Source organism: Dermacentor silvarum, chromosome 8 (genome assembly GCF_013339745.2).
Source record: "Dermacentor silvarum isolate Dsil-2018 chromosome 8, BIME_Dsil_1.4, whole genome shotgun sequence".
NCBI lineage: Eukaryota > Metazoa > Arthropoda > Arachnida > Ixodida > Ixodidae > Dermacentor > Dermacentor silvarum.
Genome location: NC_051161.1, coordinates 161,200,065 through 161,344,243, shown reverse-complemented (window position 1 = coordinate 161,344,243; position 144,179 = coordinate 161,200,065). Strand labels below are relative to the sequence as shown.

The following is a 144,179-nucleotide window of genomic DNA, read 5'->3' as shown; positions in this document are numbered from 1 at the left end:
CACAGCTGACACATGTTCGAAAGTTCGGAGTTCAACCGGCTTAGCATTTATGCAGGAGGTGGTTCCCGTTCAAATTTATAGATTTTGGCGCGCCGTCCTTGTTGGCCCAAAGGCAGCGCTTATGGAAAAGTGTGGCAGCTCAAAACAACAACAAAAATTATCTCAGAGTCCAACCGAAATACTGCCACATAAAAGCTCGTTGGTCTAATGCACTAAGATCAAATTAAGGGGTAGGTTGCGGGTAATCGGTGCGCGAAGTTCACAGTGTGTGGGTTTTTTATGGCCTTGCGAGCGGTGCAAAATTTAACTACCTACCATGGCGCAATTACAAATGGAGGGACCGCTCTCTAAAGTTTGTGTGCTAAGTTAAACGCATGCGGACCAAATATATGCTAAAATTTTCCGGTAATCGCCCAGAGGTAGAGCGACCAGTCTTAGTGGCCATGTGCTTGGGAGAGTTTCTCTTTGGAGGAGAGAGAAAAATTAGCGACGTATCTTAGTGCATCGCTGCAAATGACGCGTAGTGCGCGGCTTAAAAAAATGTATTCACATCTTTTACAGTGCTGTCTTTAAGTGGCGCACTGTTTTTACACTGTTACATAACAAGGGAGGTCCGGCCCCCATCGTCCTTCTATTCTAATAAGGTCCGTGTAATCATGGCACTTTGTTCTAGGTGCAAAACCACTTCGGACGACACAGTGTAGACCGTTTTATTCGCGAGCAGGAACGTAGCCACGAATCCAGCCGCTCTCTTCCTCGCACTGGTGTGTGCCCATCGCCGTTTCTCGCAGCGGCAGCTTGGAATGGTGTAGTAGTGTTCTGCTTCTAACGGGTTCTGTCTCTCGGCGTCAGATGGCTGAAGATCAACAGGCTACTACTGTGCTGTGTTCGGCTGCAAGTGAACGTGAAGTGCATCTTCAGCTGCGGTAGCTGCGGGGACTCCGTAGGCTCCGCCGCTGGGGTATGCGAATGAACGTCGCATACCGCTGTTACGGGCCGAGCTTTGGGGGTACCTTCAACAGCGTCTGCTTGGAGCTCGAACGAGGTTGACCATCGGAGAGGGTCCGGCAGGGAAGACGAGATGACGTAAAAACAAGTAACAGAAGTTTAATACATGTTTACGAGTGAGCGGTGTGCTCCAAAGAAAACGTACAAGTAAAGTTCAGCGTGCATGTACTGAACGCTAGGGCAAAGCAAAAGTGCTCTCCACGTGGCTGCTGGCTGGCTTTCTTATACCCTCCACTATTCGGGCACTTCCGCCTCTTTTCTCCACTACTGCAGGATAGGGCAAACCAAAGGAAGCAGAGATGGTAGGCAACCGGAGTGGGGTGAACGTCCTCAGCAGAGGAGGAAGGTTGATGGCTGGACGACAGGTTTCGTCTCTGACTCTCGCGACTGACACGTCTATTTATGTTGACGAGCGATATCGTTAGGAACGCCGATCACCATGCGTTCGCACGTGGTCCGAGCATGGTCGCTCAACGTGAATCGGAATTGACTACACGTGGTCCGGGCATCGCCGTTCTAAGGGAATCGTAACACCACCAATGTGAAGAAGGTTTTCAGGGACCCAGTCAAACTGTCTAGAGCGGCTTTTAGCTCTTAGGACCATACAAAATTTCTGGATAAATAAGGAGTGATTAAAATATGTTCAAAGATTATCATGTCGGCAAATTGACCGGGGACGTACGTATTATGAAAACTGCTTGCCGACGAAGGAAATGCAGGTGTGTTCTTTTCGTTTTTTAACCAAAGCCATGCCTACCGTGTGCCGACCACTGTGATGCGTGCCGACCCTAGTTCACATCCATCCCATGTGGGGCTCCAGCAGCGGTCCAGTTACCCTGTGCCCACCGCGCTGACGAGGTGGCGCTTCACTTTTTGACAATAACTTTCTATTTTTTGCCAGTGAATGCCCATGATGGTGTCCACAATGTTCACGCTATGGTTGACTGTCTCCCAATGCAGATTGAGGCTCGACCCGTTAGCATCCACTAAATTTGGGATACAGTTGTATGCAGCCCATTCGTCATTATAAATAATGGTCCTCGGTTGAACACTGGCTGCAATAATGGGGCCTAGCGTCACCGCCTCTCGTCGGGCGACCTTGAAAAGACGCAGCACCCCTGTAGTCGCGCAGACCATGCCGAGGATCCATGGGCCACGATCTTTAACACCGCCGTAACTTTGGCGGCTCGGTGGAACGTTGTCGCCCGTCATCAAGCGGCCTAGATTGTACTTTCGCTTGCCGCGAAGAAGGCACTCGTCAATTTGCACTATCTCCCCGGGGCCACAAAGTGGAGGTCGCGCCAGCAGCTCGTCCCTCACGACCTCTCAGGCGTAGTTGCTTCCGTCGTCGATGGCGTGCTCCGATAGAGGAAACAAGTCGCCGGTCATCCTTTTCAACCAGGGATTCATACTACCCCCTCTAACACCCGCCCAATACCCCTCCAGGACGATCTAGACACCCCCCCCCCCCAAAAAAAAAAAAAAAAAGATTATTCCGGACCAACCTCCCCTCTTTCAGACAGGCAATCATCCTTGAAAAAAATTGCACTGAACCCATGTAATTTGGTAATCGCTTGTAAGAAATATTTACTCTTTGCGGAGGTCGACGCTACGTGGCCTTAATTTTGAGGCCCAATTTTGATGTTCAGCGCGCAGACGACAGTGATACACTGGGACCTGCAGGGAGCGGAGAATCCTTGAGGTCGCGGTAAACGCTTGGGCGTGAATGAGATGCGATATTCACGTTTGGTCTTTCTGTTTTTCCATATTTAAGTCAACGTACTCGTACGCACAATACGTACAGTACGAACAATACCCCTGTCCTTAGTCGTAAAATTTACAATGTGGCACATTGCTCTCGTTATCGTTAAGCTCCGAACGACTAGACGGGGATGAGTAGAATTTATAAACGGTATTCTGGAGAGCTGGCTTCACAGCAAGCACTGCTAATGCTCGCGTGCGAGGTCGAGAGAAAAAGAACGTTCCCTACTTTGTCATCAGCTGCAATGAAGATACTGTTTCTTCCCGTAGGAATTGCTGCCGTTGAAAGAAGCTTTTCCACCATGAACAGGCTCTTAACATCAGATAGATGTCACATGACGCCAGCCCAGGTCAACGCGCTGATAAAAATTTCGATCGAAGCTCCAAGTATTCCCAATTTGTGGACCAAGCCTACATGAAAACAAAAATATGAACTTCAAATTTTAAGATATGCCATGAAAATTGATATTAACGAATAGAATTAATTTCATGTCTCATTCTTAAATAAGAAAATCTTATTTGAGTATTATTTCCTTTTCTACCCACTGTCGCCCGATTCATGGCCAATCCACCGTAGTGGGCTGTGCTATCATATATGGGCCAAACCAAACCAAACCTATATGATGTGAACCAAGAAACCACGTCGGGTATTGTCGATAGGTGCAGGGTGACACGGTGCAATTGTGTAGTTTGTGTAGTGCCAGCTGTTTTTTTTTTTAATTATTGTTTTGTGAATGTGGCAGCCCCGGATGGCTTAGAATCTTTTTGGATATTGGATGTACCGGATTGTAGCGGACGTGATACGCGTTTATACTTTTTAAATGCGAATCATTTCTTGGCGATCATATACCACTTTGAGAGTATCTATCTATCTATCTATCTATCCATCCGCCTACGTCTTGGTGCTCTCGTGGTCGTTTCGTTAACTTGGTATGTACCAAAAGTGGCATAGTATGATGATGATGATGTGTGGTGTTTTATGGCGCAAGGGCCAGGTATGGCCAAAGAGCGCCATGACAAGTGGTAATGTAATCGATGAGCTGCTATGACGCACGCAATGAGTTTCTAATGGTAGATGTGACATGGCTGTAAAGGGGCCTAAAAACTGTCGCTGTAAATGGCGTAAAACATATAGGTAGTAAGATAATGATAGTGACTGAAGTGGCGTATGCAATGAGTATGAAATGTGCAACAAGGTTGTGGTAACATGTATTTAAAAATGAAAAGGTGATGCTTGACAACGAGTAGCACAACAGCCTCACCAGGTACCTTGAGTACAAGGGGCCGGAGGCATGTGCTATAAACAAGGGTTGACATCGCAACAGCGGCCTCTCGCAGGAGGCCGTGCTACGAATTTCTTGGGCAGAATACATTGAGCGTACGAACATCATTTAGGAAGGATAAAACAGATTTCATGTCGAAAAGCGGTTCTCTGCCTAGAAACAGTGTCAGGTGAAGCGGTATACACTGCCTATATGCTAAAGGGAAGTGTTTTTCCCTCTCGGCTTGTGCTTCGCGACATTCCAGGAAGACATGCTGAATACTGAGGGTGTTCCCACATCTACTACAGATTGGAGGTTCACCGCCAGTCAACAAAAAACTATGTGTACCATAAGTGTGCCCTATTCTGAGACGACAGAATAGGACATCACTTCGTCTCGAGTTGGTCAGTGATGGCCAGTGCCCCAAATGTGGCTTAATCACGTGGAGCTTATTAAGGATTTCAGCGTCCCACTTATGTTGCCAGTACGTTCTCAGTTTTTTCCGCAAATATGGCTTTAGGTCTATAACTGGAACAGCTATGGACAGGTTGCAAGATTTTGTATCTAAGGAAGTTGCCATTCGGTCTGCTAGCACGTTACCTTCAATACCTCTGTGTCCAGGCACCCAGCATACCGTTACATGTTGGCCAGAGGCATAAATAGTACATAGGAGTGAGAAAAGTTCTGTAATTACTGGATTTTTGTGTTTGCAACATGACATCAATGTTTCAACGACGCTTAACGAGTCTGTATATATGACCGCCTTATGTAGTTTTAACTGCTTGATCTGTTTCGCAGCGCACCATAGTGCATATGCCTCTGCTGTAAAGATGCTTGTATGATGGTGAAGAACATCTGACTCCGAATAGGATGGGCCGACGGCTGCATAAGACACGCCGGCATGCGATTTAGACGCATCTGTGTAGTATTCTGGGCACGAGTACTTAAATTGTAACTCGAAAATGCATAGGAATGGGGCCTCTGGAGCGTGCTTGGTTACCTCAACAAATGACGTGTCGCAGTCAATGATCTGCCACAACCACGGCGGTAACGGCTTAGCAGGAGCCATTAGGCGATTTTCAAGAAGCGGAACGCCCATATCTTCGCTCATCCTCCTCACACGGAGTGAGAGTGGCTCTCTTGCTGCAGGCTTGTTATGAAAAAGTGTTGCAGAGGTCATATCGCTGATGGTAGGATAACAAGGATGGTCTTTATCAGTGTGTACTTTCAGAAAGTAATTAAAAGTAGAATATGATCGTTGTAGATCAAGGGACCATTCGTTCGATTCAACATAGAGGCTTTGAATAGGGCTTGTCCTGAAGGCACCGGTGGCGAGGCGGATACCAAGATGATGCACAGGGTCCAGCATCTTCAGAGCACTGGAGGTAGCAGAGTTATACACTACTGCGCCGTAGTCTAACCGCGATCGTACAAGGCTCCTGTAGAGGTTCATGAGGCATTTTCTGTCGCTACCCCATGTTGTGTGTGACAGTATTTTCAGGATGTTCATTGTTTTCAGGCACTTAGCTTTGAGGTACTTGATATGAGGAATGAAGGTTAGTTTTGTGTCAAGTATAATGCCTAAAAATTTGTGTTCAGTGTTGATTGGTATGCGTTGTCCATGCAGCATGATATCTGGATCTCGTATTAAGCCTCTCTTTCTAGAGAAAAGTATATAGGAGCTTTTGAGAGGGTTTAGCTTGAAACCATTTTCATTTGCCCATTTTGACACTTTGTTCAGTCCGAGCTGAAACTGACGCTCGCATATTGCAAGGTTACAAGACTTAAATCCGATCTGCACATCATCGACATATATTGAATAAAACATTGAGGATGGAATGACTTTGTGAAGGGAATTAATTTTCACAATGAAAAGGGTGCAACTAAGCACGCCCCCTTGTGGCACACCAGTTTCTTGAATAAATGGGCGGGACAATACGTTACCAACTCTGACTCGAAAGGTACGGTTAGACAGGTAGCTTTCTATAGTGCTAAGCATATTACCTCGAATGCCCATGTGCGACAGGTCTCGTAAGATCCCGTACCGCCATGTCGTATCGTACGCCTTTGCCATATCAAGAAATATAGACAAGAAATACTGCTTGTGTACAAATGCATCACGGATGTTTGCTTCGATGCGCACGAGGTGATCGGTTGTAGATCGGCCTTCCCTAAAGCCACATTGAAATGGGTCAAGCATTTTGTTCGACTCTAAGAAATGTACAAGACGGTGATTGATCATTTTCTCAAAAACCTTGTAAAGGCAGCTCGTAAGCGCTATAGGCCGGTAGCTGGTCAGCAATGAAGTATCATTACCGTGCTTCAAAACTGGGATGACAATAGCTTCTTTCCATTTAGATGGAAGATACCCAGCAGCCCAGATGGTATTGAAAAGTGTGAGTAGTGTGATTTGCGTGTCGCAGTGCAAGTGCTTGATCATATCGTACATGATTCTATCCGGACCCGGTGCAGAGCTCTGACAAGCTGACAAGGCGGCTTTAAGTTCGGCAATACCAAAAGGACGGTTATAAGGTTGATTTGGGCTACATTTCCGGATCAGAGGCTTACGTTCTTCTATTGCTTTATATTTCAGGAAGCTCTCCGAATAGTGGGTGGAACTAGACACGCGCTAGAAGTGTTCACCAAGAGCGTCAGCCTGGTCTTCCAACTTATTTCCTTCTTTATCCACCAGGGGCAATGGATGAATTTGTTGTCCCTTAAGCCTCCTGAGCCCATTCCATACTTTTGCCTCCTGTGTGAATGAATTAATACCCGATAGGAACCTCTCCCAGCTTGCCCTTTTAGCTTGTCGTCGCGTTCGCCTTCCCTGTGATTTTATGTTTTTAAATTCCATCAAATTTTCTGCAGTTGGGGATCGACGGAGTATGCCCCACGCTTTATTTTGTTTTTTCCGCGCCTCCTTGCACTCATCATTCCACCACGGCACTCGTCTTTTCGATGACCTACCGCTTGATTGTGGAATGAACTTGTTTGCTGCGTCGATGATAAAAGCGGTAAAATACGCTACTGCGTCGTCTATGCTAAATTCGCTGATAAAATCTCGTGATATAAATGTCGATTCTTTAAAAAGTTTCCAGTCGGCGGAGGCTAGTTTCCACCTAGGGACATGCGGAAGGGAGTTATGTTGGGCTACTAAGTTTAGTGTGATTGGAAAGTGGTCACTTCCGAATGGGTTTTTGATTACACTCCATTCCAAGTCGGGAAAAAGGGAAGCAGAACCAATCGCCAAGTCTATTGATGAGTATGAATTGTGATGAAGGTTATAATAGGTTGGCTTCTTTTTATTGAAGAGGCATGCACCGGAGTTCACGAGTAATTTTTCTATGAATCTACCTCTCGTATCGCATTGTGAGTCTCCCCACATCGTGTTATGAGCGTTAAAATCTCCCACGAGTATTTATTTATTTATTTATTTATTAATACTGTCGATCCCATCAGGGATCATAACAGAAGGGCATGTACATAGTTGTCTTACAATATTACGATAACAATTAATACAATATTTAGTTTACATACAATATATTGACAATTAGCAAAGACAAACAGTAAGGTTGGCAGAAATAACAAAGCAAATAAATCGTATTAAAAAATGAACGAGGAGTACAAAAAAGGGAGACAATTGTCAAAGGTGAACGAAATCGTAGCATTAATTACAACATATACATTGCATATGCTTTGGAATAGCAAGAGGTAATGAAATAGGATAACAATTATAAGCGGTAAAGAATGGTAGTTAGTAATAACAGAATAATACAAGGCAAAAAACTTTATAATAAACAACTGGTAAAGAGGTAAAAGTTAGCATAAATAAACAAAGGAACTCAGCTATGACAAAGTACAAGGTATTAATATTAGGTTTACACAAGAGGTGATAATCTATAAATAAATTGGAATATTATATACAATAAAATAGAATAATATGGCACAGAAATGAATGGTAACACATGTAGGTCAGAATTGTGAAGCATGCAATTTGTTTTCGACTAATGTTAAAAAAGCAGATAAGGTTGGGCTGTTTGTAATGGTAGGGTCCAGCTTGTTCCATTCACGCGTCATTAAAGGAAAAAAGGAATGCTTATGACTTTCCGTATGAATTGGGTGTTCGTTTAATGTTAGATTGTGTTTATGTCGGGTGGGTCGGGTTTGTGTTGTGGATAAGTATTTTGAGCTGTCTATTTTTATTTCGTTATGAATAAGTTGGTACATCATTTTAAACCGCGCAAGCTTTGCTCGGTTTTGTAAGGTAAGAATACCGGCCTGTTTTAGCAATTCCGTGGGTGAGTCTGTTAACTTATATTTATTGTAAATACATCTTAGTGCCTTCCTTTGAACTGCTTCCAGTTTGTTAATGAGTTCTTTAGTGAAAGGAAACCAAACGACATTAGCATATTCTAATACTGATCTCACAAATGTGTTATATGCTAGTAGCTTTGTGTTTGGGGGTGCTAGTCTGAGACGTCTGTTTAGAAAGAACAATTTTTTTTGTGCGGTCGAGGTAACGTTGTTAACATGGCGTTCCCATCTAAAGTCGTGTGTTAATGTCAAGCCAAGGTACTTGTACTCCTTCACTGTGTTAAGTGTGGCGTTATTTATAGTGTAGTTGAATTCTGATCTGTGTTTTTTCCTCGTAATTGATAGTGTAGCCGATTTCTTAATGTTCAAAGTCATTTGCCATTCGTTACACCATTTGTGTACTAATGATAAAGCGTCATTCAAAGCTAGATGATCCTTATACGAATTAATTACCTGATACAGAACACAATCGTCAGCAAAAAGTTTAACATTGACAGAAATATTAAATGGCAGGTCATTAATGTATATAAGAAATAAAACTGGAGCGAGAACACTTCCTTGTGGAACGCCGGATATGACCCTTCTTTTAATTGAATGTTGCTGATTTACTTCTACAAATTGTGTGCGATTAGTAAGATAGTATTTGATCCAATCGAGAATAGGTGCTTTTCCCAAGGTAAGTTCGAGTTTATAAATTAATTTCTTATGTGTTACGCGATCGAAAGCTTTTGAAAAATCTAGAAAGATTAGGTCTATTTGTTTCTGTTGATCAATGCTTGATGATACATCGTGAACAAGCTCAATGAGTTGAGTGACCGTGGAAACTCCTCTGCGAAAACCATGCTGACAAGCTGTTAGTATGTGTTCCTGTTCAAGATGTTTGGTTATGCGCTTTAATATAATGTGTTCCAGTAGTTTACAGACTGTAGATGTTAGTGAGATTGGCCTGAAGTTAGAGGGTTCTGTTTTGCTTCCTGATTTATGGATTGGTTTTATTTTAGATGTTTTCCAATCCTTAGGGAGGGCGCCTGAGGACAGTGATTTGTTAAAAATTATTAATAAGTACTTGGCCATCCAGCTAGCGTATCTGCGAAGGAATGCATTTGGTATACTATCAGGTCCAGGTGATTTCTTTGGGTCTAAGTTCAGTAGTAGGTTAAGTATGCCTGTTTCGGTTAGTGTAAGCGGCTCTAGTGGCTCATTTCTAGTAGATCCTGCTTGTGATATTGTGCCGTCGTCCTCTGTGAAAACGGAGCAGAAGTAGTCGTTAAGCACGTTAGCAGAGTTTCTGTTTTCTTCAATTGAGGCTCCATTATCGTTACGATTCTTTGGGTTAATGTAGTTCCAAAACTTGGTTGGAGCAGTTTTCAAAAAGTTTGTCAATGTATTAGTGAAGTAGAACTGTTTGGCTGTCTTAATTTTTGATTTCATACATTGGATAGCTGTGCTGAGATCGTGATGCGTGAACTTGAATGGTTTAGTTTTCAGCAATTTTCGCATTCGGCTTACTTTACGTTTGGCATGAATAACGTCGCGAGTTATCCATGGATTACGCTTACCAAGTTTCTTTCTTCTAGTTGGTATGTAATTGGTTATGCAGTGAGATATAATCACTTTAAATGCGAGCCACAAGGTTTCCATGTCCGTACTGCTGTTAAGTGAAAGTTGCAGGAATGAGTCGTATTCATTATTCAGGTAATCAAGTATACTAGTGTCGTTAGCTTTGCTGTAGTCAGGGTATGCGACAATTTGCTGAGGAATAACGGTGTCATGAAGTGGTATAGTGCAAAAGGTGATCTTGTGATCAGAAATGCCATCTAGTAAACTTAATTTAGTTTCTTCTTTTATAAAGTGGTTGCTGAGGAATATTAAATCTAGTATGGAACAGCTGGATCCCTGTACACGTGTAGGTTCAGTTACAATTTGAGTGAGGTTGAACGATAACATAAAATCAAATAATACATCAGCACAGGGTGAATAATGCTGCATTGTCTGCCAGTTCACTTCGGGAACATTAAAATCACCTGCGATTATTAATCTCGACCCTGATGCATATTGCTCCGTGTATTCATGCAACCGGCGCAATGTGTCGAGGCCGGAAGAAGGACTGCGATAAACGCAGCCCACGACTACAGTGCGACACGCGAAACACAGCTTACAAAAGATAGCCTCAACGTCTGCAACATCGGGTAACACTGAAAACGGGATTCCCTTCTTTACTAGAATGGCCACGCCTCCGCCTCGTGTCGTCCGGTCTTTCCGGATGATGGCGTAGTTGGGAGGGGCTATCTCAACATCTTTAATATCAGCTGTTAGCCAAGTTTCTGTTAGCGTTAGAAAGTCTGGTTCATATGTAAGAAGGAAGGCTTCAAGTGAATCAGTTTTTTTCAATATGCTGCGGGCGTTTATGTTCAAAAAGGATAAGTGGGATATCAAGTTCGGCGGGAACGCAGGCTTCGAGGGCCGCGTTGCTGGTTTTTTGGATCAGGATTGACGGAACCAGATTTCAAAGGCGCTATGCTATTATTTTCCTCATCCCAGTAGAACATATCGCCATTTATTCGCAGTTTATCATAAATTAGATTTACTTTGTCACCAGATTCTTTCCTTGATTTGGCAGAATTCCATAATTTCCTTCTTAAGTCTCTTACGCGAGGTGAAAAATCTTCGGAAATCGAAAAACCTGATCCCTTTAGTTTGAAACAACTTCTCAAGATTTTAGTTTTGTCCCTAAAATCGACAAGTTTGAGAATTATTGGTCTTGTTTTAGTGGTATCTGGCCTTCCTAATCTATGAACACGTTCCATACTTACAGCTTCTAGTTTGAGGACTTTTTTGAGAATTTTTTCGTTTACTGTAAGTTCTAGTATGTAGGGTTCGGGAAGCTGATCAATGAGGTTATGGAAATCTGTTTTCTCGAGATGATGATTCGGGGGTATATAAATGGTGCATACGGTTACCAACTTACTGAAAAGAATTGCCCGAACTGACACTGCCTCTAGGGGCGTCTGAAGGGCGACATATTGACAAGCTACAGACTTGTCGGCAACTATTGCTACACCGCCAGACGAGGCGTTCGCCACGTCACGGTCTTTGCGGTAGATGGTGTATTGACGAAGAAAGTTTGTATTTGTGGGTTTCAGATGCGTCTCTTGAACACACAGCAGCTTTGGATTGTGTTTGTGTAGGAGTTCTGTAATATCGTCGAGGTTGTGAAGAAGTCCTCTGACATTCCACTGTAGTATTTGTGTCTCCATAATGACAAATGTGTTTGTGCTGTGTGTTTAAGAGATGAAGATTAGCTCGCGGGGCCCTTTGCAGGCGCCGTGACACGAGATCTTTCTTTTCTGGAGCGGTCGAGAGAATCTCGCCGCTCCTTAGGCGCTGGTGGCGCCGTCTGGCCGGTTGTGTCCATTGCCTCTTGCGGGGCGCTAGACACGCGCTCTTGCGAGCGGTTCGTTTGACGTGAAAGCCTCGTCTCGAGGGACGAGGCCCTGGAGGCCACCAGCCCGGAGGTTGATGGTCCCTTGTTCTGAGATGGCGGAGCAGCGCTAGCCGCAGCCGCCGAGGGGGCGGATGGCGTCACCGCCGGCTCACTCTGTGTGGACCGGACAGCCGCCGGGTGCCGCGGTGGCGCTGCCCCCTGACGCGCCACCTCGGCAAAACTGACTTTAGGCAGGTATGACACCCGCCTGCGAGCCTCTTTGAAAGTTATGTTTTCCTTTACTTTGATCGTGACTATTTCTTTTTCTTTCTTCCAAGACGGGCATGACCGCGAGTATGCGGCATGCTCGCCATCACAATTGACACAGTGTAGAGTGTTCTCACATGTTTCAGAGGCATGGTCACCGGAACTACATTTAGCACATGTCTGTCGGCCTCGGCAGTTCTGGGAACTGTGGCCGAAACGCTGGCACTTGAAGCAACGAAGAGGGTTTGGTACATAGGGTCTAACCCGTAGCTTTACATAGCCTGCCTCGATTGTCTCAGGCAGGATGCTTGAGCCAAAAGTTAGTACTATATGCTTGGTTTTGATCTCTTTGCCGTCCCGCCTTAGCATGATTCGTTTAACAGTGATCACGTTTTGTTCGCTCCAGCCTTCCAACAGTTCAGCTTCTGTCAGTTCCATGAGGTCATCGTCGGAGACTACACCACGGCTGGTGTTCATAGTTCGGTGTGGGGATATTGTCACTGGGATCTCCCCAAATGACACTAGGTTAGGAAGCTTTTCGTGCTGTTTTACATCGCGGAGTTCCAAAAGGAGGTCGCCGCTAGCCAATTTCGACGCTTTGTAGCCTGCTCCAAGAGCTTCGGTCAGACTTTTCGAAACGAGAAAGGGTGACATCATTCTCACCGTCTTTTCGGGTTTATCGGAATGGATAACATGAAATCTGTGGAAGTTTTGCAATTTGCTGCCATTGAATTGAAAAATATCTTCGGTGCGCCCTCGTTTGTGAGAGCGATCAGGGAGTCGGGGGAATGACGAAAAAGCCATAAGGTAACAATGATTTCGGTAGCTATGCCAGCCGCCCACCACCGAGCCCAACAAGGGGACGCTACAAGACCTGAAGGAGATGCAGACGCCAGCTGTACATAGCCACTATAACCTAATATAATAGACCCAAGGATGGATAAACTACACCAGGTTAACCCTTGCTGCCTGGAAAATTGGAAGTAAAGCGAAGTGAAGAGAAGACAGGAGAGATGGAAAGTGAGAGAGAAAGACGAAGGTTGGAGGGAGAGAGAGACAGGAAAAGGCAACTACCGATTTCCCCCGGGTGGGTTAGTTCAGGGGTGCCGTCTACGTGAAGCCGAGGCCAAAGAGGTGTGTTGCCTCCGCCAGGGGGCCATAAAGGTCCAAACTCCCGGCTTCGGCTCAACCTCCAGGATCCCCTTTTCCCCGGACACGGCTAAGCCGCGCACGGTTAAGCGCGGGAGGGTCCAACCCCCATGTGCTCGGGTCCGTGGTGTCGCAACACACCAAACGCCTGCTTACGCAGACGCCCCTGCGGGGGGCATAGTATGATGAGAGTGTATGACGAACATAAATGATAGGTCATGACATCGTACCGTGTAGGTCATGAAAGAGCCGCCTACGTCTTGGTGCTCTCATGGTCCTTTCGTAAACTTGGCAGACTCCCCGCACACTGCTTCGCATAACATCGATTACCACATGGCGTGGGAATCAATGTTATGTTTTATGCGATAACATCGTCGCCGCGCGCCCTATGCCAAGGTAGATATACCTGGTAGCGAAGCTTCCATAGAAGCCCATACGTTCAAAACATGGCGGTTCATCGGCGGTTCATGGGGCTTAGCGCGATCTGTGTGAGGAGGGAGCACTTCCGGCGGAAGAAAAAAATAATGTGATGACATATCCGTTAAAAACAGAAGTGACGTCATTTTGTTCTCAAAGGCGCGAAATTTGTTTTCGGAGGCCTGCCACTACAGCTGTATATTCAAATGCCCCGCCATTCTACTTGATGGGCGTTGCGAGCTTTCAGTGCGGAAAGCGATGCAGGGAAAGGTCAGCCGTACGGGTGTAGAAATCGCATTCCTGCACAGAACATACTTTCTTTGGATGCCGACGAACGCTTTAGGCGTAGAGTGCTCGTCCTTTCGTCGGACGCCAAGCCCGTCGGCCAGCGCTGTCGCACGAAAACAACTAAATTAAACAACTATCTGGCGGTCGCAACTTACTGCTTTTGACTGAATAGGTTAAGAAACAATGAAACTACCCGCGTCACCAAATTCAGACAAACGTCGGCAAGCAAAATAACACAACATGTGAGGGGGGCGTATTGTAACAGGTGAACTTCACGAGCGCGCATTTCTGCGCACTTCAAGAGCTGCATTGCATTGCAAGTGATAGCGGCTTCAAAGCCCGCCGCTATCGGTGGGCGCTCTTACGGTGCGCGCTGAAAAAGGTATTTATTGATAATGATCAAGTACAACAGAATTGTCTCTTCTTTTCTCGCCATCCGTATATAAAATTGATCCGGAATTTTATTTTCGTTGAATGAATCTAACTGTCTCTCTCTTTATTTATAAAACGCTTTTTTCTTTCCCAATGTTTGTTCCCTCCAAACACATTGGCGCTTCAATCGCTGCTCCCATAACCACCCTTGCTGATGTCGGTGACAATTCGTTCTGAACCGCTTTTCGCCCGAAGCTTCGCGACCTACGTGAATCGACCTTGCCTATGCTCTACGTATGGGCGAGTGAAAGCGCGTGAGGGGAGCCGTCGATCGCGGCTCAGTCTGTCACCCGCAAAAGAGGAAAGCTAACAAGAAACACGCCGTCTTCGTGCGAAAGCCACGACCTTTCGAGGGGGGGAAGCGGCGTTGTTCTCCGACAGCAACTGCGCATTTCGCGACCGCGCGCATGAGGAATCGATGATGGAATCTTGCGCGCGCGTGGAAGCAGGCAGCGCGGGAAGGAGGAGGGCGGCGTTCTGGTCCGCCACCAACTGCGTACTTTGCGCGGTCGCGCGCGCCTTGAAAGCGCTCTGAAGGCGGCTCATACCTTTGTGCGTGCGGTGTTATTGTTGCGCAGTTTGCGTTGAAGCGAGAAACAGCACGAAGTTAACTTCGCTCGCTACTGCTTCCTAATGACAGCGTTTTGACAGCGAGTGTCCGCGGTCATGGAGAGTGATGCGTTCATGTTTTTGCCTCTGTGCGCTAAAACCATGCTTGTTAACTAAGTTCGTAAGTGAATGTTTGTAACTTTATAAGGCTGATAAAACAACTATCCTTACTTCGTATTCTCGTCGCTCTACTGATTTGCTATCGCAATCAATGCTTCGCCTTTCGGCCAAAACTGCGGCTCTTTACAGCGAAGCTGTTATAGGCTAGGTTCCAGGAGGTCGCATCCGGCGGCGGAAGTATAGATAGACCGGAAGTCGATCAAAAATTTTCGGCTCCATGTGCGTGGCGGTTTCCCGCCAGCTGTGCCTTAGCACAGGTGTCAAAACGGATGATGGATGGCCCATTGTTGTACCCCTCGCCACCGCCAATGCCTCTTTCACTAGTGTCGCGATACTTGGCGGCGGCACGTCCCACCAATCGCTGTGCCCCTTCGTCTCGTGACGTAGAGATCACGCTAGCGCTCTTATCAGCAGTTGTCCTTTGGACTCGCTGTAGGACGGACGCTAGTTTAACCACATGTTCCAGGATCCTGACGATGCCGTGCAGTGTGTCGCGGCTATGAACGTAGTAGTAGAAGGTAGTAGGCGCGGCAGTGCGCGCTCAGTTGCTTCTCTCTCCCCCTTGTTTCCTTCAAAGAGCTTGAGCTTTCTCGAACCGTCTGTCCGCGCGTAAGCGGTTCAAAAATAAAAAGTCATTGAAAATTTCGGGAAAACACTGGGGTTTTTTTTTTGCTTTTTTTTCAACCAACATAACATTGGAAAAAACGTCAAAAGGGCATTTCGTCGTAATTTAAGGAGTTTGGGAGTCCATCCACGTGGTGGGAAGGACTTTTCTTCAATCAACCCTCGAGCCCCCTCACCTGTCGCGTACTGCAGATGCCCCCTTCTTCTGCGGCATGTGAAAGAAACTGGTCGTAGCTTGTAAATGCGCACACCAAGCTACGCAACAGGCTCACAGGGGATCGTGTGCAAAAACGTGCACTCGAACCTTCGTCCGCTGCACAGCGAAGCGTTGACGCATCAAGCAGAAAGGAATCGGACACAGACTGATACAAATGTCGGTCTTGATGCTTTGATGAGAAATTAATACCTTGACGTGAAATCGTGGCTGAATAAACGTACACTCGCCAACTGAAGAACACAAAAACCACATATTGACGTTTCGGCGCCCAGTACGGGTGCCTTGTTCACAATGAACGAATGCATGGTGATCTTTATAATATATGCGTCGGAAGACGTAAGGCGCTTGCGTACAACTCAGGGAGGGGGCCTCGTGTCCGATTTATTGTGTTAGTCCTAGATTGTATGCAAAATGATTGAAGAAGCAAGCGGGATAATAATTTCTTCTCTCTTTCGATGATGGAAGCCGAATGCCAGTTAATACTGTGACCAGTCCTCTCATGATGCTCTGCTATGACGCTGGAAACCGTGTGTCCTTTGGCTACATCATTGCGGTGCTGCTGTAGCCTTCTTTTAAAGTTTCCCGTCTCGCCTACGTTGCACGCCTGGCAGCCCTGGCAAGGAATTTTGTAGATGACGCCGGGATATTTTTTTTTTCTTTTTCGAGGCGGTCGTTGACTCGGACGAGTTGTTGTTTTAGCTTGCTTGAAGGGACGTGGCTGATCTGTACATCATAATCTTTGAAAATTCTTGACATTGACTCGCTCACGCCTCTGCATAAGGGAGAGCCGCCCGTTTCCTTGTTCTCATCGGCCTGATAGGGGGTTCAGCGGACACGCTTTTCCTCAGTCTTTATAAACTGGCCGTGGTAGCCATTACTGACCAAATCCTGCGTCACTCTCTTCAACTCAGCTCTGCGTGCGTCAGTAATCGAGCACAATCCGAATGCACGGGTGAACAGTGTAGAGGCAACAGATCGTTTGTGTCCAACGGGATGGGCCGAATCAAAGTGCAGATATTTCCCTGTGTGGGTAGGCTTCCGATAAATGCTTGTTGAAAGGCCGGATGCAGTACGCATGACTTTAACGTCAAGGAAAGCCAGGCGACCGCTCGCCTGTCTAGGCACGTGAAATCGTGCCTAGATTTTGAACCCGGAAGCTATGCTGGGCCTTTTGTGATGCACTTATGTAACAAGAATATTATTTTCATTGTTAAATAAATGTGTGGGGTTTTTCATGGCTCGTGTGCGCAATCGTCTTAAGTTTTTCGTACTTTTCATTAAAAAACATGAAATAAACCAGTTTTTAACAGCGAAACTGGTCTAGCTAACCGTAAAAAGTGCCGACTGCTGCCGCAAAACCTCGCCGAGCTATAACGTCACTGGGCTGCCTAGCAACCACCTCGCGGAGCGGCGTGTGCCTCACCTCTCCGTGCCGTGCACATGTTGCCTTGACATGGGACGTTAAGGAGAGGGAATGAGAGCATGTTCGCGAGAGGGAAAGAGAAAATGAGAACGAGATAGAGAAAGAAATTGTAGCAGCACCAACGAGGAAACGCGCAGAGCTGCTGCCGACGCCGCCCGCGTGGCCTAGCTAGCCGCGAATGCGCCGAAGCAGTAGTGATGACGTCGCCGCGCGTTGCTTAGTAACCGCCGGCGCAGGTGCGCGCTCACGTCGCCCCACACAGACACTGCTCCGCCGAACACCTGCCAGCTGCGCGCTACTGCGCATGCGCCGTGAAGTCATCCCGACGTGTCGTCTGCTGCGCGCCGCCCGTACACTGTGCATATCTTCGCCCAGTGTGCATGCGCTTGGGCTCGGAGCTTGCCATAAAATGGGCTGGGCCTAGTCGTGTCAACTTTCGCTAGATATCGAGCGGCTAGCATCCAACGCATTCGATGTCGGCAAGCAACAGCGTTCTTGGCACTGTGCCAACCTTGGTTAGCCTGCCTGTGTTTGTGGCATGCCAGGATCACTGTCGCTCGTAGGCGCCGACGTGTCCAGCGCTAGTCACGCGAAATGTCGCGAAAGGGAAGGTACCTCCGAAAATGATCGCCCGAAAATACCTTCCCTACATGCGTATTTAAGTTAAACCAAGTTAAGACCTAGCAGCAACCAAGTTAATACCTAGAAGTACCAGCCAGTAAGACTTGAGGATCGACAGTTTCGCTGTGCGTAAGCTTTGCACGACCAAGTGCAAGCTTGCCCATTCTTTGTTTTTGTTTTTCAGAAAACGACCATGCGCGCAGCGAACGTGGAGTTCTTGTACAGGAGTTCTTATAGGGGAGGCGGGCATGCTTTGCCGCTTGTTACGTGACTTGCAGCACACAGTTTAACAAAATTTTGTTAAATACTTTCATTTTTTTCATGCCCCTCAAAATTTCATGATATTTTATTTCTCTAGTCCACGCGCGCGCTCCATCGTCAAGGTCGCCAGGAGAGGAGGGTCTGGGCCGTGCTCTGGGACGCGCTCGCGGGCCTTCCAGTTTCTTCGAGAAAATTCTCATCTGTCTCTTTCTCCGGCGGCCGCTTCCGAAACGTGCGGAGTTTCGGTTGGCACAGTACCAAGAACGCTGTTGCTTGCCGACGCCGAACATTTACGTCATGTGCTTCGCGTTTTCTGTAGGCTGCTAGCTCCTGTGGGCTACCGTTCATTTTATATTATACAGTGGCATACTATAACGGAGCAGTGGCTGCACATTTTTTAGTATTTTATATTATGTGCTTTGTGTTCTTTTTTTCCTTTTTCTCTTTTTTACGTGACCATTTAAAATCTGTAAATATTTTTTCACTCTAATGTATTTTTCTGTCTCTTGTTTCTGCGAAGTAATGGGGCAAGCACCCAGTTAAGTTGCAGCTTAGCAGCTTTTTGTGCTTGTCCTTGCATGCTTCTGTTTTGTACAAAAGAAATGTTGAAACAAATTGAAAAAAATTACCTATAGCAGCCTTACCGGTCGCTTCTAGCGACAACCTTGGCATACCTTTCAGTAGGTGGGACATCGATCATTCATGGAATATGCAGCCATCACTTTTTGTCGAGTTTAATGGCCACGTTTATTCCGGATGTCGATGACGCACTCGATTTATTTCCTGGCACTCTGCCATTCGCTAACTATGGACTTAATGCTGTGGAGGTTATTATGAAGCTCAGAGTCCCATTCATTTTCACTATAAACATCTTATTTATGTTCGCAAGGATGATGTGTAGTCTCTGCCGGGCTTATTTTTAAAGGTAAGTTCATAGTTTATGTATCGAGTAAAGAGCGGATTTGGGTGTTCGGGAAGGGTTCGAAGTCTTACAAGAGAATGTGCATGAAAGAAACACCTGCATGTATCAAGTAGTCGTTCATTTGATTCCGCACAGTGACTGGGAACAGTAGACGTTCGGAGAGCTGCCGTTGCCAGTCGGAATCCCCTTTTGGTGAACTGGGATCTAAAACTATTGATGTTGTCATACTTCGCCTTTGTTGGCGCGAGAGAAATATATGTAGCCACGGCAATTTAAGGCTGTGCTGTGCTTTCAACTTTTAGGCAACTGTAATTCTTCGGTCCATTTGTCTAAAGCCGTACTAAAGAAGACACAATGCCCCTGACCTCATCGCTAATCTCCGGGGGGAGGGGGGGGGGGGGCATCCGTTGCCGTCACCGGGCCGATAGATGCGTGCCGTTGCTACTTTATCTGGTCGATCGCGACTCGCAGGCAAGCAGAGAAGTGTCCCCACCTAAAAAGTATATATCTTACACCGTACATACATGCTTGATACACAGACTGCGACTAGGCGTCGCTTTCACGCGCAAATATTTGCACATCATTGGACGGACAGACTCCCCGGAATGTTCAGTGTGTGGTGTTATAGAGACTATAGACCATGTGCTCGTGGTGTGCCCTGAGTATGCACGCGAAAGACTCACACTGGCAGCCACCTTGAGGCATTTATATAATAGACCACTGTCGGAGGAGCTCTTGCTAGGCGCAGGGCCACAGAGTTGTCAGACAACAGAGGCAATGCGTGCTTTTTCACGCTTCTTAGGCGACACGGGCCTGGACTCACGCTTGTGATAATCATCTGTGCAATGTGTCCTTTCACCTAGTTCCTCCCATTATCATCCCCCATTGTGACCCTCTTTCTTCCCCTCCTCCCCTTCCCTTACGTAGAGTAGCAGGCCAGATGCTCCATATTCCGGCCGACCTCTCTACTTTTTCACATCAATAAACTACTTCTTCTTCTTACACCGTACTCCGGGCTGGCGACGTCAACGGCCAAGCCGCGCTTTTGTTCGGGGCTCCTGCTGTTGCGGGACTCCATCGCAGCTGGCTCGAGAGGCCTCACACTCCCAATGCCACCTGTCTCTGACGGTAGAGGTTTTCTTCGAAATCCGCTGGCGGGGCCCCGTGCAAGGGATCGAGCAACGACTCGCAGCTTGCAACTATACATCAGTGTTAATTGTGTACCGCCAACGATTCGATCCAGAGGACCTGTATAGGCCCACTCTGGGAGCACGCACGCCAGTTTCAAGCGACGGCCTGTGGCTGGAGGCATTTATTTATTTATTTATTTATTTATTTATTTATTTATTTATTTATTTATTTATTTATTTATTTATTTATTTATTTATTTATTTATTTATTTATTTATTTATTTAAAATGCCTTACAGGCCCATTTAAGGGCATTGAGTAAGGGGGAAGATACAACGTAAGTATTTCAACAGAAGTAATCAATATGAACATTAATACCGGCAGTCACAGGATAAGTAAAACAATCTCAATAAATGTTTGTCCACAGTAAGCTTTAGACAACGTAAACACAGTAATACACTCATGCAGCACTAACAATACAAGTAAAGAAAAAATTGCCGACGATTACGATGCTCCCTAATGCGAAATTTCAGCGTAGCTCTATACGTGTTTTCATTTAGCGGTATTTTGTATTATGATTATATTGGTACACGGTTTATATTAGGAAGATAACGCTGTGCGTAACGTGGCTGGCGCGGGCAATCTGTCTCGTGCAGCACATTGCAAAACGGAGGGAAGAGTGGCTCGACTGCATCGCTAATCGGGAGATAGCGAGAGGCAGCGCATGGGTGACGCGTGGGCGCGATTCACAGCAGCCGCCACGGACAGACCCCCGCTCATGCAGCGCTTTATTTCTATATATGCTATCGGTGGAAGCGCTCGCCGCATGCCTTACCGATGGCGTCGTCGGTGAACAGACGACGGCACGCTACTCTGTAGTCATCTCGTAGCGTTCGTCGCCGCAGAGGCCGTCTTGCGCGGAGTCTCTCTTCTCTCACCTTCGTTATACCCTTCGCCTCCACTTTCCTCCTCGCGCTCTCATCGCTATCGCCGTCTTTCATCCCCCGTTGCGCTGCGCGATCGCTCTTTAATCCTCTGATCTGCTCGTTCGCTCGGTTACGCCGAGGGACGCTCTAAATAGGGAAATAAAGCAGATCAAAAACATCGTTATGCAATATTACTACAATCGAAGCTTTGAAATTCTCTTCACGAAAGGCGTCATGATTTGTTTAACCCGCAGTGTTATCAGGAAGACTGTTCCATATTGTTATGACACGTGACATTGCTGATGCGCTAAATGACAGAGTAGATGCGCGTGAAACTATGGCTATTGATAAGGCGAAGTGACATGCGCTGCTAGTGCTTCAAGGGGCAACACATGAGATCGACTACCAAGGACGTATCTATGGCAAAGGCAAAGAAGATTTGTCGTGTGACGAGTTTCAAGTGGCTGGAGCGAAATATCTGCTTTACTGTTAGTTGCGCTGCAAGTTCTGTCGTAGTTACTAGTGGTGACGCGCGCTGCTTTATTCTGAATTGATTCTGGCGTACAAACTAAATAATTTTGATGTGGCGACCATACTGAAGACGCAAATTCTATTTGTGGGCAAATAAAACTTTTATATGCCAATTTACGAACTGTAGCAGGGGAGTTACGCAAGTTCCGTCGTAGATAAACCTGAGTTTTTGAAGCTTTTGCGTAGATAGCTGTTATGTGAGTACTCCAGGAAAGATTAGTTGTAAGTTCAATGCCAAGGTACTTATAGGACCATGTCAGAGGGACGATCGTGTTATTTATGGCGTATGAAAAGCAGGAGTTTGAATGTTTTCTCGAGAAAAACATATCTTTACATTCGTCTGAGTTCAGGGTAATCTGCCATATCATCATCAGCAGCAGCAGCAGCAGCAGCAGCAGCAGCAGCAGCAGCGTATATTTTATGTCCGCTGCAGGACGAAGGCTTCTCCCTGCGATCTCCGATTACACCTGTCTTGCGCTAGCTGATTCCAACTTGTGCCTGCAAATTTCCTAACTTTATTACCCCACCTAGTTTTCTGCCGACCTCGACTGCGCTTCCCTTCTCTTGGTATCCATTCTGTAGCCCTAATTGTCCACCGGTTATCCGTCCTACGCATTACATGACCTGCCCAGCTCTATTTTTGTCTCTTAATGTCAACTAGAATATCGGCTATCCCCGTTTGCTCTCTGATCCACACCACTCTCTTCCTGTCTCTTAGCGTTAGGCCTAACATTTTATTGCGATAGCAATTATATGGACACTTCAACCGGATTTCTGCCGTCGGCGTCACCATCGTCGTCGCCGTCACCTTCGCCGTGAGGTTCCATATAGATAAAATCTTCGCCGCGTGCCGTATGCTCGAGCGGAAGCGTGCGGAGACGCGCGCTATCACGGAGAGCGAACGCACTCAATCTCCCACGCGCAAGCAAGGAAGCGGGAAGCCAGCGCCGGAGGGAGGGGGGGGGGGGGAGGCGCACTTCTACTCTGCCAACAACCGCCCTCGTCGATCGCCTGCACCGTCTCTTATCTCCACACGGCTCTGACCTTTATGCGCTGTGCATTCACTGCTCAGTTTCCGTTGAAGCGATAGACCGCACGTACCTTCGCCCGCTGCGCGGCGTATGCGCTCGCTGCCAGCGTTTTGACAGTCGTTGGCTGCAGTCATTCAGTGTGATCTATTCGTGTTTGTTTGTGCGCGCTTACACCACGCTTGTTCATTCAGTTAGTAATAGTCGGGCCACATTTTCCAACGCACGCTACACATGCAATGCTGCCCGGATCGGCAGTGCAGCGCTACAGGTGTGTCCCTTCGCACGCGCTGCCCACGGGAAGCGCTTCTCATCAACGCCACCGTTTCACACGCGCCTTCTCGTGGTCATCGAGTCTCTCTTCATGTCGGTCTACTTACGCCGCAGCACACCTGCTTACTTAATCAGCTCATGTTTACTACAATTCATATTGCTACCAAAGCCGCTCACCTTACTTCGTATGACATTGCTGTGTTGCTATCGCATTCATTGCTTCGCCCTTAGGGCGAAACTGTGACATTTTTTCATTCCATCGCTCTTTGCACGGTCCTTAACTTGTTCTCGGACTTCTTTTTTAACCTCCAAGTGTCCGCCCCATAGGGACCGGTAGAATTCAATGATTGTACACTTTTCTTTTCAACGACAGTGGTAAGCGCCCAGTCAGGATTTGGTAATGCCTGCCGCATGCACTCAAACTCAATTTTATTCTTAATTCTGTAGATTTCCTACTCATGATCAGGGTCCCCTGTGAGTAATTGACCTGAGATTTTACAGCATGCGTGTCACTGCTCGATCTGAGAGGTCACACATTATTTTATTTATTTATAAAATACTGCAGACGACCAGTCCAAGCAGGGTGAGCAGAACACAGAACACTATTTACACAAAAGAACGGGATTAAACAAGTTTGTAACGTGTTTTTCACACAATTTTTGGGTCATAAGGTAGACGATTAAGAAAATTTTAACTTGTTTAAAATACAATTTCAACTATATAGTGCACGAAATAACCACATTAATTACACAAATGGTATACAGGTCACGGTCGCTGGGGAAATGCATCAGTTTATTCCGTTGGCTATTTGTGGGGAAAAAAGAGTACTGAAAAGTGTCAGTCGCGGAAATTGGTGGTAAAGAATGAGAGAAGTGGTGTCGAGTGGGTCTGCTTATCAAGGGGGATACGTACGTTGCGGTGTCTAAGGCTAGCCTAAGATTAATTACGTTTGAACAAAACTCTAGTCGAATTTTCTTCGAATTTGTAATAGTGCAATGCCGCTTGCGGTTAGTAATGCAGTCGGGGAGTCAGTAGTCATAAATTTACTGTAAATAAATTGGTACTGCTTTTCTTTTTCATTCTTCCTAGGTTCCTAATGTTAATTTCTGTATGAGGGTCCCAAACTATGGAAGCGTACTCAAATTGGCCTAATTAAGGAAAGTAAGAGATTAGTTTAACACTAGGCGGGGCAGTCTTGAGTTTCTGGTGTAGAAGGCATAGTTTCCGGAAAGCGGCACAGCAGATGTAATTTATGTGCAAGTTCCACGATAAGTTCCTCGTTACTGTTAGACCTAAATATGTATAGCAGGCTACTTTCAGTAAAGATGCTGCAGCCAAATTGTAAGTGTACTCTAAGGCGACATTTTGCATGTAATGGGGAGATAGACATGTAATGGGGAGATAGACACATTTAGTTACATTAAGAAGCATTCCGCATTGCTCACACCATTTTAACACATTGCCTAAGTTTGAATGGAGGTCACATTGGTCACTACTACAGGTAACTTCTCTAAACAAAACACAATCGGCAGCAAATAGACGAATTTGTTCTAGGGTGTTAACCACATTGAGAATACCATTTATGTATAACAAAAAAGTAGGGGGCCGAGCACGCTCCACTGCGGAACGCCAGAAGTTACCGGAAGGCAGCCAGCGTTTTGTTCTCCCACCTGAATGTATTGACTGCGGTTGTTCAGATTAGCTTAAATCTAGGAAATAAATACTTCTGGTATGCCAATTAATTGAAGCTTTATAATAAGTTTATCCTGGGGAACTCTATCGAATGATTTACTGCAACCTAAGAATATTACATCAATTTGACTGTTAGCATCAAGATAAGCTGCAAAGCTGTGAACTGTAGTAACCAATTGTGTTGTAGTAGAAAATCCTTTTCCAAATCGATGTCGATGATTAGTTAAAATTGAGTGTTCATCTAAGAATTCGCTTAGTTTGTGAGCTATTATGTGTTCGACAAGTTTACAACACGGTGATGTTAAGGAGATCGGTCGATAATTTTGTAATAATAGGCGGTCGCCTTTCTTGAATATCGGCACAACTCGGGCTGACTTCCAGTCATCTGGCAATTCCTATGATAACAACGAGACACGAAAAATAATAGCAAGGTATTTTGCAACAGACTCTTCAAAGCGACGAATAAATATGATATGTTAGGGATATTGTCGGGTCGGCAAGAAGTTTAGTCTTCGACCCATGCAACATAGCAACGACTCCAGTATTAGAAATGAAGTTTTCATTTACATCATGGTCCACCTTTTTGGTGGGTAGAGAGCACTAGGGGCAGAAAATACACTATGGAAATAGTCATTGAAGTGTTGAGCAATGGAAGTCTGATTAGACACCATTCAACATTCGAAAAAAAAACTGTGATATAGGTTTCTTTTTTTCGATGATATAATTCCAAAAATTTTGATCATTTTTTATGAAGTTTGCGAATGACGTGTTGAAGTAGTTTTCTTTTGAGGTATGCACCGCATATGTGCAAGGTTATTAAGAGCGTCAAATATAAGTTTGGGGTCAGCATGCTTTTTCTTTAATATTTTCGCTTAACTCTTGAGATGACTGATGCTTCTCGTCATCCTGCAGGGCGTATGTTCATACACCTTTTTACATTTAGGCAGTATAACGTTTTCGATGCAATAGAACCATATTTTTGTAAATTGGTTCCATAAATTGCATACATCGGTATCAACAAAATCGTTTTGCGTTTCTCTTTCTCTGTTTTTGTCATTGTTTAGCGGTCAACATGTCATCCTATTAGACCAGTTTCTAGGTGGTCGATAATGCGTGGATCATGGGCGCGTGTATAGTCTTTCACACAATGAAAGCACGATTCATAGTTTGCGAAAGCGGCACCAGGGGAATAGAAGCTGAGACAAGGTCTCTGATCAGACAGCCCTTCATCACTTACAGCGGTGGATGTGCCGAAATTACGAGGAATAAATACCAAATCTAAAACAAAATTAAAGACACCTTGATAATGCGTTGGTTCATGAACTAATTGTATCAAATTATGTATGAGCATTATGTCAAACACTGCATTTGCATGGCTGGTGTTGGTTGAAACGGTCTCAAAACGTTCCCAGTCTACTCCAGGCAGTTTAATATCGTCAATCAAAAGAACTTTGTTGTCATGATATTTAGACATTGTTCAAACGATTTCAAACGAGTGTTCAAACGATTTCAACGTGACTTGCAATTGATCAGTGTTGTCATGCTGTGCTGAGCGCTCAGACGCCTTATTTGCCACAGTACTGCTAAAGTGGTGAATCTGTTCTTCCAGTTCAGCAAATTGGTTTTTTTTTATTTATAGTAGTTGCTTACGAATTTCAGTCTGTCCTTCAAGTAGTTGCTCGTACAATTCCTTCTGGGTAGTTCCTGGGTTTTCCTCGGCATCACCGCAAACTAGTAGTTTGCAAACGACAAAACAGTCATACGCTATTACAAAACGTTGCCTTTGCTTGTGAGACAGGTGGCGCCACAACTGCGCGGCTCGCTTTTCATTGGTGCTTGTTTTGCGGCTGCCGCGAAATATGGGTCCTGCACTCATTCTAGCAGTTGCCGCGCGTTGCTACCGCTTTTGGCGAATCCTGTCGCGACCAGCATCGCTCGCCGCGCACGGCATGTTGCGCTCGTTTTTGACGGTAGTGCGGACGTACCTTTAGAGCGCAGCTCTCAGTTCCTGCGTTTTGTGTAGCGTCCCTCGGCGTAACCGAGCGAACGATCTCAGTGAAGGATGAAAGAACGAACGCGCAGCGGGGGATGAAAGACGGCGATAGCGAGAAGAGTGCGAAGACGAAAGCGCAGGACGAGGGTGTAGCAGAACCATGAGGGGGAAGGCGGAGGAGGAGGGTATGTCGAAAGCGTGAAAAGCAAAGCGTTGTGCTTCAAGCCGATTTTCTACCCCGTTTCAAACGGGATGAGCGTAGCATCCATCCATCCATCTATACTTCCCCATTCTTGTAGGCCCTCTGCCTAGTGCAAGTGCCTCACTGAACTAATTGAACTTCTCAAAGTAAAATGCGCCAGAAAATTCGTAAAGTGCGACTTGCACTCAACCTGCAGACATGATAACATCAGACTGTAATTCGAATATACGAGAGAACACCATTTTGCTACGCGGAAACTCAAACACAAACCCCTCCTCCAGCTGCGGTTTTTTGGGTGAGCGCGCCACGAAAAATCCCGACAAACTATAGATGCTAACAGCTTCGCGGTAAAAAAAAAGCATTTATTCTGAAGGGACACTAAAGGCAAATACTAATTAAGTCGACGTGGGCTCTTTAAATACCATTCCAGAAAACTTACAACGTTTGTTTAGTGCCAAGAAAAGACAGAGGAAATTCGATCTGAAGGGTCGATTACACAGCCGTTGGCTGTCAGCGGTAGCCAAGCGGCGCATTGACAATTTACTGGACCGCCCTAGCCACCGTAACCGCCCTGTGTCCTCCAGGAATGTGAGCAGGTGCCTGAAGGCGGAGCCGTGGTGCCGGCAGGGAAAGAGCTGCTGCGATGCTGAGACCGTAGGGAGTCCCAAGCGTCGGAATGACGCGTAGAGAGAAGCCCTTCCTTTGGAGAGGGCGGGGCAGAAACAAAGTAGATGGTCGATTGTTTCCTCCTCACCGCACGATGAGCAGGCCGGGGATGGAGCCAGGCCTTTGGTGTACTTCCGGGAAGCCGTCCAGGAGCAGCCGATCCGGAGGCGCAGCAGGAGAGACCGCTCCTGCTTTGTTAGGCCGCGATCAGGAAGTGGACGGGGAGGGCGACCGCTAGCGACGCGCCTATCCGGGTGGAGCACCGTTAGGTGCCGCTGCAACGTGTACCTTGCATAGTCAAAGGCAGTTACAGCGGTGCTGACTGGTACAGTAGCATGGTGTGCTGCCTTTGCCAGGGCGTCAGCCTCCTCGTTGCTCTGGACACCGACGTGAAAGGGGAGCCACTGCAGCGACAGCTTCAAGCCACTTGATACAATGGCGCGAAGCTTTTTCGCCAGTATGGCAAAACCAAGGCCGGCGGTCTCCGGTCGACGAAGAGCCAGGAGCGCCGTTCGCGAGTCGCAGAGGATCACAGCCGGAGAATCCGGGGGGTCCTCCGCCAGTAGGTCCGCATCCAGATGGAGCCCAGCAACCTCAGCGGCGGTGCAGCTTGAAAGGCAGCCGGCACGCTCCCGAGCATTGGAGGGCGGAGATCGCGCAGGAGGCTGTGGCAGATCCGGAGTCTGCATGGACGGAGCCGTCCGTGTAGATGGGGAGATGTCCGTCCAGACGGTGCTTCAGCAGGAACGCCGACGCCTGGTACAAGGCGCAGGATGGGGACCGCCTTTTCGTGAGCCCCTCCAGTGGATAGTACACACCTCCAATGGCTCATGTAGCGCTCTGTGCGTAGGAGGTGGCGGGAAGGCTGGCGTTGGTGGGTGGCCAACAACGTTCTCGTAGAGCTGACGCAAGCTGCCCATGCGCGAGTGACGTTGGCTCAGACAGAGCCACGCTATCCAGGGCGCGATGTAGCCTGTCAATGTAATGGAGGTCACGCTGTAGCAGCACAGGGACAGCGGCCGAACCTTTGCCTCGGCTAGGGTGGCAGCGATGTGCGAGGTCCCTGGCAAGTCAAGAATCATCTGGATGGCTTTACGGTGCGGGAGCTGCAGACCGTCTACACGAGCCCATGGGAGGGCCACGAGGGGGAGAGTATACAGAAGCCTTGACGTGGCCGCGGCGGTGTATATGGGGCGTGCATCCTCTGCCGCGGAGCAGCAGACGGCCAACCGCCTTTTGGACCTCCAGCACTTGAGCAAAGAGCGCATTGACAGCTGGCACCCACGAGAGCCGGTGCAGGCTCTGCAGGCCCAAGTAGGACACGGCCCGCTTCCATGGTATGCGGTTGCCACCCAGCACTGTCGGAACTGCTCGTCGGCGTAATGCCACGCTGGGATGGACGCACAGGGCCTCTGTCTTCGTGGACGATACGGGGAAGCCCACTGCCTGGAAGTAGGAGACAATTAACTTCGTCCAGGGCTCGCTGCAAGCAGGACCGCACAGCTCCAGGCATTTAGTGGGACTCCGCGTCCACAGAGCTACGTCATCGGCATATACGGAGATGTAGACTCGATGCCGGAGGTCTGCTGGGACTGCAGTAGGCAGAAACGCCAGCGCCAAGTTGAAAAGGAAGGGTCCCAGGACGGATCCTTGCGGCACTCCGGAACAGACCGCCCGTGGGGAGCTCACAGCCTTTTCCACCCTTATACAAAGGCAGCGCCCTGTGGGAAAGACTGTGACGAAACACCGGAGACATCGCCGAACTGGGAGAGAGTGAAAGCATAGCATAGGAGGAGAGGAGATGCAGAGAGAGAAAGAGAGACAGACATAGAGCGAAAGAAATGAAGAATCCCGTCTTGGCGAAACGGGATTCGAACCCGTTTACCCACGGTCCGAAGGCGAGCGTCATAACCACTGCGCTATACACCATTTTAGCAATCAATTTATTTACTTGAGCTCTCTCACCTGGAGACCTGGGGGCAGGTACTGCTTGAGTTTCTCAACCCTTACCTTTCTCGGTGACGACGATCGTGTAGAGGCACTTGCTGCAACGCACCTTGAACTTGGTCACGTTGCCAGGGTTCTTCTTTATATTCATCGACTTAATTGGCATCTTTCCGCCTCGCCGCAAGGAGTAACTCCTTGATCTCCTTCAGTTGCTTAAGCATCGTGATTTATTCCACGGGCAGCCTGATCGCAGTATGGCAGCTCCGTCCATTGCGCTATACACCCATGCTTGCAGAACGTGCATTTATGGGAACGATATGTATGCATTGTACCGACCATTGTAACACAACTTGCTATGGGCGAGAGAAAGAGAAAATGAGAGCGAGAGAGAGAGAAAGAAAGACAGATAAAGAAAGGAAGAGAAATAAAAAAAACAATATAAACTTTTTTGGCGAGGCGGGATTTGAACGTCATACCCACAACGCTCAACATTTTTTTAGGAGGCATTGGCTCAACACCTGCTTTTTTTAATTGACTGGCAACGCTTGCAGAGCTCTGCTGTTTCATCAGATTTTGCAAGCGTGGAACTGGTTTAATCTCTATGGGCTTAATTTTCTTTTTCTAAAGATGAAGTCGAACTGGACAAGTACCATTTCCTTTCGTATTATAATGCTGATATTTTTTAAATGATATTTTTTATATCATATTTTTTTATATTTTTTAAATGATATTTTTTTTTAAATGTGATTGGTTGAGTGGTGACATAATTATAATGAGGAGTACCGTCGTCATCGGGACAGTCTTGAATGTCCCGGGAGAGTCTCTAATCGTGTCCTGCATTTACCGGGTAGATAACTAAGGCTCTGCTCGCGATGATATTAATATCTTAAGGCTGATTCACACTAGGCTGACACGGACCGATTTTGCCCTGCCGAGTGTTGGCGACAGCATTTTTCTTCCCTTAAATCGTTGGCCACAGCCAGGGGCGTAGCCAGAAATTTTTTTCGGGGGGGGGGGGTTCATCGGCCCGACCGGAGGGGGGGGGGGGGGGGAAGCGTCTGCTTTCCACTACGTGACGTGATCGATAATAAGTATCGGTAGTTTAAGCACACTCTATGCATGTATATCAAAGACATGGGACCCCCCCCCCCCCCCTCGCGTGTGTGTGTGGCACTGTGTGCTTGTGAAGAAATTAAGTAAAAAGTAATGTAAGCTCAGTAAAATACAGTAAGTACGACAGGTACAGTGGGAGTTTGGAGCAACCGTCTCTCATCGCGCCACTGAGTGGACCAGTCTTCGAAAACGCATCATTGAGACGACCCGCCCGATCGGAGAAGACATCATTAATTGTTAATCTCCGTTAAGCGTAGATGGCGTCGTCCTCGTCGGGGCGAAGTGCGTTTCACAGGTCAAGGACGGCTATACATGTGAAAATGCACGTGTTACCAGGCTATACCTACTCCCATAGCAATAGCTTGTTCGCTGCGTCTTTGCGCTAGAAAACTTAAATACGCGCATAAACGAGTAATGCTTTTTTTTACGAAGCTTTCGTCGCCTTGCATTTCTTGCGGCAAGTGCATGGGCCGCTGTGTCTTCCGCTGTGTGCGAGCGTGCAGCCGTCATTTGCCTTTACGTCAACAGATTCAGAATTGTACAGAATATTTCACCGCACTGCATAGTTATGGCATGTGTACGCATTTTAAGTAGTGCGTGCGAGCCATTTCTGCTTCACTTAGGCCGGTGCAAACAGGAAGTGGCCTTGTACCTCACAGAATCTCGACTGATTGGTGTACTAGTGATGCAGGAATGAACTCCGATCTTGTTCAGTGCATAGTGCACATAATCAATTTCTCAGGACGCGTGAACTCCGACGAGAACTGTGAGCGCCTGCAACAAGACTTTACTTACGCTGTACTGCGCACAGCAGTAATCCATGCTTGTCGGCTGTCTGTTTCGTGCATTCTGTTGCGAGTCGGTGGAATTTCACTGCTGGCATCAACCCTTTCGTGTGTATATTGCTGGTTTGGGATTCCACAACACAACAGCAACTACCAGCCTTTCGTAATTGCTGGTTTGGGATTCAGCAACACAACAGTAACTACCAGCCTGCCGTAGGGGCGCAATCGCAAACGAGAGACGTTTTGCGCTGCAGACTATGGCTACGTTCGCATTTGGGAAGCGGCAAGCGGGTGGAGAGGCCAAAGCGGCCGGAAAATCTTTTCCGCGCATGTCCAAGTTCACATTTGTTTTGCTACCACCGCGGCCGCGCTGCCGTTTTCGTCCACATCCATCTAGTCTGCGTACGCTTGTCGGCGTGGTGGCGCTCAATATCGCATTATTTCGAGCGGTATGTTCATTCACTGACCCAACCGTCATCAAAAGTGATAATCTTGCGCAATTTCGCGTGTCATCTTCGACCTTCGGTAAGTTCCTCGTTGGTGTTCTGTAATTCTCCTCACACGGGCGCGGTAGCGCTGTGTCACAGGTTGGCGCCTAGGCGTGATTATATTTCTTTAATAGCTTTTATTTACAAGTTGTAATAACATTTCATCATTTCGTATTATGTTCGGCGCCTCTAGGTCACGAAAGCGGCAACGGGAACACCAAAGCTAAAACCCCGGCTGGCCCTTGTGTTGAGGCTCGCCGAAGCCTGCGCGTCCTACGTGAGACCTACGCTCCCAATCTATCGTCGCGACGAGAAAAGCACCCCGCGACTTCTGCAACATACCGTGCACGTGCGAGGAGAATTATGGAGCGCCAACGAGGAATCTGCCTAAATATTGTCTTCCATGGAAGTGGAAGAAGAAATGTCTTTTATACTTCTACCTACTTGTTTTCTAGAAATGGACAATGAATAAACGGAAGACAAGAAAACCTCGGAAACGGCAGTGGTGGGTTTGCCTGGCTTTGCAAAAGTGTAAGAAGTTGGGTCACGCCAAGGCTTCGTTGCCGCACCTCCTGTCGCGCGACGTTGAATACTATCGCGAGTATTGCTGACAGTACGTTTGAATGCCACTCTTGTCGTAGAGAAAGGGGTGGTTCTTGATCGCGTCGATCAGCATTACAGCCTACACTTTTGGTGCCATGTTCAATGTTACGACCGGAAGTTTACATGCTAGTGTAGCTTCCGGTCGAGCAGAACGACTTTCCGCCGCGTTTCCGCTTCTCCATGGCGAAAAAATCGGTCCGAGACCAATTTGGCTCGCTGCCTGTTTTTCTGCCTGTTTTGCCGCCTAGTCGGGCGGATTTTTGCAAGATTTTGCCGCTTCCGACAGCTTCGAGACCAAGTTCCTACGCGAACGCGGCCTAACCGGCACCTGAATGGAAGCGGCGGAAATGTATACCGGAAATTTCGACCACCTGGGGACTTTAACGTGCACCTAAATCTAAGTAAACGGGCCTCGAGCATTTTCGCCTTCATCTAAAATGCGGCTGCCGCATTTCTTGCTTCATTTGCTGCGCATTTGTTGTTTCAGAATGCGGCCGCCACATTCGCGCCCAAAACCTCACAGAGTGTCAAGGCCTTGACAAACACCGTGACAGTTTTTTTCCATATGCAGACATGATTCGCCGTAAATTCCCAACCCAAACAGAAGCGCCCAGGAATGAAAGTGTGAAAGTAGCACCGGTTTCTTGAAATATGTCAGCGCGAAGCGGCGAGAGAAAAGGGTGGGTTAGTGGGGGGGGGGGGGGGGGGCAAAAAATTTCGGGGGGGGGGGGGTTTGAACCCCCCCAACCCCCCCCTTGGCTACGCCACTGGCCACAGCATTCTCCGTCCTGTAAACTGCTCCCGTCATCAGTAGGCAGACCAAAATCGTTCTCGTGTCGGCGTAGTGTGATTCAGCCTTGAGAGATTCTCGAGCCCTAATCTATCACTTTAGCTTGACCCAATATTTGCCTCTAGTGTCCCTTTAAGACATAAATACACGCCATACGTAGTTAGGCACGCCATTTGAGCTCTCCAATCTCAAATAGCAGCGCGCGAAGTAGTACGCACGACCCCGCCGAGCAGTATCTATATAGCCAGCAGTTTGCAACGACAGAGAGCATTCCCATAATACAAGCTCATCGTATTGGCAAATCAACTTGCGTGAAGCTCATCTTCAAAGGGGGTAGCCTACCAACGTATGTAAAGGTCGGCCATTTTCGTCATATTGTACGACCTTTCGTGCCCAAGCCCCTACAGTGTCGCAATTGTCAGAGAATTGGACACGTGAGTACTGTCTGTAAGAACCCAGGCATATGCTCACGTTGTTCCGAGTCACATAGCTCCGACACTTGTCGCACGACGGACTTCAAGTGCTCCAACTGGAAGGGTGCGCACGATGCAACTTCGAAAGATTGCCCGTTCCAGAAAAATGAACAGAAGGTCTTGAGGCAGATAGTTAGAGACAATTCGACTCACAAAGAAGCCGCAAGTAAAGTGCGACGCCGACGCCGACGTTCCCGGCACCGCAAGTCAAGAAAGCACTGTGATAGTTCTAAGGAAGTGCACAATCTGGAGAAGGCTGTTCGTCAACCGCTGACCTCGTGCATTACCAACGCAGATGAAAGAAGAACGCCCGCCATCGATAACTCAAAGGAAGCATGGCCACCTTTACCGAAGCCATGCCAACTCGCAGAACCACGAGACACGAGTCGTCCAACAACTACTAATGGCCCGACAGCAGGCCCTGCAGCAGACCGCGCATAAGGCCAGGACTTGCAAGTGATCGCCATGCTGAAGTCACTCATGAATGTCATGCGTACGTTACTGACGAACCTAAACACCCCGAATGCTCGCAGCGCACTGCAGGTACTGGACGCGATGGATCCAGTACTTGCAAGTCTTGAATAGCATTATGGCTTATTCACCGCTGTCGTTCCGTAAATATGTCAAGGAAGCATCTCTTTTTCAGTGGAATGCTCGAGGCCTCAGATCAACAATTTCGGATTTTCGACCTTTCATTTTTGCGAACAAGTTTCCCATCATCGTCGTCTGCGAACCAAACCTTCAAACTACAATCCGGCTATCGGGCTATGAAGCTTTCTCATCCGCGTCGTGTAATGTCCTCAGCAAAGTCGTCGTTTGTGTTCGGTGTGAACTCACTTACGTGCTACATTCAGTTGTGCCTCACGACGACGACCAATACATGTGTTTAACTGTAAAAACAAAGAAACTTACATTTACTCTCGTCGCTGCATATATTTCTCCAACCAGTCGTTTTGACACGCAACGACTGGGTGCTTTGTTATCCGCGACACCTGGCCCTTGGATCCTTAGTGGAGATTTTAACGCACACCACCCGCTCTGGGGGAGTGTGAAGATGGACTCCAAGCGAAGAAAACTAGTCGCATTTGCCTCGGACCAAGAGCTTTGTTGTCTCAATGACGGCAGCCCGACATATTTACGGGGAATAACCTACAGCAGCTGTCTGGACTTGACTTTCGTCTCTCAGTGTCTTCGAAGCAGTATAAAGTGGTTCTCAGACATAGAAACCCATGGAAGTGATCACGTTTCTACCTATTTGAAGATCAAGGGAGTGGCCAAGTCTCTATCTACTACCTTTTGTAGAACAGACTGGACGAAGTTCAGATCGCTTATGGAAGACGAATGTCAAGAAGGCCACCCATTATTTCTGGAGAATCAGATTAGAAATGCACTGCAAGATGCTATGTTCACTTTTAGACCTTCTCCAAAGTACAATGAATATAAAGGGGAATTGGAAGGGCTTCGAGCGATTCGCCGACACGCGGAAAGAAGATACAGGCGCACGAAATCTATTCATGATCTGGGGGAGGCGAGGCGGATCCAAAAGAAAATCCAGCGCCGCATCGATACGCTACAATCTCAGAAGTGGAAATCCTTTTGCGAGTCCTTGGATCCTCGAAAGCCTCTGTCCCACATATGGAGAACTCTGCGTGGCCTACAATCGTCCCCACAACAGCGCCACCCTTTTAAGTCTCTTGCCCTGCATCAAGGACGACGTGAGATCGACGTTGCTGAGGATTTCTGCGCAAGAATCGCTGGCTTGCCATCACGACCTGTACCATTAGCATGTGATGTTGCGGCATCCAAGGACTCTCGCATGGATCTCTTGTTCTCTATGGAGGAGCTCGAAGCTGCGCTGGCGACTTGTAGGAAGTCATCGTCGCCTGGGCCCGACGGTGTCACATACAAGGCACTTGGAAACCTTGGCCACAAAGCCCGCAGTGTACTCTTGGAGAGATACAACGAATCCTGGCGCGAAGGATTGATTCCTTGTGAGTGGAAAGTGAGCCGCCTAATACCTTTACTTAAGAGCTCTAAATCTCCATTAGACTTGGCATCGTACCGTCCCATCGCTCTTTCCATGGAGTTGCGTTGGGAAACTAATGGAAAGGATGGTGTTGAGGCGTCTTGAATGGTATTTGGAACACAATGAGGTATATCCGAATGCAATGGCGGGCTTCCGGCGCGGTCGGTCTTCGGTCGATAACGTGCTTGATTTGGTAACATCTATTCAACACCAAAAGAGCATGAAACGTTTAACGGTGGCGATGTTTCTTGATGTGAAAGGCGCATATGATAATGTAGCGCACCAAGCAATCCTCGATCCTTTGATCGATGTGGGCATTGGTGGCCGTGCACTGCGCTGGATTCACAGCTATTTGGAGGATAGATCCTTCTTCGTACTTACAAAAGATGGAATGACATCCCACCATGTCACCAGCAAAGGTGTGCCTCAAGGCGGAGTGTTAAGCCCCACGCTCTTCAACGTAGCACTGCTAGGCCTTGTTGGATCATTGCCAATTATATCCATCTATGCAGATGATATATGCATCTGGGCGGCCGGCGTAACTCGTCTGCAGATACGAGTGAGACTGCAGAAGGCGGTCACACAAACGTCGTCCTACCTGCGTATGAAAGGTCTAGAATTATCCTCCGAAAAGTGCCGATTAGTCGCATTTACGCGCAAAACAATGACTCCATATGTTATACGCATAAATGGACAACTAATTGCTTACGAAACAAAGCACCGTTTCCTTGGAGTCATCATCGATCGTGATTTGTCTTGGACGCCACATATTTCATATATGAAAAAGAGGTTGACTGCAATAGCACATGTATTCAAATTTGTCGGCGGAAAGTCTTGGGGTGCATCTGTGCAATCGATGCTACAGCTGTACCATTATTTATGGGCTTCCTAAGATACAGCCTGCCCGTGCTGGGAAGCACCAGTAAAACGAACCTTCGAACACTCCAGAGTATGCAAGCCCAAGTTCTACGGACGTGCCTCGGCCTCCCTAAGTGTACATCCAAAGTGGTCACAATCGCCATAGCACGTGACCACCCTGTATCAACGTACTTTGCAGTTGACGCTCTAAGAGTGCACATTCGACATGTCGCGAGGACGCCCTTTCACCATCTTGCTTGCCTGCCAACAACTAGGCCGCATACGAGTTTTAGCCGTCTCCTGACTATACACGAAGCATCGCTACCATCGAATTACGTCCCTGCAGCATGGCCTTCGTTGCCACTGTGGTCTCTGCATTCACCTCGAATATGCCTCACCATTCCAGGCGTAAAGAAGAAGGCACAACTGCCGTCAGCAGCATTGGAGCGGGCAGTATTATTGCTATTACATGAGGTCCACAGTGACCGCTTACATGTTTACACAGATGGGTCGGTCATGCACTCCAGTTCAGCAGCTGCAGTATTTGTCCCAGCAAAATCTACAGTAATAAAATTCCGGACATCGCACTTAACATCGACGATGGCTGTCGAACTTACAGCTCTGTGTGCAGCAACGTACGAAATTTATCGAACAGGAACCACACCAAAAATGGTCTATCTTCTGCGATTCCAAGGCCGCCCTCCAGAGTTTGCTCTCTGCACTACGCCGTGGACCCCACGAACGACTCGTCGCGGACACACGCGAAATTTACCATCAGGCAGTTGACAAAGGACATGACATTTTCTTTCAGTGGCTGCCAAGTCACTGTGGTATCGTTGGAAACGAGCAAGCGGACGCAGCCGCTCGATCTTCACATACCAGTACCGATTGCGTCGCTATCCATATGTCCAGAGCAGACGCAGCAAGAAAGCTCCGTGCGCTTGCTCGCGAGCTTATGTTAGCCCACTGGAATTCAACGGACTTTAAAAACCAGCGCCTCTGTTCCCTGGATCCTAATCTGAAGCTCCGCCTTCCACATGGCTTACCACGGCGGGAGGTAACTCTCATTTGTCGCCTAAGACTTGGAGTAGCTTTCACCAACGCATACTCCTACCTGATGGGAATGGCCACAAGTCCAGATTGTGAAACTTGCGGGCGCAAAGAGACTATAACACATCTTCTGTGTGATTGTCGTCGTTTTAGTGCACAAAGGAAAGTCCTCAGAACCACGCTTGACAAGATGGACAGCCGTCCCCTTACGGAAGCCAGAATTCTTGGTCCCTGGTCCCAGCCGACGTCGGAACGAACTGCTTTAAAAGCGCTAGTACGCTTTTTAAAAGAAACAGGACTTCATGAAAAACTATAGAATTGTGCAGACAGATGTGTGTGTGTGTGTGTGTTTTCTTCTTTTTAATCTTCTCTTGTTTTCTAACCTTTTCTGCCCTTACCCCATCCCCCTGTGCAGAGTAGCCAACCGGGCACTTAACCTGGCTAACCTCTCTGCCTTTCGTCTCTTATTTTCCTTCCTTCCTTCCTTCAGCAGTTTGCAACGGTGCGACCTTGATGCGGCAGTCGTCTGGCAGTCTGGCGCCCCACTTCTAAGCATGCGCCGCCCCTGCCGCCTCGTCCCACTCAACCTTATTATATTATAGTACACTCGAATTTCGAAGCATGGGCGTTACGGAGAGCTTTTCCTGAGATGGTGCTATTAGGTGACAAGCCTCACGAGTAAGAAAGAAGAATGTGATTCGAACCTTTTTCTCGGCTAAGTGCATGTTTGTTACTACTACACTTTACCATGCCGCCAGTGATTTGAAAGTAGTGCCTGTTTGTCACTAGTACACTTTACCATGCCGCCAGTGATTTGAAAGTATTTTTCACGCTGCCGCTAAGGCCCTTGTAGCGCTGGCTAACATGCTTCTGAGTTAGCGCCCATATTGACATAAATACTTAGTAAATACGCAGTAGTTGGAACATAACCATTGCTTAGAGTGTCGTTGGGGGTTCAGATCCTACGTGTTGCCCCTGGTCCACCTTATTGATCACAAATGTAAAAAAAAAAAGAAAAAAAAAACATCTAAACCTTGTATCCATCGTAAATTTTGGCACATTGATAGTTTGTTAACATTTATTTATCAAGTTGATTTCTTATCTTGTTGTTTGACCACAGAAACTAACTTTTTTTTTTTTTTTTTGCGCTTGCAGTACAGAAGTCGCTGGCTACTTGCAGGGCATCTTGAGGTGTTAACACCTCGCATGCATTTCTCTAGAGGTGTGCTGTCATATCAAAAAGCGCGGGTTCGCGCGATCCTGAAAAAAAAATGTCTGCTTTCTTTCGTCGGCAGCATGGGAAATGAGCATATTCTTGTCAACAAGGCGCAGACAGCTTTCTTGTGCACTGGATACTCGTGAACCGTGCGTTTATGCTTCGTGTTTTGTAGCCGACAGCTTGAAATGTCGTTGAAACTGCGCAGCAAGATCCTTAAAAGCTTCCAAATTAGAGGGTTCACGCTTCGCAGGTTAGTATCAGATGATGATCCCCATATTTTTATCGCACCATATTTTATCGTACGACTTGTAGGCGTATAGCAGCCACTCGTTGCTTGTGACAATCGTCACTGTGGCTGTGATCGTTGCAGTCCCGCCGGCTGCGCATTCAACAGCGGCACTACGTGACGAATTAAGTGGTACACCGAGTGGTTGTCGAGTTTCTCGTGCCTGTCGCTGAAGTTTTGCAGGTTTCACATGTGAACCCGCAGAGGCATTTCTGTGTGCGTTGACAGGCCAGGCACAGAAAACAACGCTAGAGTCGTCAAGTGTCCGACGGCGTATCATCGGTAAAGGATCTCAGTTGTGTTTCCCGAAAAGAACTAAATTAGCCTTGTCGCAGAACACTTAGGTACCGTTAGAATATAGTGTTAAGTGTGATTTTTTTTTCTGCCACCAAAAATTTTGATCTTTAGTTATAATGCACTATTTCCTTCAAGAATTATTTACAACCATCGATTATGCGAACCCACAATGGCTCAATTCTTGTGGAAAAGTAAGGTGGGGAAAAAAAAAAAAAAAGAGCGAGTAAGCTATTTGTCCTTATTAGTAAGCTTCAGGTTTTACCAGTCATATGTAGACACGAAAAGAATTGAAAAGACAAATATCACTTCATAGATGTATTTGCTAACCTAAGGCAAAGAAAATTCGTAAACATCTTGTATACAAAAAGCCTGGAATGCTTCAGAACTATGGATACATTTACACAGTAGCTCGAACATCTGCTCGATAGGAGTTGAAGTGCGTAAACATATTAAGTATTGTTGTGATTGCTGTTTTTAATGTTGTTTTCCCTAATTCCTTACTGTACTGGTATTAAAGGTTGAGGAATCCTGTGCGGCCCCCCATTTCATGGTACACATTTTTGTCAACTGATATTGTGCTTGCTGCTGCTCAAGTTTCCTTTCACCTCCTTTGTTTTCTCTGAACCACAGCTGTTCTATTTTCTTAGTGTAATTATTGCCTGCACATTTCGCTGTTACTTCTGGTGTAGTACACGTGGTTGTCTGTGCAGCCAGCAATGAAATCATTCTCTGCTGGATGTGCCCTTTGATGATACAGGCATTGTATGCAAATTGATGTTGCCTTTTGATACACAAACATTTCATGGGATGTAGGGGGTCACAAGGATGGCAAATGTTTGGGTTTTATTTATTTGCAGCAAATACCATGAACCTTCTGCAGGACCAAGCAATTCTAACAAGTACAAACAAATGATAACCAAACAAGCTACAGTATGTGCGGCAAGGAATTTCATAGCAAGGCATTGGTTTGGGCTAGCATATAATCCACAGCTCTTAGTTTTTTTAATGTGCAACTTTTAGGATAACCTTAGCGCTTGTGCCTGTCATTTCGTGTTGCAACTCCCATCCAAAATGTATTATCTAAGAGCTAACAAATTCCATTTGTTTTCTTTACATTTCATTTCTTTATTTCCACAAAAAAATTGTGAGTAGTGCTCAGAAAAAATGAACATGCACGGGGAGAAAGTCTGCTTGTGTGCCATCGGTCAACAGATTTGTTTATGAGCTTTTTTTTAGTAGTCGGCAGCATCTGTGTAATCGTAGCAGCCTTTGCTGGACTTGAAGTCAAAGCTGGGCTTAGAATCGCTTTGTCTTTGCTTAGGTAGCAACGTGCACCATGCTTTCGAAACGTGTATGGGTGCTTCAACTTCGTTTGTGCCCTGTCTGGTTCAAAATGCAAGTAGAGACAACTGTCGTCAGGCGTTTTGACTAAATAAAAGTTAATTTGTATGCAACCATCAATGTCATTGTTTAATTTGAACATCAGATGGGTCAAGCTGATTTTAATTGCCCCCTACAAGATGTGTAGTGTAGTTCGATTGTACATTTCTTAGTTCATTGTTTCTTTTTTTTTTCCATATACAAGTTCACTTTCTTATATTGCTAGCGAAGCTACTCCTGAAGGCCTTTGAAAGAAAATCCTGGTGCTCAAGATAGCAGTCAGCCTTGCTTGCATCAATTCAGTTATTTGCAGTGGCTGCGATTGGCATGTAAAAGGCACAACCATGAGTGCAGCCCTTTGATGACAGGCCATCATTGAACATGTGAAGGAAGAACCACAGGATGCTGAATATCGTTTGCTGCAGCCTTGGCTGGACATGAAATAATTCAATTCATAGAGGTACCTCAGTGGCTGTGGCATTGTAGTGCCAAGAACAAGGTCAGGAGTTCAATGCCGACCGCAGTGCTGGCATCCCAATTGGGGGTGGAATGCAAAAAACAATCGTGTACCATGCATTGGGTACACGTTGAAGAACGCCGAGTGCTCAAATTAATCTGGAGTTCTCCAATATGGCATGCCTCATAATCAGATTGTTGTTTTGGCATGTAAAACTCCAGGATTATTACTAATCCAGAGGTCGAATCGGAGGGTGGGATTAAACTTTATGTACTGCTGCATGTTTATCAGATAACAACTAAGGTTAAGAATGGTGCAAAAAATAACAGGGACAGGACAGATGCCAGCTTGCAACTGATTTATTTGCAGAAACTGCACCAAGGTGAACTTCAGGTGCGTGTACGTTCACACATATGCAAAACTGCAACCACACAAGCTCCATATTGTCTCCAAAGCCATATCTAAGAACTTCTCTGCCCATCGATAAGTGGATGCCATGGGAATGCTGACACATTTCACTCCCTTTTCTTGGTGTGAAAAGCCACTATTAATTCTCGGGCTACCTGGTCACGCCTTTTTCCAAGTATTCTTGTGCCTGCAAATCACTGTGTGCATGCACATGAGCCACACTGGATGGGAAAATGAGATCCTTATCCATCAGTTATAACTTGGCGCTTGTCCTGTTCTTCTTGTTCGTGTTATTTCTTGCGCAATTCTTACCTTTGGAATTGTGAATCAGGTGCACGTTTTAGTTAGATGTGGACTAGGCTTGAAGCATGAGACTGAGTTGGGGAACAGATGGGGATTGTCTGTCTTAATGTGCTTGTCATGATCTTACACTTGACGTCTAGTTGCCCAGTGAATACCAATCATCCCCCTGTTTGTAAGCCCTGACCGTGGCCTGCACTCGTGTTTGGATGCTGTAAAACAAGTTTCACAAGGTGTACTAATCATTGATACAAACCACACACTTGCCAAATAAATAAAATAATGTCGATTGACATTTGAGGGGGGGGGGGGGGGCATACTTGTTCACAATGAGCCAACAGGCTTTCCAGTTGGGTTCCCGTCGGACTAAGGTGTAGTGCTGATGGTTGCATCATCTGCCACATCATCTTGCTCAGTGAGGCTAGCAAGTTCTTGCTGGGCGCCTTGACACCCTTGGATGAGGACCGCCAGGACGTGTGGCTGCGACGTCTGCTGGACTCGCTGCAGGCACAGCGGCTCGACGGACCCTTTCTCACTAAGGATGACCTGCTCGGCTGCATCCGTGAGTTTGAACGTGCCGACAATGATGGCACCGATGTCCGTCTCCTAGTGGCCGACGCCTTTTCCCTTGCACCGCTGACCTATTGGTAAGTGTTTATTATTTATTTCTTGTTTCCAGCTAACGCATGGTGAAAAGTGGTGCCGCCTTGTACAAATAAACAGAAACACGGTGAACGGAGTGGTGCATTGATGCATTGCCTCCAAGATTGCCCTCCCATCCAGTAATCAGTGTTGTCGGCGTCCGTACACAGCTTTAAGAAAAGAATATGCATACATAAATTTTTTGCGTTAAAAATTTTTGTTCACTTTCCAGAGAAACCACTGCATGCCTGGACACTTTGAAGAGTAGGCTTTGTATTGTGCTACAAAATAGAAAGTCTTTAAAAAATGATAGGCAATTTCTTTAACACAGTCTTGAAAATGGTATTAGTCCTAAGTTAGATTTCTAGCATGTTACACTAGCCATACGTTGATAGTTACAAAGAGTAAACCGGGCAGATTCCTTCTGGACCATTTATAATCAGTTAATGAAGAATTAAAGACTTGGATCCCAGATTATCAACCTGTATTGAAATGGTGAATGAAAAAAGGGAGTGTGAAAAAGGAGCTTGGTGTCAGTAGGGGCATCATTTTTTTTAGACTTGTGAATTGGGTGCACTTTCTGCTGCTATATGGTACATGGCTACCATGGGCCAGCCCACACTCTGGCATTTTTGTGGGAGATGTCATGCCAAGAAATTGCTTTCTTCTATGCTGTCGTATTCAGCATCAATCAGCTGTTGTCTGCTTAATTATTTGTACTGCACTTGCCTTCCTGGAATTTTTAGTTGATTGGTGTGCAGAAGGTGAACAGAATGCCATTATACTTAACAGCATTTATACTTAACTGCTGAAGGCACAGAAAATTCCTGCTTAGGGATAAAAAAAGAACATGATGTCAAATCGCCCAAAAAGTGAGCTTTTTTTTTTTTTCACTGCAAAGGGTGTTCCACTCATGATGGTGACTCCTCATGAATGGACCACCCTTTACAATGGAAAAACACCTGAGTGTTATTTTTAGTTCTAATATGTCATGGTCTAAATACATTGAATATATCTGTTCGAATGCGTTAAAGAAATTAAGCTGCTGCGTCAAACAGTAAAAACAGCACCAGAAAACACCAAGCATCTGACGTGCAAATGACTAATCTGCCCGATTTTAGACTATGCTTTTTGTGTCTGAAATTTCTGTAAGCCACTGCTTGTGAATTGATGCGATTAGCCTGTACAAAGAAGGGCTATACACTTCATTTATCCCCAATGTGACTTCGATTTCTCACCCTCATCGGCAATCCACATGTCCTACTCACAACAACTTCCAGTCAAACAAAAGAATTAGTCATTAAAGTTTCTATATTGCCAGTTTACTATGTGGTGGCGAGAAGCAGAGGTAGAACATCGAGCTTCTAAACTGAAGGTCGAAAGTTCGAATCCTCGTCCAGTCCACCACATTTTTTAGGCTTGGAGTGGCGCCTGACACCGGCAAAAAAATAAAATAAAACACATCCGAGAACCAGTGGGGCTATACTAGTCCAGATGCAACCAACTTAGGAAGGCCTACTAAGCTTCAACAAAGGCACTCCCTCACCAGAACAGGAATTGGTCTCCCTGGTGCAGTATTCGGCCACTACCTCCCTCATGACTTTAACAGACAAAGATAATGTTCAATAGCCTGGCAAGGGAACAAGAATTCAGGATCGCCAGTCAGCCTCTAGAGTCTGTACAGGAGTACTTTTGTCTAAGTCAGTTACTCACAGGGGACCCTGATCATGAGATAGAAACTTACAGAAGAATAAAATTGGGTTGGAGTGCATACGGCAGGCATTGCCAAATCCTGACTGGCAGCTTACCACTGTTGTTAAAAAGAAAAATGTACAATCATTTCATTCTACCGGTGCAAACATATGGGGCAGAAACTTGGAGGTTAACAAACAAGCTCGAGAACAAGTTAAGGACCGGAGAAAGATCGATGGAACAAAAAATGTTAGGCGTAACATTAAGAGACAGGAAGAGAGTGGTGTGGATCAGAGAACAAACGGGGATAGCTGATATTCTAGTTGACATTAAGCGGAAGAAATGGAGCTGGGCAGGTCATGTAATACGTAGGATGGATAGCCGGTGGACCGTTAGAGTTACAGAATGGATACCAAGAGAAGGGAAGCACAGTCGAGGACGGCAGAAAACTAGGTGGGGTGATGGAGTTTGGAAACTTGAAGGTGGAAATTGGAATTAGCTAGTGCAACACAGAGGTAATTGGAGATTGCAGGTGGAGGCCTTCGTCCTGCAGTGGACATAAATATAGGCTGTTGATGATGTTTCCTCTCCGATTAAGATCTTCTAACTTTTGCTAACCAATCTTTTAGTTAATGTCAGCATGTTCTCAACATCTCTCCTTTCGACCCATGCACCAACATATTTAAATACAGGTTTTTCAGCACTCGTTCGATCTTGGAATTTGTTCAACATTGCACAACTCCGTCATTATCACGGTCTAAATTTCCGTTCCAGAAAAGCACTAACTGTATAACTAGGCATCATACCTATATGTGATTGTTCTTATCAAAGTTTGTTGTGTTGCCTTGCATTTGTATTTTATAATACATATATGTTATCTTGTACACTGCAATTTCAGTAGCTTTCGCATCAAGAGGGCTATAGTATGTATGCATAAATAAATGAGTAAAGCAGTAAATGAATAAATCAATAAAAGTGTGATAACGGTTTCTCGAAAAGAGTTTTAAGGGTGAGATAACTAAGCCACCTACCACTAAAGGTGGAGAAAAAATATCTTGAGGCAGCTATTTCAAGTGTTTCCATTCATTAAAAAAAAATGACAGTATGTCTCGTATGTTAATGTTATAGTTACCTCTTTGTAATTTGATGCCGCATTTCGAGCTCTTTCTTGTCTCGCATTGTTTGAACGGAAATGAAAACATTGAAATGCGAACATGGCAGGTTGTGCTGGTTAGCGGCTGTGCAAACGTGCTCTGTGTTATTCCTCAGCCAGGAGCGGCACAAGTTCATCCCTCGCGAGTTGGCGGGCCACGGTGGGCCTCCACGGCTGTTTGGCGATGCGGGGGCCAAGGCGTTCTTCTTCCGCGAGCGCTACCAGCTGGTGCTGCAGAAGACGGCACGCCACCACTGCTTCTCGTCGAGGTCACGCCTGCCCGCCGGCACCGCTGGCTTTGACCTGCGACCGATCGAGCACCTGCTGGGCACCACGGGTGAACGTGTGGTCGTGCTTGGCATGCTCTGCCAGCTCGAAGAGGTGCGGCTTGCGTTTCGTCTGTCTTAAAGGCTCATAGGCGGCACACATACATTTATGATTTATCATAAAATGCGCAGTTTCTAGAGGTTGCTTACGACTGCCGTAGTGACGCCAGTAATTTTTTTTTCTTTTTCATTTTTTCACAATTTGCGCAATACCGATCTTACCAGATTTAGAGGAGAGACAGATTCCGTTGGACCTGCTCGACTGTCGTGACCTACAGGCTGCAGAATCACCACTAAAACAGTAGCTAAAATTTCAGTTGCCGTGAAAGGACTACATAATCCAAGAATATACTCATTGAACATTTCCGTTTGTCTTTGACTTGCATCATTTCTGCAGTATGCCCTTCGACAGCTTCTCTAGAGGACAGAGTCAATGAATTAAAGAAACCAGTGCACATCGTCAGTAATAAAACAATTTTTAGTAGTCATCAACAAATTTTATTAGTTTTCTGCTTAGATGATGATATTTTTCACACTTTAAGGTTGGCTGGCCTGCGTAAACATTATTCAGAAACAGGTACTACATACTTTTCCTATGGATGGTTCCAGCATGCACACGCACATTTGCAAATGATTAAAAGACCCGATATCAAAGTCTTTACATTGAAAAAGAAAAATCCTTATTATGAACATACTTGGCAAAAGCAAGGCTGCCTTAGCACGTGAGCTGTTGGAGTTGTGTGGATGATACGTGTATCAGCAATACATGTCAGTGGCCCTGTGTGTCAATGAACATCAATTTTTTGCATGCTTTTTTGATAAGCATTTTTTTTTTGAATTTAAAGTCTGATATCACCTTTTTTATTCGTACATAAACGTGTGTGTGTGCACGCTAGAACCCTCCATATGAAAAGTACGTACCAGTTTCTGAATAAACTAAGATGCGAGTGTTCATTCCTGTCCAGTCGTTTTGTTCGTTATTTTCACGTCTTTTTCCATCCTAAGATAATCACATGCAACACTGAATATTACGAAAAAGTCAACACGAGAATGTGTTAAACTGGAAATTGGCACCACAAAAAAAAGAGGAACAAACGCAGAAAGGTACGATAACACAAGCACCGACTCTGAACTCAAGGTTTATTTGCAACAAACAGAACAGAATACTATTTAACAATGCAGTGGCGCACCGAGGGGGGGGGGGGGGTTGTAACCCCCCCCCCCCTTACGCGTGCAGCCCCACCAGACCAATGTGTACCTTCAGTGCTCTGTTCAATTGTCATTGCAATTCAGGAGGTGGCTTGAGGTCAAATTTTCCTGATTAACAAAAACACTCTTTCACTATCTTGTATGTATTCATTGAGTACATGGAATAATTTGAGTAAAATGCTGAAGAAATAAACATCATCGTCATCCTTCGTGTCATTATATTATAATTATTAGGCATTTTATTTGCTGTTGGATTCCTCTGGCTAAAGCAAGGAAATTGCATATTATACTAAGTGCTAGCTCCCCCCCCCCCCACCACAAAAATTCAACCCACCCCCCCTGGCCAAGATCCTGGGTGCGCCACTGTAACAATGCGTGATTGATATTCTGTTTTGTTTGTTGCAAATAAACCTTGAGTTGAGAGTCGATGCTTGTGTTATCGTGTCTTTTCGCGTCTGTTTTTTTCTGTGATGCCATTTTCCAGAATGAACTTGAGCAGCTGTTGTGAATGTTCGTTGTGTTAACTTTTAATATTGCGGACTCGAGAAATGATCAAGAGAAGACATGTTTTACAAAATTGCAATATACATCTATTTGTTATAATATAATGGATGTGTAGCAAGACTACACTGAATGGTTTGGAAATGTTTGGTAAACTTGCCTAGTTAATACTGGAGAAGTCAGAGTAGCTGTTGGGAGCATTCATTGTGTTTTGTGAACTTTTTTTGGTTATTGTTGTGAACTTGCAAAGTGATCAAGGCTGGACATTATTAAAATCATTGGAATATACATTTATTTCTTTTTATTTTTAGTGCAATAACCCTATGCTGAATTTTGAATATTTGTGGTGGAGTCTATACAGTCTATGCTAGAGAAATCTCAGCTGCTGTTGTAAGCGTCCATTTTGTGTTGTGATCTTGAGAAGTTATCAAGGCTAGACATTTTTATTATAATTGTGATTTACATTTATTTATTGTAAGTGCAATAAAACTAGTCATTTTTGGAAATGTTAGAGTAAAGAAAGCCTACTTTCGATGCCGCTTTGAGTCCTTGAAAAACCTGTGACAGGTCCTGGAAAGTCCTGGAATATCCTTGAATCCTTGGAAACCTGTACGAACCCTGTGCTTACACTTTTTGTTATTAGACTAAATAAATGGTTGAACAACGCTTCTGTGCGGGCCTGGTACTTCTAGGTCACAACATGTGCATTATCAGCACTATGCAGCATTCCTGACAGGAAAGTAGTGAGGGCTGAGTTTTCACAAAAGGAAATGCAAGCAAAGCAGATAACGAATATATTGTTTGGGAACAAGGTATGCTCCAACGGGCATAAGCTTTAATTTTTTAGAGTGTGCTTTGAAGCCTTGCACTGGTCTCACAATTGTCCTCATGCATTCGGCAGTATAGCTGCCCTAACACTGTCTAACTGTGTCACCCGTGTTTTGTTTTCTCCTTCAATAGGGCAACTACTTTCTCGAGGACACAACTGGCTCTGTGAAAATTGACATTTCTGGCACTGTATCCTTTCCCTGCAAGTTAACCGGATCACGGATAAAATGGGGATGCCTAGTTGGGATACAAAGTGGAGTAAGGGAAGTCATGCAATCTACAAGGCAGATAAGGGGTGGTCTCCCAGGTTAACAACAGCATGACTGCCAAGGAAAGGGTGACAGAGTATTGCATGGAGTGATCAGACTACAGTGGAACCTCGTTGATACGATTATGCATACAACGTTTTTCGCTATATGTTTTTTTTTTCTTTTCCCGGTAATTTGATTTCGTTGGATAGTACGTTGGATGATACGATTTTCGAATGATACGCTTTATTTTCCAGTGCCCATGAAGATCTTATCAACGAGATTCCACTGTATAAGATTTGTGACTGTTGGGTGGGTTCAGGTGATGCGTGGAAGGGCTGCACCAATCCTTGAGACAGTCCCTCATTCTGCAGTGGGCTTAATCTCAGGCTGATGATGATGATGATAGTTTTATAATTGCAAGATACTTTCCACTAGTACCTCCATCGCTTGGCCTCTGTGTTTGCCCTGGGTTCTTTGTCCTGTTAACAACGAAAAGTGCACTAACTAGGTGCCTACTGCAGCCTTTGATTAAGTGACCATCAAAAAATGCAGCTTACAGGCATTGCATGTGTGCATTTGGAGCCTTGCATAGCACAAGAACTGATTTTGCACGTGTGCTTGCACTGACCTGCACGCCATTTCTGTGATGGTGGAGAGGTTGTGCACATTGTTCCGGCAGTCTGTATTTCCTTGACGTGCGCACGTTGCAGAAGTTCACAGCCGACCTGTTCATGGAAAACAGCTTTGTGCTGGCCGAGGGATGCTACGAGGACATGGTCTTCCACGTGGATGCCATGGGCCTGCCTCCCATTGAGCCAGCTGTGGAAACGCTGTGAGTCTGTCAAGTCAGTCCAGTGTACAAGAAGGGGATACGAGTACCCCAATTTCTTGTTAGACGCAACCGCACAAAGCTAACAGACAATGAAACCAAGGAAAGCGCAGAGGAAATTAACTGTTATGTTTATCCTTTACCTGCCGTAGACGAGCCAGGCACATCCATACGTTTTGCACACCGGCTAATGTGGACGAGCTGAGCGTGTCAAACTGTCTAGTTTGGTTGTTTGGTCATAGGCGGCACTGCAAAATATGAAGTGTGAAAACCTACTGGAGCAAATATACGCCACAGAATGAGGAATGTTTGTGCTGCAAAAACAAAAAAAAATTGGCGCAGTTTCACCCGAAAGGCGAAGCATCAATTGCGATAGAAAATTAGTAGAGAGCTATACGGAGTAAGGATAGTAGTTTTATCAGCTGTATAAACTTGGACATGCAGCAGCACCGGCAACACGCAGAACTGTTGTCGACGCCGTCGGCATTTTGCCCGCGTTCGCATGAAACGCGCGCGGCGTTAGTGACGGCGTTAGTGACTGTTGCCGGTGCCTCTGGGGGCAGCTTGGAGGCTTTCGACATCAGAACGGGACACTCGTCGAGCAGCGTCGGAAGTCTTTGCCACCTTCTCGCCTCACAACGTTTTATTGCGATAGCAATTATATGGACACTCAAAAGCAGATTTCTGCCGTCGCCGTCGCCGTCGCCGTGAGGTTCCGTATGACGTCATTTGGAGATGAAATCGTCGCCGCGCGCCGAACGCTGTATGTGCGAGTGAAAGGGCGCGAGGGGCGCGTCTTTCACGGGGAGTGAACGCACGGCGGAGAACAAACGCGCGTTCTGCGCCGTGCTCGCTTAAGGGCTGCAGAAGTAGGCGTCTCTTTTCTCCTTTACAATCACCATATATGTATAGCAAACGCGCCTTCGTCGGACGCGCGAGAGGCCGTGGGGGAGGGGGAGGGAAGGGAGGCGACGTTTAGCTGCGGCACCAAGTGCCTATTTATATCAGAGGCTCCAGCAACAGTCACCAACGCCGCACGCATTTTGAGCTAACGCGGGCAAAACGCCGATGGCGTCGACAACAGTTCTGCGTGTTGTTGCTACCAAAGCCGCTCACCTTACTTCGTATGACATTGCTGTGTTGCTATCGCATTCATTGCTTCGCCCTTAGGGCGAAACTGTGACATTTTTTTTATAAACATAGGCATTTGGTGCCGCAGTTAAATGTTGCCTCCCCTCCCTCCCCCCCATGGCCTTTCACGCATCGGAAGAAGTCGCGTTTGCTCTATATAAATGGTGATTGTAAAAAAGGAGAGAGACACTTAATTCTGCAGCCCTTCATGGACACGACGCAGAACGCGCGCTTGCTCTCCGCCGTGAGTTCGCTCCCCGTGAAAGCGCACGTCCTTCGCTTGCTTTCACTCGCACATACAGCATTTCATCGCCATTGACGTCATACGGAACCTCACGGCGACGATGACGGTGATGGCAGAAATCCGCTTTGGAGTGTCCATATAATGGCTATTGCAATAAAACACCGAAAATGACTTGGAACATCATAATAAAATGCCAAGATATTGACTCGGCGAGACCTGTAGGGAGTGTCCACCTTCCTGAAGCATTGGGATTCAAAGAAGATGGAAAGATTAACTGGTCAGCTGTCGAGATAAGTAACAGACATGTAGAGTACTGGTGGAAGACAAGCAGGGAAGAGATTGATAGAACTGGAGTCATTGCAAGTGTAGGCAGTGGTACACAATAGTGATAGAGGTTCTAAATACGAAACGTCAGAGTGAGATCAGATAGGCAAAAGGCTAGATAGTGATAGATGTAGTAAAACCTAGGAGTAAACAGGCTAGGAGTCTTTTTTGTCCCCGTGCCATTTCAAAGGGGATGCCAATATAAACATAATCATCATCACCTCGGGGGAAGCATATTTACAGTTGGCAACAAGAAAAATGCTGTTGCCGTCGTTGCTGTCAGCCTATAGTGTACTAGAATACTGGGAAGTGTGCCGTGCATGAACGGAAAGCAGGCCCTTTCCACGATGACACCGTTAGGCGGGGCTGATCTCCAGCAGGCGTGCTCAGAATACATTATCACAAACGCACAACCTCCGCGTCGGCACGTGTTGCACATAATGTAAAGACCAAACAAATGTTTGGTTATTAGATGCAGATGTCTTCTTCCTAGCCTATTCTACTATACATACATTCACTTTGCACTTCATAAGTAAGCCGTGTTGCACGGTTTTGTATTACGTGCAGCTCGCACTTCGTACGTGGAGCAAGATACGCAAGCCACACGCAAAAATAAGGATTGTAAAGTGTTTATTTGAGACATTTTTATGTAAAAATTAATATCAGTGCCTCGATAATTGAAAAATTAGAAAATTAGCAGGAACGAATGAGCTTGTACACATATATATGTGAAACTTAGGTAAAAGTTTAAGCAATGAGTATCTGAAGCAGCATAATCAGAAAGAATTTGATGAGCTTTAGAAATACTTTACAGCTTTAGGGCTGTTTATGAATAATAATGATGAATTTGGTGTTTTGTGGTGCAAGGGCCAAGCATGGCCAAAGAGCACCAGGCCAGTGCGTTGGCAGTGGAGCGATGAATTGTGAGAGGTAGATGTGACATGACTGTAAAGGGGCCTAAAAAATTATTTGGGCATCCCACCAGCACTGCTGTCTACTTCTCATTGACCATATGTAAGGGTCATTGAAATTTCTGAAGCCTCTATTTCTATGACACGATCCACGTGCATTAATGTTACAAAAGTGGCAGCCGTGAGCAAAGTCGTCACTATTCAAGTTATTGTCATTATGCTTAGCCTTGGTCACGCGATTTTTCATTCTTCCGTTTGCTGTTCAGGTGATGCCAAAAATAGGTTGGTAGAATCGTTACCAAACAGTAACTTTCAATCACAACTTTCGGTGAAACAGCGCAAGTTAGACCTGGTGACTTAGTGTGACCGTGACGAAAATTGATTTGGCATGGTGGCGGGTGGCAAACCATAGCGGAAAGGTTGCTGCTACGATATTTGTGTTAGTAGTGATCAGTGGTGATCAGCTCTGAGATCACGCTCACTGACAACAGCTTGCGTACCTGCGGGCAACCAGCCATTTTGCCTTGACAAGCATCATACATCACCTTCATACTCAGGACATCACTGTGCAGACGTCCAGTGATGGAAGTGCAGCTCCAATTATCTGCTTCAAACTAAAGAGAAATGCTGCTACATGCTGCTCCAAACTGTCATTTTTGTTGGTAACTGCTCCAAACCTGCTCCAACACGGCGCTGGGAAATTCGATCTCATACTGATTACCAACTACTGCTGTGGCAACTATGATACGTGACTGATTACTTTTACATTGTGATGCTCAGCTTTGTCAGCTTTGTTCTCATTTCTGCCACAAGAACTGGCTTTTAGATTATATAGCTCATTTAGCTGTATTTTTGAACTTCATATGCAGACTAATTTGGTGGAATGTGAAAGTGATTGAGATTACTTCGATCTCATACCGATTATCAACTGCTGCTCTGGCAACGATTATATATGATTGTGGTTACTTTTATAATGTGGTGCTCAGCTTACTGGTTTGATCTCATTTCTGCCACAAGTACTGATATATTAAATATAATTTTACTACGCATTCAATAACCATCCCTCTTCTTAACTGTTTGCTTCTTGCAATTTGCTTTGATTATTGTATGTGCAGTATGTTTCATAATAAATATTAGTATTTATGCGATGCTTCGGTGATGCTTCCAACTCCAGGAGTCGTATGGCATATTTTGCCATCTGCTCCGAAAACACCAAGAGCTGCTCGAAACTAGCCTTTTTTCTGCATCGAAATCTGCTCCAAAAAGTAAAATGTCACTTCCATCACTAGACGTCTCATACTTTGCATCCGCCTCATTTGGTGTCTGCATTTTCGTATGCGTCTTCGTATGGATTTTCGATTTGGTGTCTGCTTGTGAGCGGTGTAGGGCATAAGCATAAAAATTGCACAACAATAAAGTTGTGACCCTTGTCAGGGATAAGAATCAACATTACATGAAGTTGCATGCTGCATAGTATAAAGTAGATGCAAATGTACCCCTGCCCTGAGGGTCCCCTCTGAATACAATAACTTAAGTATGGGTTTCGCAGTAACAAAAAAAAAATAATAAAAAAAATGACATGCATGAGCAAAATGAGCCACAGCCCCTGCTGCCCAATTAAAACTGCAGTTCTGGAGTCCTCAGTCACTGTGCAGCGTGGACAGGACAGAACTAAATAAAGCACAGTGAATGACACACACAGTTACTGTCTGGCGTCCCCTCTGTATTTGTCCTGTCTTTTGCACGATGTGCAGTGAAGTACATCTGAAAGTATAATATTAATTTTCATGTTCCTTTAAAACAGCATGTAGGCAAAGCCTAACTAGAAGGGCTACTTTCAGAGTTTTGAGAAACACTGCGTTGGCCGTGCATTTTGTCTTGCGACTCTTGCCTAACAACTAGCAGTCTCTCTGGGCCGGGCAGAAGTTGAATCCCCAGGCCCAACCGAGCATTTCTTCCAATTGCACTGCAGGAAATACATGGGCGGTGCCAGCATCTTCGACAAGTTTCCCGAGAAGTTACGGACGCAGCTGGAGCTGAGCGATGTGCCAGACAATGCCCTGTTCGTGCTCCTCTCCGATGTCTGGCTAGACCAACCCAAGGTCAGTGCTGTCGCCACGGTGGCTCATTTTGCCATGCTATTCTTTGACCCACAGTCTACCTTCTTTGTGTGTTTTCGTACTGTGGGCTGTCGGATATACTACAGGGTGTCCCAGCTAGCTTTGGTTGAGGTTTATAAATATTCGGGTGCACTATAAGAGGATTCGAAGCAGCTGACGCGGCCATTCGTGATAGGGATAAGCAGAACTAAGAACCTTTCATGGTCGTGTGTCGGGCCTTTCCTGATACATCCACATGCTTGCATTTTCAGCTTGTTTGGGTCAGTAGGGCCAGCTTTCGGGAACTTTCTCAACTAATAACTGCACTTTACAATATGTCCAGCCGAGGGCAGCTCTTTTTCTATTTTCCTTTCTGCATGTTTGAAGGGATTTTCACGTGAATTACAGAGTGAAGTGCCGACAGGATAGTAACGGTTTCTGCACATGGCTACCATTGGAGCCATGTGCTACTAAATTGGAGCTACTCTTGAGACGCTCCACCAGCTTACGCTGTGACTGTACCGCGTGTGCCGCGCAGGCCTGTCACTTTTGCTTTCACAGCAGAAACCTGCTTAACAACCTGTGATTTTTGCTTTTAATCTTCATTTAGTGTTTTTGCCAGTATAATCATTTAGCAGTGTTGTCTTTTACGCTACAACCATTCATGTTTTCCTTGCAACAGGGCCTTTTGCATGTGTTTATGGCACACAAGTCCTTCAGCAGCTTTATTTCATTGCGATAGCAATTATATGGACACTCCAAGCGGATTTCTGCCGTCATCGTCTCCGTCAGGTTCCGTATAAAGTCCAAGGGCAATAAAATCGTCGCCACGAGCTGTATGATGTATGTTTGCGTGAAAGCACGCTAGGGACGCGCGCTTTACAGGGAGCGAACACACGGCCGAGAACAAACGCGGCGTTTTTTGTCGTGCGAAAGGCCCTGGGGGGGTTGGGAGGGAGGGAGGGGAGGCGACGTTTAGTGCTGCACCAAATGCATACCTAGCGACTGGGCCACGCAAAAGGAGGAAAGCGGGAAGGCAGCGCAGGAGGGAGGGGGTTCGGCTTCTACTCTTCCAGCAACTGCGTACTGGCAGAGTAGAGTGGTAGAGTATGGGCTCCGGGCTGTTGCGCACACCATATCTTGAAAGCGATCTACAACACGGCTCCTACCTTCGTCGTGCTTTCGTCGCTCAGTTTCCATTGAAATGATAGACCGCACAAACCTTCGCTCGCTGCTGCTGGCGCGCTTGCTCACGCCAGCGTTTTGACAGCAGTTGTGTGCGGTCATCGAGCGTGATCTATTCATGTTTGCTTGTGCGTGCTGACACGGTGCTTGTTAATTCAGTTAGCAAGTGAATGTGTCCAAGTTTATACAGCCGATAAACTACTATCCTTACTCCCTATAGCTCTCTGCTAATTTGCTATCGCAATTGATGCATGCCTTTCGGGCGAAACTGCAACTTTTTTTCTTCTTCCACAACCTCTCATCTTTTTTTGACAATCATTTACTTTTTCGAACTTAAAAGCTAGTCATACGGCAGCCATTCATTCTTGGAAAGCTTGTTTGCAACCAGGCTCTAAAGTTGTTGAGAGGTACTCGTGCAACTTTTTTAATGACAGTTGGTGACCTTGTATTTCAAACTGATTCTTTGTCCCTGATAGCTGTCTTATTAGCACTTGTCAGTACAGGCCTAGCAGCTGTACTGACAAGTGCTAAAAAGTATGTGGTAAAAGTGCTATAAAATATATGCGTCTGCTTTTGACTATTCCATATTTGATTCAATATTCAATACTTACTCTTTGTGCAATAAAACCCCATAAGTTCTACCCTTGTTAATTTGGAAAATTCGATGATTCGGACTTATTCCCTAATCCTGGCAAGCATATTCATTATTTAATGTCCTCAAACTCTCGTTCATTCGGATGCATTTGGCTGCACGCAGACAACCCTCGAAGCGCAGTGACTGCGAAATGTTGCAAATGTGCGCCGCAAAAGAGCAAAAGTGGCACCAACTTCCAACCAAAACGAAGCGACACAGTCTGCATCAGTGGAAACCATACGAGAAGATAGGAATGAACATGGGAATGAACATGGGAATGAACACTTCGAGCCTATTTGTGCCTCTGTAGCCTTTATTCTTGCGTTTATCGCTGCACACGACACTGCGTTGGCCGTGTGCCTTCAGAACTGCTAGTCACTATCCATGATCACTTTGATAGTGACTGCTGTTTTATCCTGCCAGATTGTGGCTAACAGCGGTTTCGTTTTGGCACAGTGCTTGTGTTGGCCTCGTGCCTTCAGAACTGCGTGGTCGTCAGTCATGATTGCATCGATACTGACTGCAGTGCTCAGTGGTTGCAGCAAATTAGTTTCTTTTTTACTCAGCACAACGTGCGTGCAATATCAAACACGGTGGAAGCTGTTGAGGATGAAGAGCGCTTCTACTGTGACCCACATGCTAGCATCAGGCCCATCAGCCACATAGTGATGCTGTTGCCGCAGTAGTAAAAAGCGTGTCTCGATGAAGATGCGGGTCTTGCGCCATGGCCGTAACGAGAAGGAAGTTTCAAGGCCTTTGCCGCTCCAACCGCTAATCAGTCACGAGATAAAAAGAATTGTAGCTTTTGCGCTGCTTCTGTGCAAAATAGAAACAGGGTTAGCTGATTCTATCACTAAATGGAAGCGTGTTGATTTAGTAAGCATTCTTTTATTGTTTTCTTGACATCCTTGACAATTCGATAGTTGGACATGCGGTTAATCCATCCTGTGAAACCTGAATTAACGAGGTTTTACTGTATTCAATTTGTATTACAAAAAATTGATATATTCCCGCCTATATTTTAATGTTTGGCTGAAGTTAGCTGGGAAACCCCTATACACGTGAGCTACTAAATTCTATCAATGAGCATGTGAAGCCGAGAGCTGTTAAATTTAGATTAGAATTCTGTGCACTCTCGTTTTACTGTCGTTTTGTGTTTCATGAGCGCTGCACAAATCTCAAGACGAATACAGTCACCGAACAATAATTTGAACTCAAAATGGACCACTAGAAGGTGCAAATAATCGGGAGTTCAAAATACTGGATTCGACAGAAAGTATTAGTGGCTTTATTCCACAAGAGGTCAAGAAAGGTGTACCATATTCTCGGATAGTCACTTTCGGAGATGCCTTCAATTTCGCATGACTAATGCAAGATGGATCGGAGTTTACAGGTGCTGGCATTCTTGGCAGATTGCCAAGCACACTATCTTATGACAGTACAGAAACGCTACTGCCTGTTGACGCGTCCGGTAATAGTCTGGCATTGCTACACGTACACACGCTCGTCCTTGGCCTGGACAATCCGTGGCTGTGATTTTCTAGGGTTGCCTTTCATACACTGTTCACAATATTCATGCTTGGTCAGTGGTCAGAGCGACGCTCCACCCACATTAACACCGGGATCAGCCGGCTTTGAAGCGTGGTTGATAAGAGGGGAACAGAACTTGCTCAAATTGCAAATGCAGCCTTTACAACTTAGTCGCTTGGCTTGTTCCTGCAGTTTGGGTGCGATTGGAAACTACTAGATCGACTAGGCTTTGCTAGTTTCGATTTTGGGAGGTGCTGGCGAGATGACCGACAGCCGTGCTGGTGACGTTTCAAAACAAAATTATCTCTATTTCTGAACTAGCGCTAGGTCGTGCAGTTAGGGTCCGAATTGTCGCATGACATGCTGTAAGGTGTCGTAAATTTGGTCGTCTTTGTACATGAGGTCTTTGGCAGTGTCGCTGAACTGTCTGAATTATCGGTCGGCGACTGTAGTTTCCAAACTTTGCCTGTGTGATGCTGCCAGAATGAGTGCTAGAAAACACAGTCCTGCTCAATTCATCACAGGCCGTGTCAGCTGTTTGGGGGCTTTGACAGAAGAAGATAGTTTCCCGAGGTCTGCTTGTCAGAAATCAATAGTGCACCCAGGATCTCGGCCAGGGGGGGGGGAATAAGCACTTGGAATAATATGCAATTTTCCTGCTTTAGCCAGAGGAATCCAACAGCAAATAAACTGCCTGATAATTATAATAATACAATATATGTATTACTAAATATATATATATTCACTTCCGAAATTCGTCAGCAATACATCAGCACACCCAACGCGTAGCTGAACAATTGCCCGGGCTATACAAATACATTTCTTCAACAGTAGCTCGATGTTGGCATCCGCTATACCTTCCAAATCGTCGAATGCTTCACTTCTTACGCTAACCAGCATGCTGCATCGTGGTGGCACGGTTACGTCATCGTCAGTAATCCGCAAGGCAATGTGCTCTGGCTCCTCTGACTTTTGCATATCTATAGCCTGCTTCGTAGAAAAGGACACACAGGAATTCTGCAGGTTGATTATGGCACCATTTGCTAGAAGAAAGTCCATCCCGAGTATTACATCCTTGGAACATTCCGGTAATATAACAAAGTCAGCGACGTAAGCAGAACTTCGAATTCCAATTCTCACTGTGCATCTACCCAGGGGTGTAATAAGGTGCCCACCAGCTGTATGTATCTGGAATCCACTCCACGGCATCAAAACTTTTTTCAGTTCCTTTGCGAGTGCATATCTTACGACGGAATAATCAGCACCTGTTTTCCACTAAGGCATTCAGTTCGCAACCGTCTATGGTAATGCGCAAGTCTGAAGAAATTCTCTGTTTACTCATCTTATTCACCCGTTTCTGTTCGTCGCTGCTGCTCGGCAAACTCGACGGAGGATCTTGGCTTTTTCCAACGTCAGCGGCCTCGCCTCCACAGGTCGCTCGCTTTAGTTTTCCTGTTGTGGGCTCAGTGAACGACGTCCTGGTGAACTCGAGGATGGCCGTGGGCTAGGTGACCGGAAGCGTGTGATCGCGGCTGGTGTTGAGACGCTGGAGATCGCGGCTGGTGTTGGTATCGAGCCGCCGAGTCCTGTTGTCTGGACAAGTAGTCCTGAATTTTCACGGGTCTTTCACCATTACGGGGGCAAGGTGCATTCATCGTAAAGCCGCGAAGACCTGCCCTGCGATATGGGCACATTCTGTAAAGGTGTCCAGCTTCTCCGCGGTGGAAACAGAGTGGTGTCCAGTCGGGTGCACGCCACACGTCGCTTTTTCGTGGCCTCAGCTCTACCAGAAGGGGTTCACTGCGCGGAGTCGGCTGGCGGCTGCTGGGAGCTGCGAATGGAGCATTATGCATGGATGGCTGGCATAACACATCAGTGTATGTCGGCACGCGACGTACCGGTGGCGCTTGTTTGAGATGCACAGGCGGTGCCTCAAATCCCGGCTGCAGAATGGCATGCCGAACTTCATCGCGAATTACGGCGGCGAGAGTTGAAACTGTCGGCGTGGCTTGCAGTGGCTGCAGCTTTCGAAGCTCTTCCTTTACAATGGAACGCACCAGTTCTCTTAGCGCTTCGTTGTTGCTGCCTGGGCTTGCTGACAGGTCGGCTGGTGCACTGCTGACATCACGATTGTAGTGATGGGCACGTTGCTGCAGCGCCTTTTCTATGGTCGTCGCCTCGGTGCGAAACTCAGCAACACTGCGTGGTGGGTTGCGAACGAGTCCTACAAACAGCTCTTGCTTAACGCCACGCATCAGATGGCGTAGTTTCTTATCTTCGGTCATGTTTGGATCCGCGCGCATGAAGAGGCGCGACATGTCCTCGATGTACATGCCGACACTTTCGTTAGTGCGCTGGTTTCTGGCTTGTAGAGCATTCTCTGCCTTCTCTCGCCGATCGGTGCTGGCATACGTGGCAAGCAACTGTCGCCGAAATTCTTGCCACGAAGACAATGATACTTCATGGTTCACGTACCATGTCCTCGCTGACTCTTCTAACGCGAAGTACACGTTGCGAAGCTTCCGTGCCTCGTCCCATTCATTGAAATCTGCAACTCGCTCGAAATGTTCTAACCAATCTTCCCATGGAAGGACTTAGGCGTACGTGGTGGGTACACAATGAGCGGCGACAATGCCACCGAGCTGGTCATGGCTGTGCCGTCGCTGGTAACTGTTGCCTGCAATGCGGCAGCAGCAGGAAGCGGTCCAAACTCAGGCGGGTTTCCTCGGAGGCGGCGGCTTGTGCGCTGGTGTACTGGAGTCAGCTCTCCGGGTTCCAATCGCCGAGGGTCAGGGCTCCGCTCTCTTGCGTACTGGGGACTTCCAATCATACCCCGCACCTCCACCAAAAATGTAGCACTCTTCAATGAAGCGCACTAAACAAACTGGTTTATTGTGGGCGAACTTGTGCCCGGAAACTTAAGACTAAAACCCACTCACACAATTGGCAAGCAGAGTTAACAGCGTCCCATTCCACAGTCAGCCACGTCCGAAGATTGAGCACACGCACAGCCGCGTTCGCGTGCACGAGAGACACGTGCTGTCTCGCCAAGAGCAAGTCGTTGCTGGCGCTCTTCTAACGGCGGTGCGATGAGACGCCTGGAAGGATACTTCGCGTGGAGAGATCTCTGCGGCAATATATTATATATAAATATAATATATTACTAAAGTTGCTCTGATCTTGCTGCGATACACATCAGATGCACTTTTATTGGTGTGTGCAGAGCCAGAAAATACTACGTACCTTGTGAGAGCTGAGATGATGTAACTAGTGCATTGCATGAACATTGCAATGAACTTGAAAATTTCTTTCCTACTTTTCAGTATCTGTCAAACGCATGCTGTCCGTTAACTTTGTGGTCAGCATTTCGTGACAAAATACTTCAAATAGTCGAAATTTATGTTCCATGCAGGTACCTGCGGCAACGAAAAAAACAAAAGCCTTGGTTTAACGTAGAAATATGTAAACTTATTAGGAAAGCGAGACGAACATATAAAACGTTTTCTGCCGACACCAGTCTGGCAAATCAGAAATGCTTGCAAGAGATAAATAATCTATAGAAAGCAACAATTAAATCTGCGAAAGATACCTTCTTTGTTAAATTAAACAAGGACTTGAGAAAAACCCAAGATCGTTTTGGAAATATGTAAAACAATACTTAAAAGAAGACATATCCATACCATCTTGAACTATTGACGGCAAAACCGTGACGTCAGACTATCAGAGGGCGGAATGCTTTAACCAGTACAGTATAGACCACTTATAACGTAACCGCTTATAGTGCAGGACCGGAAATAGTGCGGTCTTTTCAGACTCCCGTTAATTTTCCCATAGCACTCCATGTATACCCATATCGCTTATAGTGCAGTTGCGGGAAACGAAATACCGGTTACAGTGCGGCTGCCTGGGAGTACGGAAGTCAGCGAAGATGGCGAACGCTTCCCTCAAACGGGCGCCCCAAGGAGTGCTCGAGGAAGAGAGAGAGACGAAGTGAAGGAGAAGGGTATGTGGTGCGAACGAACGAACGGCCAGCGAGGCTGAAACCAGAATCTTGAGTGCGAGTCGTGAAATATCACGGCGCGCATATCGAGCGAGTGCCACGAAACTGCTAACGCCATCCAACGCTCGCTTCGCGACAACGGCAGTAAACGAAACTTCAGGGAGAGGGCGGCGCCGGCACAGCACAGCGAAGGGCGCACGTGAGGACCGTGGAATGTGAGGGAGGAGGGCGGCAGGGAAGCGGATTTTGCCTCGGCAACTCCGCCGCTATAGTGAACTAGGTTCTAGTACACTGTACCGCCGCTTCGGTGGCTCCCCTCGCCCTCCCTCATAGCTCCCTCACTTTCGACTGTCACCGTTCGCGCCCGCCGCGGTGCAGGCGCCGCCCCTCCAGCCGGCCCGGCGCCAGCTCCCCGAAGTTTCGTTTTCTGCCGTTATTGGGAAGCGGGCGTTTGCCGGCGTGGGCAATTTCGTCGGCCGGCCTGGGACAGCGCCGCTGCTTCCCTCTGCGCCGTAGCCGCAGCGTGCAAGGTCAACACGTGACTAGAAAGTTGAGGAAGCAAAAGGAGAAAGAAGGGTTCACTGCCATTTTCTTCACGTGGCTACGGTAGCGTGGCTGAGACGTCGGCACGTACACGCATGTTCTGGCGCAACGCAGAATCGGCGACCTTGCCATTTGAGAGAGGGTGAAATTTCCGCTGCATCTTTTCTTCTTTTTTTTTTTTTTTTTTTGTTCGCGCGTGACATTGAGGGGTCTCTCCTCAGCTTTTACTCTATGGCGGTGCCGGAGCAATGCCGGTCGGAGGCACCGCCGCGTGATTTGGTTCGCATTAACGAGATTCGACTGTAAATTGAATGCAAACGTTCCAGCCGCATTCCTCGACTGTCGCATACGCGTGGCGGCTCGGTGCACATGTTTTGCATATGTGCAGGCCTTGAAAATTGTTGCTTTGGTTATAGTGCGGATATTCGCGACTCCGGCGACTTACGTTACAAGCGGTCTACACTGTACTTCCAATCTGTGTTTTTGCTAGTATCTGCTGGGGAGACTTCGCTTTTGAACAACGCCAATCAGGGCAATATGATGCCAGACGTTGAATTTGATGTTAGTGGCGTTTGATTCTTTATTACGGCATTTAGATGAAACAAAAGCAATTGGACCTGGTGGTATATCCCCAGTGGTCCTTAAAGAGTGTCATAGCATCATTGCTCCGTTTTTAACGATCATCTATAAGCTTTCCCGTGAAACAGGCCTCATTCCCCAATATTGGAAAACGGCAAGCGTGACACTAGTTTTGAAATCGGGCGATAGATAACTCAGCGAAAACTATAGGCCTATTTCACTAACATCAATATGTTGCAAAATATTCGAACACATTTTATATAGTAACATATCTGCATTCCTTGACTCCAACGTGTTCTTTACACCTTCCCAGCACGGATTCCGAAAAGGTTATTCCTGCAACACACAACTAATAGAATTTCAGCACTTCTTATCCAAAGCCATGGATAACAATAGTCAGGTAGACACGGTTTTTATTGATTTTCAAAAAGCTTTCGATACTGTGTCCCATAAGCTTTTAAATGTAAAGCTTGCTGCATTAAATGGAAACGAAAACGTTCAAAATTGGATACGAAACTACCTTAATGGAAGAACCAAGTCTGTCGTCCTAAACAACGCCGCATCTTCACCAATAACTGTTTCTTCGGGCATTCCGCAGGGAAGCGTACTGGGCCCCTTGTTATTTTTAATCTACATAAATGACATTCTGAAAATGACATAGATACTTTGCAAACAGATTTAGATAAGGTAGCGAACTGGTGTAAAAAATGGAACATGAATTTAAATATTAAAAAGTGCAGTAGCGTAAGTTTTTCCAGAAAATTGTCCAAATTTCAGCACCGATATAACATCAATGGCACGCGTATCGACATACAGTCGGAATACAAGTATCTAGGAGTCTATTTCACCGAATCACTCACTTGGCATAAACAGATTGACACTGTCATAGCAAAAGCTAGTCGGATGCTACATTTTATTCGCAGAAATTTCAAACAGGCAACGTGCGAAGTTAAAGAAACTTTATACTTCTTACATGTCAGAACAATACTTGATTATGCCTGTGTAATATGGGATGCCTATCAAGATTACCTCATTAATAGACTGGGAAAACTACAGAACCAACAGTGAGGTTTGTTTGTAATAATTACAGCCCGTACTCTAGCGTTTCCGAAATGAAGGCCACTTTAGGATGGGATCTGCTACATATGCGTAGGCAGAAGTTAAGGCTCAAACTATTGCGCCGAATTTATAACCGTCAGACAGGTATCAATCGCTATAACTATCTTCTGGAACCAGATTACATATCAACTCGCTGTGATAACAACAAAAAGATGTCAGCCTATAACTGCAGAACAAACACTTTTTACTACTCTTTTTTCCCCAAATCAATTAGACAATGGAACGATTTATCAAATGATATTGTAAATGTGTCAAATAATGAACTATTCTATTATATGCTGTGACGGCGCTCTTGTAAAACAACTGTATGTGTTATATATACTGAAAACCTGTCTTTCTCTGAATGCCATTGTAGTGCTTCTGTTTGTGAGTATATCAGTGCAAAAGCTTTTCTGTATTACTGGTTATGTTTTGTTCCCCCTACGTAACGCCATTATGGTGATGTAGGTACTCTGTAAATAAATAAAATTAAAGACGGAAGACGCTGTAGAAGCACCTTGTCTTTATTGCACTAGTTTTAGCACGTCTTCCCTCAAGAATGCACCAGCTAGCCCAGCATCTATTAGCTAAACTAGATCCTGATGAGAACATACCTCTGCGCTATCGGGCATCTTTCTCTTTGCTTTGACAGAGAACTTTAGCATAGCGCTATTGGCTGCCATGACTGTGCATGCACGGAGTTTACCAATCTCTGGAGATCACAAACGTGGACTGTGATTAGCAAAACAACATGCCAAGACTGGTTGCTTCGATCGCAGTTTGCCCATGACAGCAAAAAATAAATGAAATTCAACCATTGCCTAATCTCACCTGACAATGAGGACAAAGTATAGACACTGTTTTGTCATTATTATTGGGATGAGCTGTTTGTTTTGACACCACTTAAGCTGTGGCGTCAACTGTTAGAAGGACATCGAGACACCAACCTGGGTGCTATCACTTTTGGCCTTGCAGAATCGGCACAAACAACTGACGTCAATAATAGCAAAAAAACATCGCTTATGCTTTGTTCTCAAAGTGAGACGAGACTGAGCAATTGGTGAATTTACAGTTCATTTTTTGTTCTCCCGATGAGCGAGTAACACGGACGAGTTACAATTCAAACGGGAAGCCTTAGCTCGTCGATGTTGTTAGGCAATCACAGTTCCAGCAAGCTTGCCAGAGATCGGCAACGGTAATGCTGTGCTAAGGCTCTCCGATATCTGCAAAGTAGTCCACGGATATCCAGCGGACACCTGGCATTCTGGGGATGTGCAGGTCCTGTCGCATCTGCGGGTGCTGTTCACTGGCTTCGCGCAGGGTGCCCCCGCCTGCTTTGTGCTGGCGGGAAACTTCCTATCGCGCTCCACGGGCCTCCAGAAGGATCGTGTGCTGCTCAAAGGTCAGTGCACGAGTGATGACTACCGTAGTGTCATACTGCAGTGATTGAGGTGAACCAAACACTACTAAAGGTGTGAGGTAAGAATCTCACTCTTTATTGGGCAAACGCACAACCGGAAAGATGAGCAAAACTCAAATCGCAACAATAGTGGCAAGCGCAGTAGTCTGTCGTCAAATCTAGTCCCTTGTGTCGACTGCATCCACACAACTGCCAACTCTCCCGATTTGTCCGAGAGACTCCCAAATTCTGACCAATCTTCCTGATTGTACAGCCATGGCCATAAATATCCCGAAAAACTGCCACCGCAAGAACAAATTTAAAAGAATGCAGCACAGCTGCATCGTAACTGCCATTATGTGCTAGGTAGCTAGCCAAAATCAGATTTATATGCAAGCTATTTGCGTGCAGGCAGTGTAGGCCTAACTCGGGTCACTTCAGATCGAGACATGCATTGAGTGCGCATGGAAGGCAGAGGTAATATGCGCTTCATTAGGACAATTCCCTTAAGTCAGCTTCGCTGCTACACAGCCGTGCTCTACGGTGAAACATATTAAGTTTGCTGGCAGCCATTTGGAGCTGCTTCTGACATTGTTGTGGGCCAGAAAAAAAAAAAGAGCGAAATCTTTTTTCTGTTGTTGTAGTGAAGAAACAGTAGAGGATTGAGCGTGAAATTGCCTGACATTTTTGTGGGACGACTAACAGCTTCAAGTGTTGCAGTCAGTGAAATGCTAAGAATGTGCATAACCTGTAAATTAAAGGGGGGAAATGATTAAACTTAAGCAAACAGTTTCTTTTTATCTAAAGTTAAAACTAACTAGTAAGCGAGATATAGTTCTTTTGCTGCTTTGGTGTTTTCTTGTAACTGTATTCCCACTCATTGTAGTCATCCCCTAGCAAAAGGAGTTCTTAAAGGCAGTGGCGCACCGACGGGGGGGGGGGATTCGGGGGTTGTAACCCCGCCCTGAGGCCGACTTAACCCCCCCTTTTGTTTAACCCCTTTTCTTTCCTTACGCATTTGAGTGCTGCAACTAAGATGTAAGATGCGCAATCGTCTGCACACTCGCAAAAAGCGCATTTTTTGACAATTTCCCGTGAAGAAATCGAAATTAGTGCTGTTTAGATGGTATTGGCAAACTGTCACCCCCCCCTGGCAGAGATCCTGGGTGCGCTACTGCTTAAAGGCCTTTATTCTTTTTTTTGTGTGTGCATGTGTGTGTGTGTATGTAATTGTGAACTTGTTTCGTGGCACTCGATTTATGTTTTGCAGTCCTCTTCATTTCTGCTCCAGGGTTGCGTGTGAGGACAGACAATGTTTCTAAGGTGCCATGGCTTGCTTGTTTTCTTGCTGCAGCCATTTTCTCACTTGTTCTTATCACAGAGGGTTTCAAGGCACTGGCCGACATGCTCAGCGATTTCCCGCTTCTAGTCAAGCACTCGCGGTTCATCTTCGTCCCCGGACCCAAGGACCCGGGCCTCTCCAATGTGCTGCCCAGGTCAGTCTGTCGCTGACGTAGTCAACACTGCTCCAAGAGGGGCCCTACTACCAACTCATCATTTTCGTGTTGTTGCTGTGCTCTTAACTTCATCTCACGTTCTACCACTTATAGTGTTCAACAGTAGTAGGTGAACAAACAAAGACTGAAGCCATCATTTCAGCAACGGGACTTGTCTTTGTCAGGGAAACAACTTGGCAATAATTGTTGCCAAGCTGTTTGACAGGGTTCAACGAGTTATTCGACAGGGCAACAGTTCTTGCCCTGCCAGCTGTAGACAAGTCCCCTTATCAAATGTCATCTCCAACCTGAGACGTCTTTGTTTTGCCCTCTCTCGATAATGTCACGTCTCCGTCTTCTAGCTCGTATTTATTATTTATAGCAGAACAAACTATTAGAAAGATGTGACTGTGTGGTGCTGTGTAACATTCTTCTCTGTGTTGCGTCCGTTGTGTTCTGTGCAGTTCCAACCACGCAACTTAAACAAGCACAAATTTTTACAAAGCCATAAAGGGTCCTACATGCAATCTCACTGACCATTCATTTGAAATGTGAGGTTTAATAAACACCATATTTTTGGGGTTACAGACATCATTAACTTTATATATTCGCTCAATTGGACGTAATTCTTTGAAAAAGTTTACGTTCCAGTCAACACACCTACGTCATTCGGCCACCATATTCATGACACTAAAGTAAGCTGCTAAGTAGTGTGCATAATTTTAAGCAAAAGCAGCACGCATTTTTTGAAATGTTTGCCTTAAGCACACACTTTTTATAGGCGCAGCACACAAGAAAACCTAGAACTAGGGGGTGTGAATACTAAATAGTAGATTTCAAATCGAATAAAAAAATAAAATTAAATAAACCACCGCATATCGGTAAACTTGACGTATTATGCTTTCAATATTTGTGCAAAAAAGATATGGTGCTGCACATGCTGTGGGCTCTATTCGCGTATCATAACAAAAATGCTGCTAGCAGTCGCTAACTTAGGTACCTAGGAATCGAGCTGTACAGTATTGTCGACTCTCATTAACCCTTTGCGGACATGCGTCGGGCCCAGTCACTTGTTGGGGAGCACCCGATGTCCACGCTTGCTCGCATTCTTCGATTACTTGGGTTGGTTGCGCCATCTCCCGGCAGCGTTTTCAACTACAAATTGCAGTTTTTGTTGCTTCCAGATGAGAGCAGCTTTTTTTCAAACGCACTTGAAATGATTTTGGCATGCAATTTGTGGCACGTACTGCTGACCGGATGGTGACGTTTTCTGCTCAGGCATTTTATGCACAGCACTCTTGTGAATTTAGTGATTCCGATGATGATTTTCGCACCAAGGAGGACTACAGTGGAATCTCGTTGATACGATCTTCACGGGAACCGCGAAATAAAACGTATCAGATGAAAAATCGTATCATCTGAAAATAATTGCATACAGTTGAACCCACGTATAACGATACTGCTTTTAGCAATATATCGGTTACAACAATGAGAAGCTGCTGCACCGTCAACTTTTGCATGTTTTCTATGGTGAAATAACCCGCTTACTACGGTGCCCCGTGCCACATTATCAGTTACAACGATGAATTCTGACTACTGGGTGTCCGTGCCAAAAAAGAATGGAATGCTAAATCCTTGAAAAGAGCTCCTGCACGCCGCAGCACGCTGTTTTCCAGCCTTCTCCGCATCGCCAGCCTCGCACGCCTCTCTCTCGTCGCCCTTCCGCCCCTCCGAACATGAATGGACCACGCTAACTGCGCTGATAGCCATGATAGCGCTTGCCGCGATTGCTTGCTGGCCGCTCATACTGTGCAGTGATGCCATCGAATTAATATTGCCACCTGTAGGTAGTGGGTCGAGGGCAAGAGTGGGTCAAGCCCAAGAGAAGAAAGAAGACCGCGCGCTCCTTCTCTGCTCGAGCCAGCCCCGACGGCAGCGTCTTCCAAGAGCCAGCTGCTCTACGTTTATTAAACCTTCAGGACTACTTCTCGAGGCTCGTGACAATATGGATGTCATACGGCATACTTTTGATTGCGAGCAAGCCCGATCCGGATAGAATTTCTCGGTCGTTATTGACTCCTTTGCGCAAGCTGGCCGAGGGAGCCAATTGCAGTCGAGAATTTCGATCCGGATCAGGCTTCATCGCGATCAAAAGTAGTCGTGTGACACCGGTATAAGTCGTTCCGGGCCACGTGGTATCTCAGCCTCGTTTGACTCGCCGTCGAAGCGGAAGATGGCTGATCCGCCCGCTGATCATCGGCAATTCACGACGTTGCCAGTGAATAGAAAGCGTACTGCTATAGATTTGGAAACGAAGTGCTTTTAACCAATAAGGCGATTGTCGCGAACATGCTTGCATTCGTATAGCGACGGCAGCGATGACGCGATAGGGCGGGCTGCGTCAACGTTGTCCGCGCAGGAGGCCCTGCAGATGATTCAGTCCCTCCGGGGCTTCATTTTCGCGAAGGACCTTCGCGAGAGAAGGATGTCAGCAAGCTTTGCGTAAAGCAAGCAAAGCTGACAGACATGGAGTTTTCTCATGCAAGCCAGTGAGAAGTACTCGGCGAGATGCTTGTGGCGATCTCGCCCCAACGTTTCTTCTGGATTTCTCAAGCTGAGAGGCTGCTGCGGCAACCTTCTCGCATTTCTGAATGGGCCCCTTTTGAGGTCAGCAAGGCGATGCCTCGGCGGAAACCGCATGTCACTTGCCGCCCGTGACCCCGCTTTGCAGTTGTTATAGCAGTGTTATTCTTGAACACCGACAGCCGTGGCAGGTTACGTGCTATCAGAGCGCGCAGGAAGCAGAGTTAAACACTTCAACTAGTCAACACAATCAGCAGCCAGATGGAGGTGGGGAGGGGCACTGGCCTCCCCGCCATTATAGTTCTCACAACAGCTCTGCCATGCCCCTATTTTGATTTTTTTTTTTCATGCAACCGGTTATCACAATTATCTGTTTTAACAATGGCATTTTCATGGCACTTGAATATTGTTATAAGTGGCTTTGACTGTATTCGATTCGCAAATCGATATATTCGAGTATTCACGCACCCCTACCTAGAATAGCAATGACTTACAAGAAACGCAAGATATCACAATAGCTGTTTCAGTGACATCTTTCAGGCAGGAATAGCGCTAAAGACACAGACACAGGTGAAAGCTAATGGAAAACGACAGATTGCGCTGACTAACAACTTGTTTATTATTGCGATGGGCAAACATTTAAATACGCTAGCATGCATCATCGAAGCATAAAAAACACGAAAAGCATAAGAGAGGCAGGGGTTGTTCACCCTTGCACAATGGTGCATGTATGCAGTAAATGTGTGTACTCTTAGCTACGACTTCACACATTTGCCTCCACTGTCTAATCATAAATTTCGATGACAAAAAACGCGGACTTTCCTTGATACAGTATAGACTACTTATAACGTAACCACTTATAGTGCAGGACCGGACATAGTATAGTCTTTTCAGACTCCCGTTAATTTTCCCATAGCACCCCATGTATATGCATACCGCTTACAGTGCAGCCACGTGAGACGAAATACCGGTTATAATGCGGCTTCCGCGGGAAAATCTCGCCAACAAGGGCGGTAGCGAGCACGCTTCTCAACGAGGTGCGCCCACCGATGGGAGAGGAGATCAACGAGGGTGATGCGGAGGAGGAGCATGAGACGTGGAGCATGAGTCCAAGGGCGATAAAATCGTCGCCGTGCGCCGTATGTGCGAGTGAAAGCGCGCGGGGGACGCACGCCTTCACGGAGAGCGAACGCACAACGGAGAGCAAACGCCGACTTCCATCGCGCGAAAGGTAGTGGGGGTATGGGAGGAAGGGAGGGGGGGGGGGGGCGGCACTGTGCTGTGGCACCAAATGCGTATCTTGCAACCGGGCGAAAGGGGAACTGGCGATGCAATCTCCCACGCGAGAGGAGCAAAGCGGGAAGGCAGCACGGGAGAGAGGGAGGGGGGGGGGGTGGCGGCTTCTCTGCCAACAAATGCGTTCGCGCCTGTGCCGGCTGTCGGTGTGGTCGCGCGCACCCTATCTTAGCGATCTTCACACGGCTCTGACCTTTGTATGCGCTGCGCTTACGCCGCTCAGTTTCCGTTGAAGCGATAGACCGCACAAACGAGCTTCACTCTGTGCGACGGCCGCGTTTTGACAGTGGTCTGCGGTCATCAAGTCCATTCATGTTTGCTTGTGCGCATTGACACCATGCTTGTTAATTCATTTAGTAAGCGAATGTGTCAAGTTTATGCAGCTCATAAAACTACTATCCCTACTCTTATAGCTCTCTACTCATTTGCTATCGCAATTGATGCTTCGCCTTTCGGGCGAAACCTGGACATTTTAAAAAATTATTACTTTGTTTGCTTCATGTGAAGATCGTGGGTACTTGGAGATTAACCTTTCAACATTCGTAAATTTAAACGGACGCAAAACCCCAGTTGCATGCTTCGATTCTCGGATACCCGCGGCTGCTTGGTCTACATGTTTTGCATATGTGCAGGGCTTGAAAATTGTTGTTTTGGTTATAGTGCGGTACCGCTTATAGTGCAGATATTCCAACTCTGGCGACTTACGTTATAAGCGGTCTACACTGTATATAAGAAGGTGAATGCATCACTATTTACTGAATAAAATGATATGCGAGTTGCCAAGCTGCATTCACGGTAAATATATCTTGCTGTTTTCTGTGTGACATCTAAATTGGGATGTTTCTTGAAGCTCTTTAAGATAGTGGTAAGTGGTATTGAGTCAAAGATGTGTTGATAATGTCAGAAACTTTACACATTCTGGCAGTGTTTTTATCTTTGCAGTCATTAAAGCTGCTTCTGTAGGAACCATTTCAGAACTTTTTAGCTGTACACAAATGTGTTAATCTTGCTTACCTATTGAAGTGTGACAATGTAGATTGCTTTCTTTTTTTTTGTTGTGTTTGTTTGCGATGCAAAATGTTTTTTTTTTTCGGTTATTTTATATTGTTATTAGAAGATGTTGCTTACTGCTACCTATGTAACCTGCTACCTACGGGCTCTTCAACCTGTTTATGCAGCATTTTTCTTCGGTCGTCTCTATGCACGCAATGGGTAAACAAACAAGCTTTCCTTAGCGCTACTGTGACAATGCATTATTTACAAAACGTGGCATTCCAGCATTAAATAAGGAATACAAAATTGAGAAAACATGAAATCTATTTTTTATAAACTAGGAACATATAATACAGTAGAAAATCAGTTCACTTTCATCGCTTACTAGGCTCACTCCTGCAACTATATAGGTTTTATGTGTGTTGACACAGCACACAGCATTGGTGTTCAACTTTTTCTATCCGTCAGCTCGGCATTGCTCACTGTCTGCTTCAGAGTGAGCCTGCATTCTGGTTCACAACCACGAAGTTGGACGTCTAGCTTGCCGTATCAATACAATGAGATCAGCACAACAGCCGGCGACTGCACAGCCTTACAGAATTTTGTGGTCTCCAATAAAGAAACAACAGAAAGCTGCTATTGTGGTGGGCGTACTATTCATGCACAAGCAGCCCATGAGAATACCATGACTCAAAAGTGGTACCATTTCGAGATACACCAGGCTTGGCACTGCATGTTTAGCGTTTGCAACAGACTACTTCAAGTAAACTTTTTTTTTAATGGTAAAATTGATGCAATATCATTACACTACTCTCACTACACTTCATATTTGCAAAGAATGTATGCAGTATTCAAAAGGAAAAGTATGTTGCAGTACTTTAAGTGCACACGGACGATGACTTGGTGGGCTGCTGCTTGTCTCGATGAGTTTTCACAATTCACTGAATTTTTGGGGGGATCTGTCGGAAAATGGTACAGCTTCCAGCCATTTCTGGAATGGTTTGCGCAGCATCCAGGCATTTTGCTGGGTAAGGACCTGTCAAGCGCACGGTCACAGGGCGTGGTAATGACAGAGCAGGCGAGGTGACAAGTGCCCCTGCACTATGGTTGCGTCATCGTTCCTGTAACAGTTGCCGCACGCATTGCAGGCCGGGCCTCCCCCGCCAGGTGACGGAGCCCCTGCGTAGCGGCACCGGTGAAGGGGGGGAGGGCGGCACCAGTGCACTGGCCGAGCGTTGCCACTGGGCAAGCAACCCGTGCAGGTTGCTGTACTGCGGCCGCCAGGTGGTGCTGTGGCGCCAGGACGGACTCGCCAAGGCATGCCGCAACGCGGTGCACCGACCCTGGGACAAGGCGGGTCTCGACCTTGCACAAGTGGTGGGTACTCCAAGGGTGTGCCGAGATGGGCTCGGGTGTCGACAATTAGCTATACTTACAGACAATATTATGTGGTAATGAGGGCAAAGCTACGGAGGAAAAGCGCGCTCAAGTAAGGGGGCCCCTTAAAAAAAAGAGTCCCACATTCTCATCCGTGTTAGTTAGAGCTGGGGGAGAGAAAACACAGCCTCTTTATTTACAACATCAAAATAAGTCAGAACGCACCGGTGAGTGGCCCACTAGGCGACTTATTTTTCAGCTTTTCTGTTCCACGTCTGAGCAAATGCGATACCAGCACGCGTAAAAGCTACACCGATTCCGTATCTGATCCAAGTTACCAAAAACGCTTTTCAAACACTGCCGGACTACTTGGTGCACTAAGAGATGCGTAGAAGCTTTGCCCCTGTAGCTTTCCCTTCAGTTCCACGAAAAATAATCCGAGATTATAGGCTGTCAGCGTCGACACCAGGTGTCAAGCAGGAAAAGAACCGGAAAGATTAATGAGACGAATGGTATACAGTCGAACCTCGATATAATGAAGTTGTACTTGCAGCGAAAAACTTTGTTAAATCGCGAATTTCGTTAATTAGAGGTTTTGAAATTTCAGCATTAAAACAACTTCATAAATTCCCAGAGTATTCCTGGTGGATAGTATCTTGTTAGTAAGCACTCTATAAACAAATCGCAAGAAGATCAGGTCGTAATAGCCCGGTTATGAGCGCCAGTGCGTGCGGTGCAACTACATAAGTAAGGTTTGTTCTTTTATCGGTGTCATGCGTGCTCAGGCAAAAATGAACAGATCTCACTCGATAACCATGAACTCGCAGTCACAACGCGAGCGAGCACTTCGCACCATGTCTCGGAAACTTTAGATTATGCGAGCGCCAACACTAGACGTGCGGGGACAACAAAATGGGTGTAAAGGCACCAACCATTTCGGCACCGGCCTTTGCACTAGCCGCGGAGCGATTACCTCCAAGATATGGTGCGTGGCCCGCACACAGAGGCGCGCAAAGAGAAGGCAGATAGGCGCGCGTTCCTGCCCCTTCCTAACACCCCCCCAACGTGTGCGTGATCACGTTACCACACATTCACTTGCGCAAGAGGAAATAGCAGCTCTCGTGTTTCTCCGAGTTGTTTACCAATTCTACAAATGGGCGCAGCGGTGTTTCCTGCCTCCCGCGTCCCGGCGCACGCGCTTTCACAGCTGTTTTGCCGCTCAAACTTTTGATGCAGAAGGACACTTGAAATAACTTTTGCCTCGACAGACATAGTTTTTTTCAAGATTTACTAGCTATACTGGCTCCGAGTACATGCTTGAAATGGCCGAAAACTTTGTTAAATCAAAACCGTGTCACAAGGTTACTTCGTTAAATCACGCAGAAAAATGCACTAAGATCAGGAAATAAAGATAGTTCACTGCGTCGTGAATTTCGTTAAATCGAGATTCGTCATATCAAGGTTTGACTGTATACGTACTGCAAAAGTAGGGAGAAATAGGCGAGTTGGCGATTAACAGGCGTCGAACGAGCAGTGTCCGTGGTTGACCATTGTTAACCACTTCAAGACTTCATCCTCTTGTGAACCTCTTCCTCATATAGATGAGTTGTGCTTTTTCTTTGTTGCACTATTTATTCACAGATAACCATAGAACTGTTTACCTCGCAAACTTGTGCCCAGGGAGTAAAGTAACACTTATGGCGTCCCCGATAATTCGCACTGGTGCACCTCGGTGCGCCCATTCATCCTCGATAAATCGCCCTGGTGCGCCCCCGCCGTCCTCGATAAACAGGGCGCACTCTGTCGAGGCACCTTTTTTTGTTGCCCTGAGGCGCACCAGAAAAATCGGCGGAGCGCCGCTGTGCAATCCCAGCGAGTATTGCGTGTCGTGCGCTTTGCAGACGACGCGGAGCGACTGGTATGGCAAAGGCAAGAAAACTAGCGCGCCTTGAATTTTTGGAGGCCGTTTTTTTTTTTTTTTCCCGTGTTCATCTGATGACAGCGAGAGCAAAATCTTTATAAAGTTGGCTACCAGCAGAGGTGGTAATGAAACGCCAAAAGTGCACAATTTTGTGACAGGAGTCAAGTTGTTCAATAACAGCGACGTGAGTAATTATTATTTTTATAGCGCAAAATTCATTTTGATTGCGAGGTGGTGCTGTTCATTTCAGTTCCAAAAACACTTTCGAGTATGTGATAATAATTACACGGTCTTAATTGGCTTAACTGATCGAACAAGTGGCTTTTGGTGAGATCATGTAAGAGTAAACTGCGACTAGATATTGAGCAATTGACAAGACAGTGCATCGTCCTGTCAGTGTTTTCTGTGTCACAGTGCAATAATCGGGACACCCAGTGCAGTGACACATGAAACATAACAAGTAACTACCATTCTGATGTTACTGATATAGTAGGCAATGATTTTTGGGGGTGTGCGAATACCGAATACTAGATTTCGAATCGAATATCGAATCGGATCAAGAAAAAAAAGCCGAATGTCGAATAGAATATCAGAAAACTTAACAGTAACATTTATGCTTCTAAAGTTTCTGCATAAAATACAGTGCTACACATGCTCAGGAGGCTAATCACATTACTTAGCAAGAATCTTGCTAACTATCAGTAACTTAGGTTCCTATGAACCAAGATGCATAGTACTGACACATGTACTTATTTATCTTTCACCCATGACCGCTTTTCACCAGCTAAGAAATGTTAAACATTATTGCTCGGCGAAGGACGCGTCTGCATATATCGGAAGTTTCTCAAACGTTATCGATGCTTCTATCCGTCTGTGGTCGCCAACGCTTATGTAATGTGATTGTATGAGCGACACGAATTGTGTAGTACTTTCTGGAAAACACACGGGCATCAGGCATTACTCTGGAACCTTCGATGACTCATGTATAAAAGCCGACGTATTTCGCCGCTGATCAGTTTTTCGATGACCGACGATTGTGCTCGCCGCTCTTGTTCTAAAGTGAGTTACTTTCTTTGCTGGGGTACAGGATCGCCCAATATAGAATCAACTTCGTCACTTGCAGTTTTAATACTGTTTTCTTCAACGTCAATGCTACGTAACAGTAAGCTCTACGCTTATTAAAGGGGACACTAAATTTGTAAACCAGGAGTGATAACTCAGTTTGTATACTAAAGTCTGTAAAATATTTCTTATCGATAAAATGTCTGTCAAATAGAATTTAGTGCTTTCTTTTTTCCTCTGAAGCTGAAGAAATAGGGAAGTTGTCCTAATTTTAAAGATGGGGTTTTCAGTTTAATAGTGGGCCATGCTGTGCTTAATGGCAGTCTTCTATTGCTCAGAAAGTATATTGCTTTCCAGTTTTCTTTAAGAAAACAAGACTGTTTTTCCATCTTTAGGGCAGGTGGTTTCTGTGGGTTATTGTGAACCCACAGAAACCACCTAAGGCCAGTCAGTGCAACAGACAAAAGAGGGGAATGCGCATCATGTCCGCGCAGTCATTAGTGCTGACGGTTAAGCGTTCTCAAATCAAGAGACCCACAGCCAGTGGCGTCAGAACATTTTTTTTTCACTGGGGAAGAGGGAAGAAACCATTACCAAAACATCCACATCATCATCATTTATTCTCCTTGAGCATCCAACATTTAATAAATAAACACAATCTACAAACAGACAAAAAGGCGATATTATAAACAAAGTACAATTTGGTTTACTAACTGCGGAAAATAATTAAAAACGCAGGGAAGTGCATGTTTTGTTGCGCCGAAGAGCAAACACATGAAAAGCTGGTTTTCACTTGTTCGCTCTTCCGCGCCATAATCTACTTCAGCAGCGACAATAACATATCCCAAACTACAGCCAGGACGTGGAATAATTTACTATTGTTACTTCGCTTTGAAAAATATGTTAATTTAATGCTTAATGATATGTATTTTTAAAACTGTTCTTTGTGTAAAAAAAAAAAATACACGTGATCGATCATCTGTAGAGCGCTGACTTCAAAAACGGAAATTGTCTGTTTTTTCCCCGAACAGATTTCCGTTAAAGGAGAATAACAGATATTTTGTGTACAACCACAGAAATTTTCTGTAGAATTGTTTGTAATTTTGCCCTTTAACTGGGAGAGCCATGCTCCCGCATTTGTTGATGAGGGGGAGCCGTCGTTCCCCCGGTTCCGACGCCCCTTCCCACCTCCCATACCCCCCCCTTTTCTTTGTTCGTCCGCATCCATCTGTTGTCTGTGTAAATGCATCTACAGCTGGGGGTCATCAAGCTGTCGCGTGGTATTTTCAAGCCGGCCATATAAATCCAAGGCCAGTCTCGTGACTGTTCGCTCGAAGCTACGAGAACATCGTTTGGAATGAGGGTACGGTATTTCGCAAGGATGGTGGTCGTGAGCATGCAGCAGTCATCCTGTGCAAGTCGCTTTCATTGGCGAGGCAGTTTATTGGCTTTCTGAGGGTCGTTGAATTGCTGTTAATAGATCGGAGTTGATTAAATATGGAACCGTAACTTAAATCATCACAGCCGACAATGCAGCTCCGATTAGGCCTAATGGGCTAGACAGTGTGGCCTATAGTGTGGTCGTGACAAAAATTCGTTTTGCGAAATTTGTTACCTATGTTTCCCAGTTATGAGTGGGTGTTTGTTCGTTCGAAAATATCAAACAAGGTGTGCACTGCTGCAACCAAAGAGGAAAGCATTTTGTTTATTGCCATAAAGCTCCACTTTCTAGTTTGTTCATTTCATTGTGCTCACTGTTGCCTACATTTCTGAGTTTGTGTACGAGTGTTTATCTTTTCTTTTGCCAACGTTTCAACAAGTGAACTTGTTGAAACGTTGGCTCCTGCTCTCACCTTGTTCTCGTGCTACTCATCGTCTTGAATTTCCATCTCCCGCATTCCCCGTGTTTTCCCTGGAATTCTTGAATTACGCAAGTTGTGTGCACAATGGGTGGGCTATGCAGTGCGAATAGCACAATGCACCAGTGAGTGGAGGCCATTGGCCTAGGCTAGCATTCTGGCATAATGCAGCGCTAACTTTCTGAGCAATGTAACTCTGAGGAGCCAAAATACTAAACATCATATCTTTTTGTTCACTGCTGTAGGCTATAAATTTTTTTACAGGAATTGTTTAAACTTGTTGAACTGAAAAAAAAAAACAAGCAAAGGAAGAAAGCAACTGATGTGCCAGGTTTTAACTCCCTAACTCAGTAATAAATGACCATGTAATTCTGTCATCTGCACCCATTAAGGGTGCAGATGACAGATGACTATACCACTGAAGCCACGCAAGCACTTGCTATCCGAGAGTGGGAAAATGTACTATATAAACGCGCCCTATGGAGGCGCGCAGGCGCAGACAACGAGATGCAATTCAGACGCGGAACGCAAACAACGCGGTCCCAAGCCTCCACCTGGTATGGTGGCTCCGTCTAGTCGAGGCGCCGGCAAACGCAACCTTTCAGACACTGTAAATTTTGCTGCCGCCTTAACTAGATGGCGCTAACATACCGACGGACGCTCGGGATCGCGTTGATTGCGCTAGATTGAGCGCGTTGTAATGGGAGCGAATGTGACAGCCGTAGTTGCATTGTCGGCCGTTTGGCTGGGCCGAACACGAGCCATCGGCGATAGAACGCGTCGGCTTGCATGCGCAACGGCGTCCCAAGCGCGTTCCTGACGCATTCACTCAAATTACTAGGTAGTACTGTCGGAACGCTCGTCTAGCTTACGCTGTGACTGTGCTGTGTGTGCCGCGCAGGCCTGGCATTTTTTAACATAGTGAGAAGACGTTGCCAATCTGTTAACGAGCCTCCCGTGCACCTTCGAGCAAATATTGTGCTGCATGCAGCGGGGAACTTACAATCTTGTGTCTAAAGCTGTGAAAAATCGCATGCTCTCGCATCCACAATGTCACGATGCAGCGTCAATGCAAGCAGCTGGACCCACAACAGCTAATGGCCGATTTCGTGCTCGTGAGGACATTCTCACTAACATACAATTATTGCTCATTTGAGCTAAATAAATGAAAAAGTATATGTCTGCCGATCTGGAAAAGACCGAAATACCATTTCATCTTTGCACTGCCGGTCTAGACACCACAGTTGCACGTCGCTGCATCTGCTGTGCATGGCCTCCGAGACGAAAAGCATAGCATAAATACCGCCATGCCACAAGTTGTCTCGTCACCGAGATGATTAACCTTTTGGGTGGGGCCAGCGGACCCTTGTTCCCCATAGCACTAGTGGAAGTGATAGGAGAGAGAGCTGCTTATCACTGTGATAAGTTCGCTTGTGCTTGAAGGATTCGAAAAATTTTTGCAGGGGAGAGATTCATGAGGCGACGTAATTTAATAATAATGTCATTCTGTGATAGTTAGGAGTGTTTCAGGGCCCCTTTAACAATTTTACGTAACCATTTCATCTATCAAATTTGTCCCCTTTACGTGGTCTAACGGATGCAGTTTACAAAACTGCAATATCTCTTTTTCGTGTAGATCAGTCGAGTTGTAAACTTCGTGCTTCTATTTATTTTTTACGATGCACCAATTTTCAGCAATTTTTGGAAAACATGCCAAGCCCTAAATAAAAATTCTGTTTCTCGTAGTTATTAGAATTCAATTTTCTCTCTCACTTGCAATGAATTTTATTAAAATCGGTCCAGGGGCTGTGTAGCAAAAGCTTTTTGACGTTTTAGATGCATTTTAATAAGGATATCAGAGTTGGCTCCGAGCAAAGCTACCCAACTATTTGGACGTATATAACGCAGCACATGCGAAAGGCATCTTAGCGCCTGACAACACCACTTGGTTCAGTTCAGCTGTTATATCATCACTGGTGTTTACTGTCAAACCAATTTATAATGAACTGGTTCATGCCCTAAATGCAGTTTGATATATGAGGCTATTGATATATTATAGTCCACATATAATTACCTTTTATGAGCATTTATAATGTGTTCGTAAGACACGATAGCACAAGCTGCCCACGACAGTGCTGGAACTCCTCGTCATGACCCCATTTTTCGAGCTGCAGGTGTACCCAATGCAGCAAGACAGTAAGATCTACAGCTCTCTGTCAGTTTATGTGCCGTATCGAACCCTACTAAAAAATTCTCATCAAGATTAAGTATCCAAAATGAACAATACGCTGCGGGTGGTTGTATGGTGCAGGTTGTAGGTAGAGTTAAACGTCGATGTAATGAACTTCAAAATAACAAAATTCTTGATATAACGAAGTATTTAACTTTTTATAACTTATTGTCCATCGAACACCATGTGTGTTGAATGCCAACTAATCAAGTGTGCTTATACACAATTTCAATATAATGAAATTTCACTGCCGCTACTAAGGAATGCCTAGCCAATAAATGGAAACTGCCATGGGTACAGATGGGTTCAGTTACACACGGTTGCTTGTGAACGTAATTCTCAAATTGCGCTCCACGTCGCAGAGCGCGGCCACCGAAGCGGAGCAGCGTCTGATAAACTTGAATAGCAGCACTAGTACAATACGCAAGACCCTCTCGCTGTCATGTTCTGTATAAAGCCCAAGAGTGATCCTGTCGTGCGTTGCGCAACGTGTGCTGTGGCTGCATGCGAGGGTGAGCCAAGAAGGTCTCCCCATGTGCGAAATGGGGAGTGAGCGAGCGTGCGTAAAGGAAGGAGGGCATGCACTTCATCTCCTTGAACCTGGCCATCGCTGCACAGCTGGGCGTATACCCTGCCTGCGCTCTTCATCATGCCAGCGTTCATGGTCATCGAATGAAATCTGTTCGTGTTTGCCAGTGTGCACGTGCCACCATGCTTGTTAATTTAATTTGTAAGCAAATATTAACTGCAATTTATGTAGGCAATAAAACTACAAACCTTCATTACAGTGAAACCTTGTTACTGTGAGCACTACATTAATGAACTTTTCCAATTAACGAACATTTCGGAAATCTCCTGCTGACTGCTTATAGTTTCGATATAAAAATATTTTACTACTATGAACTGCAGAATACCGAACTTTTCAGAATAACAATCATTATTCAGTTTCCATGTCTAGTTAGCAATGCCTCAGTACAATTTATTTATTAGTAATACCTACATCACCAAAAGGCATTGTTGTAGGGGGGTCCAAAATAAAAACTAAAGAAGCAGGCACAAACATCAGCAACCAGGGTCAACCGCACTTAAAGCAATCTATATGAAAACACTTTTGAAGAAAGAGGACAAGTGCCAAAATAAAAGAGAAAAACATCAACGTAACAGAAATTTAGAATAGAACCAGGACAAAGTGCTGTCAAAATGAACATGTGGCTTAACAAATAGACTCAATTGCACTAATGAAACAAGGCATCAAAAATATATCCGCAGGGAGCTCATTCCAAGCACTAATAGCATGGGGAAAGAATGAGTACTTGAATACATCAAGGCGACATTTGTATTCCCTAATTTTTTTTTTATGGTCGCACCTTGCTGATACATAAAATAGTTGCTTAATATAACTGTCTTTATCCATTCCTGTTTGTTTATTATCGATGCTGAAGAGAAACTTAAGCCTTTGTAATCTTCGATGAGACTGTAATTGTTTCCAGCCTAATTGGTATGTAATCTGTGAGCTTCCTATGGTGAAGTCATAATTGCCGGTCACAAAACTCACAGCCTGTTTCTGTACCCTTTCTAATTTATCTTTCAATTCAGCTGTAAAGGGATCCCATGCAACACAAGCATATTCAAGAACCAGCCTAATGTTTGTTAAATAGAGTGGTCTATAGACCGCTTATAAGGTAAGTCGCCGGAGTCGCGAATATCCGCACTATAAGCGGTACCTCACTATAACCAAAACATCTATTTTATTGCGTTAATGGACACTCCAGGCACATTTCTGCCGTTGCTGTCACCGTGCTCTAGGTTCCGTATTCACTTACTAAATAAATTAACAAGCATGGTGTCACACGCGCACAAGCAAACACGAACACATCTTGCTTGTTGACCGCGGAAACAAACTGTCATAACGCTCGAGTGACAAAGCGCGGCGAGCGAATTGACCTTCGTGCTATCATGCCTCTCGCTTCAACGCGACCTATAAGTGGCGAATACACGGCGCGCGGCGGACTTTCCCGTTGCCGATTGCTTTCAAGATAGGGCCAAGGCAATCGTATCGCCGAAGTGGATCGTTGCAGATTATGTCCTGCTTCGGTCTACTGAAATCGTTCTGCATTGCGTTGCTGGCGAAAATCCTCTCCTATTTGCGCCAGTCCCGAATGCAAGTTTCGAATTCTCCAAACGCCCGTGATGCGGTCCGATTTCCGTCCGTCTCCGCACACATGAACACTTTCCTTTTAAATGCGGCATCATGATGAACTCGGCACTTTATGCTGATAGAGGAGACGCAGAGAACGTGAAGACAGACGGTAGACTATTGCCTAAGCACGTGTACTGCAGCACATGGAGGAAGCTACGGTAGCTAGGCTCGAGAGTAGCTAGGCTCGACGCACGTGCGAGGCGGCCATTTTGAAATGCTGAAGGCTATATAGTAACGCAAATTTAGGGTCGTACTCGATTCTAACGCTCACGCAATTTTTGGACCTGTTTTATCGGGGAAAAAAAGATTGCGTTAGATTCGAGTAAATACGGTATTTGTGGCTTGAGGGGAGCGTTTGCCGTCTAGGTTGACTGCCGAACTTCCAGGCAGCCACACTGTAACCGGTATTTCGTGTCCCGCAACTGCACTATAAGCGATACACATATATACAGAGTGCTATGGGAAAATTGATGGGAGTCTGAAAAGACGTATTATATCCAGTCCTGCACTATAAGTGGTTACACTATAAGTGGTCTTTACTGTACAAGATTTCCCTCAACATGTTTGAAGTTTCTTCAGAAATAGTGCAGCAACCTAGAAGTCGTGGCAGCAATTTTATTAATGTGACATGTCCAGTCTAATGTGGAAATGGAATTAATATTGCAAAATCTGGGGATTCTTAGGTTTCCATGTATGTTTCACGGCAGCGAGAGCAGTAGGCTAGCAGACGACAAGATGCATGAAGTGGATGCTGCGGTGCATGGGTTTGGAAAACCTGAGATGCGGCAAAGAAGAGAAACGCAAGAGCACGGTGTGAAAAGAACAGGTGCTCCGACGACGTGTGGGCCGCTGGTGAGAAACACGTCTCACTAATGGTGGTGTTTCACGTCTGCACCGCCGCATGGCAGCACACGTTAGGAGGCCGAAAAAGTGGGAAATTGCAACTGTATGCAACGCGCATAAAAAAAATAAAAAAAAATTTTTTTCACTGTTTCTGCCTTTTACTATGATCTTTAAAATCCCTCAGGCGCCGAAACAGACAATAATTAATCTGACAGTGCACGACAGCAGACGGCGTGCGTCGATCCTTGGAAACGGTCGCCGACAAGCGGCGCGGGCAGACGATAATCTCTTAGTTAAGCAATGTTTGCTTCAAAATTGAGCAATCTATCATCGCCGTTCTTGGTAAGCACTTAAATATTCAGACAAACATTCCGAATCTCAACAGAGGGAAGAGAAGTCTGCATCTCGAGTTCCGACGTTGCCTGGTGGAGATGGATTGTTGACAAAAAGTGATTCGCAGTAAACTGCAACAGCGGGACTTGCATGTGCAAAGACAGTTTCCATGCTCAGTGAAAAGAGCCGACTGCAGTGTTCGTAGGATGCTCTCGAAAGTGGAGACCAAGTCCTGCGACCAGGAGAGTACGGGTGCGAGAAGCACTTTGACCCTGCGTACGTCAGAAATTCATGGACAGCAGTGCATAATAAATTTGTTCTCGTCGGCATGTCCGGAAGAGCAAATTTGATAAATCTGGCTACACTCGTAAAACTACATATAACTACATAAAACGATATAATAGGCCACATGGGTACCGTACATGCCTTCTGCACTTCGATTGACATTTTCTTTTTTTTTTTTTAAGGGAGGGATGAGGTTTACAAGTTGCATTTATCTCTAGTTTCTTTTCCGTCATAAATGTTAATAACTGTCAGCGCGGTACTGAGAGAAATAATATATGCTTTTGTTTCGAAATGCAGCACTGCACCTCAGCAATTAAAAATCTAATTTTAAGATTTAGTAATGTATAGAGACAGTGGCTAAAGGTTTGTCGCTAAAAAAGTAGTGCGCATGTCCAAACCAATTTCAGTGGTTTTTGAGTGTTAATTGCTGAGTCATTGTCATTTTTGCTGAATCATGCTCATGAGTATGGCTTCTACCACCATCCTTTAATGTTTCCTTCACTTAGTACCCACGCCCAAACCCATTTCAGTGGTTCTTGAGCGTTAATCTTTTTTCGCTGAGTCATTGTCATTTTTGCTGAGTCATGATCATGACTGTGGCTTTTGCCACCATCCTTTAGTGTTTCCTTCACTTACTACCACATCCGAACCCATTCCATTAGTTCTTGAGTGTTAATCTTTTTTCGCTGAGTCATTGTCATTTTTGCTGAGTCATGCTCATGACTATGACTGCTGGCATCATCCTTTAGTATTTCCTTCACTTGGCACCCACGTCCGAACCCATTTCAGTGGTTTTTGAGTGTTAATGTTTTTTCGCTGGGTCATTGTGATTTTAGGCGGCTGTTTTATGACCTACATGACACGCATGTCACGACATTCATGTCATGACCTATCACGTATGTTCGTCATACACTGTTGTCATACTATGCCAATTTTGGTACCTACCAAGTTAACGAAACGACCATGAGAGCACCAAGACGTAGGCAGCTAGATAGATAGATAGATACTATCAAAGTGGCAAATGATTCGCATTTAACAGTAGCAGGCAGTGTAAAAAACACCAGCCCTTCCCCTGTCGAGAAAATGGGGCTAAGCGAAGCTTGCCGTGTGTGTATGTGACCTTCCTGGTGATCTTCTTTCTCTCTTGCAGAACCCTTTCTGCACTACCACATTTCAGTGTGACACCACCGCCGACACTTGTGAGCGCGCTCCCAGCCAACACCACCTAGATAGCACAAGGCTTACGCACTCTGATCTATGACGTCATGCTACCTGGCCCAAAATTTCCATTGCCAGGGCTGGCGTTTGCTGTACGGGGGAGCATCCCCATTTGATTCTATGGCAGTCTGGCCAGGCTGCAGGTGGTGTTGTCCCAGCACGGTGGCCAGGGAATGTCTGGCCCCCGGCGCCACAGCCTCCTAGTTGTGTGCGACCCCTAGCAGCGGCCCAAGATTAGTGAGATGCACCGCGCGCAGCCGTCAGAGCACCTGTTCTTCTTCCACGGTTCGCAAGAGAGTACTTTTTTTCTATTGCAACGACGCATTAGGTTTTGCATGCACATGCTCCGCCCAGACAAGTGTCGCCTAGCAATGGAGGTACGTCGCTTCCTTCTTTTGGCCTTCTTTCTGCAGCAGCGTGCGCTAAGAAATGTAACCTAACCTTCGTGCTTGCCGTGATACCACACGGTGGCACTTTCCGGAGGGTGTCGTTTACGCACGCTTGCGCTTTGGAATACTTCAGGTGCCCACCTCGAGCGAGACATTTGCCGTGCCCACAGCAAGGAAAGTGAAAAACAAACAAAAAAGAAGCATTGCACTTTGGAGGTGGCATGGTTTTCTTGGCGTCAGCATCTCTTTTGTGCTTGCCATTCTTATTATACAGTGCTTCAGTGGTGCATGGCGACGGAATTTATAGCGACACCACGGGCCAGGAGCCAACAGCGATGCTTTCGTAGATAGCTCATACTGTGGCAACTGATGGGTTGATGGGCAGAATGGTTAATTTTGGGGCTTTCACTAAAACGGCCTTTCAGGATAACAAACAATTTGTCGAGGTCCCCTGAAGGTTGTTATATTGCAATATTGCTGTAGTTGTCTAATACTTCGCTATCGTTGCTAGTGGTCGGCTTTCGGGTGAAAGTGCGACTTTTTACTCGTAGAACGAATACTAGAAATAATGCATAATGGCTACCGAAATTTCGAATGCCACACTCGGTCTCGCTTCATTTGTTAGAAATGGTATGTGTGTGTAACGTCACAAATACACAACAAACATAGCGGCCGTGAACAAGAGGTTGTCACCTTTATGTGTTGCAATTTCAAAGTGAAGCTTTCTTTGCAATGTCAAACAGGTTTTGATGCTGCATTGGCCTATCGGTTCGCTGGTAGTGTCATCCCGCTGCAGCAAACAGTGTAGCTGCGGTGGCAGTCAGCACGGCATGAAACCATATCTTTGATCACCAACTCTCACATTCCTTTTTTTCTTTTGGCACTTAAATTAGTACTTTCCGACTGCCTGATAATCCAGAAACTTTTAAGGCCCCCTTTTGTTAGAAAAATAGGTTCGCAACTGTTCTTATTTGCATAGAAGCTCAAATATTAATCTAACAAAATTTTTATATAATGAAGGAAAGTGCAGACTTTGCGGACTTCGTTATATTAAGATTTAACAGTATTTGTTTGGACTTCGTCATAGCCAATGTTGAGTTCATTATAAGAGAGCTATTTTGCATAAATAATGGCAAATAAGTTTTTCCTGTTTGATACAGTGCGTAATTCATTGTACCTGGGTTTGTTAAGACTGTAGTACATCATTTTTCTGCTGGCTTTGACATTATGCATTATGAGTTGCCCGTAGTTGTTGTTTCCTTACGTTTGAATACCCTTTGTTGTCGCTAAAGATTTTTGTGGACGTTTCTACACATTGCTCTAGTATATTTTTTTACCTGCACATAGTGCATCCGCATCTGTTTTAATGCTTGTATTGTAGGCTTGTTCACAGGTCTTGCGTGTAGCCATGTGTGTAGAAACACACATGGCTACAAGTGACGCATTCTTCAGAGCAGTGTGGACAACTTGCAAACTGATTGGTCTGCCATAGCAAGATAAGAGGACACTGAATTACGTCCCACCACTGTTCGAGCACTATGTCAGAGGGCTGCTCTGGACACGCAGTACACGCGGAGCCTGGCGGCCAACGCCCACCTGAGTCCCGTCTCGCTTGCAGTGACGCCCGTCTACTGGGAGTGGGACTTTGCCCTCTGGTTGCACCCACTGCCAGACGCCGTCATCTGCTTTGACGCCTGCGATGCCTTCACCGTCGAGCAAGCCGGATGCGTCTTCTTCAACCCTGTGAGTTTCTGGTGCTGCCTGTCCTAGTTTCGGTGACACCAGGCAGGAGAGAGTCATTAAACAGTTCTGACACATTATTAAGGCGACAGCCTTGGACAGCTCATGAGACGAAAAATCCGATGTCCGGCGTTATGGCACCAAAATTCATAGGAAATCGAACCCTTTACTTTTGGTGAGAATCGAGCTCACTTGAAAATATGGCCGAACCGACCACGTCTCCAAGTGGGATTTTAACTGACATCGTGAAGGGCGAGATTTGAATCCCACTACCTTTGGTGTTAATTATGGCGAAGTGAATTAAGGCACAGTTAATTAAGGCACTCAAACCCACAACCTTTTGGTGTTAATTAGGGCAAAGTTCATCAAAGTAGAGTTAATTAAGGCACTCGAACCCACCACCTTTGGTGGGAGAAAACAAGTAACAGGAAGTAACAGTTCATTAGAATGAAAATGTATAGTAATGTAATGAATTACTCGTGAGCAGGCAGGCTTTCCTCTTCATCCTCTTTGGCGTATGCTAAAGTGACTAAACTTTTTTTTTTTCACACGGTGCAAACTCTACTGCTTGCTTCTCATACATGAAAGCATTACGTTTAGCAAGTCTGGCCGGGAAAGTACATCTCGAAAAAACGCAAAGTGAAGCACCAACCAAAATACTATACATAGTACTAAAATTCAATGTTGTTTCGGCTCCCATGCAGATGCCCAAAGGTAATTAAATTTCGGTACTATTTTGGTGAGTGTTACACTTTACGTTTTTTCTACTTTAGCAAGTATATGTATGAAGCTTGAACAACACTTGGTTTGACGTCTTGAAGTGTCGGACCTGGCGCATCGGCATTATCGCAACGTCACGACAGAGAGCGAAATTAGCCGATGTCGTGTAGCAGTAAGGATAAATATGATGATGTTGCAAATAATTTCTGCGGAATCCCGCAAGGTGGAGGGAGTATCGTGAAGGGGCAAAAATTGTCAACCACCCGAACGTGGCACGAACCTACTAAGGAAACTCGTATGGAATTCTCAGAAAGAACGCTTCGCAGTTGAGGGAAAATTCATCCTGGTCCAGGATTCAAACCCAGGACCAACACCTTTCTGGGGTGGTCGCTCAACCATCTGAGCTAACCAGGAGGCTAACCACACAGCGAAAAAAACAACAAATTATCGTATATACTTATATAATGAACGCACTTTTTTTCCCGAAATACTAAAGCAAACTGGGTGTGTTTATTAGGGTAAATATTATGGGAACATTTTAGAAATGGCAAAATCTTAATGGAAGATGTCTAAAAAATGTGTTTAGATAACTTACCTTGGCAGTAAATATATTATTTGTGAACCGTAACAGAGCTTTTATTGCACTGCACTCCACATTCTCGCAGTCTGCCATTATCGCAAGCATCACATTGAAGTGATACTTTTCGGCACTTGTTTCGACAAGCACGCCAAGCTTGCTGTGTGCGCGCGCCTCTTTCCTAGACCGTCCTGCTCATCGGCATGTCAAAATTTATCGATGTCTGATCGGCGTTTCCATTTTGTGAGCAGATAAACTCTCCGTCCCACAGCAGGCGTATAACTCGACTTACAGGCTCATCGCACGCAGTGAAACCAAAGACGGGCAGAAAAGCGAGCAACAGACACGCGAATTAGACATTACATTGACTGTGCTGAACAAGCACCGGTCGCCCCTTTATCACTTGAACTCTCCTGTGCGCTGCGACCGGCCGCGCTTGGTGGACTCTCCTGTTACGTCAAAATTAATGCGGCAGACAGTAGTTGTGCGTTTTTTTGCTTTCTCGAGTGCAAGGTGCTTTTGCGCCGGCACTGGTGGCAAGCATGTGGTAAGAACGGGACGACGCTTTATCGCGGTCGCTTTTTCCATCGGGTCCTGAGCAACCTTAACACCGCGCAGCCTGTTCTTATTACATTCTTGCTGCCAGCCAGTGTTCTCTCGTCGTGGCTTTGTCGGCAGCGTCTCCATCGTCAAACCCAGCGAGCGCCCCTGCCGGTGTTGCCGGTGTGCCCCTATGGCAGGTTTGCCACTTGCATGGCTGTGCAGCCTACATATTACCTGCAGAATTTCGTTTACGTGGCATTATTAAGTATTTCCAACACAGCGACTTGCATCGAGATGCGCTTGCTCTAAACACATGTGCGGGAGTAACAGATTCTAGTTTCTCCGAATAACTACAGCATAGCCGGTCGATCGTGGGACTGCACAGGAGCAAGTTGATGGGATTGTTATTCAGGGGAAAACAACAATCCAAATTTTCAAAACCCAAGTTGGGGTTGCGTTTATTATGCAAATGCATCTGGTAATTAGTACTTGGAAAACAAAAGTCTACCTCCGTAGACTACATTGTGCAGTAAGGCCGCCAGGAGCCTTCAAATTGGGCGCAGTGCTTGTGGGCTGCCTGGAACCCATGTTCAGTGGGCGTGGTAAAAAAGAATTAATTTCATTGCACTGCTTTCAAGCAATAGCTCAGCACTCGGCTACTGGATTGAATATTGCCAGAATATTGCCATGCAATCCAGTAGCCGAGTGCTGAGCCCTCGTAAGAATGACGTTGGGCTTTCAATTCCACTGCATCCTCAAGTGATTTTTGGATGTCACTGGTAGCAGCGAGTCTAAGGATCAGGGTCAGATTGTGGGAGATTTTTGGACAATAGAAAAGTACAGTACCAGCGCAGACTGTTGTCAGATGTTCAGCGGCAAGATTAATATTCTGCCTCTTGAAGACCGACTGATTTTCTGTGCCAACTAAGATGTTCAACAGTTGTTGGCAATAATATAAGTCTTTAACATATGGCACAGATTCGCGAGCCCAGCGGAGTGTGCTGTTTTGCCCAATATTTGTGGAACTTGCAGAAAGAGGCAGTTTCCACGACGCAGAAAACATTTCTTGTAGGTCGTGTCTGAGATAAGCTAGAACATTGAAACATTCGTATGCTGCTGGCAATTCAAGAGGACAAATTTTGTTTTTCTTTTCTTTTGTCTATGTTGTCAGTGTAACATTGGAAGCATTTCCTGTACATTTCAGTAAAGCTTGTGTTTAACAAGTTATATCACATATTGCACCCTAATGTGTCTTGTTTTAGCTTTCTGGGGATATATAACATGTTATTTATAACTATGATCAAATGTTGAAAGTGAAAAATTGCAGCCGAAGAGCTCAAGAAAGGGCCATTTTTTTCCATGGTAAGGAAATAGTTATAAAAGTGAGCCCCACCTGTCTCTCTTCCATGCAGGGTTCATTCCCAAAGACAGACTATGCCTTCAAGGTCTACTACCCTGCCTTCAAGAAGGTCGAAGACAGCCAGATCGGGAATGTTGCAGAGTAAATGACTTTGAAGATGACCCTCCAGCTCGCTTACCTTTGCTTCCATGTTCGCAGAGATGAACGTGACAGAGAGATTGTGGGAAGTGTGTAATGACACAGTAATGGCACCCATTTAGTCTTTGTGCAGTCAGGTGGACCTATGGAAATTGCTAAACATTTTTAGTGATGCTGCATGACATGCATGTCGTGAATCACGACTTTATTTTCTTGCAGTGCGGAAATATTCAATACTTTCAAAATAACTAATCAAGTAGTATCTTATTATATTCAGTCTTCCAATTGAATAGTCACTATCGGTTAACATGAATATTTCAGAATCTCAGCTGTGCGCAATCAAACATAAAACTTCAGCAAAGGGATAAATTCCGTTCCCCGCGAGCATATTACAAGAATAAAACATGAGAACTTCCATAATGATAGAGGCTACGTCGCTTAGGGAGTTGGGCATTACCAGTTATACAGTGTTCGTTTGCACACTCCAAAGAATCTTGTGTATGCAAACAAACTGCTTGTTTGTCCAGAATGCTCTATTGGTGCTTTTAGTACAGAACGCTTCATATTTTGCAGTTAAAAGTGGTCCTGAACCACCCCTCGGGCTTGGTGAAAAAATGTAGTCTGCAGATAGCATACACTGCTGTGAACATCTCAGCCAAGTTTTGTAGCCGTGTGTGGCGTGTAGAGCTCGCAAGCAGAGCGCGAAGTCACGTTTCTCTAAAATGCTCTCTTTTCAACAAAAGCCTGCTCCTCACTCTTTTCTGGATGCTTTATTTCGTAATATAGCTGATTCTCATCCGCGGCTGCTATTGGCCAATAGCTTACGTCAATCAAGAAGAGTGTTTGGATCAGTGCACTTCTTCCTGCTGTAACTGTGTATATTTATTGACAAAGTTTAATAAACGGGCTGAAGTAAGCCAAAATGTGCTTTCGAATTTCAATAATAATTACGTACTTCTGGAAGACGTCGACTATTGTCTGCTCTTGGCTGCGGCCGCCCGCAAGGAATTAAACTTTGGCCATTCTTCTTATCGGTGTCGTAGCAATCGTGTTTAGCCAATTTCGACTAGTTTTGAATGCTCATCTAGCACCGAACATTGCAAAACTTAAGGTCAGACCACGCGCATGCTTTCCAGCGTGCGCTCTATCCTGGCCGCTCCTGGTTAGACGCTTTGGCAGACTTATTAGAGAACTTTAGAATTGGGGGCCCAGCTGACTTGTAGACCCAAGAGAATTGCAGGTCACAAGTGTGCATGCGCAGAACCCAAGCCAGTCTTGGGTTAACCCAAGACCCAAAAATCGAAAACTAGCGTGGGCCCCCATGTTGTCTTGGGTGACCCTCGCGGGTGACGAGAAATCGTGAGATAACCAGGAGAGCCGTACAAGCTGCAGTCATCCAAAATCGTTATCTCTCGGGTGGTAAGCATGACTGCTCCAAGAGCTACGTACGCGCGTTCGCAATACACAGCAGAAGACAACATCTGAATATTGCGTCAAGTGCTCACAACGAACCCTTTTCGGGACGTTAAGCTGTGGCCACAAGTTGTGAAAAATCTTGAAGAGGGTACGAAGAAAATATTTTCGCTGCAGTCAATACGCAACCTCTGCGAGACGTATGCTTCCGCCGGCCACGTCGTCGGTAATTCGCTTCTGGCAACGGTACAAATAGAACTCAAATCAGGGTACAGCAGATGATTGCAGAGCAAACTTGCTGTCCTTCGACTGATTTTAGCCATTTTACTCGTTTTGAAGTGAATAGCAAAAAAAAAAAACCCATTTAAGAGCACTTGGCTGCGATTGGCACTTAATCCGTAGTACGGATTAAGTGCAGTAAACGATTACGTTTATGACAATTCACTCTTCTTGCTCAAGAATCCATTCTGTTCATTTTCACTTGCAAGAAAACCTTTTCTTCTTTGTTGCTTTCAAGCACCTTTTTATTTTCCCCACTGTGGCGTCACGAGCACTCGACCCGACACTGTCCGCGTTTGACCCAATTCTCAAACTCTGCTGCTCCTCTAAACCAAAGAGCAACTATGGGCCCCCGAACGCAACGCGGCTCGGGGGCCCAGAGTCTCGGGTCCCCACTTCTAAAACTGTCTATTCATATTGCTTCAAAATGCACAAGTAGGATGTGGCTACGATCTGTTGGTCACGCTGGTGAAGGACCTGTCTACACCACATACCACGGTCACACTGAAGCACATTCGTGCGCCACACACTCGAGCCCTGTGGTGCACGAAGAAAATGCTGCGCATACGTACTACAGTTGCATGTAGCTGCGGTCTGCTACGTAGCGTAGATACCGCGGTCACCTTGGGGTGCCACAACAAGTCCACTGACCGAGTGCACTGCGGCTCACTGAGGACAACCGCATTTGGCTTACGTTTTGGCGCGTAGTGGCGTATACGTTAACATCCAAATCAAATTCGAACTGCGTGACATTCAGTAGGTGGAGCGTTGTGGCCATGCCCCACCATAGCCTTCGCAGTGCAAGGTATTGAAGAAGGAACGGGAGCACGGTGGAGGCCGTGTTTGACTGCCAATAACTCCACTTCTGCTGAATGCATTGAAGTACTTTCTTGCGGCAAAGTATTTCTGAAATAGCCTATTTCAACTTCAAGTGCCTTTCCTCACTTTGATAAAAAGTTGTTTAGGGCCCCCTTAAGACAGAAACTTGCCAACATTACGACTACTATAGGATGTAAACATCATTTATTTTAATTGTGAAAACAGCTGTTCATTATTAGAAAAGTATTCTATACTGAATTCGATATTAGCTTCTGGCAGTATTCTATTCGTATTTAATTTAGACTCGAAAATTACTAATCCCACACCCGACTATTTTCCAACAAAATGTTGGGGTGATGCCGCAGGCTGTCGCAGACAGCTTGAGTGTGCATAGAAACCTTTGTGGATTGCAGAACATTCAGGTGCTACAAAAGTGTATTCAACAATAATAAACGCTGTAACCTATGTACAGCAGAACCCCATTGATACTTTTTAGTGGACCAATTCAGGAAAACGTAACATAGGATTGTGGCGGCACCACTGATGACACAAGGACGCTCTCACACATAACCTGAGTTGATGTCGAGTAGCATGCCAACCAACTATTAAAAAATTCACTCAGTAAAGCTACTTATTGCTGCCAAATATATTGAATATTAAAGATATTTTTTGAGTGGTCGTAGCACCAAGACTTACAAAATGCTTTTAATTTCCATCTGGTGCTTGGGATGAATCTTTGGTAATAACAGCCTCTTTACGAGCACTCGCAGCCCCTTTTCAATATCCACATGACTTTGTATATCTAAGTAACTGCACAAGTTATCAAACAGAATCCAGGAACGTGGGTGTGGCCTTCATCTACTTGCTTCCGACTTTGACGTTGTGACGATGTTGAGATCAGTAACTGGTGATGATCTGAACATGGCTATGGCAATCCTTGTTCCCTGCATGGGAGGTTCTGCAAAGTGATTGCTTTCAGCAGTGATGGTCAATGTCACTGCTGACAGATGATGCCATGTCAGTGGTGCACTGTCACAGTTTCTGCATACTAAAAGAAATGGGAAGAGAGAAACTTACATCCGTGGGTGTCGTTAGCATGTAGGTGTATGCATACCTCGCGCTAGTCTGAAAAGGCATAGACAGCCTGGAATAGGTGAAAGCTTGTGTTTGCGTTGAGCACCATCAGAGGCAGAAGCCAAACAGAGCACAGAGGAAGACGAGTTATTCTTGTGCCCCGCACAAAACAGGGGGGTCACCCACAGGAGAGCGCATTCCCTGAAACCAGTCGATAGCAGGGGTTGGTGCCACTACGGAGAATGCATCCCCCCCCCCCCATAGATTATTGCCTGGAAGTACTCTGGGGGCCGCTGTGGACGCTCACTCAATGGGCACATTCAGGAAAGAAGCACGTGCTCTGGATGCCATTCTCCTTTTTAACAGCAAAGCTGTTCTAGCTAACCGTAACAAGTGCCTCCTGCTGCCGCAAAACCTCGCCGAGCTATGATGTCACTGTCTTGCCTAGCAACCACCTCACGGAGCGGCGTGTACCTCGCCTTCTCTCTGTGCCATGCACATGTTGCCTTGACATGGGATGTTAAGGAGAGGGAAGGAGAGCTTGCTCGGGAGAGGGAAAGAGAAAATGAGAGCGAAATAGAGAGAGAAAGAAATTGTAGCAGCACTAACGAGGCAACGCGCAGAGCCGCCGCCACCCGCGTTGTCTAGCTGTGCATGCACGGAAGCAGTAGCGATGACGTCACCTCAGGCTGCCTAGTAACCGCCGGCGCAGGTGTGAGCTCGCTTCGCCCGACACAGACGCGGCTCCGCCAAGCACCCACCAGCTGCACGCTACTGCGCATACGCCGTGACGTCATCCTGGCGTGTCGTCTGCTGCGCGCCGCCCGTACAAGCTTTCGCCCAGTGTGCATGCGCTTGGCCTCGGAGTTTGCCGTAAAATGGGCTGCGCCTAGTCATGTCAACTTTCGCTAGATATCGAGCGGCTAGCCTCCAACGCGTTCGGCGTCGGAAAGCAACAGCGTTCTTGGCACTGTGCCAACCTTCGTTAGCCTGCCTGCATTTGTGGCATGCCAGGAACGCTGTCGCTCGTAGGCGCCGACGCGTCCAGCGCTAGTCACGCGAAATGTCGTGAAAGGGAAGGTACCTTCGAAAATGGTCGCTTGAGAATACCTTCCCTACATGCGTAGTTAAGTTAAACCAAGTTAAGACCTAGCAGCAACCAAGTTAATACCTAGAAGTATAGCAGCCAGTAAGACTTGAGGATCGACAGTTTCGCTGTGCGTAAGCTTTGCACGACCGATTGCAAGCTTGCCCGTTTTTTTTTTTCTCAAACCACTGGCAGTGATGCCGATACATCTGGTGTGAGAGGCCAGGCTAAGTGAGACGTAGCTGACTTCAGGCTTCTATCTTGAATGGGAGGATTTTCGGAAAACTTTATTAAACAATGCAGATGGTTGAGGTGGCGGCGTGTTGCCATTCTGCCAATGTCGACCAGCCATGACTCCAATCCTATACATTCAAGTATGATTTGTTACGACCCAGTCTGGTTTTTTGTTGTAAAATGGTAATCAATGTTTCGTATGCCGTATGGTGTGTCATTTCACTTTTCTAACATATCGCACACAATGTCGCAGACATGGCGGCCGTGAACAATTTTTCCACCATTCAATTTGTCAAATATCCCTCCCTTTTGTTGGTGAGGCGATCGCACGAGTTTGAAAATGACGTATGGCGGCTACTACAATTCTCGCCGACCTCCCACCAAACAGCACTAGATAGTGATGAGGCACAGCTAGTTAAGCCTAGCTGCATCGTACGGGCGTAACAACAATTTTAAGTGTTTGGATTGAGTTTATGAACTAGCGACCACTTACTGCTTTCACATAGCTTGCCCACTGTAAAAGGTCTGTATAATATAGTTTGCCATCGTTTCCATTAACCTGCTCCGAAGGTCCATTTTATTGCTACAAAATGAATTTTTAGCTGCTCCAAAATGGCATGCGCCAGTAGCATCACTGTCAATGTTTCAGTGAATTCCTCTGCTGGTGACTGGCGCTCGTATGGTGATGCCGTATGCTATGGTGAAGGTTAAGACCCGTCTTCAAAATGGTTGTTGTTGCAGGCCTTTGTCATGCAGTCCGCACACAAATTGGTCCCGCAACATAATGTTCAAGGGGAGCATAGTGATGTTAGCACTGAGGTAGTTGCACCTCTCTCCTGCTCAGTAGATGATGTGCTCGATGTCAGCTTCTTGAAACTGCAGTTGATGGAAAGGTTCTTGAGAACAATTAGTAGGTGCTTACTGTTTCTTCTTCCAGTGACGTTCAAAGCATGCTTGGCTGTAGACCTCTGATGGTCTTGGGTTGAAATGCTTCTGCTGTGCCATTACAATGTCGTCATATGCAATGCTTTAGCAAGGTAGTGCGTTGGGCGAATTGGTGCATAGCTAAACAAGTGAGTTGTCGCGCAAGGAAAGAAGAAGGTAAACCAAGGGGAGACAGGATAGGGTGCCAATCATATGCAATGGCAGACATATGCAATGGCAGCTGGAGTGCTTAGCTGAACAAGGGCGCAGACTGCGTCGTATGCCTGCTCCACGCACAGTATTAGCAGGTTGGCTCTCTTCAAAGTAGGATGCGTGATCTCGTCAGCTTCAAAGTAAAATAGAAGACGTCTCTACCACGATGACCAGGACAATCCACTGAGTTCAAGTAGGTGGCTTGGAAGCCTGTGTGTAGCACAAGTCAAAATCCATTTCCTCATCACCACTGTTACATCCGTGTGTGTAGTTGGCACATGGACTGAACGCGTAACCTGGGGTAGTCTAAAAAGGCATAGACAGCCTGTAACGGGTGAAAGCGTTATTGCGTTGAGCACCGTCGGAGACGGGATTTGAACTGTGGCACGGAAGGAAGACAAGTTCTTATTGCGCCCTACAGAAAACAGGGGTCACCCACTGGGAAGTGTTCCCCAGTACTGGTCAAGAGTGGGGGGTCGGTGCTGCATTGAAGATGAGACAAGCCAGAGCAGAGGCCCTGACAGCACACAACAGAAACCTAACAGGAAGCTAATACAGTGGAATCTCGTTGATACGATTCTGCATATGTTTTTCTGGATAATACGCTTCTTTTTCTTTTCCTGATAATACGATTTTTGGATGATACGCATTATTTTCCGGTTCCCGTGAAGATCATATCAACGAGATTCCACTGTACATGTGACTCTATGGGAACTAAACAGGGTGAGAGATTCAGAGCACAAGAGCCAGGAAAACGTACAAGGAATGTATCAATGAGGTTCTGCTGTGTATGTATACAGTTCAACCTCGATATAACAAAATTCTCGATATAACGAAGTAAACTCTTCATAACCTCTTAACCATAGAACACCATATATTTAGAACCTGAATATAATGAAGTGTGTTTATACGCGATAGTTCCGTATAAAGTCCAAGTGCGATAAGATCCTATCGTGCCCCACGCACTGTGTGCTTTAGGTGCAAGTGAAAGCGTGTGAGGGTGAGACAAGAAATATGGTGGCTTCATGAGTGCCGCCTTCCCGCACCGCGGGGGTGGAGTGGATGCGACGTGAAAGCGTGGCTGGCTTCACTTAATTCGTACTGCCGATGTGAAGATATCGTCGACGTGGCATGAAACCATATCATTTGTCACCGAATCCCAAATTCAACCGAAGTAATTCCTTTTGCATTAAAATTTGCTTCTTCAATTACCCGATAATTAGGAAAATGATGCGGCCGGTTTCCGTGTAAGAAAAATCGACTGGTGACTGTTGTACTTATTTGCATAAAAGATCAAATTTCAATACAACAAAATTTCGATATAATGAAGCAAACTGCCGATTTTACCGACTTCGCTATATCGAGGTTTAACTGTATATTTCCATGTGAGAAAAATCGACCGGCGACTGTACTTATTTGCATAAAATATTGACTCTCAATACAACAAAATTTTGATATAACGAAGCAAATTGCCGATTTTACCGACTTCGCTATATCGAGGTTTAACTGTATGTACATATAGTACATCGTTTTACTTCATTAAGAAATTATACATTTGTATAAACTAGGTGATTTATCTGTATGACTTGCATGTGTCATAAAGCATAACAGAGTTCAAACAAAATGCACTGCCAAGAAGAAAAAAACAGCTTTGTGAAATACTTGATGTAGGATATCCAAAATGCAGTATTTAACTTGCAATAATACTGCACACTTTGCAGCATGCAGCCTACATAAGAAGTAACCGAGTTTCTTGAAAAAGCAAAGGTGACAACGTGTACAGCCTCCTGCATTTTTAGATATATCATGCAAGCGTCCATCACGCGTCATTTTAGCACCTTTAAGCTGCGATAATCAGCGAGACTGGCAGAAGTACTCTCAAGTGCACTAAGCAATCTCCTGTGCAAGAGTCGTTTAATGCGATGTTCCCTTCAGGATGATGTACGACCTAACATTACTAGACTAGCTTCAGTTGTAAATCTCCCCGCCCGTGTGCTTACCACCGCTGTCGCCACTCCTTGGGCAGCCGCCAGATGGTGGCGCCATTCCATCGCACTCCACTGCAGACGCCTTGCCGCAGCCTTGAGCTTGTTCAGACGGGCAGCTTGCGCGTGTTTCACGCTCGCTGGCGTTCTCCCTTTAGTCCGAATTAGTGATACCATGCAAAAGCGGTATCCACCTACAGCAATAAGATATATCGGGCTAGTTTGTTCATACTGAAAGAAGGGTAAACTTCACGATAGGAAGAAACGCATACGACGAAGTGCAGAAGCTGCGTTTTTAAGTGTCGTGTGTTTCTTCCTGCCGCCTAAACCTTTCACGCAGTTTACTTTTGCCATACAGCAGCTTGGCACATTTTCTCGCTACTTTTACTTGCTTAACACTTTGGTCTGGGGCAGTTATACGCCAGCTAGTGAGACCAAATTTGTTATCCACAAAAATAACAGTACAACTTTCTTGTAAACCAATGAATGTTGTATTAAAGAAAACGAAGTAAAAAACAACTGTATGCCCCTATTTATAGCTGAGACTTAAACTGTCACAAGGGACATAATCTAGGCAAATGATTTTGGCCTACATGGAAACCAACTCCACCTACAGCTTGGCACGTTTCCTCGCTGCCTTTACTTCAAGACTGGATCCCTGCCGCTGCTCCAGGAACCTTGCCCAAGAATGCTTTTTTATGCAAGGTATGCGTGTATGCATGCGCGCGACTAAATAGAAATTAGCGTAACTTGCACAAGTGGCACAAAGCTAAAGAAACAGTGGAGCTGATCGGCACCTAGCTGGTCCTGGCCTTATACGGTTTTGCTTTTCCGGAATTTATTGATTATTGATAGATTAGCTATTGATAGGCTATCGCAAGGTATGGGCCACGTATTTTGGCTAGACTAAGCACTACCAAATCATCCCTAGCATTTTCCGGAATTTATTGTTTATTGATTGATTATCGATTGGCTATCGCAAGGTGATGCGAGGCGCAGCTGTGCTCGGTGACGTCATCGCTAGGCGAGTTTTTTCAAACACTTGGCGGGGAAGCAAAAAGCTTAAACAGCTCCGCTGTTAAAAATTTAATGATGCGTGCACTCAGTTTCTGGAAGCGCAAGGGGCACCCAATACGACTCAGTGTATTCTCTGACAGCTCTTCTAAGATGGCCCAGAACAGGTCACCAAACATCTCTCTTCGTTTGCGTTTTTTTTATTCCCCGGTTGGTTCGACAGATACGAGGGAAGGTTCGGGAAGACTTTCAGCACCGCACCCTCGGCAAGTGTCCACTTGTCTCGTGGCACCTCAACCGTCTGTCCATTGATAATATGCACAAACACTTTAAGATGTCCTGCTCATGAAAGTGTAAATCACACACTGTGGATTTCGCAGAGAGTTCCCGGACGGCACGAGGAATCGCTCTGTTCAACGCCGAGCAAAGTGTCACATTGCTGGGAGCACACAAGAAGTCCACATCGTTCGATAGCCGCTTGTTGCAGTCAGGAACGCAGCACGTCGGCATCGTCTGCTAATATCCATAACAAATGCGGCGAAGGCTACAGTTTCGCGGATGACATGCTTCCTGAAATCCGCCGTCAACAACCAACCACAGAATACACCAATGCTGCACCGTGTGTTTCATTCGGCCAGTTCGCGTAGTCGGCTAGTGGGGAAGTGAAACTGGGTGCGATGGCAGCGCCATGAAGGCGCGGGCGGTTCGGCGCAACGCCGCCGAGTTTTATGACTGAAGCTAGTCTAGTAACATTGGTACGACCACACTATAATGTTCTTGCACGATATAGCTAAAAATGCGGGAGATTGTACATACAGACTTCAGTTTTGGGACGTGGGAAAGAAAATACGAGTACTAACGATTCAAACAACAGAACTTTCTCAAAGCATACAGTTTTCCTGTCACTGTAGCCAGTGAGTGTGTGTGTGTCAATGTAAATGAATTGAAATAGGAAGGCGTTTCACACGAATGAAACCTGAATGGTAAGACACAATGCAGGGCACCTGCAACACGTGATTGCTTGGAATTCTGATGTGATTGTGGTGAAGCCAGTTCTTGAATATGCTGTAGCCCCAGAAGAAAGTCTGAATGAAGACACTAGTGTCATATGCACCGATGAATGTAAATAAAAAATAAAAGAAAGCATACTGTGGTCTGTTTTTTTTTTATGTTTGCACGTTATATAGAAATATAAATGCAGGTTTTTTGAAAGAGTATGGGCACGAAAAAAAAAAAAAAAAAATATCTGTACAGGCACTATGCATTTTCTTCTTTTCTTTGTATAGTCCTGCACATGCACACATGGCCACTACATATTTTTGCTGTTTTTTACTAATGCTGAAAAAATCAACTGTGAGGCAGCAGTCGTCCAGTGTTCCTCATAACTCTCATTCGCTTTATCACTTTGCACTGTGGTTTTCAAGCCATGAATAAAATACTACACAATTTCTATTCTCCTGACCTACCCCTGTGTTAGCAAAGGTTCTGGTGTTGATGAGTGTCGAGTTAATTTCAGAAATGCTTCGTTGAGTCTATACAGGGGGATCAACTTGCTATAAGCCGATTCTAGAACCAGCAAAAATTGCAAGTTTAAATGGCAAGTGTGTAAGCATGCTTTTTGCTTCCTTTGTAAAGAAAGTATTCTAAATAACTTTTTTCTTTTTTCATGTGATGCGCATGGCATTTTTACTTCTGCATGAGCAATACTGCATGCACATAATATGTGCACCTTTTTTCATCATCATCATCAGCATTTATAGCCTTAAAGGCCCCTAATTTTTCTAATAAATGAAGTTGGCGCTTGTGTGTGTCCGCACACTTGTGAGAGTTAATAATGGTAAGTTATTCTACTCAATGCGCCACCTTAATTTCTCAGAATTATGGACAGTGTTGTCTATCAACTGAAATAGTAGCACTACATTTCACCAATGTCCTTTCGCATTTTCAACATACACTCCTACGCACCCGAAGTCTCTCAAGCACTGCTGCATGTTGCAGCAATCAACAAAGCAGAGCGACTATGCCGGTCAAGGTGGGGCTTAGTAGAACGATTCTGGTGTCTCGTTGGCATACAACAACTTTTAAGTGGTGCAAGAAAGACGCAGGTTTGGAAGCCTTTGGTACCGCTAAGCCATTTAATGTATACAAAGCAGTTAATAGAAAGCTTTAGCAGTATACACAATGGCATTTGTGCAATATCGGCTTCGTTTGCCCACAATACCTTACACGCATGTCTTTGTGTTCCGTGAGCATTCTTTCGAAAAAGCATATAATTAAAAAGGCAGCGTGTTCAAGACTACGCTGCTGTCGAAAATTTACACCAGCAGCAAAGTAGAATGCGCTTAGTTACTGCAGTAACAACCCTGTGTTTGTCTCAAACTCTGTGCCACCAATCTGGCTACTCACGTATATGCCTCTGGTTATCCAGTAATCCACCAGCAATAACACGGTAAAACGTTTGCGGGAAAACTAAAACTCTCTAATTGCATGGCAACAGGATAACAAGTGTGGTGCGATGATAATGGCACGAAGTGATAACCACACTTCGCTGACTGACAGCTAAGAGAAATGCTGAGAATGACTGCTGTACTGAAAGTGTTGTATATCGCTTGCGTGAGATCCTGACGTGCCTCATCTCTGCCGGCCTCCAACTCAACATCAAAAAGTGCCGTTTTGCTGCCCGTAAGTTAACAATATTGGGACACGTTGTTTCGAAGGATGGTGTACTTCCTGACCCAGCCAAGCTTCGCGCGGTCGCAGAGTTTTCGATGCCCACTACTCTTAAAGCACTCCGCACCTTTATAGGGCTCTGCTCTTACTTTCGGCGTTTTGTGCGTAATTTTGCCACTATCATCGCACCACTGACCAATTTGCTTACCGCTAGCAGCGGCATCTCCGCGTGGTCAACTTCGTGCGACGAAGCCTTCAAGCACCTACATCGTCTACTTACTTCGCCTTTTAAACAAGTGTGGAGTTAGTTTGGAATTTTACGCTGCGAACTACAGGTTTTCTCTTGGATTCGGTGCAGCCAAGTGTAGTTTGAATTAAATACGTCATGACGTTCAACATCCAGGAGCAATTAACGAACGGGCTATGAGAGACGCTGCAGTAGAGGACTCCGGGTTACTTTTTGACCACCTGGAGTTCTTTCTTCTTCTTCTTTCTGGAGTTTCACGTGCCAAAACCAGTTTTGATTATGAGGCACGCCGTAGTGGAGGGCTCCGGATTAATTTTGACCACCTAAACCTATATGCAGACAAACGCTCTGCATTCCGACACCACTGGAATGCAAAATGGCACATAATCGAACGCACAACCTCATCCTTAGCAGCACAATTAATAATAACCACTTAGCCATCACGGTGAGTAATAACCGTTTGGAGCAAGTTTCACTAAATTTGAAGCTGAACTTATTCCTCCCATATAATTAAGTCTTGAGACCGTCGGCTTTTTCTAAAGCTTCGTGCAATATCTTTACTGCATTTGACACCGTAGCTGGAAACAGTTTCTCTATTTCAACAACAGCAAAATTGGCTTCCCTACAGAGTTATGGTGCAGTCGTCGGTTCCTTGCATAGAAACACAAGTCTCTAATCAAACTTTGTTGAGGGTGACGTTACAGTCTAATGTCACACAAACAGATAATGCAGTAGCTACAGAACCTTCCAGTGCTGGAAGCAGTGAGCATGAAGCAATTGACTTATGTACGTGCTGAGGAGCTCTGCAAGCGTTGGCACAGAAATCTTGTCGTACTTTGTACGGGCTTAATTAATTTGCAGCAGGTTGCGATATCTCTAAGTGTAAATTTGCAGTCTTAATCACGTTTTGTGATCACAGTTCTAAAGAATGTGTCACTCTTCTTTTCTGGGGCATCACATTAATGAATGAATAAAAAACTTTATTTCGTGAGCTTTTCAGCGCATGCGCTGGATGAAAGTGGTTCCCACTTCACGGGAATCCATATGCTGTTCTTGCCGTCTGGCCCCTGGTTACGAGCCAAAGCTGGTCTTCCAGGGCGGGGCTGGACAGCAAGATCTGCCATCGCTCTCTAAGGGGTTGGATGGGTAGGGGGATCATGTTGGGGTTAGGATTGGTGAGGAGTGGTGGGTGCTGTTGGCTAAATTTGTATTCTGCTATCATGTGTTGGAGTGTACCTGGCTCGTGACACACGGGGCATTCTTGCTCGTACTGGCTCGGGTACATGCGGTTTAGTAATCGGGGGTGGGTAAACGACTCTGTCTGGATCTGCCTATATGTTGTCTGCTGCTCCCTCGTTAAATTGAGGTGTGGCTCGGGGATGCTGTCTCCCGTTTCTGTAATATTCCACTATATCTTTGTATGTGACCAGTGGTTGGCTCTTTGCGTTCTCCTCTTCCCTCTCCGCGGCTGCGGCTCGGTGTGACAGCGCTCGGGCCTGCTGGTGGGAAAACTCATTGCCCTCCACTGCGGAGTGGGCCGGAACCCAGATTAATTTTTCCCGCTATCCTCACCATTTATTACATTTTTGTTCTGTACTGATGTGCCATAATGGTGAAATAAAGCAAATGTCAATTCTATCTCTTCCCCTTTCGGGGGTTCTTGCCTTTGAGTGCCTGAAGCACCAACCGGGACCCTCAGCCCGACTTTAAGCTTCTATACGCTTGTTGCGAGTCTGTGACCACTCTGGTCCTGCCTTGTATAGTGAGGGCGAGGGCAATTGCCATCTCCTCTGCTTCGTCAACGTCGTTTGTTTTAACGTCGTTTGTTTTAACGTCGTTTGCTTTTATTTGGTTGTCACCGTTACGGGCGCCCAGCTTTTTCCTCTGTCTTTGGAGGCGTCTGTGAAGATTACCCCCTTCTGCCCAGCCAGCAGCCTGCTGTAAGCCTTTGCTCTGGCCTCTTGTCTGCCGCTGTGGTGTGCTGGGCTCATGTTCTTGGGGAGCGGTTTTACCTTGATGGCTTCTAGCCAGACGTCTGATAGTTGTCCTCGCTCCGTCTGTCTTGTCTCCTCCCAACCGATCTTCTTCAGGACTCTTCTGCCGGCCTTTGTTTGACTTAGGCAACGCTTCTGGCTGGAGAGGTGGCCCTCGATCAGATCGTCCGTGGAGGCACTCATCGGGACTCCGATAACTTGCTTTATTGCTTTTTGGATTATCACGTAGATCTGGTTCCTTTCGACCGTCCGTCGTGTGCTTTAGCTTTCTCACAGAAGCTTCTGCCTTGTTTGCTTGTCATCACCGGGTCCCAAGATCTTGACACTGGGGCCCGGCAAAATGTCTTCTCCGTCTAGCACCTCTCTAATGTCTTAATTCCTTGAGTCTTTTTGGCACCCGCTGCCGAACTACCACCAGTTCCGACTTTTGTGGCGAGCATCTTAGGGCCGCATTCCTTGGCATATTTATCCACCACTTCCTGCCGCTGTCTGCAGCGTGTCTTGCATCCATCCCGGGGATACAGCCTTCGTCGTCCAGAGCGAGACGTCGTCGGCGTAGAGCACGTGCCCCAAGCCTTCAATCGCTTCGAGCACCTTGGGCAAGTTCAGGAGTGCCATGTTGAACAACAGGGGTAAAAGGACCGAGCCTTGAGGGGTCCCCCTACTGCCCAACTCGATAAGCGGGGATACTTCCTCCCCAACTCTGATTCTTGCTTTCCGATCTGTTAGGAAACCTCGTACGTAGTTATATGCCCGTTCTCCACAGCCAGTGCTCTCGAGGTTGGTCAGGATGCTAACGAAGGAGACGTTGTCAAACGCTCCCTTGAGGTCAAGCGCCAATATGGTGCGTGGCGAGTGCCTCGTGGCCTGTTTCATAACGTTTTCTTTGATCTGTATGAGCACGTCCTGTGTGCTCAGGTGCTTTCGAAAACCAAACATGGTGTCCGGCGTTTGGTTGGTTCCGTCCAAGTGTCTCTGGTCTATTTAACACCATCCTTTCCATCACCTTGCCTACTCAGGACGTGAGGGAGATAGGCCTCAAATTGTTGATGTGTGGGGGTTTTCCAGGTTTTGGAATGAACCTTACCTCTGCCTCTTTCCAGCTTCTTGGCAGTTTGCCACTTTCCCAGGTCTCATTCATGTACCTGAGGAGCTCTGCTCTCGCTCTGTCGCTCAAGTTGTTCAGTAGTAGGTACAGGATGGCGCCCAGCCCCGCAGCGCTCTTCTGGTTGCTCTGTGCTATGGCAATTCTTAGTTCCGGGCCCGTAAAGGGCTTGTCCAATTCCTCGTTGGGGAGGCCTCGGTACTATCCCAGCCAATCCTTGCTCTTCTCCATCTTGATGTATTTGTTTTTCAAGTCTTCAATTAATTTCTATAATTGTTCAAGGTCCAAGCCATACTCCTGTTTTCTCGCTCTTGCTTGTCATCGGGTCGATGAGGTGCCCGAGGAGCTGCCACGTTTTGTGGGTGGATAGAGTTCCGTGTAGGCCATCACACAGATCGAGCCAGCTTTCTTTACATAAATCTGCCACGTACTCTGCCGTCTTGTCGTTGATTTCCCGTATCCTCTTGCGTAACTTCTTGTTGTGTCTCTGCCTTTTCCAGCGTTTGGTTAGGCTGCTTCTCGCTTCCCACAGGTGTGCCATTCTGGCGTCTACACGGAGGGTTTCGTGAGTGGTCGCGACGTTTTGCGTGTGTTTTTCTATGATGACGAGCTGCTGTTTCTACCAGGTCTCGTACGTCTCTCTTATTGTCCCTTCTTCCTCATCCAATCCCTCTTCTTGCTCTTTTCTCAGCTTATCCCAATTGGTAATCCTTGCCGTGCCCGTCTTCACCTTGAGGGTGGGACCTCAGATTGTGATCTCGATTTCATCGTGGTCCGACCCCAGATTCGTTCCCACGTTTTGCCATGAGGCATCCAGAGTCCCCATCAGGAGCGAGAGGTCCGGCGTGGTGTCTCTAGTCGTGCTCGTGCCCATGCGGGTGGGGGTGTCGGGCTCGTTGAGTAGGGTCAAGTTGTTCTGTTCTTTCCCTCTCTTCGAACAGAACCGGTATCCCCATGTCATGTGAGGGGCATTGAAATTCCCCAGTATGAGCAGCGACCGGGAGCCTGCCTTGCTCTCTGCATCCTGTATTGTTCCCGCCATGTCTATTCCTTTCTTGGTTAGCCTACAATACATGTTCAGTATAAACACGTTCTCCGTGTTTCCTATGCCTCTACTGTGTAGCTCCACGAGGGTGTGTTCGCATCCTCACTGTGCCGTCAGGTGCTGAGTTGTCGCTATACAATTGCGTACCAATGCTGCCTGTCCCTTTCTCCATCGGATCCACATACGTTACAGACCCAGGGAATCTGGGTCGTTGGTTTATCTCTTGTAATACTATCATGTCTGGTTTGTTCTCGAGTGAATCCACGTGTTGTTGCAGCTCACCCGCCTTGTTCCTGAAGCCACGGCATTCATTCCACTGGAGAATCACCGTGTCTTCTTTCCCCCTAATCTTAGTTCGCTGCGCCATGTTTGGTCAGGTCCAGGCTGCTGCCTGAACGGTGCACTTCAGTACTTGGTTTGGTGTACGGGGCGTTCTTCCTGCTTTTCTTTGCGAGCATGAGTTCGTTGACGTTGGCTTCTTGCTACCCTTCGCACTGGTCTTTGCCATCTCTGAGCAAACTTGCTCCACTTGCGCTGCTAGCTGCGCCATTTGGCATGTGAGTTGCGCCACCGCGTTGCTGACCTCTTGTAGGGGTCGGGCCCACCTTGGTTCTCCCTCCGCCTCTTGTAGGCTCTGCGTGTCAGGCTGAGTGTCTCGCTTGGCTAGTTTGCGCTTCACGTTCGTTTCCTCCTGTCTGTTACTTTCTGCAGTTTCGATTTTGGCTAGCAGTAACGTGGTCATCTCGTCTTGCTTATGTAATTGTTCCGTCAGTTTCGCTATCTGTCTGTTTTGGTTGTCTATTTGTGCGCTCTGTCTCTCTATCATCTTTTTCAGTTGTTCACATTCCTCGCACTGACTTTTTCTATCTTCTTGACCTAACTTGGGGAATTGACTCTTATCTGCGATGGAAGGTCTCCCTGCCAAACCCACTTGTTTGTCCGCGTTGTTCCTCGCCGGTGTCGGGGTCCTGGCTCTCGATCTATATTTTTTCTTCCTTGTAGTGGATCTGGATGTGCTTCTCACAACTCCTCCTGGCATTGCCGACCGGCCTCTCTGTCCACTGCTCAGGGTCTGGTTTCGCCTGGACAGATGCGTCGACAGTGCCTGTTGCTCATGCTGCTTCTGCCGCTCTCGTTTCCGGATGATGTAAGGCACAATGAAGCGTTCCGGGCATCCTTTTGTACCCGTGACGTGACCTCCTCTGCACAGCGTACATTTGGCCACACAGGTGTGGCCTGGAGTTGATTCTCGCGTGCCACACTCATGGCAGGCTTGCGTTCCCGGCCGTGGGTAGGCTGTGCTGCGGTGTCCCACTTCGTAGCATACCCAGCATACGGGCACGGTCTTATGCAAGGTGCATCGATACTCCGCTCCGTACAGCCAGAGTTAGTGCGGCATGTCGGGTCCCGCGAACGTTAGAATGACTGTTGTCGAATCCTTTCCCATTCTTCTTGCCATGTAGATTTCGAATCCGTCCTCCATTATGTTCTCCTTGATCTCTTGGATAGTCAGTCGCGTTGGAACAACATGAATCACTCCCTTCAAGGCGGCGTCAGGCGCCAGTCCGTACATTTCCACTGAGTGTTCTGTTTCTCCGACCTTCATCTCGCTCACTTCGATTAATTTCATGGCCATTTCCTTGGTGGAAGTACTCATGGTTGCCGTGTTTTGGTTCTGGTCGATCCTTAGCCAAAGGTTTGCTTGTCGCCACGTCGTGTTTGTGGCCTGTAGCAGAGCCAGCGACAGTGTCTTTAAATTCGCACAAGTTGCAGTCACCGGCGTAATTTTAGTGTCCCCGGGCGCCTTTTACTTGACTGAATCCGATGGTAATACCAAAATTGCACAAATAATATAGCTTTATTGCAACTCTGGGTGTTCGTTGCAGAGCTCATGGAATGCACATCTAGCTCAGCGCGTGCATTGAGGAGATATGGGTCTGTTATTTCGTGTTTATAAGTTCTTAAAAGATATGGAAACTTCTATGACAGAAATGTGAGTGGCAAGGTTACCGGAACCTCAACTTCGAGGCCGAATCGCCGGAGGCTGCGTCAAATTGCGTGCGAAGGGCACTTTTAATAGCGGTTCTTTCAGCGCGATGTTCCCCTTGTGGTGTGGTCGACTAAGAGAGGTTTACCAAAGATGTGGTGCTTCCACTCGTTTCTTTAAAGAGACGAGTGGAAGCACTATATCTTTGGTAAACATGTCTTAGTCGATCACACCACAAGGGGAACATCGCGCTGAAAGAACCGCTATTAAAAGTGCCCTTCGCACTCACTTAAAATTTGGTACAGCCTCCGGCGATTCGGCCTCGAAGTTGAGCTTCCGGTAACCTTGCCACTCACATTTATGTCATATGTCCATATCTTTTAAGAACTTATATACACGAAATAACAGACCCAAATCTCCTCACTACACAAACTGACTACAGATGACAATTTTTCACTCGGTGTGCTATATTTCTTGCGTGCCGTCTGCCACAAGCACCAGATGACAGGCACCGCTCGGCACCATTCTACTGAGCGCAGTGCCATTTTTGTGTCACGAGGGGGAGAAGTAGTGAACTACGATCCAGATGGGTCGGTCAGCACACCCACTCCTCTAGCTACCATAGCAACAGTGTATCGTCTGTTCTTTCTTTTCGCTCGCTCACACTGTAAGGTGAGGAAACTTTAATGAAAATGTTGAAATTTATTATTAACAGCGAAGCTGTTTAACCTGGGCAGTTTGCCGTTAAGTGTAACGCCGAAATGTGGGTCGATCCTGGTGGACAGTGCAGAAAGGGTCCAAGCGCAATGGCATGTACCCCTGTGAAGTAGCGAAGCTGTTTAAGCTCGAGGAAGGTCCATCAAGTGTATGCCGCAAAACCTCCCCCTGGCGATGACGTCACCATGGGATTTATAGCTCTGCGTCGCCGCCGCAGGCGACACAAAAGCCCTGCTGTCTCCGCACTGAGCACATTGCCACGAAGACGGGGCAGTCGAAGAAGAGCGTCACTCCCGATGAAGAGGAAGTGTGGCACGAAAGCCGACGCACCGCTACTCGAGAGCGAGTGAGACGACTTCGGTCCGATCCTGAGTACCGCGCCATCGAAGTGGTGGGGAAACGTCGGCGATTCGCAGAAGATCCGAAGTTACGAGCCCACAAAACCGAGCAAAAGCACTTGAGCGTCCAGATACTTTAATGACCGAGTGTTCGTTGCTCCTTGCGCTGTCGATGATTCCGGGGTGATCTTGTGCAAAACGTGGCAGAATCTCAAAGCATAACCTCGCAAAAACTTGGCCAAACTGAGATAAAGCTAGGTGGGGTCGCCATCTTTGCTGTTTTCCCAGTCTTTGCACCACTTATTGAAACTTTATTTTCTGAAGATTTTGCTCTAAGAAAGCTTTATCTGTGCAGCCGTGACCATGTTTTAGGGCAAGCCACATTCGATACAAAGCCTCGCACACCCACATCCCGAGAGTTTCAAGGCGGCACAGCGCCCACTAGGAAGCTCGCATAGACGGTGGTGCCAGATTTCCCTCTAGGTAATATTGTAAGACACTCTATGTATGCCACATAGTGGGGGCAGACAAAGGCGCACAAAGTAAGTGGGGGCAGACAAAGGCGCACAAAGTACATAAAATGACGTAAACTTATGTCCATGAGTTCTACTTAATATGATGTGGCTATTTTGTAGAAAATGTCCCAGATTTAAAGACGCTGCACTATGAAACGCAGGAAGGGAGACTTGTAGGGCTGCACTACTTGCGTCGGTTCTGCTGCATTTTGCACTAAGTGTGAAGTGGAGTATAACATGGAGAGCTCATTTTTGCATCTCCTCACTGCCTGCAGCGAGCTTTCAAGTTCTTGCTCACGTGACGTACTCTGACATTATCTCCTATGAGGTGAATGCACAGCTGTCATGACTTGGCTGCTGGATCATTGGATGAACGCAAAAGGTTGAAGCTGCCGTGCCGGCCAACACCAGAGAGGAACCGCCTTGCCCCTGCATGTGTGAAGACATTAAAAGACCAGGTTTTGATTCATATATAAGCCGGGTTTGATAAATCAACCAAACAATCAATACTCTACTGACTGAGCAACAAGGGCGCAATCGGAGGTCTTTGTTCATTCCACATTCTGTTCAGTTGCTGCAACGTCACATCGAAGTGGCAGTATCCAAAATTCTTGGCAACGGGAGGGAGAGAGCAGCCAATCGGCAACCGGTGAACTCTCCGGGCGACAAATGTCCAGGGAGTTTGTCGTTTCTGGTGACGTCAAAATGATGACACGCTCCTGTCAATCATTTTGATTACGAGCACGTTGTCTGCTAGGAGCAGACCGCGACGAGAGATGTGAAGTTCGAGCTACTTGCTACAGAGACCGGCTTGGCATGGCACGTCTGGTGGATTGGATTAGATCCAAATGGCAGCTGCGGCTACAGAATGGTTGACCACTTGCCGACTAGCTGCTCTCTTCCCTCCCGTTCTCATAAATTTTGCATACTAACACTTTGTGATGTTGCAGCAACTGAATGAAATGCGCTTAGAACAAAGGTCCTCTGAACGGCACCCCAGAATTTTTAATCAATCAATCAAGCACGTCTAATTCTGTGCCATTCACTCACAAATAGCAAAAGGTTAGCTTGTGGTCTGCTTTTGAGAGATACGTGCAACCTCTGTCTCTGTGAGAAAACAAAGGCCACGTTAAAATTGGCCAGTTGGCAAAGCATATATAGGAGGGGATGTCACAAAGACCCACAAAACTCAACAGAAGACACAAGCACATGCACAGAAAGCAGCAACTTACAACTGGAGGCTTAAGTTGTGCATCACTAATGACATGCATGGTAGTCTACGCGGTGATCATTCGTCATATACCTATCTTTCATAATCTTAAAGCGAAGCTTTCGTTGCTCTTCCTCCCACTTTGCCAGTGCTGTCTTGCCAAGTATACAACTTGAGCCTCTAGGTGCGTGCCCATTTTTGGCCAATCTCCCCAGAATGGCTATGCGCCCAAATGCATGAGCAGAACAACAGGCAAAGAAGTGTAGAATTCGGCAAAGGAAAATTGAAAAGAAGTCAAGAAGGACTCGGTGACAGAAGCAGCCACGTGCGGAGGAAAAAGTAAGTAGTGCTGCTAAACGGGCTAGTTGGTTGCGAGATTCTTCATTCATGTTATCAGTGCCACAGAAACTAAATAAAATATTATACAAGGTAATCATTGATACACATAAAGAAGTCGCAATTTCGCCCAAAAGGTGAAGCATCAATTGCGATAGCAAATTTACTAGTAGTCAAATTAAAAGGCCCTTCCAAAGCTGTGATGATCGTATATCCGCTTGAACAAGGTTTTCGCAAATGAAATCAATTTCAAAGTGCCGATTTAAACCACTGCAATCCATAGCCATGCGTGGTCATCATGCGCCTGCGCGAGACTGCACGGGATCACCACAATCGCTGCCGTTTTCTGTGGTGTGTGTCCGGTCGAAATGGCTACGCCAACGAAGAAGCGTAAATTTCTCTCTCTTCGAGGAGAAGGCACATATAATCGCCGAGGCAAAAAGCGGAAGGAAAAAATTTCGCAGTTTCCGCTATACAGAGTAAGGATAGTAGCTTTTATTGGCTGCATAAACTTGGACACATTCGCTTACTAACTGAATTAACAAGCATGGTGTTCATGCTTGCACCATCCATGCTGGATGGTGCCAGCATGAACTTGTATCGCCGCCTGCCGGCAGCTGCAGAGAGCAGCGTTTCAGGGCGGGCTGCCACGTGTTTCAGAGGAACGGGCAAGACGCGGCCAACCTCCCTGACCGGCTGGTTTCTGCAGCTGCCGGCAGGCGGCGACACAAGTTTATGCTTGCAACATCATAGCAGCAGCTCGTATCCCTCAAGGCCATAGAATGAAGCTCGCAGCAGCTCCATTCTCCCAAAGGCCATAAATGAAGGCGGATTTAGCACTTTTTCCTTGAAAACCAGGAAATTAACTGTGGCAAGTGTTACACTGAAAGACGTAGACTCCAAAATGCGACCTTTCTGCAAGATTTTAGCAAGAACAGTGCAGCAGCAAATGCAAAATCTTTTTTTCAAACACATTAAGCGAAATATACAGCACCCCATAAAGGGCATTACTGATAAAAGTGTCCGTTCTAGATAAAAAACATGTATAGCGTACCTGATTAAATCTAGCAGGCTAGGTTCCTATTGTCACCACCCCGTTTCAAAGGGTATGCCATTAAATCATCATCATCGTCATCCGTTTGGATGTCGAATGTGCATGCCCATGAAACGAACTTGTCAAAGATAGGGGCAGCAGAAACAACAATGACAAGTGAATAAATAATGTTCATAGTCAGCGGCCAGCTGTAACATTATTCTGCACAGCAGTGTGAGCATAGCTTGAGGCTTCAGTGGGTGGACACAAGGCCCACACGCTGTAAAAAATTCAAAATGTGCCAGCCTTGCGTAACTAAATACGATATTTGCTGCGTGTAAGAGAAAATGCTAAATTTGGCCGAATGTGGAAGGTACAACTTTTACTTAGGGACTAACTTCTTTGTTTGCAAGAATTTCAAAACATTGGTCAATCACAAAAAAAAAAAAAGAAACTTGGAGCACAAAGTTTGCAATTCTGCAACAAAGACACAAATTTTCTAAACTGCGCTTGTTAAGAGCATCTGAGATGGACAAATATTATGCCTTAGTTCCCAGTGTATGTGAAATTGTGGCATTGTTTAAAGAGGCTTTGCCATATCTTAACCAAAAATTATTAGTACGTTTTTGAGAGATGTAAAGTGCATTACTTTTGTCCACTGCAGATGTCCTAATAGATGTTGTTTACAGAATTCTGATATTGTGTTTCTATTGCTTACATATAAAGCTGTTAACTTGCCACTACCATTCTTTGTATTTTTTGTTCTTTGTTAAGAAATGATTGCCCTTAATAAAAAATCTGCCCCCTACAATTATTGGTAGATTTAAGCTTTTTCTTTCATATTAAATAAACCTCATCATACTCAATGCAATGGATGCTGCTCAAATATGAGTTTTCTGTTCCAATATATTTACATCGAAGATCCCAAGGAAATGCTTTCTCTTAAAGGGTCACTGAAACGGTTTGGACAAGTTTTTACAGACGCATAGGATACAGCTACAATAAAAACATTTGCGCCACAATTTAGGTGAAGCGTCTCATATTGAGAGAGCTAGGGACGATAACGAGTTACCCTCCTCCCTAGCCATGCTTTTATTGCGATAGCAATTATATGGACACTCAAAAGCAGATTTCTGCCGTCGGCGTCGCCGTCGCCGTGAGGTTCCGTATGACGTGATTTGGAGAAGAAATCGTCGCCGCGCGCCGAACGCTGTATGTGCGAGTGAAAGGGCGCGAGGGGTGCGTCTTTCACGGGGAGTGAACGCACGGCGGAGAACAAACGCGCGTTCTGCGACGTGCTCGCTTAAGGGCTGCAGAAGTAGGCGTCTCTTTTCTCCTTTACAATCACCATATATGTAGAGCAAACGCGCCTTCTTCCGACGCGCGAGAGGCCGTGGGGGAGGCGACGTTTAGCTGCGGCACGAAGTGCCTATTTATATCAAAGGCTCCGGCAACAGTCACCAACGCCGCACGCATTTTGAGCGAACGCGGGCAAAACGCCGATGGCGTCGACAACAGTTCTGAGTGTTGCCGATGCTGCTGCATGTCCAAATTTATACAGCTGATAAAGCTAATATCATTACTCCGTATAGCTCTCTACAAGTTTGCTATCGCAATTGATGCTTCGCCTTTCAGGCGAAACTGCGACAACTTTTTTTCTCCTCAACTCGTTTGCTGAGTGATCGGGGCTCAGCTCCGTGTTCACTGGCTCTGCGCCATGATGTGATGTCGTGTTGTCTACTTCCGGTTGTCTTGAAGACAGTGCGCGAACCTCTCTGCTAGCCGCCTGGGCATCGATCCCCCGCGAGAGCTATCTAAGCACCGTGCGTTGTGAGCATTCTGTCAAAGCGCCGAGCGTGTCCAGTATTCCGGTAACCGCAGACGAGCTGGGCATTCCAACGGATGGCCGGAGGAGTAAATTAATGCCCCTCATACTACTACCGCTTTGATGAAGGCGCTTTAGCATAAACGTCAGTGGCCCGAGTGGCCTGCACAGTGCAGCCACCTGGTGGTGCAGAGCTTCACCAGCCAAACACAGAGCTAATATTGCTGTAACAAAGTGTAAAACATTTTAAATATTTAAAAAGACAACGCATTCATGATTACGCTGCTGCCAAAAATTTACACCAAGTGCCGTATTATGGCCACTGCAAAGCATTTTGGTTGACTCCGCAGCAAACCGCCATTTTGGCCGTCGACTTCTGACGAGATGGCGCTGATTAGGCCTAGCCATCGAGGTTGTCGTGTGGCATATCGTCTCGGGAAGCTCGCCCTTGACACATGTTCGTACCCGTATATGAATTTACGGAGATCAAGCGCAAGATGACCCACACAGGCTGCAATGACAGCAGCGCATGTGAAGCAGGGTTCGCAGGCAATCAGCCATCAACTACTGTGGATGCATATAGCAAAAGTTTGTATGTGCTTGTACTGGTAGAAACGATAAAAGCTTGCTTGTGGACAACATTCCAAACTGATGAATTTGCGGATCACAGTTTAAACTCACAGCGTCCCGGAGTCAAGGTCATACATCCAATATCTGCATTTCGTGAAGGCACACATCTTGACGGGCGAACGCAAAACGCACTTGCGGCCTCTACTGATTTCTCGGCGGTGCTCGAGTTGTAAAAAAAATGAACTGATTTTACCGGTCCAATTAATTTCTCCTGCCTGCCCAATATTGCAGACATTGTTGCGACTCTGTCTGTGTCTGAAAGAGTGAGTCGGTGACTGTATTTTCTTTCTGCACACAGCCTGAAGAACGAAAGAGTAACAATGCGCATGCATTCGGTGGGGACCGTGCGCCCCTGACACCAGATTGGAGGCTTTTCCGTCTCCTGGGCAAACCCTCACGCCCGCTGAACTAGCATGTTGCCACTGTGTTTTTTTGTCCCCCTCCGTTTCTTGTTCGTTCACTTGCTCCGCATCTCCACCTCCGCGTTGCCCTCATCCCCTCGGTCGGCACGCCTCCTTGAGAAGCGCTTGTTGCCTCGTTTGTCTGTGGGATTTTCCGGTGACCGCATTACAGTCTTATAACAGAGAGCCCACTTATAACAATATTCAAGTGCCACAAAAAGTCCATTGTATTAACCGATAATTATTATAACTGGGTTGCATGAAAAAAATCAAAATAGGGGGATGGCAGAGCTGTTGTGAGAAAAGCTGGCTCTCAAAGATCCGAGATTTGTGTGCTTTTTGAGAAGAGTGGCAGCGTTTTTTTTTTTTTGTAATGAAAATGTTTATATTGCAAGCCAGTTCTGATGAAGAAGGTTCACAAAAGTGATAATTGTTATCCACCTGACTGTAGCATGACACTACAAAGGAAACACATACGGGCTTCTCAGAAAGAAAACCGTAACAGTTGCAGAAGTATTCATCCTTGTCTTGGGATCCACTACAGCACCAATGCCTTTCTTGGCCATTCGCTCTACCAGCTAACCAGGAGGATAGCAGATTGCAGTGTGAGGGTGAATTAAGTGAAACCAAATGGGTTTTCTTTATAGGGAACTGATTTGCCATATTCAATGTCCCTTTGCTTCAAATTGTCAATTCACCTTCACGCTACGATCTACTAGCCTCCTAGTTAGCTCAGACGGTAGAGCAACCGCACTGGAAAGGCACTGGTTCGAAGGTGAATCCCAAGACGAGGACAAATTTTTCTTCAAGTGTGAACCTTTCTTTATGAGAAAACTGTACGGGTTTACTTTGCAGCTTCCCTACAGTTGGGTGGATAACAATTAATTATCCCTTTCAGAAATGTAAACCTTATGGCTTTTTGTCAAGCGTCCACTCATATTTCAAACACATAATTTTGCACAGATGCCCACACTATCCGAGACTAAACTTCATACATAAGTTCAAAATTTCGTTGCTTAAGAAGCCCTTAAGAAGCATTACGAGAGCGGGGAAAGTGTGAAAAGAATCGTCAATGTGGTCAGCCTCACCTTGAACAGCCTCGGAGTGAAGCACCCTGCGTGCCGTCTCCCGCTCAAAGGCCAGGGCCTCGGACAGGTCTCGGCTGTAGAAGCTGGCATTGTAGACGGCTGCCCTGTCAGCCTGTACACAGCCCTGTGGGAACTTGACGATGCTGCCTGCCAGACTGATGGCTTGGCCTAGGGCTGCAGCCAGAGAGAGTGGAGCCAGTTTTATCTTGAAGCAAGTTAAGGAGAAGAATGCGGGACAACTGCCAGACTTACCATATAGATACTGCTACAGTACAACACAAACATAAATCACACCTGTCAACTGACATGAAAAAAAGCCCCCAAAAAAACAAAGGAAATATTCAGCGCATTTGAATCCAATTAATTTTATCCTTGTGGGACTGCAAGATTTGGTAAAATTATCTAAAAGGCCAAATTAACAAATGGCAGCAAAATCGACAAATTCATTCGTTGAATATATTAGCTTCAAAATTGTGCTTTTCTTCACGTCGTATTTCCTGACAATTTGTTTCCTGCTCAAGACACCTTCGTAAATATCCTGAAGATTTTTTTTTTTTACTTTGATAGAAAACGCTGTGTGATTGCAACAAAATGCCATGCTGAATGGACAAGCAGACTGTTGAATACAGCAGCGGGACACGACACGAAACAAGCAGGAATGGATGGCTTCATGGGCGGAAGGAAAGTCGGCCACGAGAAGATAAAAATAAAACAGCTCCACACCTATGAAAGCAGTAAAGCCGTCTGCTGAACTTTTTCTACTTTCAAGCATCTAGTAACCGCTGCATTCACAGAGGGATGCTGATCGGGGACAGTGGAGGTTGAAGAAGGCATGCTTTTGCATTTGAACTAAATGAGTTTTCCTTCAATGACAATGCATGCTTACCTGCCGGGACTTTCCAATACGTTAAAACGCTAACAGACTAAAATAAAAAACCACAGGCTGTAATGTAACTATTCACCACAAAGCTGGAATCAAAGCTTGCGTTACCCATTTTGTTTATGGAATGCTTCAGGCCAGAGCAAACAATCGCTCAGGCCGACCTCTCTGCATTTCCTCAAAGAAACCCCCCTCTCTCTCTCTCTCTCAAGAACTTTTGTCGTCACACTTTTGATAAACGGCGATACTTTGTTTAGCAGTCTGCGAATATAGTATAGAATATTGTTGCACAAAAACGTATATTTACAAATGTTTACAGGCGAGAAGCACAGGCGTAACAGCAACCAGCCAAGATGGCGAGGTGCAACCTCTACTTGCTCTTCTTCGGTGCCGGCCTAATGCTGACCTCTGTTTCGGTGCCGATCTTCTTCTGTCTCATGGCAATATACTATACTATATACTATATAGAATATGCTATATAGAATATACTATATATATAGGCCGCAGCTTTTCAGACAAGCCAACGTGGTGACATGTTGTCTAAAGGAGGACAACGGAGCCAGGAGGGAATCTAGCATCCCGATGTCGGCTGCCGTACCGGATATTCTGTGCAGCCTGAGACTCAGTGAGCCGGGAGCTGGCAATCTGGCGTGCCGTGTGAGCCCGGGTGAATACGTCTTGAGCATATTCAGTGGGAGTGTTCATCGAGGAAGGAAGCAGTATGTCAAAGGGCAAAGTAGGGTGGCGGCCGAACAGAAGGTGAAGGGGTGAAAAGCCAGCGGTCTTGTGATGGGACGAATTATAGGTGAATGTCACGAAGGGTAATGTGCTGTGGTTGTAAGAAACGTACATAGACAGCATTTCTGTCAATGTGCAATTGAGCCGCTCCGTGAGTCCGTTTGTCTGCGGGTGGTAGGCGGTGGAAAGTTCGTGCTCGGCAGAACAAGAGCGAAGTAAGTCTTCAACGACGCGGGACAAGAAGGTGCGGCCGTGATCAGTGAGGAGCTGCCGGGGGGTGCCGTGATGGAAGATGACGCCATGTAAAAGAAAATCCGCCACCTCAGTTGCACAGCTTGTCCGCAAAGCTCGCGTAATCGCGTACCGGGTCGCATAATCAGTCGCAACAACGACCCACTTATTGCCAGATTTCGAGGTCGCAAAAGGGTCGAGAGGATCGAGACCGACGTCTGCAACGTAGCAGTGCACAGAGCGTACATGCCAGGTCAGCAGAAGCGGCGCCATACGTGGTCGTAGGTATGCAAAACGCCAAGGTGGCCTGCAGTAGGAGCGTCATGCAACTGCTCAAGAACTGAGGTCCGGAGATGGCGCTGGCACAACGAGTAAAAATTCTGGTCCTTGAGGGCGTAAGCTGCGATGGTAGAGAACGTCGTCACAGAGCACAAATATGCGCAGCGTGGGCTCCGAATGTCCAGAATTGAGACGATCGATAAGAGCACACCGTTGTTCAGTGTGGATGTCTTGCAGATCAGAAACGGCCATGATGCAAGTGTGGGTGTCATGCACATTATCTTCAGGGCGGTCGACAGGATGACGGGAGATGACACAGTGCATACCACAATCTGCACACGAGGGGACACCTCGCGTAAGTCATCTACACCCTTCCCCAAACACTGGGCTAGTCCCGCCACTTTATGGTTTAGCACGTCCTTTAGGCTGCCCGCTACAACTACAAGGTTGCGTCGGCCGGTATTTTACGTGATCTTTTCTTTTGCTCGCACCATGACAGAGCCCAATGTCCGCCCTGGAAATGTCCCTACTGACACTCTTTTGTTGCCTGTCACCCTCTCCACAATTGCCTCTGAGCACTTGATGACAGGAGAGGTAGTTGGCGTCATTGTTGCAAGCTGCCTGACTTGTACAAAACAGCAAATGAATATTCTTGGAGCCGTAGCGCCTATCTGCCCAATCGTCCAGTGGGGGCTTTCAGTGACGAAAGCCAGCACAAGGCGAGGTGATTGGTAATCACGGAAAATGTGCGGCCATACAAGTAGGGGCGGAATTTGGCTACTGCCCAAACTAACGTCATGCACTCCCGTTCAGTGACAGAAAAATTTCGCTCGGTGGGTGACAGGAGGCGGCTCGCGTATGCAATTACGCGCTCTGCGTTACGCTGCCATTGAACAAGTACAGCCCCAATTCCATGGCCACTGGCAAACGTGTGAAGTTCAGTGGGAGCCGATGGATCATAATGAGCCAGCATGGGGAAGCCGTTAGCAAGCGTACGAGGGCATTGGTTTAAGCAAGGCCCAATGTGAAAGTAAGTTCCTTCTTAAGTAAGCCGGTAAGTGAGCAGGCGGTTACGGCGAAATTCTTGATGAAACAACAAAAGTACGAGACAGTCCTACAAAGCTTCTTACGTCTGCAGTGGAAGACGGAACAGGAAAGTTCTGGACAGCGCAAATCTTGTCAGGGTCGGGTTGAACGCCAGCGGCACTGATGGCCAAGAACGGTAATTTGACGACATCCAAAGTGGCACTTGGATGAGTTCAACTGCAGGCCGGCACATCGGAAAACAGCATGAATGGCCGACAGACGCGTTAGATGACTCGCGAAAGTTGGTGAAAAGACTATCACATCGTCTAGATAGCACAGACATAGCCGCGAAGTAAGGAGTCCATCATTCTTTCGAAAGTTGCCGGGGCATTACAAAGGCTGAACAGCATAACCTTGAATTAGTAGAGGTCATCAGGTGTTGCGAAGGCAGTTTTCTCATGGTCCATGCCATCTACCGAGATTTGCCAATAGCCTATAGACGAGAAGTACATGACTCCGTGCAAGTAGTCTAAAGCGTCATCAATATGTGGCAAGGGCTAGACATCCTTGCGCGCGATTTTGTTGAGGTGTCTGTAATCGACCCAAAAGTGCCAACTGCCATCCTTCTTGACAAGGACAACAGGGGACACCCACGGACTGCAAGATGGCTTGATAACACCTTTAGTCAACATCTTATCAACTTCCCAGTAGATAACTTGTCGTTCAGCATGTGAAACATGGTACGGCCTGCGGCCTATCGGATTTGAGTCTCCAGTGTAAATACGATGGGTGACCACCGATGTCTGGGCTAAAGGACGGCCTTCAAGGTCAAAAATGTCGTGGTAAGTTTACAAGAGACGGCAGAGGTCAGCAGCTTGTGCAGGAAGATGGTCAGGTGCGATCATCTTGCTAAGTTCGCCTATGAGATTCGGTGAATCGGAGGTTCTGTAGAGGCCGACAGAATTTCGACATCATTCACAGGCGAGACGTCACCAAAGGACATGCCTCTGCGAACAATTTGAGTCAAGCAGGTAAAATTAAGGAGCGGGAGCGAAGTCTGATTGCCTGTAACAGTGAGCATAGTATGGGAATGGTCAAATTCCTTTCAAGCAGTATGTTGGCGGTGGGACATCGCACATAGACGCCGTCAGGAACAGATGGCAATGACACTAGAGTGATGTACGTAGTGGCTTGAGGCAACAGGCGGATGTATTCGGGACAGCATAACCGTGGTTGTGTGACTGGTGGATTATAATAGCCGTGGGGCAGTTCAAGCTGAATGACACTAGACGCGCAGTCAAAGAGGGCTGAATGGGACCATAAAAAGTCTAAGCTGAGTATAACATCGCAAGCTGTTCGGCTCACTGGGTCGGGAAAAAAGGTCTGCTGGAGCCATGGCTTCAAGTTCACGCCGCACTATCCGCGTCAGGTCATCTGATGATGATGGTCGCTGCATTCCTAGCCTGTCGTCACAAGAGGATGCCGCAGCTGTGTTCGGCAGACATGTGAACGGCGTTGCAATGCAGAGGCTCTTGGCCTGCTCCATGCGCTGACACTCTTTTATGATGTCCTGTACTGTTTCACAATTTTTGCACATGAGCAGGCTGAAAGCATCATCAGCAATTCCCTTCAGTACATGCCCAACCTTGTCTGACTCAGCCATATCACTGTCGGCCTTACGGCATAGAGCCAGCACGTCCTGGATGTAAGATACGTATGATTCTGTGGACGTTTGCATGCGGGTCACTAGCTCGTTCTTAGCAGCGCTCTTCCGACCGGCGGAATGGCCAAACAAGTCCCTCAGCTTCTGTTTGCAGGTACCCCAGTCGTTCAGCTATTCCTCGTGATTGTCATACCACACCTTCGATGTACCTTCTAGGTAGAAGACCAAGTTAGCCAACGTAATTGTGGGATCCCATTTGTTGTGGGCTCTTACACGCTCATACGTGACGATCCAGTCTTCCACGTCGAGGTGGTCGGTGCCGCAGAATGTTCCTGGCCTCCGCGGCTGGGCCAGAACAACCGTAGGGGTTGTAGGCGTTTATGCGGGCCGCGCCATTTCAAGTCCTGTTTCGTCCGTCATGTTGTCCTGTCCGCGGTGACGACCACTGCGGAGCTCAGTTGTTGCTTCGTGTGGGTACCCAGCACCTCCACCAATATGTTACGTTGCGGAAGTCACATGTAAAGATGTATTTACAATTGATAAAAGAGAGGCCACGATACATAAACAAAATGGCTGGCAGACCGATTCTACCTCTACACGTCAAATCTTCTGAGTGGCACCACTCTTGGTTGCACCGTAACAATATTTGGTTATTTTTAAATATTCGTAAATACCGAACAGTTCATTTTTGAATACAAGTCAAACACTCACTCACCCATACTATGTAGTTTTAACAATGCAAGTCCAGTTGACGCTCATTACAATAAACCCTAATCATCAAACCTGAAACGTCTATCACATTAAAAAGAATGGCTGTGACAGGTTGTGAAATGGTAGAACATCACCTACACTGTCATCAAGTGTTTGATTATTCGAGCCCAAATGCTATTGCAGAAATAGTGCAGAAATTGAGTAAAGAGAAGTTGAAAGACAGTGACAGTGATCATAAATAAGCCTATGAAATAACGCAACACCTACTTGTAAGAACAAAAATACTATGTTTGCCTGCACAAAGTGGCCATGAGATTGTGGTTAGACTGTTCAGCTTGGAACTGCACTGTCATCCCAGGTACGCTTACTCAATATGGGTATCTTATTATTATTATTTTTTTTTTTACGTTATGTCAAATTATGCTGTTCACACAATCTGCCTGTCCCCAACTCGTAAATACTGTTCTCAGAAAAAAAAAGAAAAAAAAAAGAACAGAATGAAAGCAAGCTATCTGCTACTAGTTTTTTTTTTCTTTTTAAACAGGCATGCTGTTGCTATGGCAGAGCAGCAATGCCAGCAAAGCAGAGTGGTGAAAGAAGGGGTGTCCAAATTGTAATTTTCGAAACCGAATAGAATACGACTTGAATAGTGCCAGAATCAAATCGAATATACAACACTTTTGAAGTTGTCTTTAAATAATAAACAACCTTCTGATTACCAAGTTTCAGTCATTGCATTGCATGTTTATTTGCATATTCAGTACTCATTTGTATTGAGTAACGAATGATAGCTGTCTAGCCCCCTGGCTCACTGAGTGACGTATAGCAAACTCCACTTTATAACTTCTCATGTTTTGTCTACTATGACCATGAGGATGAAATTAATCACGTTTTTGCTTAAGTTTTACGCTTGATCGTGCACAGACGGTGATTTTAAATATTTCAAAAATATACGTAACTACAAGTAATGAATGCTTGATTTAAAGACGAAATCGAATAGGGCAATATTCGGTTCATCCTTCGAAAGCTTCGAATACCGTATTTACTCTCATATTGAATGCCCTTTTTTCCCCGAAAAATGTGCGCAAAGGTGGGGGGTGCGTTCATTTCACAGGGTAACATTCTGAGTAATTTTTTTTTCCGCAGCCACCTCTACAAAAGTCGCAGTTTCACCCAAAAAGTCATCCATCGATTGCGATAGCAAATGCGTAGACAGCTATACAGTAAAAGCTCGATGATACGAATCTCACGGGGTCACGAAAAATATTCGTATTAGCCGAAATTCGTATCATCGAAACACAATTAAAACTACTGTCGAATCTCGATAATTCGAACTCGAAGGGGCCCGAAAATTTGTTCGAATTAAAAGGACGTATTTTTGAAGTATTCGTGCACCATAGCACGATGCACGAACGGTGCGAGTCGTGAAATATCGCGGCGCGCAAGCGCATAGCAAGCGCGGGCCACGAAACTGCCCACGCCGGCTAACGCTCGCTTCCCGATAACGACAGAAAACGAAGCTTCCGGGAGCGAGCGGGCGGCGCCGGCACACGGGTGCGCGCGGAGACCGTCGAAGGTGAGGGAGGAGGGCGACAGGGAAGCGGACGCGTCAACTCCGCCGCTTCGGTGGCTCCCCTCGCCCTCCCTCTCAACTCCCTCGTAGCTCTCTCATCTTCGACTCCGTGCGCACATCTCCGTGCGCGCCCGCCGCCGTGCTGGCGCCAGCTTATTTTAGCCGCCCCCTGAAGTTTCGTTTTCTGCCGTTATCGGGAAGCGAGCGTTTGCGGGCGTGGCAGTTTCTTTGGCCCGACTGTGCCTCCGCCGCTGCTTCCCTCTGCGCTGCTGCCGCAGCGTGCAAGGTCAACGTGTGACTAGAAAATAGAGGAGAAGGGTTCACTGCCATTTATGTGGTTGAGACGTCGGCACTTGTGTGTGCTAGAATACGGTTGTCTAGAACACTCTAGTCGGCACGTACACGCTTGTTCCGGCGCGATGCAGAAACGGCGACCTTGCAATTTGAGAGAGAAGGAAATTTCCGCCGCGAGGGTTTTTTTTTTTTTTTCCCCGTTCCTTCGCGCGCGGCATAGAGAGGTCTCTCCTGAGCTTTTGCTCCATGGCGGTGTTGGAGCAATGCCGGTCGGAGGCGCCGCCGCGTGATTTGGCGCGCTGCTAAGAGCATTGTCGGTGCGCGGTATGTTCGAAATAAGCGTGTTCGAATTCGCTTGCTTCGCGTTGACGTTGAACGAAAGCACGTTTTTTATGATAGTCTCGCTGTGCAACAATTGTGCTCAGTGTTGACGTTGCGAGGCCTAGCTCCTTAGCCAACTCCGTCCGCTTCCTCTTGGGATCCTCATCGACCTTTCGAAGAATGTCTAATTTCTCTTTAAAGGAGAGTGCTTTCCGCTTGCGAGACATAGCTCGCTGCGACTAGGCAAAATGGCGCAAACACGAAGAACGCGGCCCGAAGCGCAGCAGCCACTCCATCTGACGGCTCGCAGAAAAGGAGGAAAAGTACAAAAGCACCAAAAGCGCCACCACTTCTAACTCTTCGCGCCCAGTCGCGGAGTCCGCGCTGTCCGGCGCCGCGCCTCCGTACCAAAAGAGAAGGAGAGAAAGCGCGTGACTGCGCGCTGTTCTCTTTCGCGGCCGTCGGTGGGGCGGCGTTTATTCGTATCAGCCGACGCAGGCTGAAAATCAATTCGTAACAACCGTTCTCTAGCACGTTGCAAAGTAATGGGGCTCGGCCGGGACCACAAAAAAATTCGTATCATCCGGAAATTCGTATTAGCCGTGATCGTATCATCGAGCTTTTACTGTACTAAGTAAGGATAGTAGTTTTATCGGCCGTATAAACTTGCAAACATACACTAACTATGTAAATTAACAAGCATGGTGTCAGCGCGCATAGGCAAACATGAACACATCACACTCGATAACCACACACTCACTGTCAAAATGCTGGCACGAGGAAGCGCGGGAGCAGCAGCGAGCAAACTGACCTTCACGCTGTGAATCGCTTCAACGCAAACTGAGCAGTGAGAATGGAGCATGCACAAAGGTATGAGCCACCGTCGCACATACACTCAACCCCTGACGCAGATCGCTTTCAAGATAGGGCGCACTAGCCATGCATGCGCCCTCCTCTCCCCCCGGCAGCATGTGCACGACAGAATGCGGCACGTTTCCTCCACACTTTCCTCCCTCGAACGCGGGAGACTGAGCTGCGATCGTCTGCGCCGAGAGCAAAAATGCGCCTGGAGTGTCCATATAATTGCTATCCCAATAGGAGTAGGTGAAACACAGTACGATTTGGCGTCCAATACGGCGTCTGACACAATCGTACCGTGCCTCTCTTACTTCACAGCGGCAGGTTGAGGGTGCAATCATTATGCAAGGAAAAGAAAAAACACACTTCTTCTTTGGAAAAGTGGGGGGGTGCGTTCATCATGCAAGTAAATATGGTATTCCCACACCCCTAGCTGAAAGGGTTGGCACAAATGAACAAAGGCAACTCCATCCACACTCACCAGTTCCACAGGAGACAACGCGGTTTGCAAGGCCGATCTCGTGGGCTTCCTTAGCCGAGATTGGTCGCCCAGTCAGAATGAGGTCCAGAGCCCGTGACAGGCCAATCAGGGCGGGTAGGCGCGCTGAACCTCCGGCCATTAACGGCACTCCTGTTGGCCAATGCAAGTGATATACACTTGTACCTTAAAGTGTGACTTCACATCCCAGAGCTTTGCACACAACTTGCATGAAGATGCAAATGACAAAATGTGGGCAGATCTGAAGGACCTCAATGTACACACTGTCAGGGTTCGTACAGGTTTCTATAGAAAAAATTCAAGGATATTCCAGGACTTTCCAGGACCTGTCACAGGTTTTGCAAGGAATTAAAGCGCCATCCAAAGTAGGATTTCTTTACTCTAACTTTTCCAAAAATGACTAGTTTTATTGCACTTACAATAAATAAATGTATATCACAATTATAATAAAAATGTCTAGCCTTGATAACTTCTCAAGATCACAACACAAAATGAACGCTTACAACAGCGGCTGAGATTTCTCCAGTACAGGCTGGGTAAAGTTCACCACAAATATTCAAAATTCAGCATAGGGTTATTGCACTAAAAATAAAAAGAAATAAATGTATATTCCAATGATTTTAATAATTTCCAGCCTTGATCACTTTGCAAGTTCACAACAATACCCAAAAAAGGTTCACAAAACACAATGAATGCTCCCAACAGTACTCCGACTTCTCCAGAATTAACTGGGCATGTTTACCAAACATTTCCAAACCATTCAGTGTAGTCTTGCTACACATCCATTATATTATAGCAAATAGATGTATATTGCAATTTTGTAAAACATGTCTTGTCTTGATCATTTCTCAAGTCTGCAATATTAAAAGTTAACACAACTGACACTCACAACAGCTGCTCAGGCTTCTGCAGTATTAGCTGGGTTGGTTCATCAAACATTTCCAAAACATTCAGCATACCGTATTTTCCGGTGTATAAGACGCGTTTTTTAAATGAATTTTTTGGTGGTGCATTTTACAGAATGGTGCGACCTATGTACGTTTTTTTTTTTTTTCAGGAAAACTACCGTCAAAATCGGATCCACTGTTAACTTAATTGCTACGGGTTCTGTGCACGCTATCAAGGTGCCGGGATCTCATGATCAAGTTCCCGAACGCCGTGCGAGAAAGATGGAGCAGCAACGCAAGCGGAGTCGATCGATGCCGAAGTCGTCGCATCTGCAGATCGCTATCAAGATACGGTGCGTGGCTGCGCAAAGTATGCAGTTGCTATGATAGTACAAGCAGCCCCCCCCCCTTTCCTCCCGTACTGCCTTCCCGCTTTCCTCCCTTGTGCGCGATTCGGCTCACCGTCGCACGCTTTCACTCGCACATGCAGCATACAGCGCGCGGGGATGATATTATCGTGCTTGGACTTCATACGGAACATCGCGGCAGCCACAATGGCAGAAATGCACCTGCAGTGAAAATATATGGCACCCACACGCTTGTGCATGACCCGCACGGTGCGAAACATAACTTTTTTAAATCGCTTACCGAAAGAAGAGGTGCGTCTTATACACCGGTGCGACTTATATACGTTTTTATTTTTGGAAAAACTGCCGTTTTGAGGGGGGTGCGTCTTATACAAAGGTACGAATTATAGACCGGAAACGACGGTAATGTTATTGCACTTATATTATCATAAACATTATAACAAACCTTCACCCAAAGGCACTGAGCATCAGTGGTAAAGTTGCTCCACTATAGCTCTCTTTAGCTTCACTAGCTTCACCTCGCGTGCAAGAGTGAAAGTGGGGGAGAAGGCAGACCAACGGGCAAGAAGTGAAACGAACGATAGGGTGAGGAAAGCAGCGTAAACACTACTGCCAGCCGAGCCAGCACCGAAGCGCAGCACGGGTCTCTCGCTCCGTTCGCGGTTTGACGCGGTGAAGCCTTTTATTTTTTCCGGGCAGTTCTGCAAAACAGAACCATGTGTGCCCGCGCCGACGTATTGTTTCTGAAATGGGGAGTTTGTCAGATTGACGCCGATCTACCACAAAAAGGAGGTCGCAATGTCGATATCAGAGTGCAGTGCTCCCGAATTTCAAGGATTTTCAAGGAAGGAAAAAAATTCCAGGAATTTCAAGGCCCTTGAAAACGCACTTTTCAATTTCAAGGGTTTTCAAGGATTTCAAGGACCTGTACCCACCCTGCCCTGTACATACGGCACCAACCATACAGCACAGACCACTTATAACATGAATCGGCAAAGTCACAATTATTCGCACTATAAACAGTCGCGCAATGTAACCAAAACATCAATTTTGAAAGCCTGCACATGTGTAAAACATGCAGACTAATCAGCCGCACATTTCTGATGATGAAGGCATGGGATCAGTATGTTTGCATTCTTTTAAATTTGTGAACATAGAAAGGTTCATGGCCAAGGAACGGCCTTTGCAGATGGTCTCTTCATGAAGCAGACAAAATACAGAAAAATTTGCAATATACAGTATAGACCACTTATAACGTAACCGCTTATAGTGCAGGACCGGTTACAGTGCGGTCTTTTCAGACTCCTGTTAATTTTCCCATAGCACTCCATGTATACCCGTATCGCTTATAGTGCAGTTGCGGGAAACGAAATACCGGTTACAGTGCGGCTGCCTGGGAGTACGGAAGTCAGCGGAGACGGCGAACGCTCCCCTCAAACGGGCACCCCAAGGAGTGCTCGAGGGAAGAAAGAGAGACGAAGTGGAGGAGAAGGGCACGTGGTGCGAACGAACAGCCAGTGAGGCTGAAACCAGAACCTTGAGTGCGAGAAAATATCACGGCGCGCATAGCGAGCGAGGGCCACGAAACTGCCAACGCCGGCCAAGGCTCGCTTCACGATAACGGCAGTAAACGAAACTTCAGGGAGGGAACGGGCGGCGCCGACACGGCACAGCGAAGGGCGCACGCGGAGACCGTGGAATGTGAGGGAGGAGGGCGCCAGGGAAGCGGTTTTCACCTCGGCAGCTCCGCCGCTTCGGTGGCTCCCCTCGCCCTCCCTCGTAGCTCCCTCACTTTCGACTGTCACCGTGCGCGCCCGCAGGCACCGCCGCTCCAGCCGGCCCGGCGCCAGCTTCCCGAAGTTTCGTTTTCTGCCGTTATCGGGAAGCGGGCGTTTGCCGGCGTGGGCAGCTTCGTTGGCCGGCCTGGGACAGCACCGCTGCTTCCCTCTGTGCCGTAGCCGCAGTGTGCAAGGTCAACACGTGACTAGAAAGTAGAGGAAGCATAAAGGAGAAAGAAGGGTTCACTGCCATTTTTGACGCGTGGCTGAGACGTTGGCACGTACACACATGTTACGGCGCAACACAGAATCGGCGACCTTGCCATTTGAGAGAGGGTGAAATTTCCGCCGCATTTTTTTTCTTTCTTTCTTTTTTTTTTGTTTCGTTCGCGCGCGACATTGGGGGGTCTCTCCTAAGCTTTTACTCTATGGCGGTGCTGGAGCAATGCCGGTCGGAGGCGCCGCCGCGTGATTTGGTTCGAATTAACGAGATTCGACTGTAAATTGAATGCAAACGTTCTAGCCGCATTCCTCGACTGTCGCATATGCGTGGTGGCTCGGTGCACATGTTTTGTATATGTGCGGGCCTTGAAAATTGTTGCTTTGGTTATAGTGCGGTACCGCTTATAGTACGGATATTCGCGACTCCGGCGACTTACGTTATAAGCGGTCTACACTGTAGAAAAGTGTATTTACACTATCTGCACAAAAATTAAATAGCTGAAGAGTGGCAATGCATGCGCTTTCAGTGCAGAGTTTAACACTTGGAAGATCGGGCAGTGCACGGCTATATCTTGGAGGTCATGAGCAGAGGTTTATCTGTTGCCAGGTAACCCCTGCAGGTCTGCACCTTTTTCCATGCATCTGTAGAGCGCCTTATATCACGTGGCAGTGCATGCAGTAGGCTGTTTCTTTCTTTTTCAATGCGAATACAGTCGAAACCACTTATAACAATACTATTCAAGTGCCAAGAAAATCCCATTCTTATAACCAATAATTTTTACAACCAAATTGCACGAAAAAAAAGCAGAAGGGACAAACATTCAAACACTTTAAAAACTAGACAAAAAGAAATATCCTATTGACTTGCGTAATTTGCATTTTTTTTCTCATTTTAGAGCTTCTAAAAGGGGGGGCACGCAAATTACGCGAACATTTCACTAACATAACCTCAATAACATCTACAGTGGAATCCTAGAATCCTAGTTATAGAGTATAGACCACTTATAGTGTAACCACGTATAGTGCAGGACTGGATATATAATACGTCTTTTCAGACTCCCATTAATTTTCCCATAGCACTCTGTGTATACGCGTATCGCTTATAGTGTAGTTGTGGGACACGAAATACCGGTTACAGTGCGGCTGCCTGAAAGTTCAGCAGTCAACCTAGACGGCAAACGCTCCCCTCAAGCTACAAATACCGTATTTACTCGAATCTAACGCGCACTTTTTGTCCGATAAAACAGGTAAAAAAATTGCGTACGCGTTAGAATCGAGTATGACCCTAAATCTGCATTACCATATAGCCGTCGGCATTTCAAAATGACCGCCTCGCACGCGCGTCGAGCCTAGCTACTGTCGAGCCTAGCTACTGTAGCTTCCTCCATGTGCTGCAGTACACGTGCTTAGGCTATAGTCTACCGTCCGTCTTCACGTTCTCAGCGTCTGCTCTATCAGCATGAAGTGCCGAGTTCATCATGATGCCGCATTTAAAAGGAAAGTGTTAATGTGTGCGGAGACGGACGGAAATCGGACCGCATCACGGGCGTTTGGAGAATTCGAAACTTGCATTCGGGACTGGCGCAAATAGGAGAGGATTTTCGCCAGCAATGCAATGCAGAATGGTTTCAGTGGACTGAAGCAGGGCGTAATCTGCAACAATGCACTTTGGCGATACGATCGCCTTGGCCCTATCTTGAAAGCAATCTGCGACGAGGAAGTCTGCCGCGCACCGTGTTTTTTCCGCCGCTTATAGGTCGCGTTGAAGCAAGAGGCATGATAGCATGAACGTCAATTCGCTCGCCGCACTTCGTCACTCGAGCATTTTGACAGTTCGTTTCCGCAGTCAAAGAGCAATATGTGTTCATGTTTGCTTGTGCACGCGTGACACCGTGCTTGTTAATTTATTTATTAAGCAAATACGGAACCTAGAGCACGGTGACAGCGACGGCAGAAATGCACCTGGAGTGTCCATTATCGCAATAAAATAGTTGTTTTGGTTATAGTGCGGTACCGCTTATAGTGTGGATATTGGCGACTCTGGCGACTTACGTTATAAGCGGTCTACACTGTACATCCCCAGATTTTCCAACGTCCCGGGTATTACAACGAATTAGTGCAGTCCTGTTGGAATCCCCATAGAGACAATGCATTAAAAAAAGACTATGCACGTCCCGTCTTATACAACGACACCCAAGAAATTGCGAACCCAGACACATGAGAAGGGCCCCCACCTTCTTTGAGGCACCGTCACCTCTGTTCTCCAACTGATTTGCGGGCTTCTTCCGAGTCTCCTTTTTCCTTCCCTAGGGTTCGCTGCCCTTTCATTGTTCGTTTCCCTTTCCCCTCTTCACGTTGCTCAACCGCCTCCTGCCTTCACTGCCACCTCAATGCGCTTTCTCTCTCTCGGCATTTTCTCTCAGCGGTGCCCTTTGCCCGTCATCGGATGCGTACACGACCAAAAGCGTGTTTCACACTGTGCCAAACTTGCTAAATTCGTACAGAGCAAGAGTGCAGCTGACCGCATGCTTCGATGCGTCCGATGCCGAGCCTCGCAAAAGCAAAACTACCCCCAGAAATGATCACCTGAGCATAGACAACCACAGCCCCGTGTGGGGGCGCTGCGGTGCAAGTCACGGACACCAACTACAGCGCAAAATTTAAAATGACCGAGTGTGCAGCGTATGGTCCTTCCCAGTTTTGCTGCGCTTTGGACCCACAATTTTCTGTGCGTGACAAGTAAAATGTACAACGAAGGTTTGCCACACTTGCTTCATTTCGGATGATATGTACACCCTCCGAGGTGAATCCGACTTCATAGTTCAAATGTCACAAAAGCACAGCTCGTGCATCACACTAATGCCGTGGAGCAAATGTGAAAAAAAAAAAGAAAAAAGTGCTGGTGTGACATAAATGCGCATCTGTGTCTAGTGTTTTTCCACCAGCTTTATCTCGGCACATTTTCAATGTCTCCAAGGCATCCCAGCAGAGGTTGACCCAGTAGTGACCAAAGCTGAAGAGCGGCACAATGGTTGGTTTCAAATCCCATTCCTTCAGCACAGCAGCTCTACTTATTGGACCATCGCAGTGACCACCCAGGTTGGCAGAAAAATAGTTACAGGCGCAGACAGGTAGACACCAACAAGTGTTTGACGCACCCCAGGCAATTGCAGAATTTGGAAAGTGGCTGATCAAACAGCACAAGACCATATACTGGGTTAACTTAAGGGGGCCCTGAGAGCACTTTCTGAACCTAGTAATTAAACATTCCCGATATGTGTGCAATGCCACCGCGAGCAGTGGACCAAACATATTATGCTGCTGCACACAGCGGTAATTTCAGAGCACTCTGGAGGCGTCATTCCATTGCTTGCCCTAAACTGCGCATACACTGAGCAAATGCAGTCGTACCAAATCGCCGTCCAAAGAGGCCCATGACAGCTGTCTCATCGACTACTCGCAAATCACACCACAGGGCCAACTCCAGGCCTGCACCAACTGCATAGCCAGTCACCGCGGCCACCGTTGGCTTCCTTGTCTCAGGAACGCACTGCGCAAGACATTGTAGCACATAGTGCACTGTTAAATTGGTACCAAAGTACAGCAATACCTCGCACATCTAAGATAGCAGTGGTTACTATTACCAAAAGCAGAGATTAAGTGCTTGACAGTGACTTACTTACTCAGGGCTAGGCAGTACTGAAGATACATGTATCTTAGATACTACCTTAAGACACTTTTTGGGTATCCTGTTTCAGTATCGTGATACATTCGGCAAGACGTGTATGAGTATCTGTATTTTCGATACACCACAGTAAATATCGTGTATCTTTAGACACAAGATACACTTATGGCAAAATCCAAGAAGACGTTCAGAGTCACTGAGGCAAGCAATTGACAGTAGTTTAAAATTATTCTAAGAGATGGACTGACACATTGACACTACCTCACTTTTATATTAAATAACTGAACACGACTGAGAAAGTTGTATACTGTGTAGCACTATAGTATCAATCCTTATTACAATTATACCATAGAACTTTTGAAATGTTGCCACTAGATGAAATGTTGCAACTGCGGAATGGAAGTTAACCCAGTGCTCGGCATACCCTTTCGCTGGAAACATTGTGTTTAGAACCACTTTCGGGAGATACGTCCAGAACATGTGTCGTGAGTTGTATTGCTGTTCCAGCTAACCGCTCACCAAATATTTTGCACAATAAAGAAACATATCACCTGGAATATCTATGCATGTCACTTGAGCACTTTGATTCCACTTCACAAGCGCTCCACTAACACAGTTACTTCTAAACACCCTCACATGCATTCCGTAATGGAATTCGAACCCGGAAAGGTGGGCACTATACAAGGGAGCATCGTTTTATAGTAAATATTTTGCTAGCCACGGTCACACGGAGAGATCGAGCCGGTGTCAATATACCTTGACACCGGCTCGATCCTTGTTTGAAGTCAGCTGACCTAAAAGATATTATTTGCCAGAATCGCAGCTGCATACATTTGGTCAGCAGTTGAGCATTAGAAATAATTTGGATAACATGAGATGATGCAACATCACAATAAGCCAGCACCATGAGCCTATTTTTTTGTCCACTGCAGGATGAAGGCCTCCTCTAATCACCCCTGTCTAGCGCTAGCCGATTCCACCTTGCACCCTCGAATTTCATCTGCCCTTCCCTTGGCACCCATTCTGTAGCTCCCTAACACGTCTTTTCTCTACAGTATTGGCCTATCCCCGTTTGCTCTCTTATCCACACCGCTCTCTTCCCGTCTCATAACGTTACGCCTTTTTTTTCGTTCCATTTCTCCTTGCGTGGTCCTTAAATTCTTGTCAAGCTTCGCTCTTAATTGTAATTGATTGATTGATATGTGATGTTTCGTGGCGCAAGGGCCAGGTCTGGCCAAAGAGCGCCATGCAAGTGATTATGGATATTTCATTGGACAGTGAAGTGGAAAGGATTGAACATGGCTGTATATGGGCCTAAAAGCAGAGTCGCTGTACAGTGCGTAAAACATAAATGTATTAAAATTATGGCAATGGGTTTAAAGTGTCCTGTGAGACGTAAAACATGTTTTGAGAGGATGATTTTCTGAAATTTGTAAGTGCCAGTGGCACTGCTGCCTCATCAGAAACCTTGTGTGCAAGGCTTTGGAGGCACGTGCCATACAAATGCTCGTATCGCAGCAGTAGCCTCTGTTGAGAGGTCATGCTACGAATTTATCGGGCGTAGAACTTGTAATGAATCAACATCATGTAAGTAGTTTAAAAGTGATTTGCTGTTAAAAAATGAGTCCACATGAAGGAACATTGCTGGATGAAGAGGAACGTTCTGTTTGTAAGCTAGAGGAAAGTGCTTTTTTTCTTTCAGCTTCTGATTCGCGGCACTCTACCAGGACATGTAGGACGGTCAGCGTCTCTCCACATTTAACGCAGGTGGGAGGTTCAGCACCAGACAGCAAGTAAGAGTGGGTCCCGTAGGTATGGCCTATCCTAAGTCGACAAAGAATTACTTCAGTTCGCCGTATTTTTGTTGTTGGTCGCCAATTACGCAACTGAGGTTTAATTAAATGCAGCTTATTCGATGTTTCAGTGTCCCACATTTGCTGCCAGTATGTCCTAATTTTTCTGCGGAGAAAAGGCTTCATGTCTGTCACAGGGACAGATATGAAAGTGTTGCTAGCTTTCGCTGTAAGAGATGTGGCCATCTGGTCTGCTAGCATGTTCCCTTCGATGCCTCTGTGGCCAGGCACCCAGCAGATAACAATAAGCTGGTTAGATAAGTACGCAGTGCACAGAAGTGAATAAAGATCGTTGAGTACAGGGTTATTGTGTAAGCTTCTGCCCCATGTGTTAGTACCGGTAGAATGCAGCGATTGTACTATTGCACAATTTTCTTCAGGAATAGTGGTAAGCTGCCAGTCATGATTTGTTAATGCCTTCCGTGTACACTCCCACCCATTTTTATTCTGCTATAAATTTTCTTCTCATGATCTATCAGCAAAAAGGTACGACATGGAGCTGGTTGGTATTGCATCTTGCAGTGGAAACATTGCAAGAAACGAGGATTATAGAGTACTCGTGTTGTTTGCGCCTTAGTCCTCGTTTCTCGGAATCTTATTTCCACAAGATTAGTACGTCGTTGTCAAATGTCAGCAGATTGCAACACAGTCCACTGGCAAGTGTAACTTATAAGTAACCACACCAAGTGTCGATAGAACATTTTCAAGCCCGACGTCAATCATTCTCCTGAGACTTCCTTCACATGGATCGAGTTTCAGACTGTGATTAAACTGACAGAGGGCAGACCACAGGTCATAAAAAGAAATAGTAGTTAAATCTCAATATAACAAAGTATTTAACTTTTTATGACTCCTTCTCCATAGAACACCATAGAACCCTAATATAATAAAGTGTGTTTATACATGATTCCAATACTATAATGAAATTTCACTGTTGCAGCGAAGGAATATGGAGGCATTAAACGGAAACTGTCGTGGGTGCAGATGGTAAAATGGTTTAATTACATGTGGTTTCTTGCGAATGCACCTCTAAAATCATGCACCGCACAACAGAGGGCGGCTGCCAAAGTGAAGCTATGCCTGATGACATGAGTAGTGGTACTTGTTGCAGACTACATGCAGACCCTCTGACCATCACGTTCCATATAAAGTCCAAGTGCGATAAGCATGACGTGTGTTGTGGGTGGGAGGGCAAGTGTTCGAGAGTGAGCCGAGAAAGATGGTTGCTGGATCCAAGCCAGGCCTACCCGCCACTTGCAAGTTCAGATTGTCTGGCCCTTCCCTTACCACCCGCTGACATCTTGGTTAGCTCAAATAGTACCAAAGCAGCTGCCTTGTAAAGGCAACAGAGCCGGCCATACTATCTGAACCTGGTACTCTATCTGAGGTGTCTGCTTACACTTTCTTTCGTAGCTTAGGGTGGATGAAACTCATCCAGTAAGTGGATCTACACAGCCGCTCATCCCAAGTGCCACAAAGTGCTGCACCTTACCTCAGGCCAGTCGTCTGGGTTGTCCTCTGCAAGTTCTGACAGGTCATAGCCGGCACAGAAGCTGCCACCTGCAATACAGTGGGCCACTACTTGCAACTTATCCACAGAACCACACTATTCATTTATTTATTCATTCATACTGCAGGAAAGGTTGGCCCAAGCAGGAGTCAATTACAGCGTTCACAAAAGAAAGCAGCAGAAGATTCTATAGAGTGAGAGAGCCTTGTGCATAATAATGAATTCTGTAATGCAAACACCGAAGCAGTAAAACACAACACAAAATTAAAGGATCGTTAAGTGCTTGAATTCATTTATGTGCATTAGATAATAGCAAAATAACAAGGAATGTACATTTTCTGCAAAACAGATCAGACAGCAAACTGCAAAAATGATCATTTTCAAGTGCTGAGGAATTGTTCTCGAGAATGAGGTATGTCATCTGCATTGAACATGTTTCTTTACTAAAGGAAGGAACATATAGAAGAGGCTTAGCCCCATGTGATGCTAAAGATGACAACGGATAAAAGCAGGATGGAAGAATGTTTATCAAAGCTTTCTTTTGGATATATTTTGACTTCAACAGCTGAGCACAGTTCACTCACTTTAATTCTAAGTCCCAGTAACCACTGGTTTTTACATAACCGTACATTGATGAACTAAAGATTTAAAATAGAACTACGATTTCTCATTCATACAAGTATAACCACAAACACAGCCGTGCCTCAACACTTTTGTGCTGCTTTTTATTCTGGACTCCAATTACGGACAATTTATGCGGGTACCGAACTTTTCCGAGTCTTCCATTACAGGAATTCCCTCTCCGGACAGTTAACAAAGTGGAAAGACAGTCTGTAGAAGCTTGTGTACTTGGTAGTAATACTTTGGTAGTATTGTGACAATGTAGATTGAGAATACTCAATATTGCTGTAAGTAAAATGACAATGCTGTGTTTAGTTCTTGTACTGTGTGCAACCAATTGCTTTTGCGAAATGTCAAACAGAGTAATACCCCTGTCACACCACAAATCTGACGTCATTTCCAACGAATTACATTTGTTGAGGTTAATGTCATTATCACCGCGCGCTGTCACATGGCAAAAACGGTCATGAAAATGATGACAATGACGATAGTAAAAAAAAAAAGAGGCAAGAATAGCACCAAACCCAGCTTTGTCCAATAATTACTCTCCAATATACTGAATTCCGTTGGAATATGTGATCCTCCCTTTCACACCGTGCTTTTGAATCACTAACTTGTTGACACTGCCAACTAAGTCGAGTCAAGCCAAGCTGAAGATAAGGCAAGCAACATGGTGAAAAGCACAACAAGCACGTCCGCTACCTCTACTGAAGAGGAACGAGAAGGGCTCTGACATGCTCTGACATGTATGCGGGCTCCTAATATCCACATCGTCATTTGTTGCAAATGACATTAGATTTGCTGTGTGACAGGGGTATAAGAGCACCTGTCGGGGTTCGGTGCCTTTTGCTCTTGGTGCTGTTTCTGCAGTAGAAACAGAAAAATAAGCCTTTCTCTCCTCTCCTCTCTGGCTCGTGCAGTCTGGTGCTGATGTGCTTGGATTGTCTAGTGATGACAAGACACAAGACAATCCAAGCCTTTCAAAGTCATTCAACAGTCTTTCAAAGCCATTCTAGCTCATTGTCATAGCATAGTTTTGCTATGTCAGGTCATTCAAAATCCAGAGGGAACTGCTGAACAGTTGAGGACTGCGTTAACGACCTCTAAAAGCACAAAAAACTCAGGGACTGAGCGTTCAGACTTCAAGACCAGCATCGGCAAGCATGCGGCTGTAGATTATTTAACTTATTTCGCTTCCATACTCAACATCGGCAGTGCCTTTGGATATCCAGTGAGAACAGAAAACTATTCATTCCCACTGAATGAGCAACGGTAGACCAGCAGGCTTTTCGCATGCAGTGATGCTTCGAAATGTGTTCAAAAATAAACAATGTTTCCTCACTTATAGCACAGATTTACAAAGCCACATTCAAGAAATGCCCATGAAGATTGTCAAGTGTCTTTGATAGAGGCATGTTTAAGTGACGTTCATTTAGACGCCAAGTGAAAGCACATGCACTGCTGCAAGAGTGACACACTACTCACCAACAAGAGAAAATGCAAACGCTCAGCAGGGTCATGCTATTTCAAAGCTGTCCCATATAGTCAAGAACATGCATTTCCATTCTCATTCATCCAATCTCCTAAATCCTACTTCCAAAATGTACATCACATGCTGCACGCTTTAGCCCTAGCTGTCTGACAGCTTTGCACACACAATTTTCAACTTTGCACACATCATCTGCCAGTTTTCGAGAGTGAGCCGAGATACTGTTAGTGGTCAGGGTTTGCATTCAAGACACACACCGCTGCTTTGCATATTTCAGAATGACTTTGACCTGTATGAGCAATGGGACGTTTGGGTTCGTTGGCTTTTACTTTTTGTTCTCTCTCCCTTTTTTCTTTCATTTGGAGAAGGAAAGGGTTGTGAATGTGCAGCCAGCCTGCTTAGCCTTGCAAATCCCTGTAGCTTCCACTAAAATTATCTCACTCTGCCCTCATGAACTACTCAGAGAAATCATCGACTGCAAATGTATAGTCTGTACTGCATGCTTGTTGAATGTGAATAACTAATAAGCTAGCACTCTGCTTGCAATTCTATGTTAATATGGAGTATTTATTTCTCACACAAAAGAGAATACAAGTTTGAGAACTACATTGAAATGTACATCTGTATGCAGAATTGCCATTTTCTTATGCTGCACTAAATGAAAGGTAGCTTAGAAGCAACTGAACAACATTTCTTTATGGAAGTTTGCACAGCGATGCTGATGCCCTACCGAATGACAGCATTCTCAAGATACATTCCACTAAAGGCAGCAACAGACTGACACTTTTGACAACACAGACAAAACTAAAAAAAGCAGAGCTTGCGAAAGATGTCACTGTCCAACCTGGCTAAAGGACTCTTCTCGCACAACCAAGCACCGTTGCAGCGGACTGCATGCTCCATCAAGGCAACTGAGCCCTGCCAGACACACAACGGTGCCGCCTTCCCAAGATGGTGGTGCTCTAGTGGAAGACAGTTATAGGCAGCGTCACTAGCCATACAGCCTCCTTTAAATGAAAGTAGACAAAAGCCCTGCACACAACGGTACCAAGACGCAGCACTGTCAGCACAGGCACCCTGGCCAGCATCGCTCCCACTGCAACAGGTTGATTGACGGATTTAAACCTCACATTTCACTAACTTGCCTGGATGTCAGTTTTACAGCAAATATATTTTGCTTTATTCAGGCGTTGACATCATCGATCTCTCACAACCTGGACAACCTTTCCACATCAATGCTTATCAATGAAAACAGTCTCGCCTACCTTTGCCATGAAGCACAGCCACATCAACGCTGTCATCACGATCAAACTCGCGGAAGGCCTCGAGAAGTTGGTGCGCAGCTGCTGCATTGAGGCAGTTGCGCTTCTCGGGCCGATTCAGCCCCACGAGAAGGATGCGACCTTGCTTGTCGCACACAACAGGGCAACCTGCATGGGAGATTGGCCAGTTTGTTTGTGCAGTGCATTCATTAAGCATCCTCAAATTCAAATCATTCGCTAGGCCATGAGGATGTATGCGAGCTGGAGAATGCAATACAAAACAACTGCACTCATGGCCAATAACGACAATGCATTATAGTGGCAGCCATGTTGAATAATATGTGATGATCACTGCTAAAGTAATTAGTTCACCTTTTGCTGCACAACTTTCTTATTTATTAATTCTAATAACACCCAGTGCCGATCAGGAGACAAAGATAGCTATAATGTGTATCCAAACAAAGTGTTAAAACCGTGCACTGATTCTTGATCTATTCTGATATGTCGAGGCGGACACGGTACTGAAGGACTCATCTTCATTTGGATCACTTCCTCCACTGATTCACTGCGCGATCTTCCTCCTTTTTCAGTTTATTTCCAGCCTTGCACAGTGATGTAGCAAAATTTATATTAAGCTATGTTATTGGGAGGAGGGAGGGGGGGGGGGCGGGAGTACAGTTCATTTCATTTCTTTTCTACAGTACATGTGCTAACTTGAAACACGTCTCCGTGTTGTCAAGTCTGTACAAGTTCGAGTTCTCAAAAAAACAAAAAAGAAACATCGAATTGGGGTCAGCACTGCTGCCGTACAAGTCGCCATCTTTGTTGTCACATGGTATTCCCTTGCCATGGAAGGTTAGAATCTCGTATGCCCATTCTGTGACAAAGAGAAAGCATATGATGCAGGTTGTTGCATTTTTGAAGCATTGCAACTGTCTGCCACTGCAAATAACTTATTTTGTTTGCAACAAATAATGGTTCTATAGTCCTATTCCTTCAATAAAAAAAAAACACAGCAACTAAAAACCTGTTGTTTTTCTCCGTTTCACCCAGAAATTTGGTTGAAAATATTATAAAGCAGGTTTATTCGACGAAAGGCCGATGACGGGTCAAGCGTTTCACCAAGCACAATGTCTAAGCTTGAGCCTCTGCAGCATGCGATGCTGTTGGCAATCCTGCTGCCTAAGTCCAGGCGTTCTTCATTACAATTGGTCAAGGAACTGAGTACGTGCTGAAGGCGGCGCAGGTGTGTTGCAAAATCAGGGGCAAACACTATGATGTCGTCAAGGTAACATAGACAGATCTTCCATTTAAGGCCGCGCAAAACATTATCCATCATCCTTTCGAATGTAGCAGGAGCGTTGCAAAGTCCGAAAGGCATGACAGTGAACTCATACAGGCCATCTGGCAAAGCGAAGGCAGTTTTGGGGCGATCGGCCTCCACCATCGGGACCTGCCAGTAGCCTGACCACAAATACAATGAGGAGAACTCGGCGCCTTGTAAGCAGTCGAGAGCATCATCAATATACGCAGCAGTGGGTAAACATCTTTCAGTGTAATCTTGTTTAAGCACTGAAAATCTACACAAAAGCGTATGGAACCGTCTTTCTTTGTGACAAGTACCACGGGAGAAGCCCATGGGCTCTGTGAAGGTTGAATCACACCTCGATGGAGCATGTCGTCGACCTGGTCTGCAATGACACGGCGTATGTGCTACGGACGTTGGCACAGCGGTGAGTGGGAGCCAGTGTCGATGAGGTGCTCGACTGTTGATGTGCGGCCTTAAGAATTTTTGGGCGAAGTCGAAAGAAGTTCGGAAGTGCTGCAGAATGGCAAGAAGCTGGGATCACTGCAAAGGTGTCAGAGACTCGTCGATGAATGGGGTAAAGACATCCGTAGATGTTGGGTCAGGAGCAGAGAGGGCGCTCAGGTCAAGGACGGCCGTAGAGGACGCCTCGTCGGGAATGGAGACAATGTGCATAAAATCGACGTTCTTGACGTGGCCAAGGCATTCGTGACGAAGCAATGTGAGCGGGGATGAAAGTGGATTATAAACGGGCATTGTGCTGAAACCGGCGGCGAGGTCAAGAGTAGCAAAAGGCAGAGGAAGGGCTTTTCTGGCAACAAAGAGATCGGACGGCGTGAGGACGACCGTTCCGGAGCAGATAGCACCACATGAGAGGTGGTACGAGTGCTGATGAGCACAGCGGTATACTGGTGTTTTCCTTGACTACAAGTTTAGTGGGCGAATGAGGATCTATGAAGGCGAGGTCACCGAGTTGGGAGAAATCACCCTCAGCACAGGCGCAATCGATGACAGCATTGTGGAAAGACAGAACATCCAATCCTAGAATTATTGCATGGCAGCGCAATGAGAGTACTCCAAACTCTACAGTGTACATAATGTCTTGAATCTTCACGCGAGCTGTACACGCTGCGGTTGGTTGGACGGGTTGAGCACTTGCAGTCTGAAGTGACAATCCAGAAAGAGGCGTCATCACCTTACGAAGTGATCATCAAAATTTGGCATCCATAACAGAAACAGCTGCACCGGTATCAAGTAGAGCGACTGTAGCGACACCTTCGAAAAACACGTCAATAACATTGGCAGGTAAGGAACGAGGACTTGGGCATTTCGAAGCTGGCACAGTTCTTGCCTCGGGAACTGCATCGTCTAGTTTCCCTCGTCGTTAGATACGGGCCGTCGACGCATCGGTGAAAACGACCGGCGACGCGGGGATGGCGAGAGGCGATGGTCGAAATGAGGAAGATCAATCGGAGCATGAGTTGGCGATGGGTGGGATGGAGTGTAGTGAGCATTGGACTCGACCGAGTAACGAGGTGCCTGTAGATCATTGCCGATCATTTGCACACGGCGGCAGAACCTTGCGACATGTCCGGGATACCTACATGAGAAGCATATAGGCCGATTGTCGTGTGTGCGCCACGGGTTCGCAACAGGAGGGCCGGCCCAGGAGACGGGAGGAGGAGGATGGCGCATGGGCTGCTGAAAAGATGGCACCGGCTCGTGGCGTGGCCTGGCAGCTACCACAGCATAAGTGAGCGGAGCGGCCACAAGCGGCTGCTGGGGCGCAACCGGCAGTGCTTCAGCGACTTCCCCTTGAATGACGTTGCGCAGAGTGGAAGGCCAAGGACTGGCAGGCACCAGGGACAGCTGTCGTGCGACTTCTTCACAGACAAAGGCTTTGATCTGCGTGAGCAGCGATGCCTGATTGGAACCAATAGCCAGGCTGGAGATTGACGCATCGGTTGCAGCAGAAGGCCTCATCAAAGCTCGCTACTTGCGTAGCTCGTCGTAGCTCTGACAAAGGGTAATAACGTCAGCAACACTGTTCGGGTTCTTGGCCAGGAGCATTTGGAATGCATCATCATCAGTGCCTTTCATGATCTGCTTAATTCGGTCCGCTTCCGACATGGTGGCATTGACACGTTTGCACAGATTGATGTCTTCGATGTAACTGGTGAATGTTTCACCACTTACCTGTGCGCGTGTGCGCAAGCGCTGCTCAGCTTGAAGTTTGCGGACGGTCAAATACTTCTGTGAAGCCTGTTTTGAATGTAGACCACCAGTAGCGCACCCAGGACCTCTGCCAGGGGGGGGTTGACAGTTTGGCAATACCATCTAAACAACACTAATTTCGATTTATTCACGGGAAATTGTCAAAAAAATGTGCTTTTTGCGAGTGTGCAGATGATTTCGCGTCTTACATCTTAGTTGCAGCACTGAAATGCGTAAGGAAAGAAAAGGGGTTAAACAAAAGGGGGGGGGGGGTTAAGTCGGCCTCAGGGGGGGTTACAACCCCCGAATCCCCCCCCGTCGGTGCGCCACTGTAGACCACGTTCGGAAATCCGTCTCATGGTTCCTGAACCAGAGATTGGCCACACCCCAAGATAGAAAGCGACGTTGGTTAGCTTGGTAGAGTCGTCTCATTTGTTATGAGCACTTCCCCGCTTTTAGGACACAAGCCAATCTTCAACGTCGTTGTCGTCGGTCCTGGTGAAGATGGTAGGATCCCGCTGGCAGATAGTCCCAGCGCAGAGAACGTGCAGTGACGGGAGCGTCTGCAGTTCGACGTCTGGCATGATGAAAGGTAGCATCCGAGTGCAGAGTTTCAGGATGGTAGAGTTGAGGGGTACCCCGCACCTCCACCAATTATAAAGGAGGTTTATTCAATGAAAGGCCAATGACGGGTCTAGCGTTTCGCCAAGCACAATCTCTAAGCTCGAGCCTCTGCGGCATGCGATGCTGTTGGCAATCCTGCTGCCTAATTCCAAGCATTCTTCATTACAATATCAAAAATGCCTAGATCATTGACGGTATGCTCATAAGGCATCCGCCATGTTTGAGTTACTTTCACCATTGTGGTAGATATGACAGAAAATTATTCCACGACATTGGAATCATGTCGCAGAAATGCAACAACGTGCAGAGAAAGCCCCAAACATTGGGAGCACTTGATTTCGTTGCAGTTTTTGCTGTGCTGCAAATATGCAACGTTGCGCAGTAAGGTGTCACTAATTAGTCTTTTTGTTTAAGTCACTTGTGGCCCTGAATTAAAGTCAGCACTCTCGGCAAAACAGATGCTAAAAAGAAAGAAACCGCAGTTTGGAAAGTCATCGTATATCACTTGTGCACAGATTAAATTAAAGGCTTTGTGCCCCGAAAGTGCGCACAATTGCATAATTAACCATGACATCAATTCACCTTTTGAGAAAGTACTTTTCAACAAAGGCCAGGCACCCTTGCTCTAGATTTGTGGCCGCAATTCTAATAGTGCAAAGGTGTGCTTGAGTGTAGTCCTGCTCTGCTCGGGTTGCTGCATCAATGCTGTAGAGACGCACATGCCACTTGGTATGTGTGTCTCTAGGGCATTGATTGACACACACACAGATATATAATTTAAAGAGTGCAGGCGC

At 46.2% G+C, this 144,179-nt stretch overlaps 2 protein-coding genes across 2 annotated transcripts; one reads left to right on the top strand and one right to left on the bottom strand.

Annotated features, from left to right (window-relative positions):
* The first annotated feature begins 38,936 nt into the window (after positions 1–38,936).
* LOC119461801 (DNA polymerase epsilon subunit 2) lies at positions 38,937–91,245 on the top strand. Its single transcript, XM_037723178.2, has 11 exons — positions 38,937–39,161; positions 42,456–42,686; positions 45,643–45,907; positions 48,523–48,579; positions 49,352–49,473; positions 54,053–54,182; positions 65,027–65,150; positions 66,529–66,643; positions 72,664–72,892; positions 86,799–86,975; positions 90,225–91,245. The coding sequence occupies exons 1-11, from the start codon at positions 39,097–39,099 to the stop codon at positions 90,315–90,317; spliced, it is 1,608 nt and encodes a 535-aa protein (XP_037579106.1). The 5' UTR covers positions 38,937–39,096; the 3' UTR covers positions 90,318–91,245.
* An 18,353-nt stretch (positions 91,246–109,598) lies between these two features.
* Positions 109,599–140,061, bottom strand: LOC119461800 (probable enoyl-CoA hydratase). The gene is made up of 7 exons (XM_037723177.2): positions 139,956–140,061; positions 139,245–139,409; positions 135,852–135,919; positions 132,233–132,371; positions 125,549–125,698; positions 116,494–116,667; positions 109,599–110,399 (listed from the first exon to the last, which is right to left on the bottom strand). Exons 1-7 carry the CDS (start codon positions 140,059–140,061, stop codon positions 110,314–110,316), a joined length of 888 nt encoding a protein of 295 aa, XP_037579105.2. The 3' UTR covers positions 109,599–110,313.
* Positions 140,062–144,179: the final 4,118 nt, after the last annotated feature.

Coding starts and splice junctions, on each gene's coding strand:
- LOC119461801 (XM_037723178.2), top strand. CDS start 39,097: ATGTCGTTGAAACTGCGCAGCAAGATCCTTAAAAGCTTCCAAATTAGA. Junction 45,908..48,522: donor TGCTCTGCCAGCTCGAAGAG/GTGCGGCTTGCG, acceptor CTCCTTCAATAG/GGCAACTACTTTCTCGAGGA. Junction 48,580..49,351: donor AAATTGACATTTCTGGCACT/GTATCCTTTCCC, acceptor CGCACGTTGCAG/AAGTTCACAGCCGACCTGTT.
- LOC119461800 (XM_037723177.2), bottom strand. CDS start 140,061: ATGGCGACTTGTACGGCAGCAGTGCTGACCCCAATTCGATGTTTCTTT. Junction 132,372..135,851: donor ACCCAGACGACTGGCCTGAG/GTAAGGTGCAGC, acceptor TGTCTTGCGCAG/TGCGTTCCTGAGACAAGGAA. Junction 110,400..116,493: donor TCACTCCGAGGCTGTTCAAG/GTGAGGCTGACC, acceptor TCACACATGCAG/GGGCAAGGCGGTTCCTCTCT.